The 104,498-nt window shown below is 37.3% G+C and overlaps 1 protein-coding gene across 4 annotated transcripts; it reads left to right on the top strand.

The window, feature by feature from the left end:
• The first annotated feature begins 16,239 nt into the window (after positions 1–16,239).
• Positions 16,240–102,895, top strand: LOC145680642 (polyglutamylase complex subunit TTLL1-like). Of its 4 annotated transcripts, none has more exons than XM_081751341.1 (8): positions 16,240–16,362; positions 18,108–18,245; positions 28,553–28,621; positions 57,091–57,471; positions 98,622–98,823; positions 100,305–100,535; positions 102,269–102,378; positions 102,658–102,895. In XM_081751341.1, exons 2-8 carry the CDS (start codon positions 18,136–18,138, stop codon positions 102,821–102,823), a joined length of 1,269 nt encoding a protein of 422 aa, XP_081607467.1. In that variant the 5' UTR covers positions 16,240–16,362; positions 18,108–18,135; the 3' UTR covers positions 102,824–102,895. The 4 variants fall into 4 exon arrangements, with proteins under 4 accessions (XP_081607467.1, XP_081607468.1, XP_081607469.1 ...); XM_081751342.1 differs by having other exon boundaries at positions 16,243–16,362; positions 18,132–18,245; XM_081751343.1 differs by having other exon boundaries at positions 16,250–16,362; positions 18,158–18,245.
• The last annotated feature ends 1,603 nt before the right edge of the window (positions 102,896–104,498 follow it).

Here is a 104,498-nt window from a genome sequence, read left to right as displayed (position 1 = left end):
ATAGGGGGAGTATGGTGGATGAAATAGTGTTTCCCATCCAGGGCGTAGAATAGTGTCCCGGGTCATCCTAGCCACGTGGGCTTAATATGTTCTGTAACAGGAGGAGCCCTTTGCGATTCAGAAGTGCTGGCTCGAGTTTTGAGTTTTTCTTGAACAAAGCTCAACTGTTGACGGTATACAGTTGCATTGATGCATTGACCAGCTGGTAGCAGTTCCCGGTGTATGATGCCGCTTGCAGTCCAGCAAACACACAGGGTGATCTTCTTTTGGCGCAGTGCTGGTTTCGGCTGCTTTGGAACCGGTTCATGGGATGTTAACAAATGATGATGGTGGCGTGGAGCTTCGTACAGGACCCACTTCTCATCACATGTCAACACTCTGTCCAGAAATGACTCCTTCCTCAGAGAGACAGCAAAGAAAGTCAGGTATCTGCTAGCGTTTCCTTCTGGACCGGAGTCAAATCATGTGGGACCCATCGACTCAACTTGTAATACTTCTCAAGTTGATGGATGTGCTGCCGAATGATTTCTCCATTCACACTGAATTATAGTCTCAGTTCTTCACATGTCTGGCCACTGTTTGTCTCAATTGCTGCCTGATGGCCTTCATTTTGTAAAGTGTATTTTTTCTATACATGGGCAGTTCGGCAAATTCTTTGAACTTCCCCTGCTGGATTTTACAACAGTATCTCTTCCTCCCCCATCCCTCTTTTGACCGCATTTGTGGGGTTTCAATGTCGCAGCACTCACTGTGTCTCGTGTCTCTTACTCTCTCTCCCAATACTATCGCTAATGTGAAACAGATGTCAGGCCTCCACATTTTGCTATAATCGAGTATAATATATATGCATAAGAAAACTATATATGTTGAACAACAATCTTCTAATCACTGACTGAAAGGACAACATTTGGAATTGTGACAACTAAGTACTCCACGTGGACTTGACGAGCGGTTGTCAAATGCTAGAAACAAGGGTTCTGGTTGGCCATTTAGTTATCGGGGGTGTTTTCCACAAGTTCCCGCGAACGATGACTTATTTATGGCACTAGCCTCCACACGTAGAAAGCGGCATCCTTTATATACAAACTACACATGTATAGATGGAATACCTTTACATGTGTTGGTCTTCCGGCACGTGGTGCGTCTTCGAGTGTTTCGTCACCGTCCTTGAACCTATGTTAAATCACCGCTTCACCGTCCGCGTAGTCATTACACCCTCACCTAAGGCCTGGCATATCTGCCGCCCCGCTGCAGCGGCGTTTGTACCCAGTTGGAACACGTACAACATACACGCCCTTATGATGCTCTGTGGAGGCCCCATGTTCACTGTCTTACGCAAGTTCACAGCGTAACTGAACTACCATAAGCAGGTAGTATGTTGGATATACCCAAACAAACAACTAACCTTCGGCTTATCTCCATTCACATTCAACTCACGGTGTGAATGCCGATTGAACACAAAACTCCACAAAAAGCGACTGAACTTTCTTGGTTACCTTTATAGTAACGTTTTTATGCTAAAGTTATACAGTGATCAAAATAATAGGAGCCTGTAGTTTTCAACATGTAAGATGTATAGAATGGTAGCACTGGAATACATCTACAGTATTCATTGTTAATGGTGTATTAGGTAATCGACTATAATGCGTCAGTGGAAATTGAGGTGTGTGTTAGGGCACGCAGAAAGTAACTGCGGAACTTAACCAATACTAGAACAGCCTATTGTAACAATCAATTCGACACGAATAGCATAACTTAAAGATCCACGGTCAAGTTCCTATTTCAAAACTGCTTATCATCACGCTTAAGTGAGACAAAATCTGAGACTTCAACAATACTCAACACATGTGATCAGTTCTGGAGCTCCGTACGTGGAGCATATATCCTTCATACTCGCTCACATGACTGAGTGCAGTGACGTAAGACGAATGATAAAAGTCTGTGGAAACATTTATTACTTACGCAACTCCATAGTATGATGAATCGAAGTTGTTCTGCAGGCTAACGGTGGTCTCGTACCGTATTAATCAAGTAAGTAGCATTTACTTCAGGTTTTCCATTTTATTGATAGCCATCTGTATATGATAAATGACATCAAGTATACTCTAGTGGAGACGATATGATATTTCGATTGAAAGAGAATTCATATGACAGATTATGTGTATGCAGTATTGATTGTATTATCTCTGTATCCTACTAGTGTATGCTATTGTGAGGACATACTACCATCCCCTTGAAGATTTGCGGATTACACGAAGTAGTTTGCAGCAGCGAACGTTTATTTTGCAACTTCGAGTTTGGTATACAATAGGACTGCGATAGGCCAAGCTTTTCAACAGAATTGTCAAAAGCGTGGCTCGTGACGTGTCAATGGTACATCGTTGGTGTATTCAAACGAGCCAGAAAGTTACCACAGTAGACGTGCTACCTGAGTACGGAGATCTCCTGGACAGAAGGCCACACTAAACAATCAATTGTTCAAAACGGGTTTATTTTCCGGCCATTCCATCATCACATAAATTACTCCTGTTATGGTTCATCACAAAGAAAATCTTCGATGATTTCGGGAGAGACTTTAGTGGTGAGGCAAGTGGAATGTGTTGATATTCAGCAATATGGACGTACTCGAAAGGTGGTCCGGACCCCCGAAATTCTCACTTTTCTGTAAATTTAATTTTAGGGTTGATATTTACAAATTTTAATATAGTTTATTTTATCCTCATATTGAATTTGGACCCCCCAAAAGTTTCGCATCTCTTCTCAAATCAATTCCTGCGTACGTGTTTGTTCAAAGATCAAAAGTGTTTCTGCCTTGGACACGGTAATGGGAGTTTGCGTATCCGTAGACATGTAGGTGACCTGCAAAGTACAGCATGTGTTCACACTCTCCATACAGAACCTACGTATATCTGGCATTCTTATAAGGGAACAATGAGCTAAGAACTCGCTTAATTCTGATCTCCAATAAGCAAAATGACACACGTTCCCATGTATCCAGGGTAACCCGACGAGTTCTATTTTGTATAAGCTTTTTGCCTTGATATTCTACGTCTTCATACCTACACTATCAAGCTATTGGCTAACACAATGATACGATGCCTGAACGCCAGTAGAGTTCCAGCAAAGATCATCACACAGCTACGCCAACATTTACCGCGAGCATGCGTCGGTACCAGAGAGACATGCAGCACCTGTGGAATCAGTTACTGCTCGAACAACTTCTTTTGAGACTGCTTGGTTGCATATTTTATTTAAGTTAGTACTATATTTTGTTAACATCCTGTATGAAAATATTTGTTATCATTGCCATTTGTTTTCACCTTCTTATGTATAAACTTTAGACCAAATTTGTAACTTCTTCTGAATGTTTTTAAATGCGTTTCGACCAATATACTTACTCTGACATAAGTAAAAGAACATCTGCAGTGTAACAGCAAACGAATGCGAACTACTGATGAGTATGATGCAGGTGATAGTGTAAGAATGCATGCGTTCAAGCGGCATCATTATGCGCGGACACCACTGTGAATAGATGATGAAGATTCCCGGGGGTCGCATAATTGGGTATTGGGGGTGTGTTAAATATTAGCACACTATTAGTGGTGGATTGCGTGTACCATTAGCAACTTTTAACAGTGTTATAGTACACTTCAAAGAAGATGGAAAGACGTACGTACACTCGACTTCAAGTTGAATGTGTATAATGCCATTCCTGAAACGTTTGCTCGTCTGGAATGCCTAATCCAGACACTAAAATCTGCCAATGATATTACAATCTAGATTCACGGATCAGTAAGAACCGTCCATCGACATGTTCATAGAATCGGAATGTACCGACGTATCTCCAAAAGCAAGACTCTTCCTACAAAGCCACAAGTAATATGGATATTCAATTCAGATACCGTCATGTAGAACAAGCCACAACTCCTTTGAAACCATGTTGCATTCTCCGATGAAAGACAATTTTGTCAATTCTCGGACAGTAGGCGACAGTGGACGTGGAAGCATTCAACACTATAAATCAGCACAATGTCACCATGCGGTGCCATGTCATGATGTGGATGCAATTTTGAAAAGGTGGTCATAATAACCTCATTTTCTGCAATGTGTACATTAAAGCTGGATTGAGGTATTGCAAGATGGATTGGAGAACTGTCGTAGGACGCCACACAACGTATGGATAACAGGACATCGTGCCATAGGACAAAGTGACAAACCGCTGGAAGGGGTAAAATATAATTCAAATTCTATCGCAATCTGGGCATATATCTTACACAAAATATTTGACATGTAGAAAAAACTGCTTGGCGAAATTCAGCGACCAATTGTGTCAGCAGATCGAGAAATTTTGAGATTTTATTTGCAGATTCTGAATTCGGGACTATTTTCACAATCTCTTTACAAACAGACATTAATAACGATTCAGCTATTGCATATGATTTCGATTTTTAAGCCTTTACGACAAGTTCGGCCTTCTTATTGATTTGATTTTCAGTTTAACGTTCTTTCCACAAGCGAGGCTACATGAGACGTGGACCTACAGTTAAAGTGGGATCCAAACCACATGAGCTCCCGCCGGGTTGGCTATCTTACAACTAGCTTTGTGTACATTTTCCGAAACATGTACTATAGTAGTCATGATTTTTTTAAACTTTTGAGCGAAGATAAGAAAGAATAAATTGTGGGGATCGTGAAAAAATAATCTAACTCGATATTTCAACCGATTTATACGTTTCTTGACCCCAACATTCCGAAAAATATAATTTATGATGTCTATCTGTTCATTTGTTCGTCCTATAGAAACAAGTTCACTCGCTTAAAGGTCATACTGTTCAACTTACATCAAATTTTAAGCTTTTTATAGATTATCTAAGGAGTTATTTCGAATTTTCTTCCTGTCCTTCAAAATAAGAGTAGCTTACTGAGCGGTGACAATGAAGAATTACGATTTTCTCGAAAACATATTTAATTAATTCGTTTAAATTTTATACTTTAATATTTCATTAATAACCTTATACTAAAGCACTTGTCATTTCTCTGGAAAAAAATCGAGAAAGGGTAGTTTTCTCTTGGGGGTGAGTTTTTTTGGGGAAATTTTATTGTAAACATGTCAGTTGATTTTATGCATATTTCATAAATAAATACTTCATTAATAATTCCACAATACGAGGTGTCATTTCTCATGAAAACAATCTACAAGCTGTACTTTACTCTTCGGACTAAATTTCTTTTCGCATGTTTTTCTCAAAAATGACTAATTCTATTTTCTTCATATTTCATAAATAACCTTTAATATTGATAATTTATTGCTTATATAAATGTAGGATATAAGTGATAGTTTACCTTTGAGGGTGAGATTTCTTCAGGCCGGTAGCTAGCCCAAGAATGAAGGGGAGCGGTAGAAGTTAGAGTGGCCCGATCCAACCATATTTTAGTTCATTTGCAAGCCTACCGTAAAATTTTAGGAGGGCCAGTAAAAATTCAGGGGGGCTGGCCCGCCCTAGACCCCCCGTGGATACGGGCCTGATTTTCTTTGTACCAAGTTTCCCGAAAACGCCTTATAATTATGTTTCGAAATTTCATAAATAAATGTTTCAGTAATAAATGCAGCATAACCTAATTTAACTTGATAAATTGCAGCGAGAAAGTTTAGTGTGGTGGTCTATATCTTTTGTTTGTTATGTTCTAACAACCGACAAAGGTATTGCACAGAGAATAAAATACTGTACAAGCATAAAACACATTAACTCAGACCAAATAATAATAATAATAACTCATCAATTAATTTCTTAGAACAGGTTAAAACCGTGTCATATCAGCTTGCCACGACATAACGGTTGCAGATCACTGATCTACGCAATATTTGCCAGCTTTCGTAAATAGTCTATGTAAAATTTGAGTTGTTGTTGTTGTTGAGCTGAGTTTAGCGTCCCGTTCAGCAGCAAGGCTATGTGAGACGTGGACCTACTGATTAATGTGGAATCCGAACCACATGAGCTCCCGCTAGGAACCGAACCCGGGTCTCACATGCCAAAGGCGTGTAAGCTAACTGTTTAGCCCCGAAGGAGCTCTATGTAAAGTTTTAGATTCCATCTTCAGCTTGGTATATGACTACTTCCTACCACATATGGAGAAATGATTGTCATATCCGCCGTTCGGCTGGACATGCAGACAGCGCTAAAAAGACGACATGAAAGGCAAAGCTGATTTTGTATTTTGGAAAGTTCCACTTGTGACATTTTGGCCACACGTGGAGATCATCCGACGATTTCGTATCTGACGTCACTCTCGAGTCATTAACAAAACGATTGGAGTTTTCTTACGGGGTGATTCTTGTACGTGTTTTCGACCAGGTTAACGTCGTGTTTTGTGTGTGCAATAACATAATTCTTTACTTAGTTTTGAGAACATTTCTACAGAGAGGACAATGTGGTGAAATACATCCGTGTACATTAGTTGCATATTCTTATTATAGCCAGTCTTGGGAAGTAACGTAACGCAAGTAACGCGTTACTTTTTAAGTAACGTTTCCTAGTAACGCGTTACAGTTTTTCCAAAGTAACTGTAACGGTAACGCGTTACAAATTTTTAAGTAACGTACCTAGTTTGCGTTACTTTTTCGCGCTACATATCGAATGAGTAACTACAATATATTTATATTTGTTTTCGGAAACAAATGTTTCTTTCCTGTAAGTGAATTTCTCAGAATGGAACAATAGAGCATGAACGATGTCATTGACCGACAATTCCTGCACTGTTCGCCTTTTCCCGTTTCGCCTTATGACCTCTAGCAATGAAATTAGCATGTAAAACCTGTTACCACTTTTCATCTTAATGCAGGGCGGAACGGGAAATCTCTATTTGCATTTTCCCGTTTCGCCTTACGAACTTTACGTTGGTAGGTTTGCAAATACATTCATAGATACAATTTGATTTGTTTATTTACATAACAAAATATAATGCCACTTGCTGCTTTTGGAAGATGAGGACAGCCACAGGGAAATCACGTGTACTGATTGTAAGCACCTGGAAGATTTTGTCTTAGATTTTGACAGCTCCAAATCAATACATTCAGTGAGTGAACTACGAGTGCAATGGTACTGGTAGTCTATTTTACTTTGAATGGTGTTGTTTTTATAAAGATGGAGAACGAAAATATTTTATCGTTCGAACATTTGAAAGAATACTTTTTCTTAAAAGCTGAAGATGATGGTGAACAGCAGTGGCGTATTTAGGGGTGGGGGTTCCGGGCTTAAGCCCCCCCTTGAAATCTTACTTACTATAGTAAAGTATATAAAATATCTTGCAGAATTTTCACATTTTCAGGCAAAGGCCCACCGAAACAAAATCGTAAGTACGCCACTGCTGAACAGAATTTAAAAGTAAAGTGGTGCCCCGGCGGGAAATATTTATCAACAATTAGGGTGCCATAATGAACGACATTCAGTAAGGGTTTAATATGAATAAACGGTGTTCTGATGAGCAGCCTACTTTACTGAGTAATGTTGATGGTATGTAATATTAGGGTTCTTTTACATCAGTTTGCATATCCTAAAGTCCCGTTGATTATAGAGTTTGGAACAACTAGCTTTAAAAAGTATGTATCGATTTTAGAGTTATTGGCAAATTTTGATTCACCCCCAGTTCATGTGTTCTCATTTTGTCAGTTGTAGTGTAATGTTTCTCTATATTCTGTATTTTTAATTTTACATAGCAACATTGTTATTATTATATAATTAGTTTAGCAGAATAATAATAAGCAACCATTTTTTCTACCCATAGGGATGGGCACGAGTCAAGCTAAAACTCAACTCGAATCCAAGTCGAGTCAAAAGTAAAATTCTCGAGTCGAGTTCCGAACCGAATCACTGTTTTTGGCGTCGAGTTTCGAATCGAGTCGATTTTGATAAGTGGCTCGCTCGTTTTAACTTGTTTTGAAATCATGGTCTAATTACATTGGAAAGCGAAAGCTATGAGAAATGTAAGCTAAGCAGTAATATGGAATACTTTTAGTGTTGCTCACGAGAGGGAACACTGCTCGCATCTCGTCTCGTCTCGATAGCGAAACTACAAGATATTTTTTGTAACAAGCTTAGCTCGGCTCGGCTTAACCAAGCCGATGGCTCGAGCTGGCTCGCTTGGGGTGAACAATCGGCTCGAGCTGACTTGGTTGGGATAAGCCATCTGCTCGGTTCGACTCAACTGAGCGAAGGGCTCTAGCCGACTCGGTTGGGTGAGTTGTTGGCTCAACTCACTTCTCGGTTTGAGTCGATAGTGAATGAGCTGTGAGCCGATCTGCTCGAGTCGTTGACAATTCTAAACCCAGGCCGAACAGTTTTGAAGATATTTGGCCAGTGCCCTATAACTTTTAACAACGTTTGGCTCGAGCCCGAATACTCAACCTGGACCCTCGACCCAAATTTAGAAGCTCGTGAACAATGTCCTTTACTCCTAGACTTCACGACTACCGAGGTTGGCAATCAACTACTTTTTAGTATTCACGCATATCTTTCATGTTTATACACAGTGTTGTTATAATAATAATAATAATAATAATAATAATAATAATAATAATAATAATAATAATAATAATAGCGGTAGTAATAGCAGTACGGAAAACTGAAGTAATAAGATTTTTTTCCACATATTCAAAGTTTCGGACCTAAAAGTAACGCGTTAGTAACGCGTTGCTTTCGAAGTAAAGTAACAGTTACTTTTTTGAGGCAAGTAACGCGTTACTAACGCGTTACATTTTTACAAGTAACTTACCCAACACTGATTATAGTTGGTCTTACCAATATGGCTGCTACCTGATTCTTATGATTATTTGGCAATGCCTTGTTTCATTCTAAAAATATAATTACCATGTATCTCCTGCATTAGTATTTATCAGTTTAAGTTAATTCCTCTCTTTTTCATGAAAAGTTTCTTGTTAATCAAGTGGTGGAGTAGGCCCCAAAATCTCTTCATTATTTATTTCGAGTTAGCACTTATTTTCCAGTCCGTTCTAAATAGGTAAAGGACACTTTTTTAAACATGTAACATCCCCATGCCGTAAGCGTCGGTGGACCACCGAAGGGCAACTAGCGACATCTCGTCAAAAATTGGCGGCCCCGCAGCAACGACAAGCGGTGGCCCCACTTCCGTTTTGAAAATTATACTACCACCGGCTCATCAGCAGTAGAGACGCGGCGAAACGCGAATGAATCACAAAATTACTCCCTCAAAATATGTTAAGTAGTCTATATGCGTAATTTGGTTACATAGAGGTGAATCTAAAAACACTAAAAAAGAAGTTTTAAAAAGCCCCCCAGGGTGGGTGCGAACCATCAACCTTAAGATTACTAGGCCCGCGTTCTTCCTATTTGGCCACTTTTTTTTTTTTTTTTTTTTTTAATCGTTTGGTTACAATACAGGAACTTATAATATTTCAGTTCATATATTCATTATACAAGATTCGTAAGTAATGAGCAAAATATTTGTTTTCGCACTGCATAGAAAACGTTTAATAAGCATTTTTCAGAAAGATAATGTAATCAAACATATTGCCACACGGATACGTGTCCATGATATAGAAAAGTGATTGTCCAATTAACCAGGTGACAGTGTTGTGTTTTGTGATCGGAAAGAAACGATATTCTGGAAACAGTATATACTGAAGGTCAAACACAGTGGTATGTAAACGGCAGATGACACTTAACATTCGTGTTATCGTTTTCCAGATATCAGATGATTGAGCACAGAATGGCAGTGTGTTCAATCGTATCAGGTTGAGCACACTGTTGACATATATCCGTTTGTAGTACACCAATATGTTTTAATTTAAGATTAGTACGAACAAGCTCATTCACAATTATATACCAGGTACTCCTTACCTGCGTTGACAGAGTGACATTGTGCACATTATGCCATGTCATCTTCCAGTTTTTTGTGGGAAACTTTTGCTGAACATGCGAAACCATTTTGTTGTACAGAGGTTCGAGTAAGTACTGATCCAGAAATTTTACATGGAAATAATGGTAGGATCCAAGAGAGGTAGATATGACCAACCTGGTACGCATTGTTAAATATATATGGGGGCGTCTTTGAGGTATTCCATATTAGGGGGTTAGGTGCCGGAAATGAGACTATCCAGCACGAAAGCCACTGATGTGTAATGCTGTCAGGAAATAGATATTGCTTATAATTATTGGTTAAGAAGAACGCCTTACATTTCTCACCTATCGAAATGAGTTTTAAGCCCCCTTGTTTCCAAGGTAGAGTAAGGGTGTCACATGTGACACGAAAATAAAGTCCTGCCCAGATAAACCAACCAATAACATAATGAAGTTTGCGAAGATATAAGTCGGATATCGGATATATATGCGCGTAATACCATAATTTTGAACACAAATAACTATTTACATACCAAATACGTTGGATAAGGTCTAATTTTCGTAATTTTTGTTGGAAACACAGCCCGCGCACATTATTCAGTAGTGGATCCCAAATCCTTTCATAATGGATATTGCCACTATTAGAAAATGTAACATCCAATATTTTAACTTGATCTACTATTTCAACAGTTGAGAAGGGCTGTGGGATGCCATCCATTTCCCAGTTATGAAATGTCAACACTTTTGTTTTACAGAAATTGATACGTTCACCACTAATATCACTGAATTGTCGTAGTTGGGCAATAATATAGTGAAATTATTGTAATGTTTGTGCAGCTAATATTCACATCATCAGCATAGGCCATGACGGAGAGATTTTGTAAGTCGTGAAGCGGAGCAGGCCCATATCCACGGGGGCTATTGTGGGCCGGACCCCTTCTAAATTTTTACTGCCCCCCTAAAATTTTCACGGGAGGCTTGCAAATGAACTATAATATGGTGATAAACTATAATATGGTAGGGTTGCCCCCCTACATTTTTGGGCTGGCTACGGGCCTGAAGTGGAGGTTGTATATACGCAGCCAACTTATATAAAAGAGGTTCAAGAGCAAGCTAAAAAGAAACTTGGACATGGGACAACCTTGTCTCACTCCGCTTTTCAGTGAAATGGACTGAGTGAGAAAACCATTTATGTGTAGTCGAGCTGTCGCCGTGCTATACAGTTGCTGGATAATGTTAAGGAAGATAAGCGGAAATCTATATGCACTGAGCATTGCAAAAAGATAATCATGTGATAAGCGATCAAAGTCATTTTGAAAGTCCAAGGACACAAGACAGGCCGGTTTCCTAGCAAAAAGAAAGTATCCTACTACATCTCGGATCTGCGTTAAGTGCATAATACACATTCTTTTCTTTATTGAGCGCTGCTTGAAAAGGACTAATTATATCAGCAAAGAGGCTGCGCAGGCGCTGCACTAAAAGTTTGGTAAACAATTTTAAATCAATATTTAGCAAGGTCATGGGCCTATATTGCATTTCATGTGTGGCGTCTGCAGATTTTGGAAGAAATATCAAATTACCCTCATTTTTTAGAAAGTTCGGAGACTGTAATAGTTTATTATATAGGGCAAGCATGTCCTTCCCGACTATATCCCAATACTTTTGATAGAATGCATACGATAATCCATCTTCCCCAGGACTGGAGTCACGATTACACTGAACAAGTGTTCTACTTATTTCCTCTTCTGTGATGGGCGACATTAAGCATGGCGCTTCCCGTCCGATAGGACGGGAAGGATGAGTTTCAGGTATTTTTGGATCCGTCTTGAGGTGCCTCATGTTTGGCGCACAAGTTCATATAGTGATCAAAAAAACTGCTATATCTCGGGAGGGACGTGATCGTTCGATTTTCATGTTTTATTACGTCAATAACCTTAGCAACCAGCCGTTTATGTTGAGCCACGTAATGGTACAGGGTAATATATTCATCGGGAAGACAACCACCTAGAGGCAGGCTATGAGCATATTTTCTGACCGAAGTAGCCTGGATTTGTTTGATCCAAGCCTTAGTTTTGTTAATGGCTATCATATTTAGCTGTCAACCTTGAGAGCTCGATACAAATATGCGAGACTTTCTCTTTTTTCTCTTTGTAATTCAGCACCTTGCCATTTAAGAAAACTCTGTATTTTCTGCTTAACGTATTTAACCCACCATTCATTTAAAGTTGAATAGTAATGACGTTGTCGGAGCCAGTACCCCCATTTCATACGAAAGAGGCATTTTGTTGCAGCATGATTAAATAATTGGTTGTTTAGTTTCCACGGAGTCTTGCCGTAAGTAACCGAAACACCTAAGTTGTACTTGCATGTCCAGAGTAGTGCTGCGTGATCACTGAATAGTATAAATCGTAAATGAATATCGGTGACAGAAGCTATTAAGTCAGGTGTTGTATAACATCTATCAATTCGACTAAACCTATTTTGAGTCTTATAAGTAAACTGAAGATCCTGGCGGTGTTGAGCCCAAGCGTCATTGAGTTTGAGGGAGGAAATTAATTTTTGAAGAGCAGGGGAGGGAATGAACTTCGAGGTAGTCTATCCCACGATTCACAACATTAACCCTTTTAAGTTTTTTCGATCGTTTTCGACCGATATTGTAGTGTCTTAAAGATTCGATTAAAAGAGAACCAAGAATGCTATTTAGTTCTGGTTTTTTTAATTTTCCAAGAGAGGAGGCATTCAAGAAAGCCTTGGAAGGGCCTATATGCTTCCGAGCGTCAGAACATAGGGGGGTATGACGTCATCAATTTACAAATTCCCTTTTTTTAGGGAGGTCTAACTTCAACATTTTTTGGTGAGCTTCTCTTTAATCCTAGAATCCTAATATTTTCCATAAACAACCAGTGGACCCATTAGTTTTTATGAGAATTTTTTCGGATTTATTCGTCAACATAGAAGGGGGGTTCAGAGCGACAAAATGGTAAAAAAGGGATATTTTTGACCAAAAATCCCACTTTCGCGATTCTTGTTCCACTCGGCTAAATGATAGGGACATTTGAGTAGTACTTTCTAAAAGCCTACTCGATTCTGAAGAGAACGACGTATGAATCATCATCCTACGATAATTAGGGACGTGTCAGGAAATTTTTGAAGTTTGTATAGTATCCTTGGGAAATTTCGGAAATATTCGCAGAAGAGGAAAATATTTTTCCCGCCCTTAATATTGAAGATAGGAGATCAGTATTTGGCACACGTAATTAGTACCATAAGTAACATTTTTTAAAGTGATTTCCAGATCTCTATGTTAACCCAGGGCCGCGCCAGAGGGCCCCAAAATGGGGAAAAGGAGATTTTTTCTCCAAAAATCCCTATTTTCCTCACTTGTAACCTCCTTAGCAACGTCCTTGGGACATGCTGGTGATACCATCTAAAAGCCTACTCTATTCTAAAGAGAACGACGTATGTATCATCATCCTACGATAATTAGGGACGTGTCAGGAAATTTTTGAAGTTTGTATAGCATCCTTGGGAAATTTCGGAAATATTCGCAGAAGAGGAAAAATCCTGAATTTTTCCCGTCCTTAGTATTGAAGATAGGAAATTGGTATTTGGCACAAGTAATTAGTACACTATGTAGTATTTTCGAAAGGAATTTCCATATCTCTATGTTTACCCAGGGCCGCACCAGAGGGCCCCAAAACGGAAAAAAATGGATTTTTAAGCAAAAATCCCTATTTTACTAATTTTTTCCCTCCTTAGGGATGTCCGAGAGACATGGGAGTGATACCATCTGAAAGGCTACTCCATTCTGAACAAAACGACGTATGAACCATAATTTTACGATCATTAGGGACGTGTTAGAATTTTTTAAATTTGTAGGGTGCGTTGTAGGGAATTTTTGGGCGTTTTTTTATGCTCTCTCAACATGGGTAAAAAATTTTCCCGCCCTTACTATTCAAGAAAGGAAATTCGAATTTGTCACAAGTAATTAGTACACTACGTAGTATTTTTCCAAATTTTTGGAGGTTTGTGCGCAGACCCGGTAGAGCCTCAGGGGGCCCCAAACTTTGAAGAAGTTTTTTTGGGCAAAAAATCCCGATTTTCCCTAAAATAATTCCCTTCCGGTACATCATAGGGACATGTAAGTGGTGCCATTTGAAAGGCTGTTCCATTCTGAGAAAAACGAGGTATGAACCATGATCCTAGGGTAAATAGGGATGACACTGTCGCAGCTTATCTGAGACTCAAGAAAAACGCCGAAAAAGGCAAGAATTTAAAAGAAAAGTCCCCAGCCAATATTATTTGCCACGGAGGCGACGAAGATAGCTTCGCTTCTAGAGGGATAAAGCTTTAATGTCTTTTAATTTGTCTAATCAGAGTGCTCTTTTAACCGTGTGTATTCGACGATAACCGTTAGGGATAATATAAAATGCGTTCGCCATGTAATTTTATAATAAATGACGCGCGTCTATTTACTTTATTTCATGGTTCTGCCATAGTCACTTTCAAATGATCGATGACAGTTACCATCTAAATTCATACAATTATAGGCACTCATCTCAAGATTTTTCACTTCATGATGTTGAGGCAGGGATTACTCTTGACCACTGGAGCTCACTTGAGGAACAATTCGCCAGGAAAAAATAATATATAATAATAACCGGATGAACATGACTAGCGATAGTTCGTCCATTCGCTATTCTCCGCGATGAATGTCAGGAGCGTGGGCCAAAATGAAGTCCTCGCTGCTACACGGTAGTAACTCCAACACCCCGACTCTAGATATCTCTTTCGACTCGACGAAATCCTGCCGCCAGTGGCACACTACGGAAGTCCTTCGATGAGTCACTATATCAACGATCGTCATTTACCGGCAAATGGACCACTCGGTGTTGACGACGTTTACGGCATGGGGATGGTAAATATGCCTTTATTGTTAGTATGCTAAAATTTAACACTGTCAATTCCCAGTAATGTCAGTCATCTACTCACAGCCACGTCCGCGCATGATGATGCCACTTGTACGACTGCATGCTTACATTACCACGTACATTATACTCATCAGCAGTTCGCATGTGTTTGCTGTTGCCTTGCGGATGCAGTTTTACTTATATTATAGTAGTGTATATTGGACGAAACGCATTTAGAAACACTCAGAAGTTCACGGATTTTGTCCAAAGTTTGTACATAAGAAGAAAGTAAAAACAGATGGCAATGATACCAAATATTAACTTAAATAAAACATACAACTAAGCGGACTGAAAAGTCCTTTGGGCAGTAACTGACTCCACAGATACTGAATGTCTCTAGTACGGTACTCATGCTCGCGGTAAACATTGGCCTAGCTGTGTGATTGTCTTTGCTGGAACCTTACTGGCGTTCAGACATCATATCATTGTGTTCGTCAAGAAGTCGGTTTTGTATGTATGCAGATATAGGAAGCCAATTCAAAAAGCATACACAGAATAGAACACATTGGGTTACCTTGGATATATGGAACGTGCGTCACGTTACTGAAAAATGAAGTGCCAGAAATATCACGCAGACATACGACACAATTACGCCATTAAAGTTCCGAAGGTGTAGAACTTTCTTAAATACATGTAGAATAATAAATAAATAAATAAATAAAGAGAAGAATGCGTGGGAAAATAGTACACACAGATTTAGCAACAAAAGACTTGAAAACCTTTGAATTATTTACTTAGATCTTCTTTCTAAAAACTGTCCGAAAGGAAAATATACTGTTCTTTGTTAGAATATAATATCAGAAAGTCTCTTTACACCTATACTTATTTTCATGTGGAGTTGCATTGTGCTCATTGCCATTCCAAAGGACTGCTGAGTGCTTTCTGGTCGACTTGCAGAGTGAATGCATTACTGACTCATTAACTTCTGTATAGTTAGTTTTTGGGTTGATGGAGGACCAGAACGAGGCTCATCCAACACACTTCCCGGACGAAAAGTTAGCTTTCTTCTCTCACATGATCAAAGTCTGACGATTGGTGGCTTCTTATCAAACCGTTCGTTGTTGTGCTTCCGTTCATAGACCCACAAACTTGCCACTAAGCACTCATCCAAAGTGAAGTTACTGGTATCTACCATTGTTGTTCACCAAATAAAGAAAGGCATTACAATACACAGGTCAACGCACAGACTTTGTTCTTCTCCCTCCGCAAGCAGTCACGTGGCAACTCACGCGAGAAGCTGTTGCCATATCGATGGTCAAAATGGGAATTTCAAATCTCAAACATCTTAACATATATATTGTTAATTACACGCATTTAGTTCGGGTGTAGTGGACTTTCTGGCTACCCTGTAGACGAAGAGTAACTGAGAAATAAATATGTGCATAGAAAGAAGAAAAGGAAGAAAATGTAATTTAACATATGTATATTTTGTCTTTTAAAAAATGTTAGCTTGGTGACCTAAATTCTAAATTATCTTGAATTTTATTTTCTGTAGCGTTCTATTTCGGATTTTGAAAGTAAGTTAAAGTATAACATTTTAATAAGGAATTACTTGTTCTAAAACGTACGGAAAGAAAATTTATTGTGTTAATGTTGACCGTGATTTAAGATTACTTCCAAAGTAAATTTTTATTATTACGTTTTTAATAGAATGTGTAATACTGAATAGGCGAGGAGGATAACAAAACATAGTGATTTTCTATCTGAAAATTGCAGCTTGCGAATAAATAGGCTTAGCGTTCAAGGGAACTTGCGGGGAGTAGCTGTGAATCATTAAGGTGCTATAGTTCCAATACCAAAACGAAACAAAGTATGACCCGTCTGGAAAAAGCTTTGGATCCTGTCCCAGTTTAGGTAAACATAGATTTGTAAAATTGGTAAATGTTTAGCACACGGGGTCAAGAAGTACGTAAAAAAAATTACGGGAAAAATGGAAGATGCAAGTACTTAGACCTAACCTAACCTAACCTAACCTAATATTAATAGAAATAAGTGGAATTCTATTATTTTTTTTCGAAAAGTATGCCGGACCCGTACGCTAATATAATCTAAAATAAAGTAAACTAATCTAACCTAACCTAACCTGAACTAATCTAATGTGAACACAAACTATTGAAATTAAACCTTTTTTTAAAGAAAAAATAGCTGGACCCCTTCTGCTAAACATTGTCCGTAAAATTTGAAGCAGAAGTTTGTTATTTAAGAAACCCAATCTATATAAGTAATTAAAATACGGTTTAACGGGAACTTATCTCTCATGTGTAAGGTAGAAAAACGAAATGCGACGTGTGCTCTTTAATAATAATATTACATAAGCAACCCATGATGAAGTAAAGGTAATATGTAAAGTGATCGTGCGTACCTATAGAAGTGTCGCAAGCTATGGAACACACAAGACATATGTTTTTGTCATATGAAGTTTTTTTTTCTGCTCTTGTTTTTGCCCCTGCTGCGCTTCTGCCCCAATTAGGAAAGCATTAATGCTTTCTAGTGGTTGCATGGGACAGGTTGGTTCGTGTTTTTCGGTTGCTGGTTTACTTTTGTCACATTTTGGAAGATTTCTGATAAAATTGAACATTTTCCATAAAAAGACATATTTATAAAGAACAAATTTCTGCAGACGATAGAATTAAATATAAAGTAATGCACTTGGTTTACAAGTGTAGGGTTACTAGTCTAAAATCATTACAAGTGTTTTACAACGGATAAAATAAGTGACTGCATAGGAAAGATGAGTGTATTAGATACTATTTTCCGTACAGGTTTACTTTTGATGTACAACTCGAAATAATTGTTGAAAAATTATAATTCTTTCACTGATTTCCTTCCTATTGTCCCTTAAAAGGTTTCCACTGGACGACATCAAAATATCTCACTTGGCATCAGGGGTAAAAGTGAGGGGGAACGTAGGGGGACTCCGTCCTCTCGCCTCCAAAAAATATGTACGGCGTCCTCCCAGTTCCTAAACAAATACAATGGGCATGATAGGCAGACAGACTGCGTGACGTCATGCCGCTACATACCGTCCTCCTACCCTTTCAAATCCACTTTACCCCTGCTTGGCATAAATAAAATTCAAGGGGGCCATCAGAAGTAATTGTTGAAAATTTACAATTCTTTTATGATTTGTATATAAATACGTTTTTCGGATGGTGGAATTTTAGTTTTACTTAAAAATGAATAAATAAACATTTCTTCTTTATCCAATGTTAATTTCAATAATAAACTGTATATAAATGTATATTTATTTCACTATTTGTAGATTTTCTGTGTAATATAATAATAGGATTATGAGGCTTACTTTTGCAACAGACTTTGCTAATGCGGTTGTAACTTCAGCTTTCCACAAAAGAGGATGGTATGAAGTACCAATTGAAGATAATCGTTCCAATATTGTTTGGTGAGTACAGAGTCACAATATCGTTTCACCGTACCATCAGATATGATTGAGTTTGTGTTTTGTCAGTAGTGTGGTGCATCGCAATAGATTTTTCTCAATTAATACAGATAAATTAGTTGTAGTTAAGTTGCGATAGCTCTTTGTTATACAGGTTTTCTGTTATTCCGTTTGAAAAAAAAAAAATTCTTAATTTATTTCATTATGAAGTGAAATCCCTTTCCTTAAAAGGGGCATTATAAAAAATACTGAGGCGGCTCTGTAATATAGTCACGAAGTCACGAGCCTTCCCAATACAAATTAATAACTGTCCGGGATGCATGCACGAAAGCATTTCCCATTATTTACTAAACCTTCCCTGCGCCTCGCTACTTGTTGTTTGTTTAGAGGAATTAATCGGAACCTGGTTAAAATATAGCTAATTTAATTAACAACTATTTAATATACATTAGTGGACACAGGTATGTACTGTATGTGAAGTTCTCACTGAATGGTTTTATTGCACCACAATAGTTCGACACAAGACACATCCACCACACACGTTTCGACTGTCTAAAAAACACACACACACTGCCCTTCGTGACGGCTCATGTTCACTTTCTACAAAAAAAAAGGGGGAGAAAAAGGCCACCCTCCGAGAGCGAAGGGAGCCAAGGACACTGACCATAGCCTGACATGTATTCTGTTACGTTATAGCTGTTCAGACTAAATATTTTGTAAAAGGAAAAAATACACTCAACATACGCCGCCCACCTTGAAATATCCATATTTCAACACAAATCCCAATATCGAAGATCTTAATATTGACAATAGATGAAATAAAAATACTAAAGTTACAATACTATGCAATTAAATGTTAAAATAAACATACTAAATGATCAATTACTTGTCTTCAGATTGAACTGTTGATGACTCCCTTTCGTCGAAAGGCAATAGAGACAACTTCACTATCGGCCTCTTGTAGAGTCCGTCAGATGTTTTCACTGTCACCGTACGCACGAGACCATCTTTTCCTGGGTGAGTCTCAATGATCCTGCCAAGTTTCCACAGTTGTGAGGGTTGGTTGCTCTCGCGAAGGATCACCATGTCATTTGGTTTGAAGTTGACAGTTTCTTTGCACCATTTTGGTCTTCGTTGAAGTTGCGACAAATACTCGGAAGACCACCGTCTCCAAAAGTGCTGCGTTAGTTGTTGAGTCAGTTGCCATCTTGTGAGACGATTCACCTTTGTACCTATGAAATCCTCTTGTGGTGGAGCTAACAATGCGTCGCCAGTTAAAAAATGACCGGGTGTGAGGACCCTAAGATCACTAGGATCAGCTGACATGGGAGTTAATGGTCGCGAATTAAGACATCCTTCCACCTGAACTAGCACAGTTATCATCTCTTCATATGTCAGCACTGCATTCTTCAAAATGCGTTTCAAATGATACTTCATCGACTTGATGTTGGCTTCCCACAATCCCCCAAAATGAGGTGAAGCTGGAGGGTTGAAATGCCACTGGATTCCAAGTGAGCTCAAATAATCACTTGTTGAATTTGAAACTCCTGTCGGCGTCACTATTGTCAAAAGATCCTTCAACTCACGGTTTGCACCTACAAAGTTTGTTCCGCAGTCACTGTATATGTCACTTGGCTTCCCTCTACGCGCCACAAAACGTTTAAGCGCAGCCAGAAAGGCTGAAGTAGATGCTTCGGTCACTAGTTCAATATGCACGGCCTTTGTACTGAAGCATACAAACAATGCAATATAACCCTTATATGTCTTGGCTGACCTCCCCTTTGTGTTCTTCAACAACACTGGACCAGTGTAATCTACCCCACACTGGTTAAACGGCCTACTTGGAGTTACACGTCCAGCGGGCAATTGCCCCATGAGCTGAGTTGTATTAACTCGAGAGAATCTGTGGCAGGTTATACACTGTCTCACGATCTGGCGCACCACATCTCTTCCTCTTAGTATCCAGTACTTCTGTCGAAGAACTGACAGAAGTAGCTGTGGACCAGCATGCAAATTTTTTACATGTTCGTCACGCACAATGAGTTCGGTTAAAGTATGTTTCCGTGGCAGTAGAATAGGATGCTTCTCGTCAAAGTCTAATTGTGCCCTTTGCAGCCTTCCTCCTACCCTAAGCAGACCTTTATTGTCTATGAATGGATGCAGACAAAATAATTTACTTTGTGCTGGTACGTCACCGTTTTCCTTAAGACATTTCAACTCTAGAGAAAATTCCTCCTCTTGTACCAACCGAATCCAACAAAACAATGCTTCTTCTAACTCACTCGCCGTCAAGGGTCCATGTAGCCTTGCATCAGGTTTACTCCTAGAATTATTTATGAATCGTTTGCACCAAGCTGTCACACGGTTTAATCTTGCTACCGAAGAGTAGTTTGAAAGAAGGCTAATATCTGCCTTGGCGTGCATTGTAGCAACCGACGTCTTTTGTTCAACAATCACTGCATCTGAGATCTCATCGTTAACCTCTACAGCTGGCACTATTTCTGCTGCTAACCATTCTGGACCTGTCCACCACAATCGATGATTGATCAGCTCGGACGGTCTAACACCACGACTCGCACAGTCTGCAGGATTGGTCTCACTGTTCACGTGATACCACTTGATGTTACTTCGTTGTTGCACTTCACTTACTCGATTTGCCACGAATGTCTTCCATCTACTTGGGCATGACGCAATCCAAGCAAGGGCTACCGTCGAATCAGAATAGGCACTCGTGCTGACTATTTCGACTTTAAGGGATTGAGACACAAAGTCCAATACTTTCACCAGGAGCACTGCGGCACATAGTTCAAGACGTGGCAGCGTTTGTCTTTTGATAGGGGCCACCTTTGTTTTTGCACTTAGCATGTTCACAGCAATGCTTCCGTCATTACGCACACATCTCACATACACTACAGCAGCATACGCAGCCTCTGATGCGTCACAGAACCCAACGAGATGAACTTCCCTTGTATCGTGTGGAATGGCACATCTTTGGATTCTCACTTCCTGCAGCAGTGGAAGTTCATCGCAATAGTCATGCCATTGTTTGATGATGTTGCTTGGAAGAGGGTCATCCCAGCCAATTCCTAGCTTCCAGATCTCCTGCATGAGGAGTTTGGCCTTTATGGTAGTAGGCGCTAGCGACCCCAATGGATCAAATAGTTTGGCCAAGTCAGACAATAACTGTCTCTTCGTAACACTATGACGAGTCTTTGGTACGGTGATTTTGAAGCAGAATGTATCTTCAGACGGACACCACTGCACTCCTAAGGCCTTGATAGCATCATTATCGTCCCAAGGATCTATCGCGTTTGTTTCTCTTAAATGACTTGGAATGAACTCTAAAACACTTGGTTCATTACTCGCCCACTTGCGCAATTCAAACCCTCCCTTTTCTAACAGTTGTACTAGTTGTGACTGTAGGTGAATTGCTTCTGTCACCGAGCTACTCCCAGTCAGACAATCATCCATATAGAAATCGTTAAGCACAGCTGGAGATGCTAACGGGAAGTTGTGTCCTTCGTCGACGGCCAGCTGCTGGAGACATTTTGTTGCTAAGAATGGTGCACATGCGGTTCCATATGTGACTGTGAGCAACCTGTAGTCTTGAATAGGCTGTTTCGGATCCGATCTCCACACAATGCGTTGAAAGTTTGCGTCTTCTTGCTTCACGCGAATTTGCCTGAACATCATTTTTGCGTCTGCACATAGGGCCACCGGGTGAGTTCGGAAACGCAGCACAATAGACGTGAGATCCTCTTGCAATCTTGGACCAACCATGAGAGTTTCATTCAGTAACACACCTGTCGTGGTTTTTGCACTAGCATCGAACACTACACGCAGTTTAGTAGTTGTGCTACTTTCCTTTAAAACGGCATGGTGAGGAAGGTAGCAACTTGTTGTTGGGGACACACTGTCTTCACTTGGCGAAATAGGTTCCATGTGACCGAGTTCTAAATATTCTGCCATAAATCTGCAATATTGTTCCTGATAGCCAGGCCACCGTACAAACTTTCTCTCTTGTTGATGGAGTCGTTTTACTGCTATATCACGAGAATAGCCAAGGTCAGAATGATTGGTCTTAAACGGTAAGCTAACTTCATATCGACCATTAACTCTTCGATGCGTCACTGCAAAATGTTCTTCACATTCCCTTTCTTCTACTGTTAAGGGACGCACAAACGGTACTTCTTCGATTTCCCACAATCGCCTCAATGAGACATCTAGATCACAGCACACATGAAATGCGGACACTGCCGATGAACCACTGCAATTCACTTTCCCCGATAACACCCAACCCAGTGCCGTTTCCAATGCGATAGGCGCACCTTGAGGGCCTATGCGTTTGCCTCCTTGGACGAGTAATGGAAACACGTCCGCACCGAGTAGTATGTCCACACCACTTGTTTTGTAGAACTCCGGATCAGCCAGATCTAAATCCTTGATATGGACCCACTCATTAACCCTAGTTAGAGCCTGTCTAGGCATATCTCCGGTCACTTTTCTCACTACCACTGCTGTTGTTGAATATTCATCGTTATTGTATCTTGACTTAAAAGCAAGATCTACAACTGCACGTGAATTGCATGCACTACTGGAAGCTATTCCCGAAATAGTTATATTTGCACTACGTCTTGGGAGTCCCAGCGCTTGAGCACATCGTTCAGATACAAAACTTACCTCTGATGCACAGTCAAGCAACGCTCGAAAAGATTGAAATTGCCTTCTGTTGTTTCTAACCTTTACCACTGCTGTTGACAGCAACACTTGAGGAAGAACAGTTGTCATTGTTCCCCCATCAGCTGCTACGTGGGACGACACATCTTGAGCGCACTGAGAGGAAGAATCATCTTCGGGCTTCCTGTCAAAATGTAGTAACGTATGATGCAGCTTTCTACAGCGATGACACCCACCTGATGTACACTGAGCAAGTTTATGTGTTCCTTTTAGGCAATTGAAGCACAAAAGCTTACCCTTTACAAAGGAATGTCTGTCGTCTACTGACATTTGAATGAAATCCTTGCATTTATGCAGCGCGTGCTGCAGTCCACACTTCACCCATGTCACATCTGCCGAAGCATGATACGCCACTGTCCTGCTCTTTCCGGACGAACTTGCCGATTTATGGGCCTGAGGTTTATTTGATTTGCTTGTCGCGGAAGCCGCGAGTGCGCGCGATCTCTGGTTGAGAAACTGCGATAAGTCTGCGAAAGTTGGAAGTTCGTTCGAGTTAATTGATAGCTCCCATTGTTCTCGTGAATCACTATCCAGTTTTTCAGTTATGTGGTACACTAGTATAGCATCCCAATGCTCCACAGGAATGTCGAACACTTTCAGAACTCGCACACATTCATTAGTTGTATCCACAAGCCGTCTTAGAGAAGCTGGTGAATCGGCTACTGCACACGGTTGACGAATCAGTCTTTTTATTGTATCATTTACGAGTTCGCGCTTATTCTGGTACCGAGCATTGATTATTTCCCACGCCTCTGTGTAATTTTGATCGGTCACCGACAATGATTGCACAAGTATTGCCGCTTCGCCACGCAAAGATGCCTTCAAATATTGAAGCTTTTGCGCTCCACTCAATAATGCATTACTGTCCACGGATGCCACGAAAAGATCCCGAAATGACAGCCAATCTTTTAAGGAACCATCAAATGTTGGTAATTCCAACTTCGGTAATCGCACTTCACTCACTTTTGAACAGGTTACGTTTTCATTTGATGTTGATGAAACACTTTCTGATTGCTTCATTACCACCAATTTATCAATTAATTCGTCCACTCTGTCTTGCATTGTTTCTATTTCTTTGTCGTACGTATCAAATGTCTCTTGATCACAGGTTCTTGTAAGATCTAACACAAGTTTTTTACAGTCATCTGCTAGTTGATTTGCCTTCTCTATGTAAGTATTCACTAAAGCTTTATTGAAGGACTCACTGTTTATTTTATTCTCCAAGCGCGTTATTTCGCGTTTGGTGACAGTTTTGGAAGCAAGTAATTGTTCCATCGTTGGTCACTTTTCACTACACGGCTAAACAAAGAACAGAGGGAGGCGGGGGGGGGGGGGTGAACGAGACACAGGCAGTTCAGCGGTTGCACAAATTACGCTGGTGTTCTTTACAATTTCACTTATCTTTCTTCTTCGAACACTATTAAAAAGACAGTACACATATATACACACAGTTCAAAATATTGCTCTGTTTTTAGTCTTTACGATTTTTTGTAACAGCAAAATCCGGCTTCACTAGGAGGACCAAATCAAATGTCCGGGATGCATGCACGAAAGCATTTCCCATTATTTACTAAACCTTCCCTGCGCCTCGCTACTTGTTGTTTGTTTAGAGGAATTAATCGGAACCTGGTTAAAATATAGCTAATTTAATTAACAACTATTTAATATACATTAGTGGACACAAGTATGTACTGTATGTGAAGTTCTCACTGAATGGTTTTATTGCACCACAATAGTTCGACACAAGACACATCCACCACACACGTTTCGACTGTCTAAAAAACACACACACACTGCCCTTCGTGACGGCTCATGTTCACTTTCTACAAAAAAAAAGGGGGAGAAAAAGGCCACCCTCCGAGAGCGAAAGGAGCCAAGGACACTGACCATAGCCTGACATGTATTCTGTTACGTTATAGCTGTTCAGACTAAATATTTTGTAAAAGGAAAAAATACACTCAACAATAACAATAATAATTAATAAGCCTATTTATTCCTGAACACGAAAGAGGAGCAACCGATTTTTTAAAAGTTATTTAATATGATTCAAGCTTGGTAACATTAAGCATTGTGACTTTAGTTTGGCTCTTTCTCGCGACAGAAACTTCCTCAGAGCAGGGGCGAATCCAAGACGGATTTCTGGAGGGGGGGGTTGTAATACTGCTACTTAGAGCTACTGTTAAGAGTTCCAAACTCTGGGATGGGTTTTATTTATATATGAAATAAGAAAGTTTCCTCTTCTGGGGGGGGAGCAATAGCCCCGCACACCCCACCTGAATCCGCCTATGCCTCAGAGAACAACCCTTTAAACGCCTACCCTTACGTACAAGCTAATCACACTTCTACATGACGAAAAAAAGTGCTTTCTATACTAATACTACTTGCGTCCAACGGGCTGAGAGAAAAGTGGACAGAATAAGGGAGGGCGGGAGAGTTTTGCCTTTCAGTTCTGTGTGTTCCACAATCCGCACAATGAAGATGTGTTTAGAAGGAAAAGACCTGGTAGTCGCGCGAGAAAGAATAACTCATACCGTTTCAAGGGTAACATTCCTTCTAAGTAGGTTTTCGAAGTTTTTTGTTTTCTGTATGACGCTCATATATAAATTATTATGAAGAAAAATAAACCACTTTCTTAATGATCCTCAAAATTTAATAATACGTATGATGTATGTAACTTTATACGGAGCTATTGAGCTATTGATATTTATGGAACTCAGCTTAAGCTATTGATATTTATGGAACTAAGTTTACTATGAACTATGATAAGAGGCGTCCGTTAAAAGAGTCAAATGGAATAATAGAAATATAACCGTATGGTTATTAATTTTTTTATGTGTGTAGTGTAATTGTAAATACGTATATTGTTGTTTTAGAGTAATAATTTTAGATATAAGTTCTTTAGGATTAAAAGTCATAAAGTTCTGTAGAATTATGTTCTTTTGTGTGTGGATGTTTTAAATATTGAGATTTATATAGAAATGTCTAGAAAAGAAAAGTGAAGGTTTACTGCAGAAACCAAATTTACCCACTACTGTCCTAGTGGTTAGAATGGTCCGAATGATTCGATCTATAGACATATTCTGTGATCTGAATTTCAATCGTAGCACTGCGTACTAAGTAATCTAAAATGCTTTCCTAGCAGTGTCTTAGTTTCACAGGTAGCAAAAATTCAGCTTTGAATATGAAAAGAGATTATATAAACGAAGTCACGAAGTTGAACAATTTCTGTTTGAAAGAGGCAGCACAAAGATTCAATTAGCTTCCATTAAATGTAGATGAAAGCTTTTTCAGACAGAAGTTAGGAAGATATGTAGTATTCATTGATTTTATAAAAAGGCTATTAACTACTTGAACTAGGTAACCTGAAGGATACTTAAGATGAAATGAAAGATAAGACTCGAAATAAACTTACACATAAACTAACCAATAGAGATTAGAATACAATAAATGATATTGGATAGTGAAATTGAAAGACGTGTTCGACAAAAATTCTGTATTTCAATGATACTATTTATTGTGTAGAAGAAGAGTTGAACAGGCTAATTTGGTATGAAATGGGACGAGTATATTTGCTTCCCAAATAATGTGACTACTGTTGAGGAATTTAAATTTTAAAAAAATAACATGCTCTTAGAGAGGATAAATAAAAGCCCCGACAATAATTTAAAATGAAAAAAAAAATATATGAAAAAGATTATAGCATTGGTAGCTGGAATTATTGAAACTGCGACAATAAAACAGTCTATAAACAAAGGAATTAGAAAAGATGTTCGACAAAATTAAAAAAAAGATGTTCCTAGGGATGTGAGTAATTTTCTACCTAGAAAATATTATTAACGAAGATATGAAATGTGAACGTTAAATGAAAAGTAAATTAATGGAATATATATGTTATTTTGGTGATAATGATGAGAAGTATACTATGTGAGTCATTGAATGAAGAGTTGGGAAAAAAAGGGCTAAATGTTGAATATTGCATTATTTAGAGCAAAAACATGAACATTACGGAAAGACGACAAAACTATTGTACTTGAGTTCTAGGAAATTTGTATATTGAGGAGAATGGAAAACCTTAGCTGGTTGGGACGGTAAGCAAATGAGCGGCATTAGTAACAACAGGAGTAAAAGAATAAAATGTGAAATACTTAAAAAGAATTTAGAACATTGTTGGAGAATAAATTTTACTCCTGGTATGATATAAGGCAAAGTGGAAAGAAAATGAGGAAGGTAGAAAAGTGTAGAATTAGTGTATACTGTTAATAGTATTATTCCTACGTCAAGACGAAGTTCGCTAAGGATCATAGTATAGATTTTGTGAATACGTAGCAAGTGTTTTGCCAGCGACAGAAGAAACTTATGATTAATTGTGCTGGTAGAGGCAGAAACTGGATCCCGCTAGCTCTCCATTTACCTCACGATATTGACGCAAAATTATTTCGGCTCTACTAGCAATCTTTTCTCAAGTTCTCTCCCTCAATTTTTAATTGCCAGAGACGTCCACTATCACTGTTCAGTTCGCTGCACATTGCAGTTCTACTGCTCCTTACGCACTACGCAGTTTGTCTTAATACAACAACTAACAGCCCGGAGTTGCGGTCGCCGCCTAACGTTGCCAACTCAAATATCTGACCAGGCCCGTAGCCAGCCCAAAAATGTAGGGGGGGGGGCGGCGGCTGAAGTTGGGGGGCGATCCAATCATATTATAGTTCATCACCGTACTATAGTTCATTTGCAAGTCTACCGTGAAAATTTTAGGGGAGCAGCAAAAATTTAGGGGGACCCGGCCCCCTAGACCCCCCTGGATACGGGCCTGTATGTGACGTATACCCAAATCCAATTATTTCCATTAAATTGATAAGTATCTTTATATAACTTAATATTAATCATGTATCCAAGAGTGTAAGATTGTTATGCATCCCTGGAAAACCAGAATTGCCCTGGACTTATGGAGAGAAAACTCATTGAAACTCATTCTGGCCAGCTCAGAAGTGTATATACATTCGTTTTCGCCTTGAGTCTTCACTACTATTCACAGTTACTGAGAACTCGAATTATACAATATGACACCAAACGTATTTTCGAAGAGCGAATTATTTATTATGCCAGAAGAGTAATTTTCACGCAATCTGAAGAAGATCGTTTCGGAATACTACGAACAATGTTATAGAAATGTAATGAATATGTTTAAGTATGATGCATGCATGGACGATTGGGTATATTTTAATCGCCAGCACGAATAATAATTTGTTTTTGTAAAAAATATTCACTGATAAACCCCCAGTGGAGTGACGAGAGAAATAAATTAAACTTGCTATCCATTATCGACATTCAGTACAAAATGGCCGATGTAAATTGCTAAAAATTTTACGAAGTCATGTATATTTACAATTATTAGCAAAATATCTTCACACCGTACATTCTATGGAAAATATAATTAGTACAAGAAGTTTGAAACATCATTACTATAGTTAAAATTGCCAAAATCAAACTCTAATCCCTTCAGACTCATACCAATTAACAAAACTAATTAATCATTTACTGTTTTCATTTACTGTTATTATTTATATTTTCAGGATAAGAAGCACAAAGGTTTTTCGTAATTTCTATAATAGTACACTCTTCTCCCGACTACATGATGACCAGTAAGTAGGGTGAATCTGTTTAATTTATTATTTTAGTAGCTGAAATGCTCGTTCTTTGTACGGGGAAAATAGGTTTATCAAAATATTTAAACCCCTTCCCTTTCCTTTTGGCTACTCATTTCAATAATATTTTAATGATCAACTCCATTTTAGGATACATTTTGTACTCTTCTATTTCCTTAAGATGCACCAGTTAATCAAAACCACATGATAAAAAATCAACTTGAGGTAGGTCATGTTCCAAAATTCATTTTAAATTGTACAGTCGTTTTCCTGCAATGCGGTCACAAACAGCAGCTAACGTCTATCTCAATGTGGCTATATATATATATATATATATATATATATATATACGAGAATTGTTACAAAAGTTCTAAGCCTACATATAAACGGAGCAGCAAAGTTCATGGATGAACTTTTCAACATAGTGCCACTGGTAAAAAATGATTTGTCGAAGGATGTAAAATTTCATCTACGTCATCATCAATGTCAAAATGAGTACCTTACAACTTCCTTGTGAGCTGTGGAAAGAGGTGAATGGCAGAAGGTGCCAAATCAGGTGAATAGGGTAGGTGGGGGACAAATCCTTAGCCGCAATCGTGAATTACTATCATTGCGATGACTAATACGTGGCTAGGTGGATTGTCTTGGTGGAAAATCACACGTGCTGTCAGTTTCCCATAACGCTTCTGCCGAATATTATCACGTAGCTGTCGTAGAAGGCCTGCATAGTACTCATCAGGCACTGTTCGCCTTTTGGAAGATAATCCACCATGATTACCACTTTCGAATCCTAGAAAACTGTAGTCCTCGCTTTTTCAGCTGAGGGCAGTGACTTCGCCTGATTGAGGACCTTAGAGGGGGAATGAGGGATGTTTCCACTGCTTGGAACTTTGTTTGGACTCCGGTTGGTAATTATGGACTCACGTCTCATCTACTGTTATGAATCGAGTGCGAAAGGCATCTGGATTTGTCCAGAAGAGATAAAGATTGTCCCCTTTGTAATGGTGCGTCTGGTGAGCTTTTGATGAGATGTCAAAAGTTTTGGCACCCATCTCGCGGAAACCTTGCCCATTCTCAAATGCTGGGTGGTAACTCGGTCGACGCATGCAGTAGATAAGTCCACTGTCTCGGCAATCTGCCTGATTGTCATTCGCTGATCATTCATGACGATTTCATGCACTTTGCCAATGTTCTCCTGAGTTAATACTTAAACAGGCACTCCTGATCGAGTGTCATTTTTAATAGAGGTTGTTCCCCTCTTAAATTCGGCTGCCCATTTTTTCATTGTGGCATACGAAGGAGCATTATCACCTAAAGTAGCTACCAACCATATTGGCGTGGATCTCTTGTGGCTCTAATCTCTTCTTGTGGAGATATTCAATAACAGCTCTCACATTCAATTTCTCCATTTGATCACACTGCTCACTCTTCTGTTTTTCTTGGCCTGTAACATGTAACAACAAAATAAAAGTTGATATTAATACCGAATTTGGTATGGCGTCATAGGAAGATTCAATAAATATGGCCTAAAAGTATTACATGTTTAGTTCTAATATTTCTTGATTAAGCTTAAAATTAATGTAACAACCCTCGTATATATATATATATATATATATATATATATATATATATATATATATATATATATATATAGTGCTTGCCAAAAGTTTCGGAACGGCTAAATATCTTCGTTAGAATGCGTTTTTCTGAAAATTTGAAAGATACAAAAGTTTCAGGATATCAAGAGACCTATCGAAAACTCGTGTCCGTCAAAATGTGTGCGGACCCGTGTGGCGGGGCCCATCTGTGACTTTTCAAATGAGAGCCTCCATTTTTTATTCCAAATTCGGTATCTACGGGACAAACTAAATCGGAATATGTACTGATTAAAGCTGTAGGATGTGAATATTTGGTCCTATGGGCCGGAAATCTATTAGGGTGCGTACTGTGAAAAGTTCCGGAAAGGCTAAATATCTTGGTTGGAATGTTTTTTTTCTGAAAATTTGAGAGATACATAAGTGCCAGGATATCAATACAACTATCGAGTGCCCGTGCTCTTCAAAATGTGTGCAGCCCTGTGAGGACCCCACGGGGCCCATCTGTGATTTTTCAAATTAAAACCCCCATTTTTTAATTCCAAATTCAGTATCTACGGAACAAACTAAATCAGAATATGTAGTGCTCAAAGCTAGTCCCAGGCCCTACAGCCTACAGTTTTCACTGGAAATTGTTCTGCAGGAAAATATGTGAACATACTGTCGTGCTCAATTCTGTTTTGTTTTGGACGATGGGTCCCAAAGTGCTCAAAAGTGGGTTAATGATGAAATGTCCTAGGATTCTGAATTCGCTAAATGGAATCCCACAAAACGTACTAACAAGTAAATTCGTAGGTCATGAGAGAGAGTGATACTACGTGGTTGGTATAGGACACCACTCTTAAAAATCTCCTGAAACTTGCCTGTAAAATGCAAAGCAACCATAGCTTTCTGGTCATTTCCAGTAACTTGGCTTTAAAAAAAAATACAGCCAGCATTTAGTTTTCAGGAGAAAGAGAAAAGAAGGAATACTGGGGCAATACGGCAACTTTGAATATGGTTTGAACTTGAGTTGATGAATTACAAGTCCAGGGTCCTATTGATTTCACTACATTTGCGAACAGAGAATTTCAAATCCAAATAGTATTGAAGCTCGGAAGTGCGTTGTCTGAACTCCGAGAACATAAACTGCATTAAGCACACGACTTAAGTCACATTTTAATCATATTTGCAAATGTTATCTAGAGATCGAATTTGTCATTCACTGAAAAATATTTCCAAATTCTGTAAAAATAATGAATAATCACGATGGCAGCAGCAAATACTAGATTAGAATTGCATCGACGACTACGATAAGAAACAGTTTTCGCACTGTGCAAACGTATAAACCTGACAACTGGATACATACGACAACTCTCTGCGATGCTCCTTCATGTACATGAAAACTTGTAATACCAACACTTGTGCGAAACTTTACTGACGGGAGAGTTCATAACAACGTGTACAGTGGGCCACAGAAATTCTTCATGTACAAAGTCCGTGACTTAGGCAACCCAACTAACGCCTGCTCCAAGATTAATTACGCCTGGTAGTAGCTAGCACAGCAGTGTGAAGTTGCCCCCACCTGTTAAAAGCACAAATCGTAAAGAGTATTTTTGTGCAGAAGTGGAGCGAAACGCTGGCTGACGAAATGACAAAAGGAGTCTTTGGATCTTTGTACTCAGTAAACAGCACAATATCAGAAATAATATACAGACACCAGATGCGCCGATGAAAAGATAACAATCGGGAGACTTAAATAATCTTATAATTAACTCAAGTGGAAATTATATAAGCAAGTTAACTTACATCAAATGACTATACATATATGCGTATCAAATAATATACGGATAGATTATGCGGTATATGTAGTAGGTTATTTTTTTAAGTAAACACAAATCCTTGCGCTGAGTTTTGAAACTATTAACAATGGTCCTACCTGCAAATCAATTAAAGTATGAATGGATCATTCAGGGGAAGAACCCAGCCTCTAATGAAAATTTAGGGTGTCTAATAGGGCCAGAGCTCTTACGTTCCGGCGCCACTGATTGATACGTAATACTACTTCGAAAGAACTTGTCCGATTTCATTATTCGTTAAATGACTTTTGAAACTGCTAAATATTGGTATTAGTAATTTATTTGTAAATATTAAAAATGCAAACTTCGATAACACTCAAGCGAGTTGGAGAACCTATCCGTACTAAGCATATTTCCCCTTAGGTTGTAAATATAACTGAAGTCTCTTGATTTGAATAATATTTATGAAAATTTACACATTGAGACACAAGGAGAAAAGAGAAAAATATACTGCCAATAAACAACAATTTAAAAATGCACGAAATTAACGGTTAATATCAAATATAGAACCATTAACAGAATTAACTCTGTAACTCGTTTTCTACATTCATTTTTATTCCTTTATTTTCAGAATTACATCATCACTGAATTTCTCCACTGGAGATTATTTTTCATTTAGCAGCATCCGACTAGAGCTCTGCCTTGTAAACGAAACATTTTTAAAAGTTGTAAATGGCGAGGGCGAGACTCGAACTCGGATCACCGGTTTAGAAAACCACAATGCTAACTACTCACCTAAATCGTTACTTATTTGGACGCGATTAAATAAAGAGCCTTTTCTGTTCGTTCAAAACAGTAGCTTGTTAATAGTCAAATTCAAAACACAGGAATATGTAATTGAGAACTCGGAAATTATTATATTACTGTATTCAGAAAATTATTAACATTTCAGATTTTTAGAAAAACAAAATACAAAACTCCTTTATTTTGAATGAAATACAGCGCGTATATTATACTCGTAAACAAACTAAAGACGAATCAATTACTGCGTAGTAATCGTGGTTCAGTGATCAAGGCGCTCGACCAATAATCTGTAGATAATCAATTCATTTTTTACTTTAGAATTTTCGGTTTCGATTGATCAGCGATGACACATGTTCTATTATCTTCAGATATTTGAATACTCATATGTTTCAGTACTTGAAGTATCAAATCTTTAGGAATAGCAATAATAATAATAATAATAATAATAATAATAATAATAATAATAATAATAATAATAATAATAATAATAATAATAACAATAATAATAATAATAATAATAATAAACTAATAATAATTATTATTATCTCAGAATATTAAAAGTTAGGAACTTATTATCACTCAGGGCATAACATTACAAACAGAAACGTGATATTTGGCAAAAATATTTCGGTTTTGTTTAGTGTTGCCCACGAGAAGATGAATTTCTCATCTCGTTTGTAAAACAAAACAAAGAAAATCGAGACGAGAATTAACATTTTACATTCGAGACGGGACAAGGTTAACTCAAATTATCGTCTCGCTTTGGAGATGAGAATTGAGACCAGACGAAAAGTATTGTAAATATTTCTCGTTTTATCTTGATTCTATCGTAACAGTTGTTTTCTAGACTGAATCTTATATTCTAGTTTGTTACTTTGTATTTCGGAGCTCATAGAGTTTAGTATGGTCTGTGTAGGAATTTTTGTAGCAAAGCTTCTATAATTACTTCTGCATATAGTAAAAGTTAATTTATTATATGCCTTACTGTTCAGTGATATTCAGTTATTTTTATTGCAGTTATTTTCCTTAAAACGTACAGTAGAATACTTTCTGCATGAAACTATAGTAGTAGTGGTCGACGTTCGCCCGAATGACTCATCCTCACTCTCTTTTATGACCAGGATTTTTGAAATTTGTTCCCTTTTACGGCTAAGATGAGTGCTTTGGTACCTCGATTCTGATTGGTTGATAGAGGTCACGTGACATTAGGCCCCGCCCACGCGGGAAATTCAAATTTTCCAGGTCACGTGGTATGACGTCATGAGTCACCCCGCGGGGAAATCCCTCACCAGGGATTTTTGAAATTTGTTCCCTTTTACGGGTAAGATGAGTGTTTATGATTGGGTGACAGATGTCACGTGATCTTAGACCCTGGGATATTTGATATTCGTTCCCTTTTATGGGTAACATGAACGCTTTGGTACCACGATGATGATTGGCTGATAGAGGTCACGTGATCTTAGGTTGTGGGATATTTGAAATCCGTTTCCTTTTACGGTTAAGATGAGTGTTTTGATACCTGATTCTGATTGGTTGATAGAGGTCACATGATCTTAGGCTCTGGGATTTTTAAAAATTCGTTCCCTTTTACGGATGAGTGCTTTGATACCTGAGGTCGCATGATCTTAGACCCTGAGATTTTTGAAATTCAGGTATCCTCTTTGATGTATACTTTGGTACCTCGATTCTGATTGGCTGATAGAAGTCACATTATTTAGACCTACCACACGGTGAACAGATTACATGGTATAACGTGGGGAAATTCCTCACTCATTTGTTTCCATTTTACGGGTAAGATGAATGCTTTGGTACCACGATTTGGATTGGTTGATAGAAGTCGCATAATCTTACCCTCACCCCAATGCTAGAAATTCAGAGTGCTATGACGGCGATCCACCATAGACCGGGATTTTAGAATGTTGTTCCCTTTTTTATGGTTATCCTTAAAGTTCCCATGGAGGGTTCAACCACCTCCTTAAATAACCCTTTTTGGTATCATGATATTGTACTGAAGTTTACCTTAAATATTATCCTTGTCTTTGACAGATAAGATGATTACCAGCGGGAGGGGGGGAATCCTTGTCGCTTGTAGATTTCTTATAACACATTGTTGTGAGTTTAAGCGATTTTTTAAACGCTCAGTAAGCGCTTCATTAATGAAAACAGTGTTGCCAGATTTTTCTTACCTAAACTGCTCCGATTCTTTTCGAAACGGTTCCGGCAGAGTGCAAGAATTTTTAAACTAAAATTTTTTTTCGAACTAAAGAAATTTTGTAACTAAAAATTTTCGAACCAAAAAAAATGAAACAAAAACTTTTCGAACTAAAAATTTTGAAACAAAAATTTAAAAAAAAATTTCGAACTAAAAAATTTAAACACAAATTTTTCGAACAAAATAATTTTAAACTAAAAACTTTCGAAATAAATTTTCAAATCAAAAAATTTTCGAACTAAAAAAATTTAAAATTTTCGAACTAAAAATTTTGAAACAAAAATTTCAAAAAAAATCGAACTAAAAAAATTTCGAACCAAAAAATTGAAACAAAAAAGTTTTAAACAAAAAATTTTCGAACTAAAAATTTCAAAAAAATTTCGAACTAAAAAAGAATTGAAACAAAATTTTGTCGAAGTAAAACATTTTTTAAAAACAAAAGTTTCGAACTAAAGATGTAAATCACATCTAAAAATTTTCAAATCAAACTTTTTATCGAACTAAACTTTTAAAATTTTCGAACTAGAAATTTAAACCAAGTTTTAGAAAACTAAAAAGAAAAATCCTAATAAATGTTTTTTCCAGGAATCGAACTCAGGTCTTTCAAACCAAAGATGTGTATGCTAACCGCTTAAATGAGATCGGATTTAATCATGCTTGGTGGGTTTCGAACCATGATCCTTGAAAAGAATACACTTATACTTTAAGAAAATAAATTGGCAGTGTAATGCTTCCGTTCGTGGATTAAGATAAAATGCTGATAGACTTTTTTGTGTGTTCGCACATGTGATTTAAATGCAAGCGTCAGCCGATGTTGTATCGTATTACTTTTGTTTTACTACGAACGTGTCAGCATGATTCATGAAACCACATTTGAATATTTTCAAATCAATTTTTTGAACTAATTAAAAACCAAATTTTGGACACTAAAAATTCTTTAATTAATTTTTCGAACAAAATCATTTAAACCAAATCTTGGATATATTTTTCACCTTAAATTTTCAAGATTACCATGATTTGAAAACAAGTGTTCAGGGTTTCAAGAAATAATAAAACATATTTTTTTCAGCTTGTATTTTAACGAAAGGTATGTGCTCTTCTCATACAGTTTTATTAACATAATAAATACAGGATCTAGTTAATGAATATTTTGGACGTGTCATCATCTTCGAATCCTGTAGACGTATCCTGTAAAGAAAAAGAAGAAACAATGGATTACTTTATGAATTTCTTTTTTCCTGAAACAATAAAAACGAGTCAATATTGATAAGAGAGAAAAAAAAACTTACTCGTAAATGATGGATCTGTTTAGGCTCATCTTCCTCCTCGGGGACCAGCATTTCTTCCACTGATGGTGGGTTTGGTGGTTTATGAACTCTTCTTGGTACTGCATTTTTCTAGGTGTTGCTCTTTTATGGTCAAGGTTCCTCCTTGGATACGAGATGACTACATTTGTTCCACTGATGGTGTTGGTGGTTTATGAACTCTTCTGGGTACTTCATTTTTTTTCTTGGTGTTACTGCTTTATGGTCAAGGAGGAAAAAAAGGAAAAGGAAAAAAGAAATGGCGGCCTTATTGGGTGTTTACAATTTTTTCTTCATCTTCTTCTTTTTCCAGTTCCAACTTCTGTTTTTTAACGTACCCGTACGGAACCGTATCATAAGAATTGAGTTCTTTAAATCGACGTTTTGTGTACTGGATGCTGTACATTTTTTCTTCTTTGCGTGTGACGATGGTATGGTCTTTGGTCCTGCATATCTTATGGGGGATGTTAATGGTGACTTGTCCACGGCATTGATTTGTTATCATTTCTTTTAGCGTGTTGAAATTTAATTGCTGCCCTGCATTGTAGTTTAATGTAAATCCTCTAATTTTACATATGTAGCTGGTGACGTTGGTATCTGGATTGTATATTTCTAAGCTGTAATTTTTCGGTCCTCCACTGACAAATGTCTTGATGTACGCTCGTTGTCCATAAGACTCCATCTCATCCGATAAGCATCCCAAGTATGTTGAAGGTTCAATGGTTGGCTCTCCGGGCTTTTCTGTAAAAATCAAGAATCCGTGTCGAAATATAAAACACGTTCCTGCAACATTTCCAGGTACTTGTACAGTTCCAGACGTGCCTGACATGTTGTAAATGCACCTAACACGGCATTGGTGTTTCGGTTTTGAACAGGCACATGTTCATTGTACTCCCAGAACGCATACAACATCGTATCATTGATGGGTACAATTTGATGGAGTTTAATGTCGGGGGAAGTGAGTTTTTCATAAAATTCTTCCGGCCGATCAATAATTGTGGTCTGGCTAAAGTTTGTACGCTGGCAAAGTTTTCCCCATAATGCGTTCACACAAAGCTTAGATAAACTTCTTCGTGCAGGATTATTTTCAATTTTGGTCGGATCCAATGCAATACCTTCACGCTCCAGGACGGTTTGTATAAATTTTGATTTGTCTTCTTCGGTCACACAGGAACTGGGCCAGCCAGAAGCTTCCATTTTCGATTTCAAAAACGTATTGATGTATTCCGTGAACAAGCCACCTGTTTTCGTGATGGGATCATATTGTTCAATGTCATAATCCCAAATTTCAAAGATTTCCACCGGTTGATATCCTAATTCTATTGCCTTCTGTTTTTCATATGATACCCATGTTCCAGTGAGGCACCGCTCCTGATCGTTGTGTGTACACGTTGCTGTAGGGTCTGGGTTCATTTCTTCGGCACATGCAGCACACAGTGGAAACAGTAGTTTCTTGTTGCATCGGTAAGGCAGGAGACCATGATAAAGATGTTGACTTGGCAATATCGTCATTTTGATCAGACCATTGACTTTATTTATTGGTGGTATATTTTCATCACCCTGTAGATAAATTCTAGGATGGCCTACAGGGTATTTAGCACACTTATTTATGTAAGGATAAAGTGAAACAATATCGAAATATTTTATTACTTCTCCTGCTTTTTCGTCGACTTGGTGGTACAATTTCACACAATTGGTCCTTCCTCCAAAAAAGCTATCTCTTGGATTTAATGGTCTACGGTTCATGTACGGGTGATTTTTCAGATACGTCGCCATTGCTGGATTTTGTTTCAAGAACTGTTTAAATTCGCACTCCCACATTTCATGTACAATGTACCCCAATTCACGCAGTCTTGCATTTTTTCGTTGCGTTCGTTCATAACGGAATTCCATGGTGTCTTCTGGATTGCCATAGACGGGCTGATTACGGCCTGTAGTAATACATACTTTACACCCGTGATAAAAACAGCCAGCATGCTCGTAGATGTGCTCCTCTAACGTCTCAGGATCTTGGTAGTAGCCATCAACATGGAATCCCGCAATAAACACTTCTTTTTGTCGGGCCGCATGTAAGATTTGTTTTCCTTCGGTTTTTTGAATGTAGGCCAGCCATTGCATTGCAGCGATCGATTGCGTACTTCTCCATCGATAGCCATGTGCCGGTAGAATTCCAATGGTGTTGGGTTTGAGGAAATTCCGGCGGAATACTAAATTGGAAGCACTTGCAATCGTGATCGTCTCCAAGAAGGGATTCACTTTGGTTTCTGCTTCAAATGACGTCATAAACGAAACACATGCTTGTCGCAGTACATTGACATCTTGAATACAATAATTGATAATTTCTTTCTGGAAATCAAACGTGTCATTGCGATGATCGTTATACCACTGCATGAACTTGTTCCTGTCTTCGACGGCCATTTCATTTGCACCATAATACTTCGTTTCTGGAAGTGGTTCAATATACGATTGATTCTCCTTGGTGTTGAAGAAATGCGGGAAGTAGCCTTTGGTTGCGGGTAAATTGAACGCTTTTGACAATTTGCTTAATGCCATAGGCAGGAAGTTCAACGAGTCAATGAACGTCAGATTATTCAACGTTAAACTCAATATCTTGGTTCCATTTAATATAACGTCAGGTCTCCATTGACATTGTTCTACCATGGTCTTTAGAATAAAATGCCCATCGTAGCCCTTCGAGTTGTGAGCGAGACAGAAAATCCTATTTATATTGGAACGACGTTCCCGCAAGTACTGGAGAAAATCATAAACTGGATCGTCCCCCTGGAAAATATGTTGGCGCTGACCACACGTACTGCAAGACTGCTGGATATTGTCGTTTTCAACACATGCATAACATACTTGTTGTGCAACCAATAAATTTGGGACGTGTACATACATATTATCATCAATATTCTTGTCTTGCACAGATTCTATATCGTAGAAAATCAATAAGGCTTTCTTTGCGTGCATGAGTGAAGGAACACCAGGTTTCAAACATTGTCGATCGGGAAGCATAAAACATTGATGTGACCCTGGAACAATCTTCTTACATATATTACAAAAGATCTCATTACAATCATGAATGCGTTGTCCAGTATGCACAAAAGAATATACTCTGTAACATTTAGTACATTGCTTCACCATTTTGCATACAGGTTCCCCTTGATGATATACAATATTACGATGATTATTAAAACATTCTTCGCCATAAAATTGACGATTGCAGTCGTTGCACAGCACTAGCGTTTGATTCTTGTCGCATAGAGGCCTCTGTAAGCATTTTGAACATGTTACAGGACAATTTTTCACATGTCTGTTACGTTTACTATACTTTTTATGGCACGCTTCACAGTAGAAATTGGTTGCAAAACAAGCAGTTAAGGATTGGATGATGTCAAAGTGTCCAGCCAAACAAATCAAATTTATGGGAGTGCGATTTTCGTCGTTGGGCCCCTCGTACATGATGTCATGACCTGTGAAGCTAGTGTAGACTGTAATTTTATATTCTTTGAGGTATGACTGGAATTGCCGAATTTCATTTACACTGGCACCATGATCCAAATTGACTCCTGCATTTGCACATAGCGCATCGACTTCTTGGTCCACAACATATTTCGATTGGCGTTGATACTGCTTATAACGTTGCACATCTACATTCTTGTATGCCTTCAGGCCAATAGCAATAACAAGGGCGTACGCCAAACACCTTGAATCTTGATTTTGTACACGTACAATCCCTCGCTTGCTTCGTAACAATTCTTCGTTTTGAAGCACTCCTTGCCGCAAACCGCCATAGCCACGTGGTATATCCACACGATGAAAATGAACGGTGAATGGCTCGTGCAGGAGAAATGAATTGTTACTTTGTAAAACTCTTTCGAACGAGGCCCACATTGTTTCCAGTGTCATGTTTCGGGCTTGGCGAAAACTCACCCAAAATGGTTTATTGGTGTTGCGTGGCGATATTACCGATAAACCAACCATCGCCTCATCGTCGACATTAGCTAATAAATGGTTCAACATTGCTTGGAAACTGTTATGAACGTATTGGATAATATCGGTTCCTACGGGTGGTGCGTTAAATTGAATTTCGAGCATTCTACCTTCAATGTTAAATCGTCTATAATGACGAGTGATTTCATTATGAACAGTAAAACCCAATTCGGCCATTGTTAGAAAAGGTGAAAACAAACAAACAGGTACGATAAAATATGTAATGGGGAAAAAAGGAATTGAGCAGTATGAATTTGCTACAAAAGAAAAGAAGAAAGAAAAATCTTAATCACTGATAAACAGGAAATTAAAACATTCATGATAAATTCTTAACTAAGCAACTCATGTAAAGGTCCTGAGTTTGATTCCCTGGCGGTGGCGTTCAGAATCCCATTATTAAAGCACACGTACTAGAAATCAAAGTTTTTTTTAAAATAATTATGTTACTGAAATGTGTGTTTTATTGCTGTCAAACTCGAGACCATTGCATCAGTATGTAACTGACCTACCATTCTATAGTGATAAAAAGAATGCATGAATGAATGTTTCATCAGTACTGAGATGTGACAAAGTACGCGTAAGCATTTTTTTTCCCACTCACAACGACCTTTAAATGATGCGTTTGCAAGTTGAAGAGAACCACCAAGCATTAACGTTACGCATACGTAATTGTCAAAACAAAATCTGAATAGCGTAAAACTTTTAACCAAATATTCATGCACTCTTTTTATAACCGGTTAGCGTAGATGCTTCTAACGTGGAAGGCCCAAATTCAATCCTCGGTGGGTTTGCTTTCCACGTCGAGTCGCTGTCAAGCCTTTTCTGAAATGTATTATTTTCATGCGTTATCATATATTATTTTCAAAACTAAGCTAAATGGTTGGCGTACACACGTCTGGCCTTGGTTCAACCCCGGGTGGTTGCTCGAATATCACGTTAAGTTGAAGGGACGCTAAACTAAAACAAAGCGTTTGCAAGTTTGAGAGATTCATCAAACATTAACGTTACGCATATGTAATTGTCAAAACAAAATCTGTATAATGTAAACTTTTAACCAAATATTCATGCACTCGTGGCTAAGTGGTTAGCGTACATGCTTCTAACGTGAAAGGCCCTGGTTCAATCCTCGGTGGGTTTGCTTTCCACGTCGGGGCGCTGTCAAGCCTTTTCTGAAATTTATTATTCTCATGCGTTATTTCTGAAATTTAATATTCTCATGCGTTATCATACATTATTTTCAAAACTAAGCTAAGTGGTTGACGTACACACCTCTGGCCCTGGTTCAATCCCAGGTGGTTGTTCGAATATCACGTTAAGCTGAAGGGACGCTAAACTAAAACAATGTTTTCAAAGGAATCGAACCATATTATTCTCAGGTGTAGTTTTCGAAATTCTGTAATGAATTCTTTTCAAAACCAAGCGAACACATCTCTGGCCATGGTTCAATTCCCGACGGGAGCTCACATTCAACATTAAGCTGAAGGGACGCTAAACCATATCATTTCTCGTGCTTAGTTTTAATGTGTGGGTTCGATCTCGTGAGTTTATTCGCGTTACTCCCACTTTCCCATTCCACTAATTCCTTCATAGCCTAAATATTTCGTACTAAAAGTAAAACAGTGAATTAGTGATCCGCCCACAAATATGAAATAAAAATGATTTTCGAATCTTGTGTGAAAAATAAAATCTCACTGAACTTACCTCAAATTCAATGAACGAAAAGTCGGTGCAGTAAAACTTAAATGAAGACACTTCTAAAAAAGTAGACCTTCTCACTTGATAGTTGAGAGCGGTGTAGGATTTGAAAAATGAAATGTAGATTTTTATTTAGATCGCTATGAAAACGATGTCATCATCAGCCAATCAGAAACGAGGAAATTTATAAAATGACATCACAACGAACCAATCACAACGCTGCTTTTGTCATGAATCACGAACGAAAACGATGTGTAACAATCGATCGTGACGCCATTCATGTTTCTCAATAGTTGCAACATCTAGTATCGCAATTCCGATCATGACATCATCCCAAATGCCTTCTGCCAGGATCATGTCACTACCTGTCGTAAATTGTGACAACATTTCATTTTCCTCATATTCCATACGAGAATGTCAATGTTTGCTTTTTTCATGAATCATACTGACACGTTCGTAGTAAAACAAAAGTAATACGATACAACATCGGCTGACGCTTGCATTTAAATCACATGTGCGAACACACAAAAAAAGTCTATCAGCATTTTATCTTAATCCACGAACGGAAGCATTACACTGCCAATTTATTTTCTTAAAGTATAAGTGTATTCTTTTCAAGGATCATGGTTCGAAACCCACCAAGCATGATTAAATCCGATCTCATTTAAGCGGTTAGCATACACATCTTTGGTTTGAAAGACCTGAGTTCGATTCCTGGAAAAAACATTTATTAGGATTTTTCTTTTTAGTTTTCTAAAACTTGGTTTAAATTTCTAGTTCGAAAATTTTAAAAGTTTAGTTCGATAAAAAGTTTGATTTGAAAATTTTTAGATGTGATTTACATCTTTAGTTCGAAACTTTTGTTTTTAAAAAATGTTTTACTTCGACAAAATTTTGTTTCAATTCTTTTTTAGTTCGAAATTTTTTTGAAATTTTTAGTTCGAAAATTTTTTGTTTAAAACTTTTTTGTTTCAATTTTTTGGTTCGAAATTTTTTTAGTTCGATTTTTTTTGAAATTTTTGTTTCAAAATTTTTAGTTCGAAAATTTTAAATTTTTTTAGTTCGAAAATTTTTTGATTTGAAAATTTATTTCGAAAGTTTTTAGTTTAAAATTATTTTGTTCGAAAAATTTGTTTAAATTTTTTAGTTCGAAATTTTTTTTAAAATTTTTGTTTCAAAATTTTTAGTTCGAAAAGTTTTTGTTTCATTTTTTTTGGTTCGAAAATTTTTTAGTTACAAAATTTCTTTAGTTCGAAAAAAAATTTTAGTTTAAAAATTCTTGCACTCTGCCGGAACCGTTTCGAAAAGAATCGGAGCAGTTTAGGTAAGAAAAATCTGGCAACACTGTTTTCATTAATGAAGCGCTTACTGAGCGTTTAAAAAAATCGCTTAAACTCACAACAATGTGTTATAAGAAATCTACAAGCGACAAGGATTCCCCCCCCCTCCCGCTGGTAATCATCTTATCTGTCAAAGACAAGGATAATATTTAAGGTAAACTTCAGTACAATATCATGATACCAAAAAGGGTTATTTAAGGAGGTGGTTGAACCCTCCATGGGAACTTTAAGGATAACCATAAAAAAGGGAACAACATTCTAAAATCCCGGTCTATGGTGGATCGCCGTCATAGCACTCTGAATTTCTAGCATTGGGGTGAGGGTAAGATTATGCGACTTCTATCAACCAATCCAAATCGTGGTACCAAAGCATTCATCTTACCCGTAAAATGGAAACAAATGAGTGAGGAATTTCCCCACGTTATACCATGTAATCTGTTCACCGTGTGGTAGGTCTAAATAATGTGACTTCTATCAGCCAATCAGAATCGAGGTACCAAAGTATACATCAAAGAGGATACCTGAATTTCAAAAATCTCAGGGTCTAAGATCATGCGACCTCAGGTATCAAAGCACTCATCTTATCCGTAAAAGGGAACGAATTTTTAAAAATCCCAGAGCCTAAGATCATGTGACCTCTATCAACCAATCAGAATCAGGTATCAAAACACTCATCTTAACCGTAAAAGGAAACGGATTTCAAATATCCCACAACCTAAGATCACGTGACCTCTATCAGCCAATCATCATCGTGGTACCAAAGCGTTCATGTTACCCATAAAAGGGAACGAATATCAAATATCCCAGGGTCTAAGATCACGTGACATCTGTCACCCAATCATAAACACTCATCTTACCCGTAAAAGGGAACAAATTTCAAAAATCCCTGGTGAGGGATTTCCCCGCGGGGTGACTCATGACGTCATACCACGTGACCTGGAAAATTTGAATTTCCCGCGTGGGCGGGGCCTAATGTCACGTGACCTCTATCAACCAATCAGAATCGAGGTACCAAAGCACTCATCTTAGCCGTAAAAGGGAACAAATTTCAAAAATCCTGGTCATAAAAGAGAGTGAGGATGAGTCATTCGGGCGAACGTCGACCACTACTACTACTATATTCGAGCGCTTTCGTTTAAAAATTTCGTAGTTGCAAAGGTGTCTCCTGGAGGTCCGGAAAAAACTCCCGAAATCCCGACTTATCTGTAGGGCGACTTTAAAAACGTTAATACAATTATTATTATTTTTTATTATTATTATTATTATTATTATTATTATTATTATTATTATTATTACTGAAGATTTAAGACCTCAATATTACGTCCTATTGCAATTTAAGTAACCATACTGAAGTTGATAGGAAAATAAAAAGAAAGGATAAGAGATACTTTCGAATGATTTGTGTCCGAAAGGAAACGAGGGAGCAGAAAGAAGGTTTCAGCTCCTGGGCAATATTAATATCAAAACTTCGGATGCTTAAACAGAAACTAAGTGGAATTTGTCTTCATCACGATACATAGTAAGACGCTTTCTTTGGGTAAAGGATTTTGGATTATGTATGCGTTATATTGATATTTTAACAAAATATACATACGAATATAAAAAAGAATAGTTCCTATTTACAAATTTTGGTTGAACGGACATATGGAACGTGTTGCAAATGGCGAACGAAAATATTATTATTTCTAGCAGTAGGAGTAATAGTGGAAGACGTTCGGAATAATTGCTAGGAAACAATATATAGACATATAAACTACCAAGGACATGAAGGAGAATCTGGTTTTAAGAGTAATTCGACCCCTTAACTGGAATCTGATGCCTCAGACCATTTTCTGTTCTAATTCATCGAAAGTATCTGCGTAACTTGTCTCCATTATACTTAGTAATACTTGTTTTACAGTTATTCCTAGTAACCTTGAACGACACGGGCACGAACACAGATACATCAAGGACATACAATTTCAAAGTTTTGTAACTACCAAAATTTTGCTTAATATATTTTTCGCTTAAACGCAAATTCTGCGTTAGTGCATTATGTGACGTTCATCTGAATTTGTACGCTTTGTGTGGTATATGCTTCTCATTGATTGTGCTGCCGCCTGGTGGTGCTAAAAGACAGAGTAGAAGAAAAGGAAAGAATGGAGAGTTTTGAAACGCAATAGTTGGTTTTGGTGTGAAGTATGATTCGGCAAGTTTCGCTGATCATAGTTTTATCTCGACGCCAGAAAGCATTTCAATGATTTAAATTATGTTATGTTTTAGAAAAACTAGAGCTTTCTTTGAAGCTCCATAAATGATCTGTGAAAATAATGATGTAGAAACTAGTATTTTTCGTAAGTGTTGTGCAAGTCGTTGTTAAAGTAAATCAGCCCCAAGTAATACTTTATAACGACAAGGGGGCGTGATCGAGATTACGAGTGAAACAAAGGACTTGGCAAGGTGCACTTGAAGGTAATGGACTCCTGATCACCGACTAACACGAAAAATGTCGGAACAAGTCAATTCTTCGACAGAAATCGCAACATAATGCTGTCATCACGTTTGCCTGGAAAGACTGTTTATTAAATTCCTTGAATTGGAAGAAAGGACAATTTCTACGAGTGGATTCATCGGATACTTAGTGTTCTACTTAAAAACGTGATCACGAATATAGGCGCGCCATGGTGAACTAAAACTGTTCTTGTGGGTAATATTAAAGCATATTTACGAATTCGCTACGTAACTGGGGCAACGTAATGTAAGAAACATATTTGTTACAGGTACGTTTATTCATTTCTAATAAACGGCACTATAATATGAAGTTTTGTCAGTTCATTCTTTTTACAGATTGCATGACAAGACGAGAACGTGGTTGTTGAATTACTTGTGATCAATCCATGAAAGTAGGTGATGCTCTCATCTATTTTCCATAACACGCCTTAGGTCTCCTCCCAGGTGATTCCGTCCGAATCTGGACCATTACGGTAAGGTGTACCGTGCCTTCCTTGAACGATTGTCGCGGGGACGAACTTTCAAAACGCCTTAATAAAATAGTGCAAAGCTATATTATTCGGGGGCAAAGAGTAGAGAGTTCTCCGCGGTGGCCGGTTAAGGATGGTGCGTACCGGACAGCGCAATGCTGTACCGTAATAGAATAACTTTGCCGAACAGGGACAGACAAGAATCGAACCCAGGACCGCAATAGAATGGCTAAGCCCTTCACAGGGCCAAAAATGCCAATCAGATAGGTACACGGATCGAGCCCGAATACCGTAATAGTTTCATCAACCGGGAATCGAAGACGGGACCGCGACTATCTGAGGCAGTGATGACGTTGGTCAATGGACAAATTGGCCCACCACCCATTGTCACCCACGGCCCACTCTGACCCACCACCCAACATGGCCGACTTTAACCCACCAAAACCAACAAACACCACCAACCGCAACCCACTCTGAACCACCATCCATCGAGTCACCACCCACCAAAACACATCGTCATCAACTCTGACACATGATCCACGGCATTTTCTTTATTGACTAAAGAGTTTATACGTGTAATAAAATCATGTTAAATTTTAACTAATCAGAGTTGGAATTTGAGTTTGAATTGAGTTATTTTTACAAATAAATCCACTATCAATTTTGCATATATAGAAAGTTCCACACCCATCATAAAGAAGAATTTTAAAAGATGCTATGTGATGTTCTGTTCATTTTCAATGAAGACTTATTATACTGAATTTCAGCTCTGTAAGGGCTTGTGAGATACTCAATTTTTTCGCAAAAATTTGGACCCCCCTTAAGATATTGTTATAATGAAAGTGATATGATAACATCCCACTTTGGATTAAGGCCTAACTATATACCAAAAGTCATTTGTTTTGACTTTGCAATTTGGCCGTGATGATCAGGCACACATAGTTACATTCATTTTTTTTATATAATAATATATATATTATAGTGATTCAAAAAATTATTTTTTCAGTAGTTAGCTCCTCTGAAAACTCAAAGGCTGTGGTCTTGAAAGCCAAGTAGTAGTATAAATCCTAATGCTATTATTGCAATTACAAATATCAATATTCAGAAAATGCCTACAGTTCTTTTTCACTTAGAGATACTCCTCTGAGGTAAGTAAACAGAAACAAATGAAAGAGGAAGGGTAATGGAGGCCTTAAAAGTAAAACTTAGACAAATTCACCAGTGTTCAGAAGGATATTTTTAAATCACGCTCGACCCTACTCATAGGAGCTAAATACGCGGTTCTGATTAGTTATCCGTTTCTCGCCACGTAGCATAAATATAGCAAAAATCCAAATGCTGCTACTGGCAGTCTTCGTGGTCGAGTGTACTAGCGCAATGGGTTAGTAATTATAATTGCTTTTGGTGAAGGTTCAATCCCAGACCAAGGATTTTTGTATTTTATTTTTTAAATTTTCATAACAATTTTTTCATTAAAATAAGATAAATAATACTCAAAAAAGTGATTTACTTACTTTACGCGTGCAGTTTTGCTACACGAATCCATAATATAGGCAGTAATGATAGTAGTAGTAGTAGTACTAGTAGTAGTACTAGTAGTAGAAGGAATGGGTTAGAAGCCCCGTAGGGCTCGTTTTGTTCCACCTCGACTGTCATGATATTAAATTAACCTCGCTGCTTGAATTTTCTTCTTCTTGAATTCCAACAAAGTGACAATTTTCTTCTATTATTATAATACACAATACATCCACCAAAAGGTGTGGACAATCGCAAACTGCAAAAATCAGAAACGTCTATTTAGTTCCTATGGATAGGGTAAACGGCGAAAAAATATACTGTTCAGAATATAGTGTCTACAGTGCAGTAAGTAGAGTGGGTCGGTAGATCAGAGAGGAGTATGCTGGATTGTGGGTCGCAGGGGTCACATGCTACAAACCCATGACCTACTGACCCACTCAGAATACGCGACGCACTTGACCTACTGACCCACCGATCCACTCCAACTCTAATCTGATGGTGGGATACTTGGTTCGTTCCCAACGCAAGTAAGCTTTATGTGGACAACATCGTGCTCGTGGGTTTTGTCGGGACTGCAATTTCCTCCCACTTTCTCCCACTAATTCGTCCATCATAATTCACTTGCTTTAATCATGGTCTCCCTTAACCTAACAGGCATAATCGTGGAACATTAAACGCAAAGATCATGAAATATAAAGTCTTAATAACAGTATGTCAGAAGTGCCTAAAGGACATGAAAAATTGCATCGAAACTTTGTGTAGGGACAATACTCAAAAATAAAGGAATACGTGTTTTTTTATTTTCTGCGGAAAAATCGGTTTTAGGGGGAAAAGCACCCAAAAGTTTGAAATTTGACACCCGAAAATCAAAAGGGACGGAAGTGAACGAAACTGTGCACATATATTCTAGACCCGAAATAAGGGAATATGTGTTTCATATTTTCCTGAAAATAGTGGTTGGGTGGGCACGGACTTCGCAAAACCTTTGATCTTCAAATATCAAAATTGCTAACAGTATGTCAGAAGTGCCAAAAGGTCATGAAGAGTTGCAACGGAACTTTGTGTAGAGCCAATACGCAAACAGGAAACGAATATTAGTTTCTTTTTTCATTTTCTGCGAAAAACTGTTTTAGAGTGCAAAAGACCCACCAAAAATTGTGAAAGTTAACGCCCCAAAGGCAAGAAAAAGTGGACTGAAGTGAGTGTAAATGTACACAGATATTGTATATGTAAAATGAGGGAATATGTGTTTCGTATTTTCCTTAAAAACAGTTGGGTGGGGCACAAACCCTTCCAAACCTTTGATTACAAATTAGCAAAAGGGCTAGTAAGTATACGTCAGAAGTACCTAGAGGATATGGAGAATTGTAACGAAACTTTTGTAGGGACAATACGCAAAAACTAATCGAACATGTATATTTAGTTTTGTGGAGAAGCAATGTTGGGGCCAAGGCCAGTCCGAAAAAAGCAAGTATTAACGTAGAAGTGCAGGAAGAAGTGGATCGAATCGAATGAAATTGTGTGTAGATTTGTATATGTAAACTTAATGCAATTCGTGTTTCCCAATTGTCCCCATTCAATTTTCTTCAAATTTGGCACATCAAAAGTAAACAAAAATAAATCGACACGTTTTTCTTAATGCGGCAATTACTCGTTTGTCTGTCTGTTTGTACACTCCGCATCAACGAAACTGCGACAACTAACGCCGTGTAGTTAGGTCACCCACTATACACCTTATTATCCCATAATCGTGTCAGATAAAGAGATCCCCTCTCTCCTCCTTCCTTCTCTGCCATACTAAAATTAGCTAACATTAGCTAGTTGGTTAGGTTATAGACCACCACTGGGTCTAGGATTCAAATCCGTAGTGACCCGGTAATTCGACTGAGAGTCAGTAACCCAGAGAATAAAATATATATATTTTACTTATTACCTTGCGTTTAAACAGTATTTATGTCAGAGATGACCAGGACTTTAGATATTATTCCCAGAGCACGAAAAACATGACGAACTTCCCAGTTAATTAGATTCTCCAGACCAGGTATATCGGGCTCTTGCTCCGTTTTAACTTTGGAACATGAAGTGTGTGAGGGAGAGAAGGAGAGAGGGGGAGAAGTGAAAAATGCAAAGACAGAATAGGGAAATGTCAAGAAAGAGAGAGGTGGGACGAATATAAATATGAAACATACGTATCATTGCAGTGTATGATGTAGAACGCACACACTGTTTACTTGAATAATCGCCAGTGATGCCTTGTAAGTTCTCCATTTGAAGATGACTCTCTGTTTGCAGCCGTTATTTTATGCAAAAAATCATACTACCTGATGGGAAATCGAACGAAGATTTTCCATTTGGAAGTCTAGTACGTTAGCACTACATCACCGATTGATTTAGCCAAACTTTATTTAACAAATGGTTTAGTGTTTCTTTCTAAGAACGATAACACGAAAAGTGTATACTGCAGATCAATGATGTCTTTGGAATGTCCTGTCAATTTCCTTGCCTTTTCCCAATTAACATTCGTAAGTCGTTTCTATCATGATACAGGTGTTTGCTTCCACATTCTTATGTATTGCTTGTCCAGTATGATAAGTCGATGCTTCACAATAACTTTGTAAAAAAATAAATTAGGCGTGAACAGGATTTGAACCTATGTTAGATATCTATATTATTCATAATGCCATTACGTTGCCCCAACACTATCGTGCGACCTGAAATTACAAGCCAAATATTACTTACGTTAGCCCTTATCTTTGGAATGACCCAAACTGCACAACGAAATTCATTTATTCGACGGCCTAGAGAGAAATTAGTCCCCAATCATAAAGGAAAAACATACAATCCAGGAAATATTACAGTAATAAAACATAGTTTGCAATAATTTCGCCGTGCAAGTTCAAAAGTACGTGAATAATAATAATAAATGTTCACATTCACAGTATAGTTGTCTATTATTATTATTATTAGTAGTAGTAGTAGTAGCAGTAGTAGTAGTAGTAGTAATAGTAGCATCAATTACTCGCTTAGTTGGGTTAAATTGAGAAAAAGACAGTAATATGTTTAGTATTACACTGTTTAGTATTACTAAATCGCTCTTTGCTATCGGTCATTTTCGATGGGTTTTATATATCCCCTCCCCACCCTATGTTGTGTGGCACTGCATCTGCAGTGTCATTCTTCATCTTAGCGAGCCCGAAAACTATGAATTCGACACTGATATTGGTTATTTCGATCATTTTTATGTCTCCCCCTCCTCCAAGTTGAGGGGCAGAATTTTGGATTTAAACAGCATCAGATGTGTCACTGTTAATCTCAGCGACTCCAAAAATTATAGATTCACCACTAATATCGATCATTTTTTGTTCTTTTAAATGTCGCTCCCTCTCCCCATCTCTTAAGTTACACCGTCAAAGTGATATGACAGAAACCATCTCAGGTTCGAACTTCATCTAAGTTGAAAATTTGATCGAGATTAGTTTGGTGGTTCGAGTCATTAAGTTTTATTTACTTTTATATATCTGCGTCTCCCATTCTTCTCCCAAAATTCTCCCGTGAAAGTGAAATGATAAAAATCATCTCAGGCCCGAACCTCACCTATGTTGATCGAGATTGATCATTTGTTTCACGAATTATCAAGTTTTAATTACTCATTTTAACTCCTCCCTCCCCTCAACCCTAAGTTATCGTCAAAGTAAAAAGGTAAATACCATCTTAGCCCCGAACCTCATCTATGTTGAAAATTTAATCGAGAACGGTTGGGCACTTTCATTTTCATTTTTTACACACACACACACACACACACATATATATATATATATATATATATATATATATATATATATATATATATATATATATATATATATATATATCCGGCCCCTACGTTGCATCGTCAAACTGAAATGATAAAAGTCGTACCAGATCCGAACCTTATCTATGTTGAAAGTTTGATAGAGATCGGCTTGGTGGTTCAAGAATTATTACGTTTTATTCATTTTTATATATCAACCCTCCTCCGCTCCTCCTCCCCCTAAGCTCTACCGTTAAAATGAAATGATAAAAAAGCTTCCCAGCTCGGAACCTTATCAATTTTGAAAATTTGATCCAGATCGCTGAGGTGTTTCAAGAGATTAGGAGCCACATTGTTACTTTTAATTTTACAATAAGGTTATTATTATTATTATTATTATTATTAGTATTATTATTATTATTATTATTATTATTATTATTATTATTAGCGTCATTTTGAATTTGCACGACGAAATTACTCCAATTTTTCTCTATTTTTTACTCGATTGTATCTTTTTCCTTTATTAGTGGGCACTAATTTCTCTCTAGGCCGTCGAGTAAATGAATTTCGTTGTGCAGTTTGGGTCGTTCCAAAGATCAGGGCTAAAGTAAGTAATATTTGGCTTGTAATTTCAGGTCGCACGATAGTGTAGGGGCAACGTAATGGCATTATGAATAATATAGATATCTAACATAGATTCAAATCCTGTTCACGCCTAATTTATTTTTTTACAAAGTGATTGTGAAGCATCGACTTATCATACTGGACAAGCAATACATAAGAATGTGGAAGCAAACACCTGTATCATGATAGAAACGACTTACGAATGTTAATTGGGAAAAGGCAAGGAAATTGACAGGACATTCCAAAGACATCATTGATCTGCAGTATACACTTTTCGTGTTATCGTTCTTAGAAAGAAACACTACACCATTTGTTAAATAAAGTTTGGCTAAATCAATCGGTGGTGTAGTGCTAACGTGCTAGACTTCCAAATGGAAACTCTTCGTTCGATTCCCCATCACGTAGTATGATTTTTTGCATAAAATAACGGCTGCAAACAGAGAGTCATCTTCAAATGGAGAACTTACAAGGCATCACTGGCGATTATTCAAGTGAACAGTGTGTGCGTTCTACATCATACACTGCAATGATACGTATGTTTCATATTTATATTCGTCCCACCTCTCTCTTTCTTGACATTTCCCTATTCTGTCTTTGCATCTTGCACTTCTCCCTCTCTTTCCTCTCTCCCTCACACACTTCATGTTCCAAAGTTAAAACAGAGCAAGAGCCCGATATACCTGGTCTGGAGAATCTAATTAACTGGGAAGTTCGTCATGTTTTTCGTGCTCTGGGGATAACATCTAAAGTCATGGTCATCTCTGACATAAATACTGTTTAAACGCAAGGTAATAAGTAAAATATATATATTTTATTCTCTGGGTTACTGAGTCTCAGTCGAATTACCGGGTTACTACGGATTTGAATCCTAGGCCTAGTGGTAGTCTATAACCTAACCAATATCATCTGACTGACACGATGATCCGTTCGAGCTCTTAGCGTGTTCATTCTATCTGTGCAAATTACGTTATACCCGGAAGAGATGAAATCAATGCTGGATGTTCGGAACAGATAAATCTTCGAGAAAGAGTAGAAAATGGCAACCTGTTTGGTTATTTGAAAACAAAATTTTATTTATACTGCTTCGATACAAAATTTGCTTCCATCCTATAAATCAATGTGTTTTATTCACGTTGAAATTTGAAACATGCTACATCTATGAGGAATATGAACTTTTCCTTTGGAATATTTGTAACTTTTCATTATGATACAGTTTGGACTTTTAATATAGGGTATTTCTGACAGAAATTTAGCAGTAAAATAGAATTCTTCAATTTTCTCAATTTCTTTCTCTTTTCTATTCGTTTCCTTTTTTGTTTTTATTTTTGATATTTTTCAGTTTGCATTAGTAGTCTGAAATTGAGGATATGACCTAAGCTATCCAGTGGGTTTGTTAGAATGTATTTTGGATCAGTACGTCCAATGAACACTACCGAATTTGCAATCGAACCACGCGGAAACAAAGCATATGTTTTTGACGTTATCCTAGATGTGTCTCGGAGATCTACAGTTCTACTTGAAATTGAGTATGCTATCCATTCTGAAAGTGACTTAATGAATGGTTAAAGCATCCTCTATATATTCGAATAGTTCTGAAAAAATATATAAAAACAAACGTTATTTCTATATTACTGTTGCATTTCTGGAAACGGAACTTTATAATGTTAGGTTCTTTTCTTACTACGTTTGAATTCCACAGTTTTATCTGTTCTCCTTTTCTTTTTCTTCTCTAAGCTTCTCTCTGTCTGTGGCTCATTTCTGAATCTTTGTAATAGACATCCATTGGTTTACATTTTTCATTGTGTGTGTGTTTCAGTTTCTCCGTACATCAACTTATGAACCTTGTTTCGTCTCGGTTTTATTTCATTTTATCGAAACTAATACTTGTGTAGTTTGAAATTAGAGGAGAGAAAGGGGTCTCTTTACCTGACACGATTATGGAATAATAAGGTGTATATTGGGTGGCCAAACTGCACGACGTTAGTTGTCGCAATTTTTTGATGCGGAGTGTACCACACTAGATTGCGCAATGTTCAGTCTTTGAACTTGAACTTTTAAGGGTAGAAGCAGGACACACACGAAATTCACTGTATTGATACTAACTTTTAGGTCATCTATCTATTGGTTAAAAAATGAAATGAAATCTTTGAGTTTTACGTCCCACGGTTATGCCGGTTAGGCTAAAGGAGACGGTGATGATGAGTGATGAATGAAATGGTGGAATGAAGAAAGTGGGAGGAAACGGGAGAACCCCGAGAAAACCCACGCACACGGTGTTTGTCCACCACAAAGTTCACTTGGCGGAGGCTGGGATCCAACCCGGGACCCCAAGCACCAGAGGTGAACGCTCTACCACTGAGCCACCGCGGCCCCTCTATTGGTAAAAGTTCACTATTTTAACACTAGCAGTTCCCTACTTATGGCGTATTTTATAGTATTTCAGGGGGCGCCTTTAACCCTTACAATATTTCTCCGCATAAACGAAAACATGTGTCGATTTCTGTTTACTCTTGCTGTGCTAAATTTGAAGCAAATCGAAAGGGACAATTGGGGAACACGAATTGGCTTACTTTACATATATACATATACAATATCTACACACAATTACATTCGCTTCGATCCACTTCTTGCTGTACTTCTACGATTATATTTACTTTTTCCGGAGGAGGTCTTGGCCCGTACACTGCTTCTCGACAGAAACTAAAAACTCATGTTCGCTTACTTTTTGCGTATTGTCCCTACAAAAGTTTCGTGGCAATTCTCTACATCCTTTAGGCACATCTGACGTATACTTATTAGCACTTTTGATAATTCAAAATCAAAGGTTTGGAAGGGTTTGTGCCCCACCCAACCTTTTTTAAGGAAAATACGAAACACATATTCCCTCAATTGACGTATACAGTATCTGTGCACAATTACATTCACTTCAGTCCACATGTTCTTGTCTTTATGGCATCAACTTTCACAATTTTTGGTGGAGGCTTTTGCACTCTAAAACAGTTTTTCCGCGGATAACGAAAAAAACAAATATTCGTTTCTCTTTTTCGTATAGGAACTAAATACACGTTTCTGATTTTTTGCAGTCTGCGATTGTACAAACGGAATTAAAGAAGAAGAATATTGAAGAAGCAGCTGAGGTTAAATTAATATCATGGCAGTCAAGGTGGAACAAAACGAGCCCTGCAGGGCTTCTAACCCGTTCCTTCTACTACTACTACTACTACTACTACTAATATTGCTGTTTATACTATGGATTCGTGTAGCAAAACTGCACGCGTAACGTAACTAAATCACTTTTTTGAATATTATTTATCTTATTTTAATGAAAAAGTTATGAAAATTTAAAAAATAAAATATAAAAGTAAAATAATTTCCTTGTTCCGGGTTTGAACCTTCACCAAAAGCAATTATAAATACTAGCCCATTGCGCTAGTACACTCGACCACGAAAACCGGCAGTGACAACACCTGGATTTCTGCTATATTTCTATTACGTGGCGAGAAACGGATAACTAACCAGAACCGCGTATTTAGCTCCTATGAGTAGGGTCAAGTGTGATTTAAAAATATCCTTCTGAACACTGGTGAATTTGTCTTCGTTTTACTTTCAAGGCCTCCATTAACTTTATTTTTCATTTGTTTCTGTTTACTTACTTCAGATGAGTATCCCTAATGGAAAGGGGCTTCGGTGGCTCAGTAGTAGAGCCTTCATCTCTGGTGCTTGGGGTCATGTGTTCGATTCCAGCCCCCGCCAAGTAAACTTTGTGGTGGACAAACACGGCGTGCATGGGTTTCTTCGGGGCTGTCCCGTTTCCTCCCTTTTTGATACACACCCTGTATATTGTGGCAGTTGACTGAATTGCTAAATTTGCAGTGGTGAAAATAAAGTTATTATGAAGTTGATGGTTTCTGGATAACATTTTAAGCGAAATAACCATGTTAAATCATAAATTCATTTATTAATAATATAATTATGTGAGACAGTAGTGCAGACAGAAGTTTATCAAAAGAATCTCTATATCATATATAGAAGACCTGAAATTTTCGATCTCCAGGTCGTCTTTGGCGACGAAATATTTTAGTTTAGTGATATACATTTGCATAAACTTAGCTCTGTGCAAGAAAAAATGGTGATCAAACACTGATCTACGTACTGGATTCAGAGCTGAAATTTCGTGCCCTTCAGTATTTATACAGATAGAAATTCCTAATGCAAACTTGCTCTACATCTCCTGACGAAATAATACCATTTTGTACTATCAATGGTATTGCGCAGATGTAGAATATGTCTTATGTTTGATAGTAACGAGCACTTTATGTTGGTAAATTTAACTATGCAAATAAATTCAATATATTATGAACTTGATCGTTGATTCCTTGTGTGAAATGAGCAAACACCAGCTTTTAAGAAATCGTAATTAAAAAGGAAATGTGCATTCATTTAAAATCATGAGCATTGATCACATATTTGGAGAACCTTTTTTATTAATACCCTCACTAAACATCCTTCAACAATCAATTTGGTAAGTGTTCCATTGATGTAATTGATAAACTATACGCATATTTGTAAACATAGTGATTATTATAATCGAAGAATAGAGATTCGTCATCTGTCTAATACCATTGATAGTACAAAATGGTATCATTCCGTCAGGAGATGTAAAAACAAGTTTGAAGCAGGGATTTCTAAACTGACGTAAAGACAACATGCTTTGTTAAAACTGTTAAGCATTTTAAAATCAAGACGTATTGAAAGTAAGTCTTTGTTAAAAAATAAAGCTGATATGCGTCAATTTATTTAATTTACGTGATTTGTTCAAATTAGAAAATAAATTATATCCTTTTACTCGACAGAATGGTCAACCACTTCCCGTCTTTCCATGAATTGAGTCGGAAGGATTTGTTGGTGAGGAATATAGTTCGCTACAGAAAAAAGTTAGAGCAGGAACAGAATCCTCTGGCAGCGAAAGATGAAAAGGGTCATTATCTCTACCTGGACTTCCTGCCTACAACTTTCATTTTACCAGCTGACTTCAATTTATTCATGCAAGAATACAGACGAAATCCCAAGTCTACCTGGATCATAAAGCCTTGTGGGAAGTCTCGAGGCGATGGAATCTTTCTCATTAAAGAACTCTCTAAGCTGAAGAAATGGTCCAAAGATATACAGGCAGTGGCGGCGGCAGCAAATGGAGAAAATCAAATGACGTACAAAGAAGACTATGTAATATCCAAGTAACACCTTATGGATTTTATAGTAACTTTCTTTTAATTTAAGACTATAAACATTTTTTTTTTTTTTAGAATAACTCACTCCCAACAATAAACCATCCCTTGTAGGCTTTTTTGAGACAAACGAGTTATGCCAAATTGTCATGTTATCAATGAAATATTTATTTACGAAATATGAACAAAATCGCTTGTGTACTTTTTGAGAAAATAGCATGGAAAACTCACACCCATGAATAAACGACCCCTTCTGGATTTTTCCTAGAAAATTGACGTATAGCGTATTATAGGGCTGTTAATAGAACATTGATTTATGAAATATGAACGAATTCGTTAGAGCTATTTTTGAGAAAATAGCATTTTTTTTTTTTAATTTTCACTCCAGTGAACTACATTTATTTTTATTTAAAAAAAAACGCCTCTAGAGAATCTTATAAGAACTTTAAGTTTTAAATTTGGTTTCGATACGTTGAATGGTATTCCCTCTAGACGAGGGAACAGCTGTATATCGAGACGAAAGGACATACGGACGAACAGATCCAAAAACCTGATTTTCGACATGTAGAGGCCATGAAATGTGTAAATTCATTAAAATCTCCATTAATTCAGTTTCTTTCAGGATCATCATACTTTCTTTTCTCCTAACGTCGCTCGAAAGTATAAGTGGTAAAAACAGAAAAAAAATCGAAATAAAAATAAAATTACCCTCAGACAGTTATGTAAAAGTATAGTAGGTTCATAAAAATAGCAACTGTATGCATCCAATTAAGTAAATGAAAGCGACAAAGTCAGGCCCGTGCTGGCCCACCGGGACACCGGGACGTGTCCCGGTGCGCCCTCCGAAATACCACAGTATAAATAAAGGTACAAGTTTTTAGTAATAAATTCTTACAGTTTTATTGGTAAAGAACCCATGAAAGGTGCACTGCACCCTTTACATTAGGCGCCCTTCCGAGACCACATCAAAGATGAACGATTTTATTTACTCTTCTGCATAGCACAGTCCTGTACAATAAATACACACAATTACTGTTGGCGAAGAACCCGTGAAAGGTACAGTGCGCCCTTTACATAAGGCGCCCTACAAAACATCACATTAGCCCTATAATTAAGTGGTTTTAGTTATCCTGTATACCAGCTTTGTTTAATAAATTCAAATACTGACTGGTAGTACAGAACCTGTGAATAATACAAGGTGCCCTTTACATAAGATACCCTGCGAAATATCGCATTATTTTTTAAAAAAATTATTCTTCTGTATTTCAGTTTTGTATTATAAATTCATACAGTTGCTATTGACAGAGAACAGGTAAAGAGTACAATCACTTACAAAAATATTATAAAGTTATATAGCTATAAAGCGAAACAATGTGATACATCAAGAATAGTTCAGACAGTCAAACGTACAATGCAATACTACGAAATGCTACACTGTAATAGTACACTGACACTAGTCTCTAATTTACGATTTTTACGGCATCGAAGCTTTCACAGTCTTAATATGCATCCATATATCCGAGCATATTGATTGTTCCTGTGTGTTTTAAAGCAGTGTTCGGATAATCAGTACCTGTTGTATTTCTGAAATATAGCTGTATTAATTACCGTAAAATGTGGTCTTCCTGTCACCACGGCACGGTGAGTCCTCAGGTTGTAGATCGAGGAGAAGGCCTCTGGGATATAGAGGTTAGCTGCGAATATACTAAGTAAGTAGTCGCGGACAGACAAGGGGTGATAATCCAGCTTGAGAATTGGGTGTGAGGCTAACAACCTCATCCTGTAAAAAAAGGATTGTTCAGATAAGTTCGCAGAATCCTCGGATCAGAACTTATAACTTGGCACGAACTCAGCAAAGTAAAATCGACATGAGATTTGGAACATGGATTATAAGAAATCTCTATAGGGCAGGCGCGTTAAAATTTGTAAAAAAAAAAAAAAAAAAAAAAAAAAGTTTAGAAATAGAGGTTGGAGCTAGTGGGATATCAGAAAGTTAGATGAGAAGGAAATTGAGGTGTCAGGTCGGGAAATTTTACGTTCTTTTACGGGGAACAAATTTAAAAATACCAACCAGAAACAGGGCTTTCTGTTCACAAACGAATACGTAATATCAGCAATTACATAGGTTGAATTTGTTAATGGTAGATTTTCTTTTACTTCTCTTAAGGGTGGGTGGTGTAATATTATTGTTTTAAATGCACATGCCCCAACAGAAAATAAGGATGGCGATTTAAAAAATACAGTTTTTACCAAAGAATAGAACGGGTATTTGATCATCATCTGCAATACCATATGAAAATTCTGTTATGCGGTTTCAATGCGAAGGTGGGACCAGAGGGTATTTCCAAACCGATTATAGGGAATAAATGTTTGCATAAGAAAGGTTGTGACAACGGCGTTAGACTCCTGAACCTTATCGTGAAGATTACAAAATTCCAACATCGCGCCATTCATAAATATACTTGGACTTCATCAGATGGAAAAAAAATATTCAAACTGATCATGTTTTAGTAGACAGAAAAGAACAGTCTAGCACAACTGATGTTCGGTCGTTCAGAGGAGTTGATTGTGATAGTAAGAGAGAGACTATCATTGAATAAAGGAAATATTCAATATCTGAAAACGGAGCGGTTTAATTTTTTTTAAAATAGAGGAACGTCAGGTGAGAGGGGAGCCAGATTGAAGTGTCGAATAGATTCTCGGTTTTAGAAGGTTCGGAGTGCACTAGTGTTCAAGATACTTGGTTGAAATTAGAGATAACATTAAAATTTCAGCAAAAGAAATATTGGAGCACGCAGAAATATGTAGGAACAAACCATGGTTCAACCAGGAGTGTACTAAAGTAGCAGAGAAGAGAAAACAGAAGAAACTGCGTTGGCTACAAAATCCGAACGAAATAACTGCATAAAATTTCATTGTCATCTGGCAGAAAACTTCTAAAACTTTAAAAACAAAGAAACGAAACTTTTGAAAGTTTTGAAGATAATAGTGAAAACAAAAACATTCGGGGCACGTATAAATGCATCAACGAACTTAAGAAGGGCTATCAACTTCGTGCCTATATATTAAAGAAACCTAAAGGAACAGTTCTCACTGATACAGATAGCATCTTAAATAAATGGAAAGATTTCTTTGACGATTTGCTTAGCACATAGCTAAAAATTAATGTGCGTGGAGAAAGTGAAATGCATGCAGCATAACTGTATATTCCAGAACCTAACCAGACATAAATAGAAATCACTATTTAAAAAAAAAAAAAAATAAACACATATCTCCGGGTGTAGACGAAATTCTTGTTGATTTAATTTTAGCTGGAGGGGAAAAATTGTAGAGCAAGATTCACAAACTCATTCTCATTATCTGGAACAAGGAGGAATTACCACAAGAGTGAAGAGAATCAATCATTGTTCCAGTTCAGAAGAAAACCAACAAAACAGATTTAATAATTATCGAGCCATTTCTCTTCTGTCACCATCCAATAAATCCTCTTAAACATTGCATTAGCAAGATTGACTCCATACGCAGATGAAATTATTGGAGATTATCAGAACGGATTTAGTTAAAATTTATCAACTATCGACCAGATATTTACCATTCGACTAATACTTGAAAAGAAATGAGAGAATACAACATTCTGGCACATCAATTATTGACTTTAGACTCTGGTAGGAGGGAAACATTGTACAACATGCTTACAGAAAAGGTAGATTAATTAAGATATGTTTAAATGAATCCCAAAGTAAGGTTCGAGTAGAGAAATTCTTGTTCACAAGCTTTCACGTTGAGAATGACCTGAAACAAGGAGATGCATTGTCGTCATTGTTACTTAACTTTGTTCTGGAGAACACGATAAGGAAAATCAAAGACAGCAATCAAGTCCTAGAGCTGAATTGTATTTGTCAGGTTATGGCTTATGCTGATTATGTAAATTTAATAGGTAATGATAGAATAATAGAAAGGAATACAGAAATCTTAATCACCGCTTGCATGGATATAGGCTTAAAAGTAAATGCAGAGAAAACTAAATAAATGGAAGTTTGTCGGGATCGTAATACTGCATTTTATGGATGCGTTAAAATACCAAATATTTTCTTTCGACAAAATGGATACTTTCAAATATCTAGGATCATTATCAACAGACCAAAACCATAATCACTAAAAAATTTGATGTCAACTGAAAGCAGGAATTTCGTGCTATTATTCAGTTAAAAATTTTTTGTTGTCACTAATTCTGTTGAGGAATTTGTAGCTCAAAATATAAAACGATAATCATGCCTGTTGTGCTGTATGGTTGTGAAACATGGTCACTGACTCTGAGGGAATATCGCAGACTGAAAGTATTTGAAAACAAGATTCTTAAACCAATATTTGAACTCCAAAAAGAACGGGAATGGGGGAAGGCGGAAACTTCATAAGGAGGAACTGCATAATTTTATACCGTTTACCAAGCATTGTTAGGGTAATCAAGTCTAGGAGGCTCAAATGGTCAGGTTATGTAGTCAGATTGGAAGAAATTAGAAACGCTTTCGAAGTTGTAACTGGAAATTCAAATTGGAAAATAACCGTTAGGAAGACCGAGGCATAGATGGGAGGACAATATTAAAATGGTTCTCGCAGAGATTGAAATATAAAGTAGAAACTAGGTTCAGTTTTCTAAGGACAAATCAATGGAGAGCTTTTTAAAACGCGGCAATGAGCCTTCTGCGTCCATAGGCGTGCTATATTAAGTTGTTGATACATTTAGCTTCTTTTTATTTGGCAGAAATGTTATTGCAGGAACTACAAAAGTTTTTCTGTAGTAAAGAGGATTTCGATTCGAGGTTAGCTATTTACGTTAATACTAAAACAAATTTGGTGATGATTTTGATATAAAATGACACCCATACTTTCTTTCAAAGTCTCTCTCTCTCTCTCTCTCTCTCTCTCTATATATATATATATATATATATATATATATATATATATATATATATATATATATATATATATATATATATATATATATATATATATTTCCGTTTGTATGGGCGCCCTTTTAGTGGACTTGTCCACCGCCCTCATTAGTATCCCAGCACGGCCCTGGACAAAGTCGAAGATTAATGAGTATCAATGATGTAAACAGGACTCTGACTCGGCTCAAGTCTTTCACCCTTTAGTACAATGATGCTGAAATGGATTCTGCTTTCATGTACCTAGTAGTAGTGTGCTAATCTTTGAATTGAACAATCTTCCAATTAAATATTGAGATTTTATTTTACTGATTCCAATATGTACTCTATGGAACAGAAACATGGATATTACGCAAAAGCGATGAAAAAAATAGTGGAGGCTTTCGATAAAAGGTGAGAATTAGCTAGGTTGAACGGAAAACGAATGAGGTGTTACAAATAGTAGCAGTAGGGGAGAAAAGAATTTTAAATGTAATTAAGAGAAGAAAAAGGAACTGGTTGGGACATTGGCTATTATGAGGGGCATGCTAGAGAATATGGTGAAAAGTAAGAGAGGGAGGGGGCAAAGGAGACTAGTTGAAGGAAGATATTAAAACAGAAAATTGCTACGTTAAAACAAAGAGACTACCTGAGGACCACCGTATATCGAAGCTTCTGAGTTGCAACAAGTGACCTACCAATAATGGTAGAATAGCTATGATAATGATATGTTAGCAATATTGGCCAAAAAGAGAGAGAGAAAAATAAAAAGAATAACGATGATAATCAAACATCTTAATATTTTAGTATAATTTGAGTAAAAACTGAAAACGACTCAACTGTTCATGTCTTTTGTGTAAACTCAACTTATACAAATACTTTGATCTATATTAGACATACAAAAATACAGCATCAAACTCCAGGTTATTTGAAATAACTGTACAAAATCATTCTCACTTGCGAATATGGATTATTTATTGTTGTATAATGTTATATTGCTCAATCTTCGTGTGCCATATACCTGAGAAGGCTAAAAGTTATATTGATAAATAATTATTCAACGTATAAGCACCCCCCATGAAATCAAACTTGCGGTCACATACACAAGTTTTTGTCAAGTCATGAAAATGTTATTTCGATATTAATTTTTTGAGCACACATTAAAAATTTCTAACAGATGCAGTGGCGGATCCAGGACGGACTTCTGGAAGGGGGGGCGGTGGGTTGGAATACTGCTATTTTTAAGAGCTCCAAACTCTGGGATTGGTTTTATTTTATATATAAAATAAGAAAGTTTTCTCTTCTGGGGGGAAATCGCCCCCCTGGATCCACCACTGAACAGATGCTTGATCCTTGTAGCCAAGACCATACCCATGTAGTCGGCACCTATAGTGTACGGAATTACCGATGTTCAATACTACATTTCTCTTTAGTTTTAGAAGAACACCACTAATATGTCTTGAAAGTATGTAATATCTAGTTTTACGTGCCACGATTATGCACCGAGGCTAAGAGAGATGGTGATAATGAGAAATGAATGAAATGGTGGAATGAAGAAATTAGAAGGAAACGGTGCCGAGAAAACCTACGACACGGTCTCTATCCACCAAAAAGGCGCATATGGTGCAAGCTGGGATCGAACTAGGAACTCCAGCACCAAAGGTGAACGCTCTACCACTGAGCCGGTACTTGTGCAAGAGTCTTGGTCTTGGTGGTCTTGCATCGGGATTCCTGGTCTTGGTCTTGGTCTTGCATGCAAGACTCTTGCAAAACCTGCAAGACCAAGACTCAATTGCAGCCCCCGGTTCATATGGGTGAAAATGCTCCAAAGTACTTGCAGAATATCCTCTTGCAAGGAATGCATCGAATTACCAGTACTCTCTCTCTAAATATATATATATAAAGAGAGAGAGAATGATAGATTCATAGATAGGAAACAAACCTACAAGGTAGAAAAAAACAAAACTTTTACTGGTTACCACAAGTGGCAAGTACAGACCTACACAGCATCCTAATACAGAAAAGGTGATGTGACGAACTTAGGTAGCACTGCGAATATCTTGGAAACAAATTATCCAAGATAGATGGTTGTCAAAAGGTATTGGAAAGACTTTAATTCAGCAACGGATCGACAATTGTTGATAATACAAGTGGATTGTGTATATGCGTTTCAAATATAAATCTCACCATTACACTCATGTGAACCCAGTCCTCATTTTTGATATCTGAGCATTTGAGATTAAGAAATAAACGCTTAATCTCTGACGCCATTAGAGTGTAAAAATAATTTAGCAATTTATGGTATTTCAGTAATCTGTGCCGTCTTGATTTTCTTTCATGCGTTTCCCCAATTTGGGAACCAGTGGAGTGTTGTAATTTATCTTATAAATAATGAAGCGTGGGGACCCATTAAAAAAAAGAGAGACACTATCACCTATGTTCTATATTATCATCATACTTACACGAAGGTAAACTATATTTCATTTAGAAACATACATTGTATTTTCGTTATTACTGGTGCATTGTAGAATTTATCCGGAGTAAAATTTACATATACAAAAAGCGTAAGATTTCTTAAAAGCAAGACTTGCAAGACTCGTGCAGCAAGAACAAGACCAAGACCAAGACTGGGTGTGCGAGACCAGGTCTTGGTCTTGGTTTTGCATTTGCTCATCACTAGTTGCAAATCAATAGTTTCCAAGTAATTTGCACATGTGTGATTTTCTTGAAATTTTCCGACTAAGAGAGGTGCGTGAGAAAGTTTTACCCTAACCCACCTCCACATACCGTAGAGCAATGAAATTTTACGTGTGTAATCCTACATACCTGTATAGGTCATGTGGTAAAGTACGCCTCGTAACTCTGCACCGTTGCTGTGTTATAGGTCCGAACGTGAAGTAAAGTGTAGCGGTCCAAATTCTATTACTGCACCTCAGAAAGCAGCGTGGCAACATTGCAGAAGTACTTGCCCTTAGAAAATAGCTGCATGGTTGAGAAGAGGTGGAACGAAGATGGTATGCGGTCAAGAGAAAACGCGAACTATGACGGATTTCGTACCCAGTTTCGTGCATCTATCTGGCCAAAATTCGAGCAATAAACGGGTGCGTTATGTTACAGGAGGTAGACACCTTCTGTCAGCATGCCACGCTCTGGGATTTCACAGAATCCCACAACGCACGCAGCAGTGGGGCATTGTATATTCTAGTAATTTGTGGTGCCCTTTGTAGGGATGCATTCGAGTCGAGTCGAGTCGAGATTTAAGCCTGTCTCGACTCGTCTCGAGAAAATGTTGTCTCGACTCGAAAATATGTTTCTGTCTCGACTCGACAGTCTCTGTCTCGACTCGACTCGAATTCGAGTCGAGACAAAATGTACGAGTTAAAATATACTCACACATCAGCCAGATCATCATGACTACCTACCTAATTGTCAGTATGTCGACTTTTGGCATGGATAAAAACGGCGACACGTCTTGGCATACACGCAATGATCCTTGATAGATCGCTGGAGAGAGCTGGCACCACAAGTGCTCACTCAGGTCACCTAATTCCCGTAAATTCCGGGAAGGGGAGCGATGTGTTCTGACGTCACGTTCAATCACATCCCACAAGGGACATCACTCAAATGTCCGGCTCCAATTTCAATGAAACTTTTTTTGCTGATAGAAGGCATGTATGCATCATTACTTGTGATAACAAATTTTTGCCAGGGTGCATGTTTTCTATTTTTTTAAATAACTTTTAAGAGTTGTGATGTGGTTATTAGAGATTACTACAAAAGTCCCTTACTACCCTTTGTAAACGGAGCGTTAATGAAGAAAAGTGAAGAAAAACCATGTGGATACATATAAGTCCTGGAGGGAAGTCGTATGGTAGATATGACCTTGATGGCAGCCATCTTGAAATCCACACTTTTTGAATTAAGGTCAAGTTTTCAAAATGGGAATAGAGTAATATGATACATAATTTCGGGCTAGAATTTAATTAGAAAAATAATGGTGAGGTTAGTTTTAAGATACACCCATTTGGGGGAAAGTTACAGGCATATTAATTGTTTTTACTTACTGTGTGCGTAAGTCCCTTCTTACTTTCGTCTCAAGACCTGTAAATCGATCGCAACGGCAGAGCCCGGTTTCGCACTAGTGTTTAGAAATCTTTAAACTCACTTGAGGCAATATTTGTGGATTATTGTATTGTATTTTGCCTTTAATTAAATTTGAACCCACTTCATGATCTTGTGTAAAGTATCACTAAAAGATAATTTCTGTTTTTATGGGGAACGTAAGCATGGCAATTATAAAATGTGAGTAAGGTGCGTATGTATTTATAAGAAAGTCTTTTGTGGTTCCGCCAACCTATTCTTTAGTTGTTTTTTTTTTTCAAAATACTCATATCTCATAAATAAAAGAGCTATTATAAAATCTCTTACCACTATTCTTTAATACTTATAAAATTTTATTTATTGTAAAAGCACTGGCGAGATATTTCTTAACGCCCACTAAAATTATGGTGGAGCTCCTTCGTGGCTAACGGTTAGCATACTTGCCTTTGGCGTGGGAAACCTGGGCTTGATTCCCGGTGGGAGTTCATGTGGTTCGGATTCCACGTTAATCAGTAGGTCCACGTCTCACATAGCCTCGCTGCTGAACGGGACGTTAAACTCAGAATCAATTCAACTCAAAATTATGGTTTTGACTTTATTATGATGTCATTAGTTTAAACGCCCAACTGCCCAGTAATTATAAACATTGACTACATTATAAAATTGTAATTTGTGACGACTAAAATATCAGAAATTAAAGATTATTCTTTGGGTTTTGGAACATTTTGAAAAACGTGAAAAACTGGTACTGTACCGATACAACATACCTTTTGGATTTGTCATAACATGTCTTACATAGCTTTGGTTCGATTCTCAACACGGACTGCAACTACCCGTTAAATTGTGCATCCGAAAGGCACTCTTTGTTAAACCTCGCTTATCACCGCTCATCTTAATAATATATATAACTTCACCGCGAAGCAAATGTTGCATTTCTCTCTTTCATCCTAACACAAAACAAAACTAACCACAGCGTGACACGAAGAAGCTATTTCGAAAAGAAACAAGCTGTGCTTCATAGAGATGTGCACCAAATGATAGAAGTATAAAGTATTGTTTTCTTTCCTGTTTATTGATATCAGTTGGTGTTCTTAATGAGTTTACTCATTAGTTTAGAAAGAGTATATATGGAATTTGGACATATGTTGTACGCATTCTCCTGAGAAATTGATGAGACCAGAAAAGTTATAAGGATAGATGGAATAGGTTTAAGCGCATCTACGTGACTTTATCAAATATTTATTCTCCGTAATGGTACCACGCGGAAAACTTGGTATAGGCCTACTTTTATCTTTGCCTCCCTCTGTTAGCTGTTTCGTATCATATATATCGGATGGTTTTGACATTTCTTCTGATCATTAAAACAACAATGGTACCTGTGTGCGTGCAGAAATGCAAAAGCACAAGGTAACTTTCTATTTGTTTTCGAAACAACAAACCCATTTCACGTGTGCGAGAGAAATTGAGCAAAGCGAAATCGGGTGTTTACTCACGGTCAGTTCGCAGCAGGAGTGCATGGTAAAAGATTTGGCTATCTCGAAAACACTCGCAAAACCTTACAAATACAAAAGACTGCGCTTCAAAGAAAGTTTAGACACAGATGTTTCAATTTTCTTTTAGCATCTTTCTTCAGCAAAAGAGTCGGTTCATTGTATTCGAAAAAGGGAAGGGAGAAAGGGTGAATTTATATTTTATGTGGGGGGTAGCGTTGTAAGTAGTATAAACAATACATACCGCTTCCTACTCTGTACTGAAGCACTTCCTTTAGCGGTATATCACTAGATCTATCCTGACCCTCATCCCACCTCAAGTTGTAAAGTAGAAAGGGACAGAAGTATTCAACATGACTGCGCACTTGAGTTTCAGTTCACAATACGAAAACCAGTGAGCAAGTAAACAGTCTTTTGTAGGATCGTGAATTTATTTTTGAACATTTAACTTCATGAATTTATTTTTGAACATTTCTGTGAATTCAACAACAGAACGCAGTAGAAATACGGACTAGTTTTTACTCCAACCAAAACTTTCGCTCCAACCCAGGGATGCCACATTTATGATTTCGTACTAGATTTAGTGATTTTACTATTGAACTAGTGATCTAGTAAATAGGCACATTCTAGTGATTTTTGTGCATTTTTTTTCTGATGCAGACAAATGAGAAGGAAATGGTTCTTAAAATTAAAGGAAGAAGTATATTGCAGTTCAAAACAAATGTAGAAACCTTAAATTATTTTTTCTTTTCCCTCTGACTGAATGAAACCCCTGCTGTGTAACGACCTTAGGTAAACAACGGCTATCTTTGGTCCGCTACCTCCTTTTGTTAGCCGACATGAGATGGGTTACTTTTTTTTTTAAGAAAGTGAAGAAATAATTATCCAGTACATTTACGTTTTGTCAGGCACACAGGCGCAGTCTGTACTTGTTTCCTAACGAATTTCAGCAACATAACATAAATGAAACATATGTACCAGAAAATAGAGGCAGTACAAAAGGAAATTTTCATCTGTGACACATTTGATGAGAAATATAGTTAGATATCACGTGCAAGCAATCTAAACATGTCCTATCCTGTAATTCTATTCGTATGTTTATGTAGGTGAGACTAAGAAATCAAGAAACAATAATAACTGGTTTTCTTCCAGGGAAAAAATCTAAATGTGAAGGGGTGTTACACTGGGACTTTAATTGCGTCCTTTGTACAAGATTAACAAGTAATAGCAATTTTTTAATTTATTTTAGTTCTTGGGGAGAGGAAGATGGAAGCGAACCCTCGTAAGGACCTCTGCAAGGAAACATGAATACTATCCGCCACTGTTTGTTACATTACTCAAAATAGTTATATATATATATATATATATATATATATATATATATATATATATATTGAGTTTTAGTCAGGGTTTTCATTCTGCAGGAGAGGGGGGATAGTAATACCTGACGAACATTTTCTATTCTCAGAGTGTTGCAATGATAGCATTTCCTCCATTATAACTTGGCCAAGCTAGTTGCATTATATGTAAGGATTAAGTTAGCCTAAAAAGCTTAAATTTCTATGGCTGTTTTACTCTGTACCCATGTTTCTCATTCTCGGTCTACGGGACTCTGTGTCCGGAAATTTTCGATGGCTTCCAAGTCGGAAAATAAGTGTATCAAAGGCATATATATTATATCTATGATTATATGAGGCATGGATCTACAGTTTAAAGTGGGATACCGGTAACAACTTCATGAGCTTCCACCGTAAATCGAACCAGACTCTCCCGCGATCAAGGCGTATGTGTTAACCATACAGCCACGAGGAAATTCACATAAGCACACACACATATATATTGTTGAGTTGATTTTGACTTTACCGTCTCTTTCAGCAGCGAGGATATATGAAATGTAGACCTACTAATTAACGTGGAATCCGAACTACATGAGCTCGCGCCGGGAATTGAACCCGAGTCTTCCACGACAAAGACGCGTACACTAGCCACGGAGTTCACACACACACACAGAATCAGAGTCCTCACACACCAAGGGTGAGAGCTGTGCCACTGAGTCACAGCGGCCACGGGGCTAGGTCGAGTCCACTTTACGTTCATAGTTTCTTAGCACATAAATGTTACGATTATGAAATAGATTTTCCTTAATGAGCTGCATAAAAACAAAAGCTTTCGAAATGCATTAAGGCGATGGATCACAGACAGGATTTCAGCACACTCTCTTGTGAGACATCTATCGACAAAAAAAGAAGTTAGACTGCACATGGGACGCACCGCTACTGATGAAATGGGAAGGATGCGCAAGAAAAAACTAGTACCTCCTACCGCTGTTCCTCCCATGTCAGTGGCCTTCAGTTCATTATTGAAAGCACATTCGGAAGCAAAGAAAGGGAAGGGGGAGAAGGAAAAGGGAAGGAGAACACATAAGGTGCAACGGTGGAAAGGGACTTATTGCCTCGCCTTTGGGGGTTGTTTTTTTTTTCTTTTTACGTTTTTAGAAAGACACATCAGAAAACCTGTCTTCTGTTTCCCGTGAATACATTGCAGAATTTGGCTGTTTCTTTTTGTGTGTGCGTACATGTGTATTTTGCGTAATTATTTGGATGTAGATTAGTGCTTTGGGTTCAGGGTAGTGCTGGACTGGCCACGTTAGCTACTTTTCGATTACCAAGGGCCCAAGGGGTCCCGCAGGGATCACGAGGGGCTGGCCCTGTAGGTCTTGGAAGAATTTTCGCGATCACAAATGCTTTCTTTGAGTCAAAACTGTCAAAGTAACTGAAGTAACTTCACGATTACGTTTGATTGTATATTATCCACTTCATTGCCAAGCTTTCTCCCTCCTCTCATGTTCTCTCCTTTTTGTCACTTACGAATGGTTGAGCGTCAGTTAAAAATGTCTGAAATACTTTTCGCATTACTCAGTGGCGGCGATTAGGGTGGGCATGGGGATAGTTGCGCCCCCACTTCTCACCGAAACAGAATAAAAGAGTGGTTCAACTTGGTTGCCGTGGTTTTTACAGATATTTGACCTCATGACCCTTACTAATGACAAACCCCCCCCCCAGTATTCACACTCAATCGCCGCTGCTGACCGTTTGGTTATGTTGGTTTCTCTGTTTCACTGACAATGTCGAATTCAGATATTTTTGTCCGGTTTCAGGATTGTTTAAAAAACAAGGTCCACGCCATTATTAACTGTGTGAGATTCCATATGCAATAGGCCCCTATATAAAATTTCCATTTTCTCAAGGAGACTGAAATTCTAATTAGATGGGGTATGCTTGAATATTGGATTTGGTGCGATAACTCGAGTTAGATTCCCAGTGGTAGTAAATGTCACCCTTGCTCAAAAACACCCTAGGCTTTTAAAAGACGGGATTTCGCGAAATTCAACCTCTAAGGGAAAAAGAAAACATTTTTGTTCTCCGAAATTATGTCAGGCATGGAACTTAAAATTTTGTATATGTTGTGAATGAACCTCCCTAGGTTTAGAAGACAAAGTTATCGAAATGCAACCCCTGTGGGGGGAAAACGCCATAGCACTTCTCTCGGCGTCAGATCCCCGAAACAGTTCGGTTTAGTACAGATAATTGGTATAGATGTTGTCCTCAGATTCTAGACTAGACTTTGGGTAACTCCGAGTTTTCTGAATTTCAATACTTTAGAACAGACCAGTAACCAGCCACTAAAGTCTGGGGGGACATAAATATGCTAGGGGGGGCAATTGTAACAATTCTAGACCTCTTTGTATCAACATCATACGGATGCATTGTGGTTTGGTGGAGTCAAAAAATTTAGGGGGCTGGCCCCCCTAATTGCAGGCCTGCCTTAGCAAGATTATTTTGTACAATGTTCTCTGTGCAGACTAAGATGGAGTTTTGAGTAATCCCACTTCAACGGATACGTAGGTTGATTCAATGTTTTTCCATTGTTATTACTAACGTATTTATAAGCATTCAGCATACAGCCACGAAATTTGTATAATACAGACTTAAGCACACACAAATGGATATACAGAAGATTGTTCGCCTTACATCCGATCATTTTTGATTCGGTGATGTCACCTGGCGTATCATGCTAGAACTGTGGGTTTGCTGGCAGGAGCAGTGTTGTCTGACCTGGTAGATGCAAAGAAAGTGATTCTCCTAGCATATTTATAATTCTAAGAAAAGGACATATTTTTGAAGGGAGTTACACTAAGACATTTCCAGTTTCTACAAATGTTTCGTTATTTACATATAGAACATCCTTTTTATTTAAAGTTTGTTTGTTGAACCTATTTGTCTATTCTTCAGTAGCAATTTTCAACCCGCTCTAAGAAATGAACGATACAATTTTCAAAAGAAAAAACGTATTTTCCGTTATAAGCACCCTAGATGTAATTACAGTACTTTTCCATTTTTTCAATTGGGATTGATTTTCTTTCCCTCTTTTATATACCTCCTTTCTTGTAGAAGTTCAAAACTATTATTATAACCTTTTTATCCAAAATAGCGATAATGGAAATCACACATCACAAAAAGTATTGTACTCGAATTCATTACCAATTGATATCCAGTTTGTTTCTACACGTCAACCGTTCTTATACCTAAATATTTATAGACAAACATTATATAAAATACTGCATGTAAATCAGGAGCTATCAACAATTGGCATATTAGCGTACCAAAAATTTCTACTAACACTATATAGCACGATGTTCCCTACGAGACGAGACGAGACAGATTCTTCATTGCCATATTCTAGACGGACAAAATTCTTTCAATAGAAAAAGATAACTTTCCGAAACGAGACATCACTTTCACATCTTTCCGAGACGATACAACCCCAAATCATAAAACAAAATATACATAAAAGTTTATGAAATAAAAGATAAGAAATGAGTACCAGAAGTTCAAAATTCCTACTAAAATATTTTAGTCTTTAGAAAGTTGCAGATATCTTTAAACAATACTAACATTTCTACGTAATTACGACAGGAAACTTAATTCTAGACGTAAAACAAACACATTTTTCACGAATGCAACTTATACACAATGCAAAAAAAAAAAAAAAAAAAAAAATTGCTATTCAGAAGAAATATCGTCCCTCATCGATTTTAACAGCTTCATTATAAGTAGGTACTGAAACAACAACATAATTTAACTAAGTCGAAATCTCAACTTCGGTGTAGAGACCTGCACGGGCCGACTCTGCTATTTCTATGGGCCGGGCCGGGCTTGGGCGGGCCGACACTGTTATTTCTTTGGGCCGGGCCGGGCTTGGGCTGGCCGACACTGATTTCTCTCCAGGTCGGGCCGGGCTGGGGCCGATCAATTGCAATTCTTTAATAATTATTGACTTTTGTTAAACGATAATTGGAATAAAGCCAAACGTTGAAGAAGTGTGTCCGTGAAAAATGTTACAAAGGATACAATAGCTATTTACAGTTTGTGTTGCTTAGCGGCTCCACTTTCACTATAGAGGATTTCAGGCATTATGCGGTAAATTGAGCTCTGACCTTGACCTTCACTGAACTCAAAATATAACAAGAAGGGGTGTGAATGTTTTGCCTGTCGCTAAACAATATTGCCATTTTCATTTTATGCTAAAAATCAATTAAGTTAGATTTTTGTTACAGGGTTTTTGTTCTCTCGATAACAGGCCAAGTTCTAGGAGGCAATGGTACCATTCGGGAGGCAAGCGTCAGGTTGTGAACCAGAGTTTAGAAAATGTTTCTGAGGGTTAGGTCAAATTTAGTACTAAATTTTGAGAAAGTTTGGGGCTCGAGCTAATTTTTTTTAAAAAATTATCGGGCCGGGGTCGGGCCAAAAACTTTTAAAATCTATCGGGCCCGGGCCGGGCTTGGGCCAAGAATTTTAAAAAACTTATCGGGCCGGGCCGGGCTCGGGCCGAAAATCTCCAAAACATTTCGGGCCCGGGCTGGGCCGGGCCTAGGTACGTTCGGGCCGGATTGGGCTCGGGCCGAAAAATTCGGCCCGTGCAGGTCTCTACTTCGGTGACTCATAACTTGAAAGCCAACGCACTGCACACCATAACATTACATACACACTAGGCTCGTCAAGCTCAACTACCATGTTAAGTTTAGTCAGTATTAGATGGGTTTGGGGCCGCGGGACTCACTGGTAGAGCGTTCACACTGGTGCGTGTGGTACTTGGTGAGATCCAGCGCTCGCCAAGGGAGCTTTGAGGTGCGTGCCCGTTTGTGTGGGACTTCTCTGGGTTCTCTCGTTTCCATCCACTTTCTTCATTCTTCATTCCACCGTTTCATTTATTTTTCATCACCGTCTCCCTTAGCCTCGGTGCATAATCGTGTGACGTTGAACTTCATATTTCATAAGATGAGTTTGATCGATCACGTACGATATAGACTATACTTTTGACTGATTAAAAAAAATAAATGAAGGACGAACAATAATAGTACATAAAATAACATTAAAACCTGACCATTATTTCTTACTTTACTAATATTTTCTGTTTGACATCAAAAAATGCAGTAACTTCAACAAATAATTTAGCATAAAGCATACTGAAATATAATAATTAACGCACTATAAAATTAAAAATAATCCAAGCATTGAATATAACTAACTCTATGGCCTATGGAACCCGAATGTTCAAAGCGAATCTACAGAAGCTCTCGCTTACAATTTCAAAATAAATACTTTATGAAGTCTTCATGTAAATATGTGAAGACAATACAAAAAGGTTTATTATAGATTATTTAAAATATACCTAGGGCCAAGGTGGCCCAGTAGTGGAGCGCTCACATCTAGTGCGTGCATTCCCTACTTCAATCCCAGCTCTCGCCCAGTGGAGTTTATGGCGGACAAATACGGTAAATGTGGGTTTTCTCGGGGTTCTCCCGTCCTCGTCCCATTTTCTTCATTCCAAATACAGATGTACCGCAGCCTCCTTGCCAGGGAAATGTTGGGCATTTTAAAAGTTAAATTTAATGAAGAAATAACAGTAAGATTCACCTTTCTGGAAGAAGAATGAAGGTATTCCGCTTTCATTTTCATTTCTTTTTCTGGTTGCAACAAAGCAAATACATCCAATACATCGCGTAAATATCAAATAAATTATGTCAATGTTGGAAAGGTTTGTCCAACATCTGTGGGCAAGGGTCTAAGTTCGCAGAGAGCGAGAGCGCAGTGACGCCAACGCACTACTACAGGTCTTCACATGGAGAAAAGGAGATAACCAAAATGTCTGATTTTTAATAAAACTATATATTTACTATTTGGTATTCTTGAAGTTTCTCGTCAACCCCTTTTTAAGACAGACGAGGAAATATTCCGTTCCCAACAAAAAAGTGCCGGTACGTACTACCGTTGCGTACCGCCAAAAATAAAACTCTCTCTCTCTCTCTCTCTCTCTCTCTCTCTATATATATATATATATATATATATATATATATATATATATATATATATATATATATTGGCGGATCCAGGATATGATCAAGGGAGGGGTTAAACCATAGTTTGCAGCTTTATCCAGTGTAAAGCAGGATTGAATCCCAATTTATCTAGTGTATACCTGAGCGTGAAGGTGGGTGCTATAGCCTCCCTTGGATCCACCTCTCTGTATATATATATATATATATATATATATATATATAATTAAGAAGTGGGGAGTGACGTAGAAACGAAGTGCCCAAGGTAGATGTTTGTGGAAGAAAGTTTGAGAGACCTTCATCCAGCAGTAGGTTGGTTGACAATGGCTGATAATCAGATGATATATATACATATATGCGAACCATTTATGAAATGAGGGTTAGAAAGTGATGATGGAAGAAATTACATAGAAATTTTCCGGAATTCCTCACATGAGGGTCTCTGCAACAGTCAGATTTCTAAAGAACTCTACCTACAATGGGGTGCGGATAACTACGTGAAAAGATTATGTTCTTGTCAGGGTTTGTGTTCCTTGAACCTGCCAGCTTTATCAGAGGGTGGACAGAGGGTGGCTTTGTTGGCAATTGCTCGGTGAAGTTTGAGAAGAAAGCGGGGAATGGAAAGAAAGATGACTGAGGACAATTTCCCTTCCGTTCTCTTTAGAAAGAGATGTCAAGGCCATTCACCTGCAATGAATGAAAGAACAATGTAAATGGATTCATATTGCTCTCGAAATCATCACATCGCCCTTTTTAATTGGGCGTTTGAAGCATAGCTCATTTTCTTTTTCCCTCTTTACCGCGGGGAAAAGGTTTTACAGAAAGAGATCTGTAATTTTATCCACCATTTGCAATAATAATAATAATATAAATAAATACAAATAAAATTATATCTGCGAAGACTGAATTGGTGTGGATAATCACGGTTATTCGAAAACAACCTATACAACCGCTTCGGACAGATACCGGATACTGAGCACTCACAGGAGGTTCTTCGCGTAGAGGAAGAGAGATATTCCACACTAACTAACAAAATAACAATAATAATAACAATCAGCCCTTTTTCTGGCGGTTCGCAACGGTACGGCTTACTAGCACTTTTTGTGATTGAAACCTGCTTTAAAAAATTGAAAATATTAGAAATTAGTATGAGGGAATGGAAACAAATTATTCAAAGTGAAATATTAAGTCTGACACTTCGTACAGTGCGACCGTTCAATAAATCTAGTACAACTCAACATTTTATTGTTATCAACGTAGATTCTAAAGGTTTTAGGGACTCATCAGGGCAGTGTACAGCTTGATTCCTTTCGCAAAGGCGGCATTTTTTGGTTTCCCTCTTATGTATCCCCTTTATTTATTTTTTTTCATCTTTCGGAAGAAAATCAATTATAAAATCCGTATTTGTTTGTTTGTTTATCGAAAGTAAGTTCCTCAATCTAATAAGACTTTAAAGAACATGAAACATTACTCTAATTACATTCAAGTAATTTAAAATTTGATTGCGGAAAGCAATGAATTGTGATGGCATTCTCTCATTGATAAGGAAAGCAGAAACTGTGAACCTTAGTCACCTGTACAGGCAATAGCAACTCGGAAGGAAATAATAATTGGAAAGGTTACTTTCAAAAGGATACGTATCCAGTTTGGTCGTTCAGTGATTACATGCATTTTTTTTCTGGTTCATTTGTCAAATTCGACATATACAATCATGTCTTTGAAATGGATCTATTTGGGTTTGTAATAAGCCTAATTCAATGGGAATGTCATTGACAGTTGTCAAATCGATAGGCATCTGAGAAACGAACCAGAAAACAAAAAAATGTGCCCACTGAACGATCAAAATGGATATATTCCCTTTTGAAAGTTAACTCCTCAATTGTTGATATATTTTCCTTGTAAAAAATATTGCGTTCCAGAAAGAAAAACTGGGAGCTTATTGTAATATTACGATCTGATGACAGAATTACTATCACAAAATTATTAACATCTTTAGTTTCATAGCACATAGTTATGGCATTATATTCACGGTACTTTACACAGCATTCAATCATATACTACTACTACTACTACTACTACTACTACTACTAATAATAATAATAATAATAATAATAATAAGAAGAAGAAGAAGAAGAAGAAGAAGAAGAAGATGGAATCGATTAACAGGCGCAAAGAAAGTAAAGGAACACGAAGGGCAGGACTATACTGATAGAGAATAACAAACCGGAAAAGCAACGAAAATGAAGAGATGGAGAATACGGCAGATTTACACTGGAAAAACGATACCTTTTAGCCAGGGGAAAGAGACACATGAGGGACATAAAGTATGGTAAATGGTAACTATTAGGCCCCAGATTCCGCTCTCACCCAACAAACGTACATATAAAATTTAATAAAAGAAATATCTAACATTTGTTCGTTAGCGGTAAAAATTGTCTACAAAGTTGAAAAAATATTTAGTCTATAATAAGAAAACAAAAAAGTATTATAGCCTTTTTTGCTTCTGTTCTTTATGCAATTTTCTCCTCTTCATTTTTTTCTTTTAGCAGACAAAAACAATCTTGATTTCTTCCTTTCTGGTGGCATGGTTTACGATTTACTCTTCCCAATCCCCGCTCTCAGCTCTCCACTCTCAAATCGAGTTTGGCGCCGACTGCCACTTTGCTCCACCCACCCGCATAAAGCGAAAGCAGACGACCTGCGCGAGATGATATATCCTTCCGCGAGAAATATGGCTTTCCCAATTTGGCCAACAGATGGCAGTATCGTACGCCGTTATATAAAAAGCCTGCAATTAGCTTCGAATTACTCTAATTACAGGCACAAATTTACAGTAACAATATAAATGGACTCATGTATGTTATTGTTAAAGTGTATTCTTGACTTCTATCTTGGCACTTTATCATATTTACCTTCTAAACATTACGAAATCTCCTAAGAATATTAATATTTAATTTTAATAACTTTCTTGTTTATTACAAAGTAAATACAAATACTATTTTAAAAGTAGTAAACAAGAAAGCAAGACTGCATGATAAGTTATCAATTACCGTTGAGTTCATTTTCCTACTCGCTGTCTTAACCTAGATTTTTGAGTAATTCATATTCTGGCTATACTGTAATTTCTATGGATAGCAACACTGAAAATTCTTCTAATTCATATTTTCGGGTGTAGAATAACATTGCCTATTATTGTGGTAAGTTGCATTTCATTATCTCTTTTCACGTACGAAAAACGAGCAAAAGAAAAATGGTTAGCTTTTGTATCATTTTTAGTAGTCCGCCCCCTTAAACAATTAGCTCGATTTGAGTGTGAACTTAAAGTTATATCAGAGTGTAAATACGGATACGCACCAAAGCTCGAAAACTTAATACACTATTTCTCCTATATAGTCAGCATGTATCAAGCAATCGTTCAGCTTTCATTTGAGAGGATGGAAATCGAAGGCCCCTGAACAACTATGTTACTAATGTGCAGAATGTATTTATCTTACAGTGAACTGCTTTGATGCCAAGTGGCCTAACTCCAAAATTGAAATTTTCCAGGAGTAAAAGTTGAAGTTCAATATCTCATGAACAATCCATATTGCTTTCATGTTGGGAACCAAAACCATAACTACTGTATGTAGTTCATTGTTTTATAACTTAGTGTTTACAAAAATCCTTTTAAAAAATACCTATTCATAGAAGTGAATGGTACTTATCTGTACTAGTTCTTGGCATCCAAGCAATCCATTTATTGTAATACTAGCTTAATATACCCATTCTTCGCATGGGGGCTGTATTTGGAAGTCAACACCTGTGGAAGTATCACCATTCATTTCAGTGACCGCGAAAACTATGGATTTGACACTAGTATCAATCAATATGGGCTATTTATACATGTCTCGGTATTCCTCACCCGCTGACACCCGGCCCGCATACAATAGTAGCTGAATTTGCAAGTCATCGCTGATGGAAGTGTCACCATTGATCTCAGCGACCGTGAAAACTATGGATTTGACACTAATGTCGATCAATTTGGATTACTTTTACTACATGTCTCGCTAAACGCCCCCCTGAGACCCCCTGGTTCCAATTTTGACAAAAACGCTTCGCCTTAGACTGGGACCTGGACCAAGGTATCCGTGACCAAAATTTGGTAACTCTCGGTCAACTTGTCTGGTCCCCAGGTCGGTCCCAGTAAACGTCCCCCCGAGACCCCCCTGGTTCGAAATTTAAAAAAACGCTTCGTCTTGATCTGGGGCCTGGACTAAGGTACCCGTGACCAAATTTTGGGAACTCTCGGTCCACTCGTCTGGTCCCCAGGTCGCACACAGACAGACAGACAAACATACAAACAAACTCTTTATTTTATTTATATTAGATAAGATATACTATGTAAAATAGTCTCATATCATAATATGTGATTTACAACAAATGTTACATTATATATTATCCGTAGCTCATGATATGCTGCAACATATTAAAGCCTCAGAATAGGAATTACTCCCAGAAGCGACAGTCCTATTAGCGACAGGAACTGTTATCTGCCCTATGAGCGACCGATTCATTTACATTGAGATGGTGGAAGATGATATGATTCCCTCTCGTAAAACATGTTTGCCTCTGGCGTTATTAGCGTCCGAACAACTTTGCTATGAAAAATCTACGTGCCAGTGACACTGTTCGTCAGATATATTTTCCCTTTACTGTGAGTTCAAATAAAACTTACGTTAATTTTGAGTTAGATTTGACATAAAGTATATCAAATAACGAGGAGACAACAGGGATATTTCCATGAAAAGTATGTTACTATGTAATTAATTATTGAAAATCCAATTGTAATATCCTCTTTCTTCAAAAGCTCTGCTTTCTGTATTTAATTTAATTCAAATCTAATTACTCACTAAGCAAAGCAATATATTTTATTTTGGAAAGCTTAAACCTGTAACAGTTTCGCCAATTATCTACTTTTTAGACTTCCTAAGACTCTACGAATAAAATGAGTAAAACATTTCAACAATAAAAGACAGCTTTTGAGATCAATTTTATCTGATTGGCTATTCCCAACCAAGCCCACCAATTACAATGCAGTTGACTCTAAACAATCCAAAAGGTAAACAAACTCTTTAAATTACCTTCCCTCCCTGTTGTAAGCTACCAAAACATAAACTAATTGCTTAATTTGCATTCCTCCCTTGTTTTGACTTATACATAAAAGCTTGTCATATAGCAATGTGATACAATCCCATATAGCTGGGTGAACTGTTGAGTCCTGCGAGAGATTTGAACTTGTGTAATAATTTCTTCGGATAAAGTGTTTTTAGATTTCTTTGATATCTTCAAGTGGTGAGTACCCTGTTTTCGATTTCTTTCTTATGCCACAAATATATCCAAGCTAAACGTATGTTCCGTATCATTTTAACATGTAATTTTTAATTACATTAGAATCATAGACAGAGGTGGAGCTACCCTAATTATTTAGTTAGTTTTTCCCTTGATATAGTCAGTGTACTTATAGAAATGAATTAAAAAGTATAATATTAGGGAAAACGTATAGTGCAGGGGTCCCTGGTTCGATTCCAGCTCCCGGCGTGTGCACTTTGTGGTAAACAAACACCATGCTCGTGGGTTTTCTCGGGTTCAGGGGCGTCATTTCAGACCGCTTAGGGGGGACAAGAACACCAGCGACATAAGACTTTCACGGAGTACATGTATTCCTCAAATTCTTGGGGGGGCAATTACCCCCTCCTGTCCCTTCCTAAATGACGCTTTTGCTCGGGTTTCTCCCGTTTGCTTCCACTTTCTTCATTCCACCATTTCATTCATTTCTCATGATCACCGTCTCCTTTAGCCTAATCGGCATAACCGTGGGACTCAATCTTAAAGATTTCGTTTCATTTTTATATCTGATTAATTGTTAAGGATGTTTGTTAAGAAATTGTTTATGTCCACATGTTGTTTATTTGTAAAGGTATGTAAAGTAAGGGAAGGGACTGAAGTTTTTCCTGTAGGTATCTCATTAAGTTTTTTTTTAAATTGTTAATTGTTACAATTAATGCTCATTATAATTGTGAAACGGCTGGAAGAAATGAGAGTCTAGGAACGTACATTTTTCATAGTATATTTTGTTTGGTTCTAAATCACACTAGCGCGAAAGAAATTAAAGAAGAGGGAACCTTATCTTCTTCTATTATCTTGGTATGAACGAATCGGTGACTCATAGAGCAGTTAACAGATCGAATCGGTCGCTCAGAGGACAGTTAACAGTTCCTGTCGCAAGTAGGAATGTCGCACGTGGGACGACATCCAGAATAGTTGGGCAAGCGAACAGAGGCGGCTCGTGGCTAAATAAATAGGTGAGGCACAGAGAACCAGGTCGTAGTGTTAAGTGCAGGCCCGCAACTAGAGAAAGCAGGCCCCCCTAAACTTTTCGTAGTCCCTACAGACCACAATACAAAATGCTATTATTAATACAAAAAAAAAAATTGTAGGAGAATTTTTAATGACTTGCCCCCCCCCCAACATATTCATGCCCCCCAAACCTCTGAGGCTGGTTGCGGGCTTGGTTAGGTGGCGGTGAATCGGCTCTTCACCCCCCTGTTGCAAGATTTCCCCTCGATTTTTCCCCGCTGCTAGAAATCTAATAAGCATACTATGAAACCAGTCACTTGAGGGGGCATAACAGTCGACGTTTCCCGCGTTGTAGAGGTGTTATTGACGCCATTGACAATGTTATATCTGTAGAAGACGAACTGGCTTTCGTTAATCTATATCTCCTTATATTTTGTTACAAAATTCATTACTTTTAGGGTAACGATCATCGGGCTAGAGTCTTTTTCTTCCTTCAACGTTGAATCACTGTTGCTTAAAAAAAAATTCTTATGTTGTATTATAGAGAATTATATACGAAAATGCTCAATCCGCTCATGCTCAAACCACAATATTTATATGAATTAAGAGAAGAAGATACACGCGTAGTCGCTAACGCTCTCGCCTTTGGTGTGAGCGGTCTCGGGTTCGGTTCCCGGTGGAGACACGAGGTCGAAAAAGTGTAACAGCTTTTTCAGGCCAGCCACCTTGAGTGGAATTTTTCCTGGGTTTCCCTCATTCACATTAGGCAAATGCCGGGATGGTACCTAACATAACGATCCCAGGCCGCTTCCTTCTTTCCCTTTCATCAGATAGTGTACTCTTCGAAGGACGTCATCCTTCATGTACGTGACGGGCTAAATTGCCTTAGATGGCGAGAGCCCAGAAATCTAATTCGTAATTCCTAAGAAGACACACACATACATACGAAAGAAACAATTCAATATGGCACATCAAAATATAAACTAGACGAACTTTGAAGACACCTCATTAAAAAAACAAAAGGTAGGGAAAAGATAACAAAAAATTTCGGTGTTGTCAACTTAGAAATTATTTCTACAGAAGAAATAAAATCTTTTACGTGCACAGCTGTTCCCCAATTATCGGATTTATTAAAGGTATTTAGCATCTACTCTCCCGTGATGGTATGACTTGATCACTAAAAGACGGAGGCGTTATGCCTTCATCACTGAAAAACCAGAGGCGGTATGGCATACCACCGCATACCGTCTCACTTCGACCACTGTATATATATATTTCCCCGGTTCAAAGAGTCATGCGATTCAGAATGCCCACAAAACGATAGTTCCTGCTTACATACGACACACGTCAAATCAATCAATTTCTTAAAAAGATCTCTGTTTTTTTGTGACATTCTTGTTATATTCTAATTTTCTTTGCTTTTCATGCTCATTTATTTGTTCTAAGATGGTTGCAGCTTGTTTGCTTATGTGTTTTGAACCAATAAAATTATTGATGTGCTCTTTCGATTTAGAATGTTTTTCTAAGCTCCGAGCCAAGTTCTTTAAATCAAAATAGCCTTCAGAACACCATACATTTTTCTTCACACTTAAAAGCAAGCACGGCCAACAAAACAATCTACCAACTACAATACTACCGCAAAGCCACTTATGAATGTCATACCAAGATTTCTTAAAAGTTCTAGCCTTCTTACCGTCTACCTGGATCAATGATAAATCTGGAGTAGGGGGTCCATTGTTAAGAATAGCCTGTTGAGCCATTTCACTTCGCCTAGAAAATGGTATGTTTAACAACGAAACGATCACATCACAAGAACCAATGTCTTCCACCATGTACACATTAATTCAGCACAAGATCAACGTCCTAAACACTGTTCCAAACTCGCAAAAAGTACCCTACACGCACAATGTCGCTCGAAAACAACTCACTGTTTCAAACTCACGAAAAACACTACACGCGTAAACTTGTTACAAACGCGCAATGCCACTCGCTTGAAAACAAGATAAAACATACAGAAAACCACGATGTTACACCCGCTATCCGTCGATTTTCGCGCTCTTACTACAAAAATGTGTTTCACAGTATTGCCATAACTGTTATAGTTTTTTTTTTTTTTTTTTTTTTTGCCATCAACATTTTTAGCATGTTTACTAGAAATTAGTATAAACTGCTATATATTTTGAAACCAGATATTAAAAATTTCCTTTAAAGGAAATATACTTCCTCAGTAAAACGTTCTAAAAGTTTAAATCTTGTTCATATGAAGAAAATAGCAAATGTAATTCATTACTTCTTTATAATCAAGCTAACGTTTAAATTTATTCAATTTGCTACACTGCATAACCTTATCTGGGCAACAACGGACAGTATGACAAGTGTCCGTCTCTGGTTCAAGCATGCGCAGTGCGTGTCAGCGGCACATTTTCAACAGGCCTCCCTTGAAACACAGAACATTGGAGTAATTCCGAACCCAAGATTATTGCCCTTAGGTTACCCCTCTCCCCTTTCAAACTGCAAGAGGGAGTTTTCGTTGCAACTGCTTCGCTGCTGAGGAGGCTCAATCTGTTTCAGGCCGCACTACAGGATTGGAATTTTTAAAACTAAAATTATCATATCAAAGAATATAAATTTTCGCTTTTGCCTTTAATTTCTTTTAAATTCTGTAATATTTTACAAACATTTTCTGCAATTGAGTAAATGAATTTTAAGAAGTCTGTTTTCTGTTATACATTAAATAATTTGAAATAAGTTTTATTTCAAAAACTACACAGTAATGTTGAGTTAATTTGGAATTTATTGCAAATAGTTCATTTACTTTTACTCAAGAATATAGGTGAGGCCAGGCCTCACCTGCCTCACCTGACGAACCGCTAGTGCAAGCGAATAATCCAGAAGTTACGTAACCCTATTGCGTTCATGGGAACGAAAACACAATAATTATAACTAGGCTATGCTAAATTACTATAGACTACCAACTGCTCATTCAGAGAATTTATGAAGTTCACTTTATCGCAATAGTTTTATACAAACTAGATTTAGACTACGGATAATAGTTTTATACAAACTAGATAATCAATTATTATTATTATTATTATCATTATATTTGCAGTACAACCAAATACAACGACATTAACTATTAGTTCTAATTAACTGAATTGAGTTGAAAATTAAATCTTGATCTTTAAAGATTAACTATTAATTTTATGCGTTCTGTACCTCTCTGAAGGAATAAAAGCTGGAATTGGTTTCAAGGCTATTTCTGAGTGACTACTTTCTTCAAAATAATATTAAAAATTATAGAAAGATTTTCGAGACATTCGAGTCGAGTCGAGATTTTTAAGAGCCGAGAATTCGAGTCGAGAAATACGTTTGTCTCGACTCGTCTCGAATTTTACAAAGTGTGTCTCGACTCGAATCTCGACTCGAATTCGAGTCGAGTCGAGTCGAGATTCGAGACATGTCTCGACTCGAGCGCATCCCTAGACCTTTGCATGGAAAGCAAGTAGTAATACTCCATACTGATCCCAAATAAACGTGATCATCACTTTGGTCGCTCGCAGTTGAACACGGACTTCCATTGTTGGTGGTACGTCGGCACGCTGTCATTGATTTGACTAGTTTTCCCTGGTTTTCTTCACTTCCACCAGGCGAAGGCCGGGATGGTACCTTCTAGAAGGCCAGGGCCAGTTCCTTCCGAAATCCTAGATCCACCTACAAGACTGATGTGACCCCGGAGTTGAAGGTCTGAACCTTTCCTTGAGCCATAAAGAAATAAATAAATAAGGAAAGAATGAAAAAAAAGAAATAGCAATCAAATACGTCGCTTTAATAACTCAAAACAAAATTACGACCATTGCCGTACCCAGTGGCGGCGGTTGGACGTTAGAAGTGGGGGGCAAGACATGATCTGAACAATTGTATATCAATGTTAGATTTCCTGATTGTTTCTAACATTGTTTGATGAAAGGTTGTATAACTAATAGGATACTATGTTTTTTTCACTTAAAATGCCGTATATCGTATTTCTGTTTTTATTAAGAAAATTCATAAGAGCAATACAGGTAGGTACTAGCCCTTTATACTCTTAACAAAGAAAGAGTAAGAAGAGATTTGAGTTCTTGCTCATGAACATCTTAAAATTCTGTCTGGAAAATTGTGCGATCAGATTATTTAATAAATTTGCAAAATAAATAAATAAATAGAAGGGATAATATTAGTCATAATAGTAATGAATAATGACGCTTATTTTGCACAAGTTATATTGAAACTGGGAATTAATGAACAATTTATACTATTAAATCCACACATGCCATTAAATGAATGTTTTTAGTCTTAGAAAATTAAATACATTAAGTACTGCAACCATATGCTATGACATTTAAAGAAATATGCAATTGCAATATTAATTGCTTTGAATTACAATTAAAACGCAATTCCTGTAGCTTTCTTAACTCTATGGGAAGACAAATAACCAATACGTACTCACGCAACGGCAAATATCATATGGCACCATTTTTTCTATGAAACAGTAATACATACAAAACCTTTACCAGGGTGTCCACATTCTGGAAAATAAGTGAAAGTCAGGGAAAGGTCAGGGAAGTAAAAATGTATCAGGTGAAGTCAGGGAAATGGCAGATTGGTCAAGGAAAGTCAGGAGAAAATCGATTTAGGTCCATTGTTCAATTATTGAATTTATGAAATATTGTTGATTTCTTTACTGTTACTGGATGCAAAATGTGGTGTTCTCAATGATGATATTGAGGGAGTCAGTGTTCTCTGATATAGTCGCAGTGTTGGGTAAGTCACTTGTAAAAATGTAACGCGTTACATGTTACTTTACTTTCTCTTAAAATGTAACGCGTTACCTGCCCCCTAATAGTAACTGTTACTTTACTTCGAAAGTAACGCGTTACTTTTAGGTCCGAAACTTTAAAAATGTGAAAAATATATGACTTCAATTTTCCGTACTATTCTTACTACCGCTATTATTATTATTATTATTATTATTATTATTATTATTATTATTATTATTATTATTATTATTATTACACGTTATGAATCGTTTATGTAAATGCAAGGACAAATTTTTACTTGATATATGAACATTTTCATATAATGTGATGTAGGGATAGACACGAGCGAGTTCGAGCGAGACACTCGATTCGACTAGAAACAGACATCTTTAAGCTCGACCCGAGAACTCGACTCGAAAAATTTCCTCCAACTCGACTCGAATTGGGGTCGAGTCCCGAGTCGACTCGAGCTAAATCCGGTGTGTAGTTTCGAGTACATTCTTCAAGTATATTACATAGACAGTATAATTATTATCAATGACACTACTACTACTACAACTTTTATTATTATTATTATTAATTATAACAACACTGTATATAAAAAGAAAGATAGGCTGTTTGTATTTGAATACTAAAAACTAATTGATTGCCAACCTCGGTAGTCGTGAGGTCTAGGAGACAAGGACATTGTTCACGAGCTTCTGAATTTGGGTTGAGGGCAGTGGCGTATTTAGGGGGGTGGCTTCCGGGCTTAACCCCCCCCCGAAATCTTACTTGGTATAGTAAAGTAAATGAAATATCTTGCAGAATTTTCACATTTCCAGGCAAATCCCCCCCCCCGAAAGTTAGCAATGCCCCTCCCGAAACAAAATCGTAAATACGCCACTGGTTGAGGGTCTAGGTTGAGTATTCGGGCTTGAGCCAAACACTGTTAAAAGTTATAGGGCACTGGCCAAATATCTTCAAAACTGCTCGGCCCGGGTTTAAAATAGTCAACGACTCGAGCAGCTCGGTTCACAGCTCATTCACTATCGACGCGAACCGAGAAGTGAGCCGAGCCAATAGCTCACCCAACCGACTCGGCTAGAGCCCTCGGCTCAGTTAAGCCGAACCAAGCAAATGACTCATCCCTCCAAGCCAGCTCGAGCCGATGGTTCACCCCAATTGAGCCGGCTAGAGCCATCTTCTCAGTTGAGCCGAGCCGAGATGAGCTTGTTATAAAAATCTCTTGTAGTCTCGTTATCGAGACGAGACGAGAAGAGAACAGTGTACCCTCTCGTGAGCAACACTCAAAGTATTCCATGGCTTTCGTTTTCCAGTGTAATCAGGCCATGATTTCAAGACGACTTAAAACGAAAGAGCCATTTATCAAACTCGACTGGACTCGAAACTCGACGCGAAAACTGAATCGGCTCGGAACTCGACTCGAGGATATTACCCTTGACTTGACTCGAAACTCGACTTGAATTCTAGTATAGTCGAGTTTTAGCTTGACTCGTGTTCATCCCCATGGGCGTCTCTGGCGAGGGGGACGGGGGGGACACGTCCCCCCCAATATTTTGAAGTGAGATAATCTAACATTCCGCTAAGATACTAGCAGTTAGGTCATTTCCTTTGATGTCCCCCCCAAATTTTACATGCCAGAGACGCCAATGTTCATCCCTATGCATTAGAAAAAATGGTTGCTTATTATTATTCTGCTAAACTAATTGTATAATAATAACAATGTTGTTATGTAAAATTAAATATAAAGAATATAGAGAAACATTACACTACTCTTTAATCAACGGGACTCTAGGATAAGCAAACTGATCTGAAAGAACTCCAATATTACATACCATCAGCAAACTATTTTCTAGTAATAAAGTAGGCCTGTTCATCGAAACAGTTTATTCATATTAACCCCTTACTGTATATCGTTAATTATGACACTCTAGTTGTTGATAATTATTTTCCGCCGGGGCACTTCAGACACTTTACTTTTAAATTCTGTCCACCATCATCCTCAGCTCTTAAGAAAAAAGTATTCTTTCAAATGTTCGAACGGTAAAATATTTTCGTTCTCCATCTTTATAAAAACAACACCAATCAAAGTAAAATAGACTACCGGTATCATTACACTCCTAATTCACTCACTGAATATATTGATTTGGAGCTGTCAAAATCTACGACAAACTCTTCCAGGTGCTTGCAATCAGTACACGTGATTTCCCTAAGGCTGTCCTCATCTTCAAAAAACAGCAAATGGCACTACGAACTTATCTGTTTCTCTGTGCGTCTGTGACTGTCGGTCACTGACATACGTAGTCCATGCTCGATTGTTTCATTCTGAGATATTCACTTACAGGAAAGAAACATTTGTTTCCGAAAAAAATATACATATATTGTAGTTACTCATCCGAAATGTGACGCGAAAAAAGTAACGCAAACTAGGTACGTTACTTAAAAAATTGTAACGCGTTACCGTTACAGTTACTTTGGAAAAAATGTAACGCGTTACTAGGAAACGTTACTTAAAAAGTAACGCGTTACTTGCGTTACGTTACTTCCCAACACTGTATAGTCCTTGAAACTAATTTTCTGCGAAAAACACATCTAACTACATCCTGGCATATTTGCTCAACAGGATAGACGCTGTTCTAGAAGAATTGCATGAATTGCATGAAGAATTCATAGCCAATGATAGAGATGGTATTAGACTTGATGAGTTTTTTACTTAGTCTTACGAAATGAGTTTTTACTTAGTCTTAGGAAATGGGAAGAACTTCGTTGACTTGTGGTCAGTTATGAAATGTGTTTTATCTTCTTTCACGGAAACGCATTTTTTGAAGGTGGTTTCACAATAAATAAACTTTTCATTGTTGACAACTTACAAGAAGAATCTCTGGTGGCTCAACGGGTCATATAGGATTCTGTGATGAGAATATGTGGATCATCAGGATTAATAATTACAAGAGGTATGATAAATTCAGTGAGAAGTTCATTGAGACAATATCAGGTGTATTCGGAGAAGAAAAGAGAAAGAAATGCTGGAGAGGAGAAGAGGAGAGAGAAACGGAAGATTCAGCAACAACTAAAGGAACTGGAGGAAGAAAAGAAAATTAACCTGAGAAGACAAGGATATTCAGATCAATGAAAAGAAAACTATGCGAGAAAATATGAAAACAAATTTCTAAATTTGTTGCATTTAACAACTGTACCAGCAAAAGTGTGTGTTACATAATGTGTGTGTGTGTGTGTTTAAATAATCAGTAAAATCATGTATGAATTGTTTATTACTATAGGCAATATTATAATGCTGTGTAATTGGTATTATAATGTGTAAGCATATAATGTGTATTTTTTTCATATCTTAAGTACTTTGTATACTGCACACTTTTGTTTGTAACTTTACATTTTGTGTAATATGTAGGCCTAATCAATAACGGCCTAATGCACATATTTGTAAATTTACATTCCTTTGGAAAGAAAATTGAAAAAGAAAGAAACAGAAGTGGAATAGAACAAGGCCAACTATGGGGAGTGTGGAGGCTGGGGTTTCTTTCTTTTTTCAATATTTTAAAGTTATTCAGGGGTCAGGGAAATCAGCAACTTTCGTCATGGAAAGTCAGAAATAAGCCAGAGATTTTTCTCCAAATTGTTTACATTTTCAAATGAAATTATATAAATTAGGACGTCACTTCAAAAAAGTGGTGGGGCAACTGCCCCCTCTTGCCCCCCCCTAATCGCCGCCCATAGCCGTACCAATTGCTACAATGACAACCTAATATTCTAAGCTTTCTACAACGATAACACTGTCAGGTTTAGAAAGAGTCGAAACAATGGTAAACAGTAATGAGCATTGCTATTTATTTACTTATTTATGCAAGAGAAAGACTCAAGTAAGGGTTCACACTTCCAACTCCAGAGTCACATCGATCTTGTAAGTGGGTCTAGGATTTAGGAAGGAACTGGCCCTGGTCTTCTAGACGGTACCATCCCTGCCTTTGCCTGGTGGGAGTGAAGGAAACCAGGGAAAACCTAGTCAAACCAATGACAGCGTACCGATGTGCCACCACCAAAGGAAGTCCGTGTTCAACTGTGAGCGACCAAAGTGATGACTACGTTTATTTGGGATCAGTATGGAGTATTACTACTTGCTTTCCCTGAAAAGGGTACTACACTAACTACGATATACTATGCCTCACTACTGCGTGCATTGTGGGATTCTGTGAAATACCAGAGCGTGGCATGCTGACAAAAGGTATCCGCCTCCTAGAAAAAAACGCATCCGTTCACTGCTTGAATGTTGGCCAGATATTTGCACGACTCTAGGTATGAAATCCGTCATAGTTCGCGTTTTCTCTTGACCGCATACCATCTTCATCCCGCTTCTTCCGAACCATGCAGTCATTTCCTAGGGGCAAGTAGTTCTGTGATGTTGCCACGCTGCTTTCTGAGGTGCAATAATGGATTTTGGATCACTGCGCTTTACTTCATGTTCGGACATACGAGGGCTATCCAGAAAGTAGATTACGTTTTGGAATAAAAAATCAACAAAGTATAGGAAACAAATTTTATTATATACAGATGAAAGCCACACACAAATACTACTTTTCGACATAGTCACCATTCAAATTAAGGCATTTATCGTAGCGATGTACGAGCTTGGAAATTCCTTCGTCGAAAAATTCGGCCGCCTGCGACTTCAACCACTTCGTTACCTCTTCTTGCAGCTGTTCGTCGTCATCAAAACGCTGCATAGCCAGCCACTTCTTCATTGCTGGGAATAGGTGGAAGTCGCTCGGTGCCAGGTCGGGACTGTACGGCGGATGAGGAAACAACTCCCACTGAAAAGATTCAAGAACTTCACGCGTGACATTTGCCGTGTGGGGCCGGGCGTTGTCGTGAATCAACAAGATCTTAGAGCTCAACATTCCTCTGCGCTTGTTTTGAATTGCTCTTCTGAGGTTTTGCAGAGTTTGGCAATACCTTTGAGCGTTTATTGTAGTGCCTCTTTCCAGGAAGTCCACCAAAATCACACCTTTTCTGTCCCAAAAAACAGTCGCCATCATCTTCCTTGCCGACATTGTTTGCATGCATTTCTTGGGTTTTTGGGGAGAACCTGTGTGCCCCCACTGCATTGATTGCAATTTCGTTTCACAGTTCACGTGTTTCACCCATGTTTCGTCACCAGTAACGATGCGATCGAGTAAAGAGTCACCATCCTTATTGTAGGCGTCCAAAAAGTGCAACGCTGCAGCCATTCGCTGATTTTTGTGGTCCTCTGTCAAGATTTTTGGAATCCATCTTGCACAAAACTTGTGGTAACCAAGCTTTTCGCTGATGATTTCGTGCAACAAACTTCGCGAAATTTGTGGAAAACTCAAAGAAAGTTCCGTTATTGTGAACTTTCGATTTTCACGGACTTTAACATCGACTTTTTCGACAAGTTCGGCAGTCACTTTGCTGGGTCTCCCACTTCTATCTTCGTCGTGAACATTGGTTCGGCCATTTTTAAATCTTATGACCCACTGTCGCACTCCACCTTCAGTGATAATGTTGTCCCCATACACTTCACACAGCTGCCGATAGATTTCTATCGGTTTACAGTTTTTTGCTGTCAGAAACCTTATTACTGCACGCACCTCGCAGCTCGCGGGATTTTCAATTAACGCAGACATTTCAAACCGTCACAGCATCTTAACGGAGCACAGCACGAACCTCTCACTAGCACGGCTAGATGCCGACTGAGCTGCGCAACGCTCTGACCCCAAGATGGCCGCGCTAGCCCCGCCTCTAGCGGACACAGACGAAAACGTAATCTACTTTCTGGATAGCCCTCGTATAACACAGCAACGATGCAAAGTTACGGGGTGTATATTACCATATGACCTACATAGGTATACAGAATTACACATGTAAAATTTCATCGCTCTACCATATGTCGAAGTGGATTAGGATAAAGCTTTCTCGCGCACCTCTCGTTAGCCGGCAAATTTCAAAGAAATCACACATTTGCAAATTACTCAGGAACTATTGATTTGAGACCCCTAGTTCATATAGGTGAAAATGTTGTAAAGTATTTGTAGAATATCGCCTTGCAAGGAATACATCGAATTACCAGAGACGGAGAGAGAGAGAGAGAACCGGTCGTTAAAAAATTAGAATAACACCACTGTCCTTAACCTACACAAAATTTCGGCAGATTAGTTGTATACTGTGTTCTTAATCTTTTTCAATTCTTTATCGTTACGATAGGTATCAAAATTTACTATTTCCGGATGCGAATAGAGAGCATTAAAAAGAAAATAGAAGTTTAACTCCGGTTTAATGAGTCACGCATTGTTAAGGTGCGTGACCTCAGTGTGCATAGTTTCTAGTTCTCTTCTCGCTGGCAACACTAAAAATTTCTGGTATTGTCCCAGCATCATGAGGCAATTGGGAAGCTTCATAATGAACAAGTAGTAAGTCTGATCCGGAAAGCCATAAATAATGTCATCTGGAAACTGATGCGCTGGGCAATCATCATCCAGCTGAACACGAGCACTTGCTGGCCATAGTACATCATGTCAGAAAGTTCAATTCAGTGCTTCTTAGCAAATTTCATCAGTATTTCAATACTGTGTAACTAAAGGAAACTGAAAAGAATGTAACTTCTTTCTTATCTGTCTCACCTGCAATTCGCCTTACCTCTGTGTGCTGAAATAAAATACTAAACTTTGTGTTACAAGAGCCCATGAAGTACTCTGACCGACCATATGGACCACATTTCAGCCGATCACACCATACAATGATTGTTGTATGTGTATGATGTGTGTAAGCGCATTGCTTCGTTATAGCAAGTATTAGTACGCTCGATGATCTATTTCTGGTTACGTCCCTGATCAGTATTACACTAATTATTGGATTTGGGGAATTCATAATTATTATAATGTGTTGATACGGTTTAGATATTTTTTTTCCTTTCATACCTATACTATTATATAGAAGAGTAAAAGTGACTCATTCACCAACATGAATACAACATACTACTATAGCTAGAAACAAAATTTGAACAGGAAACACCTTAACCATGAAAGCAAAGGATAAGAAAGGATTTTTAAAATACGTATCCTAAGGGATGTTAAAGGAATGATTAAAAGGGGATAAAGAGGCTTCAAATCTATTTTTCAAGAAAGAAGGTAAAACTGCATATGAGCTTCCTATTAAAAGTAACTGAACATGTGTTTCAGCATTTTTCAAAAATTCCGCTCGTAAATAGGCAAAAAAAAAAAAAAAAAAAAAAAAAGGTCAGTTTATGTTACAAATTTCGATTCTTTATTGTGAAACTGACAAATGTGAGGATTCATTCAAGTTAGAGGTGTGGAATTCGGTGTTTAAACTCTTAATTAAAGATAAGAGAATAGAGGGGAAAGGGAACATTTTTTATAATATTCAAATTTCCGGTTCTTTATACAGAGAAACTTTATGCTAGCATTTGTTTATGTTGGAAGTAAGAAGTTTAGTACATGAATTCCTAGTTGAAATTAATCGAAAACGTGTTTTTAGCCTTTTCGAATTTTTGTTCCTAAAGGGAACAATTTCCAGTATTAAAATTTTGGATTCTTTATTCAGAAAATTCTTAATATGAGTATTCTCATAAATTGAAAGCGTGAGGTTGGGTAGATAAACTCATAATAAAAAATGAGTAAACATGAGTTGGTTTTCATATTGCATAACCTCACTGTTGGTTTTCATATTTTGGACTTCCGATTTTCATATTTTCTTATTTTTTCTTCATACTTTGCCTCTCTCTAGCTATTACTTTAATTTGACACTATTTACTTGATGTTAATAGTTCACAATATATCTCGTGCGTATGAGGTTTTCAACTCTTCTCCCAGACACGTAGCCAAAGGGGGCCGGAACCCCCTTTGAAACTTGAAATGAAAAAATAAAGAACAAAAAGAATAATGAGCATTACAAATAAAATCTACAGTTAGCTTTTGGTTACTCTTTCTTCTGAGGAGATTTATATTACTTGCAACACATGGTGGCGAATGAGCGGAATATCCTGGAAAAGTCAGGGAATTTGAAATTTCTAGAAAAGTTACGGAATTCTCAGAATTTCTGCTACTAGTCAGGGAAATTTCAACCTTCCGAAAAATATAGTGTCGTTCTGTAACAGTTTAGATATTTTTTGTCATAATTTTTCGTCACCGCTTTTCTGCAGTATCAAACATGTTATTTCAGAAACAGTTTTCTACTGCTTCTTTAACCTGTCATTTAGAACAAACAGTAATTGACGGAATAATAAAAACAAAAATTTATGTGGAAAAAAATTGTTAGTTGATTCAACAGAGAAAGGAACGCAAATGTAAAATATTTACAAGACATTATCGGATATGTACTTTTTATAATAGTTGAGGTCATAATGAAAGGAAAATTGTTATGTTTAAATGAACAAAGGAAGGAACGTAGACATTGTAAAATCTTTTTAAATATTTTCTTTGTTCTTTTACTCGAGATTTCTTCATAGTTTGTTATTAAAATACCCCCCACTTTATGAAATCCTGGCTACGTGCCTGTGTTCTCCAACAGTGTTTTAATCGAATGCGTTTAAAACCAAACGTACCCCCCCCCCAAAAAAAAAAAAACAGTAGAGGGACTAGGATTCCAAACCTCATCTGCTGCGTGGCAATTCGGTACGCTAACCACTTGATTATATTGCAAAGTAGTAAACATAATTCACATTAGTGAGTTTCCCGTTACTTTCTCTTCATTGTCTGATTCTTTGATTATTATTTTCTTTAATTCACTATGATATTCTTTGGTGTCTATCATTTAAATATTTCGATATCATAAATCTGTTGTTATATTACTTTAGAAAGTATTCCATTTGGAATATTCTTTACAGGATACACGTGTTCTCGCATTTGGATCAGAGTATGTATTTTCTACAGACCAACCAGATTATTCCCATTGGTTGAAATTATAGACAGAGTGAATATGGGACCTCCACAGGCGTCATAAGGGGTAAGAGTACAAACTGGGCTCAAACGCCGTTGCAGCGGGGCGGAAGACATGCCAGGCTTTTGGTGAGGGTGACGTGACTACGCGGACAGTGCAGCAGTGGTTTAACAAGTTTAAGGAAGTTAGACGAAACACTCGAAGACGCACCACCTGCCGGAAGACCAACAAATGTACGAAATAAAGATCTTCAGGCAGCAATTGAGGCGAAAAGTGGTCTGATACGTGAGGAGCTGGGACTACAATTAAGTGTGAAAAGAGGAGCTGGGACTACAATTAAGTGTGATAAGGTGCTTCGGCAGCACCTCCATCAACTTGGGAAGCACTACAAGTTGGGTCGATGGATCCCACATGATTTGACTCCGGGCCAGAAGGCAACACGAGCAGACACCTGTGTTTCTTTACTGTCTCTCTGAGGAAGGAGCCATTTCTGGACAGGGTGTTGACATGTGATGAGAAGTGGGTCCTGTACGAAACTTCACGGCGCCGTCATCACTGGTTAGCATCCTATGAATCAGTTCCAAAACAACGGAAACCGACACTGCACCAGAAGGTCCCTCTGTGTGTTTGGTGGACTGGTCGCGGTATCGTGCACCGGGAACTGCTATTAGTTGGTCAGTGCGTCAATGCAACTGTGTACTGTCAGCAGTTGAACTGTGTTCAAGAAACCTGCTGATGGGGACTATTTTTGATCTTCAGGTATGTCTTGGGTAACATCGATGTTCGAAGGTGGTGGGTGAAAAAGAGATAGAACTTTCTTGGTTACCTTTACATACTACACAGCTGTGACATATTTATATTTTCTTACATCCGTACTCTTTGCAATAGAACGGAGATTCCTTGTTTAAAAAAAAAATCGTAAACAGGATTCGAATATATACTAAAATGAAGTTTTGCACGCAACCACGTTATACTAACTACTACACCAGGAAGATTTCACTTCAGAAGTTATCCTACACTTTTGTGATCTATGCCCCGTAGAAGCATGAATTCTGTACCACATAATAACCCAGATTTTGATTTCGTTTGTCTTTTTTTGTCATATTTTATGACCTTTTCGTATATGGCAATTGCGTATTTACTTGACGGCAATGTCCAGATAGTCAATATTTCTGCTCCAAATGGTCATGTTACTCTGTAGCAGAATGTAGGGAAAATAGATTTCCCTGTAAGCACAGAACTGAGAGACGTAAGGATCTAGATTTTTTTTTTTTTTTTTTGAAATTAATTTTTCTTCGCCGTCTAGGTTTCTATGGTCAGAAGTGTACAATTTGGTGGGAGGCTATACAATGTATGTTTTTATTTTTATTTGCCCCTTTATCTTACTATATAATCAATTTTGTATTTCACTTGCTTCAAATCTATAATAGATTTCGGTTACTTCTAATAGTTTCTTTTCTTGTGACTTGTGCACTTTTTTTTAACTCACTCTAATGTAATTATGTAATCTTATTACTTCGAACTTATTATTCTTTTCTTATTATTATTTTTACTCTTTGTTTATATTTACTTGAACAAGGGTAGGTGTAGAAACAACTTTGGCTCAATCTCGCCAGCTTGAATAAAAGCATTTGAATTTGAATTTTGAATACTGTTGGTATCATCGGAATAAATAAATAATATAAACACAAACTAAATACAACTTTTTTACAAGGCTGCCTATAATCTTTATTATAAATTAATTAAAAATGTTACAGTTTCGGAAGTATATCACTTCCTTCTTCAGACTACTATTCCAACTGAAATCATAAATAATATTATTTATGATTTCAGTTGGAATAGTAGTCTGAAGAAGGAAGTGATATACTTTCAAAACTGTAACATTTTTAATTAATTTACAGGGTTTTCATAAAGTATGGACGGATTTAATTCGCTTATAATTTACATAAAAATGCTCATATTGAAATCAAATAAAGTGCAAACGGTAGCGAAAGGATTAAATTTTTACCTGTAATCTGCACCACGGTTGTCTGTGGAATTCCGAGTTCCATGGACCGTCTAGGAATCGACTTCTGTGGGCTGTTGATGATGCTTTCCCTTACCTTGCTCACTGTTGCAGGCGATGTTGGCGCCTTCCACTTCGAAGACGGTCCAGGACGCTTCCTGTCTCCAAGAACTTAGCATGGCACTTTCGGATTGCACTCTCAGTCGGTGCCGGCTTTTCGAACTCTTTGGTGAACTTTCGACACACCAGAATTGGTGATTTTAGCTCTGCGTACCACAGAATACATTGCGCTTTCTCTTTCACCGACGCTATCTTTGATACGGTAAAAAAAAATAGTCTTCTCAGAGGAGTTTTTCATGTATTTATTTCTTTAAAAGACACACACAGCAATACAGCTTACAACTTACTTTTAACAGTCAACATTGAAACAACAATGAAAACAACAATGGATGGAATTTGGTAAGAAACTGACCCTTGCCCTCCCTCTCCCTCTCTCAACGTGTTCAGAGTTGTCGCTTATCTAACAGTGTTGCCAACTAAAAATTTAATCCTTCCGCTACCGTTTGCACTTTATTTGATTTCATTATGAGCATTTTTATGAAAATTATAAGCAAATTAAATCCGCACAGACTTTATGAAAACCCTGTATAATAAAGATTATAGGCAGCCTTGTAAGAAAGTTGTATTTAGTTTGTGTTTAAGATGGACACAAGGCCTTTTTATCAAAATAATATAAAGTACACAATAATATAATCATGTAGTAGTATTAAGCAACTTGTTATATAGTAATCATAGAATTGGTCGTTAAATGATTTGAATAACACCACTATACTTAAGAAATGATTAGATCTTGTCAGAAGTGGTTGAAAACTTTGACTATGAGCGTTCAAAATACCAATCCAAGACGACATGACGGTAGCAATCTTAGTTTTCACGGATGTAAAGTTATTCTTTCTTTGCTGACCACTCTATAGCTTTCGCTTTCATTGTTACAATCTATAATACTTGTGCATTGCACATACGTTTTTTTAATGCATATTGAACAATGATTTTATATGTATATAGTGACTGAAAGTAGTGAGTTCATTGATGGCTACTTTTCTTTCCTTAAGATTTGCAGAAAATATTTAAAAGTAGTAGAAAAGTTACACAATGTTTGTATGTTTCTATTTGCAGATACATTGATAATCCCATGCTAATTGGTGGAAAGAAATTCGACTTGCGCTTGTATGTTTTGGTGACCTCCTTCCGTCCTCTTAAAGCTTATTTGTATAAGCTAGGTTTTTGTCGCTTTTGTTCTCTGAAGTATGACACGAGTATTCAAGAGTTAGATAATATGTATGTTCACCTCACGAATGTATCAATCCAAAGAAACGGAGTAAGTGAATATAAATAGTTTTTAACATTTAAATATTATTTCTAAATTATTTATTTGTTGATTCTGTTACAACTTGAATTAATACCTGATTGATTGTCAGACTTGGGGACCTTAATTGTTTCACATGTTTCAAAATATAGAACTTCCTAAAAAGTTTTTCATATAACTTTGAAAGTCAAAACACAAGCCGCACCTAGAGTATTGAATTACCTTTAAGGAGTACAGTGGCAATAAGTAATAATGGTTTAAAAAGGTAGTGAAACCATAATATTCTGCGCGGTCCAGCGCATAGTAACTTGATACGTAAGGGAACAACAGGCAAAGCGGAAAATCATTCTGATTTTCTGTTTACATAATTCGTAATGAATAAGAAAACTACAATTAGTATTACACTAGTAATGGAAGATAAATACTGTAACTGTATAATGTCTTGTAAAAGTTGGCCTCCTAAGAAGGATGTTTTGTTTGTTTGTTTGTTTGTTTTGAAAGATTAGAATCAGTGAGAAAAATTTAAAATAGAAATACAGGAATTTCTTGAACTACAAACAGAAAAGTTGAACGTAGTACCCGCCTAGAACATTGAATAAAGGCATTAAACGCGTTAGTGGTTCATTTTCACGAAGCTCGAAAAAGTTCATTCCTATATCTATCAGCACACAGACTACAGCTGTTACAAGCAATTGCCCGAACGATATATTAAAACGAAAAAGAACTCGCAGTAAGGGTGCTAGATAGACTGAGATTCCGAATTTCTCACACACATTTTTTTTTTTTTTCCGGATCATGGTCTTTTTTACGTTTCTAGGAAATTAAACAAACACAGTGTCAAGATATGGTCTAAAAAGTCCTCATGCACTTACGAAACTTAAGAGCACAACCGTCCTAAAATGAACGTGTGATGCGGTGTCGTGAGTGTCGTTAGGAATAGTTTTCTTCAGTGAAAACAATGAAGGCAGATGTTAGCCGATATGGTGTACATAGGGGATTTGTCGTAGTTTAAGGGCCTTCAGTCAAGTGTATTTTAAGAGGAAGGTGATCTATCACACTGGGGAAAACAAATGCAGCAAATTTGGAACCTAGAAGTGAATTGGACGGTGGTGCAATTGCATAATCATAGTTTCTCAGACGTTCACTTATGGATTTTTTTTTCGTCAACTACTTTTGTTTGTCTTATACAAATATACACAATAAATGTACAAAGATGAAGAGATTTTGTAAACACTCTGTTTAACGTACCGCTGGGAATAAAGATTACTTCTGAAGGATCCACAAATAAAAATGTTGAGTTTTCTTTTTTATACGTTAGGTTTTATTAATTTTGTACCAGTCTGATCTGGGCATAAAATTATATTCTTTTTATAAATGTATAAAAGATGAAAAAAAAAAAAAACTAATTACTTAACAAGTTTTGTCTTATGATGTTCTTTTAAAAAGTGTTACTACTCGTACTAAAATCGATATCTATTCCAACTACATTACAGGAAGAATACAATAGTATCCATGGTGGAAAGCTGAGTTTACATAATTTTCAACTGTATTTAGAAAGTACACGAGGGAAAGAAGTAACCGACCTTCTTTTCAAGAAAATTTCTTGGTTAATCGTTCACTCACTCAAAGCTGTTGTTCCTAAGATGGTCTCCGAGAAACACTGTTTCGAATGTTATGGTTATGATATTATAATTGACGACAATCTGAAGCCTTGGCTAATTGAGGTAAGCATCCAACCTGATTATTAATTTATTAGTTGCGTTTAGATAACAATATATTGGAAGACAACCAAAATATGCAACCAAAGTAGTAGTAAAGCCCACACTGCTCAAAACCACCATACAAAAGGAGAAACGTATTTTTTAAAAATTGTATTTTGAGTTGACGCACAATATGACTTAAAATCATACTACCAATAAGCCTAGCTAACAAATAGATCATGTAGCTCGTAAGTCAATTGGCACTAGAAGTTATTAAACTCGTTTGACTAGCATTGTATCTACTTGACTAGAGTAATAGTTCCCATAATTCAGTAGACCCTATCAATGATGAGATTCATGCGAGATAACGTAATTGTGTAAGCCCTGCTGTTTCTAGTACTAGTTAGTTGAGACTAGAGAATAGAGATTTTATGAATTTATTTATGGCAACCAGGGAAATTATTTTGAAGTCTTGAATAAAATAAATAAATAATAACAATAATAAACAAGACTGGTAGCCATGTGAAGGAAATTACCTAATTTGCTATTGTTTTTTCATATAAAGTTGATTTACTTCATTCTAAATAAAGTAGAAGTGAAATATGTTACTACTAATCCCATATTCAAAAGTTCCAAACATTTCTTACAATAGTGTTATCTCTCTAGTAATGTATATATAATGAAGTGTGTTTCAGAAATGTAAAGTTTATTTTTTTTATTAGCAACCAACTACTAAAACAAATTACACAGAAAGCATTAATAATGAAAGAAAAAATTCTGGAAGGAAATCTACCAGGGTTTATACAAATTACCATCCCAGCGTTCGTCCAGAGGGGCATGTGACTTAGTGATCAAGTCCTCACTTCAGATAGGAAGGATTCCTGGTCATACATGTTTTTGGACGACAAATTTTGTCCATGATTTTTCTAGTTTTCTTTTATTATCTTTATCCGTCCTCTGTCACTTTAGCTGTAAGACACATAACCCCGCAATGTAATGCTAAAGAAATAATTAAATTTTTTGTAGTATTCGCTTGGTATAACTGGAAAAGCATCTATAAAGACGACTGGCTATGAGATTAAAACCGGTACCATTCGGTTACAATGCGAGAACATTTATCATTCATCTACGCTCGCAACGTAAACTTTAAATAAATTCTAATATATTGTTTAACAAAATCGACTCATCTAAAAAGTTCCAGTCTCGAAATATCATGATAAAGAGTATTTCTTCTATTTTGCATGACTCAGTGGATCTTCGTAGTTGTCACAAGTAAAATTGACAACGTAAATTATGTATACTAATTGAGTTTCATTCTTATGTGAGCTTGACTTAATTTGTATTTTACCACACGTTTTACCTGCAATGGTATAATGGATTCAGTTATTCTCTAAAAGAAACAAGAAAAATTTCGGCAACTGATGCATACGGTACTTGTTATTTCGCCTTCCTTGTCAGTCAGACACTTTTATCCACCTAAATCTACTTTATCCAGTAGGCATTTGCGAGGTAATGTGAGAAGAATTCTCTTCTTGATTTGCGCAACAACTATGGTTGAAATCTTATATATAAAAATGAATGTTTGTTTATCCTGTAAACAATTCCACATCGTTGGCCTGGTATATACTAGTTCCAAAGTAACTCGAGGGATAAGACTCGCGTGTATGATATGTAGGCGTAATTGTAAATAGAAATCTTCTAGTCGATTAATATTTAAGTGAAAATGAGATTTACAGTTTCTAAATGCTCTTTTTTAGGTGAATGTATCACCATCTTTGGAATGCACCACTGTAAATGACCGTGTTCTCAAATATAAATTGGTTAACAATATTCTATCAGTTGTACTGCCTCCTGATGGCATTCCAGAGTAAGTATAAATCAACCAAAGAAAATGAGATTTTAAGTTAACTTTTATTACTTTTTAAAAGAGGGCTGAAGAAAATTTTACATGTAAGGTAACCATGTAGGTTGATGCAATGAGGAAATTTCACTTTTCAAGCTTGTTATAACAAGACAAAGCTGCTTTTTTTTTTTTCATACATTGTGTAGAAACTTAAGATATTAAATGTAATAGTGACAGAAAATAATTTCTATTTCATGTGACTAAAATTAAATGAGGTATGTCAGTAATGGTACTTATTTTCAGTGCAAAATGGAACAAGATTCCTTCTCGTGAAGCCTTAGGTAACTTCGAATTGCTGTTAGACGAAGAATTATTGTCATCACCTGCAGAAGGACAATCATCGAATGAAACGTCAAATAATAATACACCACCGAACACTAAACGAAAGCATGAAAAACGCTGGAAGTAGAAAAATTCACTCTTTAACATTGAACTTGTAAATAAGAAAGAAAATAAAACATGGTTTCTTTGTTAAAATGTATTTATTTGCGTTTGTGCAAGACTGTTTTACATTTTTTTTTATTTGCGTAAAACGAAAGGAAACTTTGCTTAACTATAATAAATTGATGAAAAAAAAAGCAACCTACAAGAATGAATACCTGTCTCCATAATTGCTCCGAAAAACTTCGGAGTGAATGAATCAATTTGAATGCAGTTTACTGCATGTTGGAGAATACACATTCTTCTCTTTAACATGAAGTATTTCTCCATTTAGAAGTTATTGATGAAAGGACTTGTACCAGGTCGTATCCACTTTTCCAACTTAGCTTGGTTTTGTCAACATTAATAATAAAAAAAATAATAATAATATCCTGACCGCAACAAACAACAATGACTACTAAAAATTCGTTAGATAAAAACCTTGAGAAGTTTCTTGGCACTAACAAAGGAAATATATTTGACCCAGTGTAACCAGCACTTTATGACTTCCAAACGCAATTATTTTTTATTTCCTCATATACACTTATTAGCTCTTGGAATAGGGCCGTCTTCAAGCATGGGCCATGACCCGAGGCGGCAAATTTTCTCGGAGAAGTTTCTTTCTTTTATTATCTTTTTTTTTTTAATTAAATTAAATATAATTTTATTAACTGAAACTGACAGCTATATATTATTTTATGTTTCATTTCCACTTAAATATTGATCATTCACTTTACTGTCTACATCGGTTTTTAATAATATTGAAGGCGTGCTTTTTTATTTTTATTTATTTATTTAGTGGACCGGGGCAGCAATAATCCTAAATATGGCCCTGCTTGGGAAATATCATGTGAAAATGGGGCTTCTGATTTGGCCATGAAAAATGATCAACGAACTCCGCTGTCTTACGGTAATCACAGGTAAACTTTACAACGTGGTAAAATCAGTACAAGCAAAATACATCTTGGCCAAAGTTACTGAATAAAGAAAATCTTAAACGAAAATGATCCTCACGTATTGCTTTTCTTTTTTCGTCCTCAACTGCAGTATCTAAAAGTTTGGAGCGTAGGAAACCGTTTAGTCTATCTATTCATATTCTCTGAAGTATGCTGCATCTCCTATCTCATATTCTTCTATGACCATTTATTGGCTTGACTTATCTCAGGATGTCATCTAATTAGCACAGCGTAAATTTTAGTTTCTCTTCTTGTTAAGTCTGCCTTATCTCTTTTCTTCGATAATTGGTTTCGACTATTACCTTCTTCTCGGAACTGCAGTTCCTCCTATGACCTAATTCAACCACTACCTTCATTTCCAAAAGAGGTATTAAAATAAGGGAAAAGTAATATGCACCTTTCTTAAAATAACAAATCAAGAGGATTAAGTTTAATTATAATATTTATTAGAAATAAGTAAGTACTTTGGTATGATATAGAATAATGAATCATAGTATAAGCCCATTGATTTAGAAATTTATTAAATAAACTTACGAGGCTCCATACCACACTCGGTTTTGAGCTGTCTTAAGGTCTTTACTATTTATCTTCAGACTGACTAATCTCCTACTTGCAACTTAGCAGCCTGGCAGAAAACCAATTCTATTAGAAGGGCCTGATTTCAACCCTCCTTCACGCAACAAACAACTTCTACTATTTTGGTCATGA

The sequence above is a fragment of the Thermobia domestica genome, chromosome 3 (genome assembly GCF_964235325.1).
Source record: "Thermobia domestica chromosome 3, izTheDome1.hap1.1, whole genome shotgun sequence".
Classification (NCBI taxonomy): Eukaryota; Metazoa; Arthropoda; class Insecta; order Zygentoma; family Lepismatidae; genus Thermobia; species Thermobia domestica.
This window is presented reverse-complemented; position numbering and strand designations above follow the sequence as displayed.

What these genes read in the sequence shown, in the direction of transcription:
- LOC145680642 (XM_081751341.1), top strand. Translation starts at nt 18,136, where the DNA reads ATGAGGCTTACTTTTGCAACAGACTTTGCTAATGCGGTTGTAACTTCA. An exon ending in AATCGTTCCAATATTGTTTG is followed by an intron (nt 18,246 to 28,552) that starts GTGAGTACAGAG and finishes TTATATTTTCAG; the next exon opens with GATAAGAAGCACAAAGGTTT. An exon ending in GAAGACTATGTAATATCCAA is followed by an intron (nt 57,472 to 98,621) that starts GTAACACCTTAT and finishes TTCTATTTGCAG; the next exon opens with ATACATTGATAATCCCATGC.